The sequence below is a fragment of the Gossypium arboreum genome, chromosome 5 (genome assembly GCF_025698485.1).
Source record: "Gossypium arboreum isolate Shixiya-1 chromosome 5, ASM2569848v2, whole genome shotgun sequence".
NCBI classification, from domain to species: domain Eukaryota; kingdom Viridiplantae; phylum Streptophyta; class Magnoliopsida; order Malvales; family Malvaceae; genus Gossypium; species Gossypium arboreum.
Genome location: NC_069074.1, coordinates 5173521 through 5311372, shown reverse-complemented (window position 1 = coordinate 5311372; position 137852 = coordinate 5173521). Strand labels below are relative to the sequence as shown.

Sequence of the window (137852 nt, the reverse complement as noted above, 5' to 3'; positions counted from 1 at the left end):
CATTGATTCAGCATATGGGGCTGCCGCAAAACCCTATATTAAATGGGCAGCTGGTATGGCTATTTCATTGGATACAGGAGTTCCCTGGGTTATGTGCCAGCAATCTGATGCTCCTGATCCCATTGTAAGTTTGGGTTTTCTTGATTGATAACAATTTCAATAGTAGTTAATCAATTCACTCAGACTTTCCATGTTTTAATTTAAAGGGGTTTCACATTGTTTCTTGTTTTTGTCAAGACATTGATGGGTTTTCATATATAATTTCTTCTTTTACCTTGGCATTGACAGATTAACACCTGCAATGGATTCTACTGTGACCAATTCACCCCAAATTCTAATAAGAAACCAAAAATGTGGACAGAGAATTGGTCTGGATGGTAGGATGTCTGACTTGCCAATATAACTTACTAATCTGACTTTTACGTGGTAGCTGTTTTGGTTGTATGGATTACATGTCTCCATCAAAATGTTGATTGCTTGCTGAGTTGCGTCCCTCTTTCAAATTTTTATCAAAGCATTTCTTCCTCATTACTTCCCGTCATATTCCAAATGCTAGGTTCCTTTCATTTGGTGGCACCGTTCCCTACAGACCTGTAGAAGACCTCGCATTTGCTGTTGCGCGGTTTTTCCAAAGAGGTGGAACTTTCCAAAACTATTATATGGTAATGATAATTGGAGTTTAAAATGTGTTTGTGCATGGACAGTCCCATTTTGAACCAAACTTACGAGTCAAATTTGCTTGGTTGCTCTTAAAACAGTACCATGGTGGAACAAACTTTGACAGGACTCCAGGTGGACCCTTTATTGCTACTAGTTATGATTATGATGCTCCGATTGATGAGTATGGTATGCTTCCAATCAATCTAATGAAATTGTTAGTATTTCTAAGCATCTACTTGACCCTATAAGTGCCTGCAACATACTTGAGGCTATCATTTGTTTGCAACTTGACTCCTATTGGTAGTTGTTATTATTATGATGATGATGATAAGGTTGTGGAAGCACTTTAAAAGTGCTGGTTTGTTGTTAACGATAGTATGAGATAGGTTAATCCATGATTGTTCAGTTTACAGTTGACTAAACAGTGTCTTCTAAGTTACGCCTGTCTTCCGATTCACTACTTTCTCAGGACAAGTTAGACAACCAAAGTGGGGTCACCTAAGAGATGTCCATAAGGCTATAAAGCTTTGTGAAGAAGCATTGATAGCCACTGATCCTAAAATTTCCTCTTTGGGTCCAAACTTGGAGGTATGGCCTATCTTGATTGGCACTTACTTTAGCATTTTTAAGAGAACCTTACTTCTTTGCTTCTATGTGGGTTATGAACAAGAACTCAAAGGGGGCCTGCCTCTTCTTCTTTGTCTGATTTGTGAGGAGGGATCCTGTTGAATTCTTAACGATCATAATACTTTGTTCATATAAATGAAAACAAATAAATCACTTTTTCTGGTGATTCTTTTTTGACAGACTCTTAAACTGCACACTTTTTCTTAAATGCAAAATTTGATCAGATCTTATTGAAAGATAATAGTTGAAAATCAACTAATAGAGGTCCAACAGTTTCTTCTGTCAGATCTTGTTAAAAAAATAACTAGTTCATCTATGTATTTCTTTTTTCTTCCCAGGCTGCTGTATATAAAACAGGATCGGGAGGATGTTCTGCTTTTCTTGCCAATATAGACACCAAATCTGATGCGACTGTTAATTTCAATGGCAATTCATACCATTTGCCTGCATGGTCTGTCAGCATCTTACCAGACTGCAAGAATGTAGTTCTGAATACCGCCAAGGTATGTTGCATTAGCACATACACTTCCGACTTCGAGTTAGTGTTAGCTTCATCAATTATGGATTTGTCGAAATGATGGTACCATTAAATTGTTATGCTATAGCTTTCTCTTAACCACCTTGCTTGCTCTTTGAGATTTTTGTGCCATTAGTCAAGATTCTTGCTGAAAAGATTCTTTGAAACATTTGAATAAATAACTGAATTAAGTCAAGCTAATCTTTTTCTATCTTCTCTTACGAAAGGACCATAGTAGGAAATTCAAATTGTCATTAGTTTTGGGTTCAATGAACCTAACTCTGCAAAATAGGTCGTCTGAACCTCCCTTGCAGTTGTACAAAGTACAAACATGTATTTCTTCCCCGGATTAGGTCAGCTTTTTATGATACCAATGGGCTTTCACCTTAGAGTTAATGGAGTAGGGGGGATACATATCTAACAAACTAACTGCAATGAACTGTCGTATCGGTTTTTAAGTAAAATGTGCTGAGGTTATGATTATTCACTTCAGAACACTAGTTGGAATATTTCTATGGACTGTGTCTGCTTCATCCGCCTCTGCTATGAATTGCTTGCATTTATATTCGCTTAATTACGTTGAGTTGTTCTTCTTGTAAATTTGTAACCTGTATTGTTTTATTTTTAACATGACAGGTTAACTCTATGAGTGTGATTCCAAGCTTCATGCATGAATCATTGAATACAAATGCTGATTCAACTGACTCAATCGGGTCAGGCTGGAGTTGGATAAACGAACCCATTGGCATCTCTAAGGCTAGCGCATTTAACAAACTTGGATTGTTAGAGCAAATCAACACTACTGCTGATAAAAGTGACTACTTGTGGTATTCGTTAAGGTATGCTGGTGTTTTATTTTAAAAGAAGTTTCCTGAGGACATAATTGCTACCGTTTTCAAGTTTATTATATTCACAATGTTTTAAGGAATATTTATTGAATGCTTTTGGGCAGCATGAATATCAAGGGAGATGAGCCTTTCCTTCAAGATGGATCTCAAACTGTTCTTCATGTGGAATCACTTGGGCATGGCCTTCATGCTTTTATAAATGGGAAACTTGCAGGTAGCTGGAAACAAAATATATATTTATATATATATATATATAAAGAAATTTCTTTTTTTCACTTGCCCTATAGTTCTGCTCTGATATATTATTAAGGAACTTATAGGGTTTCTATGGTGAAATGGGTTGAATGGAACTTATGAAAGGATTAGCATCTTGGGTAAAGATGATTGAACTAGGGACTGTTCTTTTGTATCTCCGATGAGTTTCTTGCTTGGCTTAGATTATATAATTATAATTGGTAGAATAGGAAAATGATGCAGACGATGATGAAAATCCAAATTGGTGTTCAAGTTTATGGATAAAAATACCAGAAAACTGCAATAGACTTGATAAAATTAACATTGAAGTCCTTGCAGTGTTGCTTATTTGGAAGTGAAATGCACAAGAATCCTTAACGTCTTGCAGTTGGGAGTTATACCAGGCTTGGTAGTTGAAACATTCTAGTATAGGATTTTGGGTGGGGTAGCTTCATCATTGTGATGTTCATGTACCACTATAACACTATTGCTTGTGCATGTCCTTTGAAACTTTCTGCAGGGAGCAGAACTGGTAATAGCGACAATGCTAAGGTTAAACTGGATATCCCCATCACAGTTGTCCCTGGGAAGAACACGATTGATCTCCTTAGTTTGACCATAGGGCTGCAGGTTTGGTTCTCCTCACTAGGGTCCACATGATCATTAACTAAAAAGTGGAAATATTTATCTGCAAAATGTAGTGTCGTTATGTTATCTACAATAGATATAATTCGGTATATGTATCATCTAACTGGAGACATATATGCCAGAACTATGGGGCCTTCTTTGACCTATCAGGGGCGGGGATAACTGGTCCAGTGAAACTAAATGGTTTAAGTAATGGTAGCAGTATTGATCTCTCCTCACAGCAGTGGACGTATCAGGTCAGTATCTCCTTCACTCTGCTGTAAACATTATTCGATATTTGCATAAAAACACTAATTCTTTATAACCTACAAACTGAGAAAATGGGATATAAGAATTGGATTTGAATCGTATCCGTTGCAATGGTGAACACAATCTATTTATTTTCCGGATATCTTAGCATTTATCCATTATTAGTGGTGAGAAGGCACTTAATATATAGCATATAGACTCTTGTGGAAGATGAACCAAATCCCTAAGCTAAGGTGACTCCAAGATGAAAATTTTGCAATCATGAATTCAGGTTGGACTTAAAGGGGAAGATTCAGGTCTACCAAGTGGAAGTTCATCGGAATGGGTTTCACAACCCGCATTGCCAAAGAATCAACCCCTAATATGGTACAAGGTAATGCTTAACTTTAAATTAGATGCGAGTTTTGAATTTACTTATTGCAGTTAAAGGAAATTAAATATTCGATAAGGTATTTCAACTATGTTTCTTGCATTTACTTCTATATAATTAATTTTCCATTTTTGGCCTGAATGTATATATTTTTAAGGTTTAAACCTTCTATGGTCTTTTATTATTTGTAAAATTATTGTGGTGGATTTCACAGTAGACTCAACTCTAAGCTACTACCGATCAATATTCTGTATGCAGACAAATTTTGATGCCCCTACTGGGAATGACCCTGTTGCTTTAGACTTCATGGGGATGGGAAAGGGTGAAGCATGGATCAATGGACAGAGCATTGGACGATATTGGCCTGCCTATATCGCTTCAAACAGTGGCTGTACTGACTCTTGTGATTATAGAGGACCTTATAGTGCAAACAAATGCCGCAAGAATTGTGGGAAGCCATCTCAGCAATTGTGAGTACTGAAGAGCCTATGTTGGGAAAACTTGAAAATTGCTATGCCTTCAAATTTTCTTATGCCGGTATATCCGTCTCTCTCGCAGGTATCATGTACCTCGTTCATGGTTGAAACCAAGTGGCAACATTCTTGTATTGTTCGAGGAAATGGGTGGGGATCCGACACAGCTTGCTTTTGCAACCAGAAAGATGGGAAGTTTGTGCTCGCATGTATCTGACTCTCACCCATTACCCATGGTTATGTGGGGTTTGGATTCAAAAACAAGAAGGGCTTCAAACCCTACGCTATCCCTCAGTTGCCCATCTCCGAATCAGGTTATTTCTGCAATCAAATTTGCCAGCTTTGGAACTCCTCTTGGCACTTGCGGCAGTTTTAGCCATGGGAGGTGTAGCAGTGCTAAAGCACATTCCATTGTACAGAAGGTGCGATCTTGCTGTAATATCTGTATGCAAAATTTTCGGTTTCAGCTAAACCATCCTTGTTCATTGTTGATGACAATTGTTATAACTGTCCAGGTTTGTGTTGGATCGACAAGTTGTAGTATCGATGTATCAACCAGGACTTTAGGTGACCCTTGCAAAGGTGTAAAGAAGAGCTTAGCTGTAGAAGTTTCTTGTGCATGAAGAAATATGATTAAGAATGGATTATTGGGTGCGAGAGAAGTGCAAGCGTTGGATCAAATAAGCTTTTCAACAATGAATTCTTCTGATAATGGGAAAAAGATGTCTCATACCAGAAACGTGTTCTTGCTAGTACTAGAGAAATAAACATTATAGTGTATCAGTTCAATGGTATTTCTGCATCAGTATATCTTTTAACACTGTACCAAGAAACGATATCAAAGAAAATTTTATCAATATATATCTATAATGATAAAAACTACATTGGCCTGCACCCCAATGGGAACGGAATTGGACCTCTAGAGGAGGGATAATTTTCCATTTACTCCCTTAATTTTTATTTATTTAATTATTTTATTTAGTTAAATAATTACAAATTATTTAACTAATTAATTTGAAAGATAACTACGCGACACTAACTTACAACCTCTAAGAAGCTTTAAAAGCAATAACGTTGTGATCAACCGTCTTATAATTTAGAAGTATTGTGTAATTTATAAACTTAACCTTTTAATTATTAATAATATATATTGTACCAAAAAACTGTTAATACTCTAATCAAACATTATCAACGACAATTTTTTATCTTCGCCAATAATTTTAAACTGTCCACTCTTAACGAAATAAAGAACTCCAAAACCGAATTTACAATGCTGCCATTGTCAACCTTGCTGTTACAATAATTTCATCTTCCCGTCACCATTATTTTTATTTTCAAAACTCAGATTGTGGCTCAAACTTTTCAGAAATCCTTACCCCCAACCATTCCCCCACTTCTGTGAAGGTTAGGTAGCTTCATTATATTTTTAAGAAGATCGTATATTACACACAAGTATGTACCCAACATGAATACCAAAAACATATGAAATATCAGGGTAACAATAGATTATAATTATATAGTGATATGTGCATAAAGGCCACCTAGAAAGAACAAAAATTACTTGTCAAATAGAAACTTACCTTATGACAAAAAAGATTAAACATCTGCAAACATGGAGGAAACAAAAGGAAGAAAATGAAAATAAAAGAGAAACTGAAAATACTTGAAAAGAATCTCATTGATGCCACTGATTATCGGAATATAGGAAGATCATATTTTGTTTGTCGGTCAGAACTTGAAGCCGCTTCACTGACTGCAACAGTGGTATTCGAGGTTCCCTCTCCGACATCTCTTACCATCTTTAGAAAGTAACTATGCCTGCACAAGCAACCATTTACAACCTTGACTTAGCAACAAAAAAAGAGAAACATTTAAAACCCCAGATCATGAGCAAAATTGAAGATTTTAAAGGATAGTTAACATCTCTTTATACCATCTCGTATCTGCAGTCAACTCAGGGTGGAAAGCAGTCCCCAGCAAGTTTCCTTGCTTTATGGCAACTATCACTTTCTTTTCAGGCACAGCAGACTCCTGAAATACCCAAAATTTTTAGATGACAAGAACCAACATAGCTGAAGTTAAAGACAATGAAATAAACGACGAAATAGGTCTGCAATGAGATATTTGGAAATGTATAGGCAAGCATGATCGTCAAATCTAGACTCATTTAGTTGAAGGAATGTCTATAAAATTTCATTGTTTTACTTTCGACCATTCCGATGAAGACGGATTCAATAGATGAGTGCCGGTATACCTCTTGAATTTCAACAGCTGAACTTGAATATAGAACTTTATTTGATGGGATAGGATAATCAGCAAGCACTTCAACTTCTGGCCCCACTTCAAGGACAGCAGGAGCTCGGATGAAAACACCACGAAATGTCTCAGGGCCACCTTCTTGGGAGGCAAGTTCTGGCACTAAGAGCTCAGCCTCAAAGCTTTGGATCTAAAAAAAGTTGATTTGTTAAAAACAAACAATTTAGTTCAATGTTAGAAGCTTAAACCAAAAGGATAGGAGGAGTTGAAATCTTCTTCATAACTTGAAATTAATTTCAGTAAGTGGAAGAGGTTTCTACTTCCTAGATATAAAAACAGAAAAAGTGAAAAGCTAGGTATGTGAAACCTTCATGACAGAAGGTTTTCTTAAAGTCTGTATTTCAGTTCTTGAAACTGACAAGCCTATTTAAGTAAATTTATCAGCATAAATGGGAATGGAAAAAAAGTTGATATCTTCAAGTAATAACAACTCCACCAACATGCAAAGCCTTATGTCATGATATAGAATGTGACTCCATATCCTAGTGAAATCAGTGAAAGCAAGGTCATTTTTTAGACTGCTCTGATTCTTCCCCTACCCATTTGACATAAACATTTTTAATACATCCATACATCACTATAACATTATCATACCCATAGTCATTTAAGGTTTTGGACCCATTTTCTGTGAGCGGTCTTTCTTCAAAGAACATATTTGTATCTTAAAATGCTGATTAGCAAACATGGAAGTTCTGCAATTTCTCTTGGATTCCAATTTAACTAAATGCATGTCTTTTGATTCAATAACAACGATGCAATATAGCACTCTATGCACTTTAAAAGCATCATATGTAGTAAAACAGAAGGCATATGTACTTACCTGACTCCCAAAGTAATTTCTATGGACAGTGCAATTCAGACCCCCAACTAATTCCTGTCCTCCTTCTTTCTGTCCTGAAAAAGTTGCACCACCAATTTCAAATTCAAAACTTTTTGAATGATCTCATTTTGAAAAACTGCTTGCTGCAAACTGTATACACTCTACAAATTTAATATGCAGAATCTAAAACTGGAGGAGGCTGAGGGGAGAACAGAAACATACCAACAGCTTTGTTTGCCAAAAATATAAGACCTGCACAAGTCCCCCAAACCGGCTTCCCCATTTGCACAAATTCCCGCAGAGCTGGAAACTGACCATAAATGAAAAAAGAAATTAACCATATAAATGCAAAGGAGACATTTATCAATGTTCTCAACTGAGAATGCTACGACAACTGCTGACTCATCTAAAATGTTTGGACCAGTGAGTGCATCGAAACTAAAAATCAAGATCAAGATGGGATTGGAAAGTCCAAATCTTTTTCATCTCCAGCAATAACACACGGGAAATAAACGCATTGATTTTGTCAGTAACTCTTTGCAAAGAACTCATTTGAACACTATAAACAACTCAAGTAAATTAGGTTTAGAAATTCTTTGTTAATGAGCAAAGTCTTCAGCTATATATATATATATATCCTTTAAAAGATTTAACAGTGCCAAACTCATCCTCCATGCATCAACCCTTTTTCACAGATCAAAGAAGGTCAATCGTGAGTAGCAAAGCACCTCAAAGTCCAAAATAGCCAAGATCAACACCACCAAAGTAGCCCTTATCTTATGCCGTTGCCACCTTTACCTTCTAATGACTAAAGCAAACAATAGAAACTAAATTTAACATTCATGATGATAAATTCCATGAATTTATATTACCATGGAAGATCTTTGTTTGAATTATAGCTTCGTTCTAATTATTAACTCATTTCTGATCAAAATGATCTCAAATCTTAGCAGTTATTTTTTGCTTTAACTACTAGCAAAAAGCAAGCAACAACAAAACAAGCGAAAACGGCGTCTTGGGTCATCCATGTTTTTTAAAACCAGGATAATGAGAAAACAAAAAGAATCCAATTTTCTCGAAATGAATCAGAATTGAATGGCTTATAGTATATGACTAAAGCTAAAACAAACAAATATATATATATATATAAAAGATGAAAAAGAGAGCGAGAGAACATACAAGATTGTGGAACTCAGCAAGCTTAGCCATGGTGGTGCTTTCTCCACCAGGAATGATAAGAGAGCTGATACTTTGAAGCTGCTCTGGCTTCCTTATTTCCACTCCTTTCATTCCTAACCTCCTTAGCGCTGCAAAAAAAACATATAATATAATGTTTTCAGCCAAACATAAAAAACTGATGAACAAAACAATTAGAATATCAGTGAAAGATTATTGCCTGCTATGTGTTCGTTAAAAGATCCCTGTAAAGCCAATACTCCAACCACGGCCATGCTTATTTCTTTCACTCGACGAGAGAAGCAGAGGCGTCGAGTATTTGAATTCTTTTCTTTCTTTTTCTTTCTATGCTTGTATTTTATTTCTTCGGCAGCCGAAATGGTAACCAATCAAAATATAATTGAAAGTTAAAAGGAAAAAAAACAAAAAAAAAAAAAACTGGAGGCTATTGCGCTGTTGGCGTATTCACCACCAAACCCACCGCCCACAGCTACACCAAAATATTTGGAAAAATGAAAAGGAAAAGGAAAAGTAATAGTAAAAGTAAAAAGTTTTTCACTTATTATTTATTAATTGTTATTTTCTTATCTTTGTTAATACTATTATCAAAATAATTTATATTAGAATAATCTTAAAATTTATAATTTTTAGACACCATTTAAATATTTTCACATCATCTATTTTTAAAATAACAAAATATTATTATATACTCATCTAAATCTATTATCTTCTCTAACTTAATTTATTTTTAATTAAATTGTTTAAGATTTTTAAATAATAAACAAATATATATTTTTATTTTTGTACAATCAATTTGTTCAAAAAAGATTAGTTTCTAAAGAGGTCGACTTTTTTTCCTTTTTTTAAAATTGTTTTATTTATTTTTAATTTTTAATTTCCATTTTCTAACTTTTAATCAAATAACATGATTTATAATACAATTAATGATGGCTATAATTTTTCAATTTCCTACTAGTTTTTTTTTAATTGTTGGTTTCAGTTTTTCTTTTATTTTTAATGGTTTCATTTTTCTTTTATTTTTAATTTTCCTTCTCTATTATTTTAATTTTTAATTATTTATTTCAGGTTTTTCCATTTTTTTCTTATGATCTTTTTCACCTATAATTCTAACATATTTGTTTTTTTTTAAATTAAAATTAAATTAAATTAGAAAAATACCATATATAAATAAGTGTATAATATTTTTGCATATCTTTAAAATTTTATGGTATGGTACTGTTTTATTAATATCTAAAAACTACACTTGTTAAAATGATCTTAATTTAAGTTATTTCTTCAAATATTATAGTGTAAAAGTAAGTAATTTTTTAAAAATTTGAATTTGATTTAAAAGTAAGAGCTTTTTAATATAAAAAAGTAGTTGGTTTCTTATGCTCTACTTTATTGAAGCTTTTACATATTTGAATTAAAATTTTGATACCATTCTTTAAATAAATTTTCTTGCTAAAGCATGGGTAATTGAATTCTTCTATTCAACTAAAAGGTTTTATTTATGTTGTATTTAAATATAAAAATCGTAAATTAATTTAATGCTCTTTTAGGTAATTGAACAATACTATTAAAATATGTTGATGTGATTATGGTGATCAATAACATTATAAGTACAACACATAGTAATTTTATATTTTAACACATGAAAAAATTAAAATTTATAAAAAATCAAATTTTTTCACAAATAGGGAATGAAGTTGGTTTCTAACATGTTTCCAGGCATTGGCACTGTCTTGCTAGTTGAATTGTGGGCGGTATCTGATGGAGTTGTTCCTAGCCCATTAGCCTTGTTTAGGAGCATCAGCGAGCTGGCTTCTTGGGATTTTTTTAAAGAAGCAAATGAAGTAGTGAATAAAATGTCGAAGATCATTGATGCTGGATTTTGTGGGATGAAATTAGTGGTTATGACTTATGAGTAGGGTGAAGTTTGGGTCGGATTTCAATAAAAAATTAGATTTATTTATAGGTTTAGATTTGATTCAGTTCGAAAAATAAATTTAAAATTTTGTCTAAACTTTACTTGAATAAAAATATTAAAACCTAAACTTGATTTGATTTACTTGCATTAATTTTTTATATTATTATTTTTATATAAAAATAAATTAAAAAATATAATATATCAAACATATAAAAACAATAAAATAAATATTTTTAACAAATTAAAATAAATTTAAAAATTATTTATATTTAAATAAATATAATTTATCAAATAAATACTTTTAAAATAGTAATAAAATTAACAATAAAATAATGGTAATATAATAATAAAACAATATCAAAATCATGACAAAACAGTAAGAAAAATAATGAAAACAACAACAAAAAGTAATAACTTTTTTGCAAATTTGTGCTAGGCCAGCACTAAGTCCAAAAAACTTACTTGAGGCCTGGTCTATTTAAAGAATGGGTATTATTATTTTTTATTTAAACTCATTTTTTAACTCTATATTTTTACTCAAACTTTCTTACTTTTCTGATATGATAATCAAGTCTACTAAAACTATTTCATGAATCACCAATTGATGTTCTGTTAGCTGTCCAAGAGGATTCGGGGGCCGCAATTGAAACTAGAGTTACTGAGATGTAATATAAAGGCTTTGATTTATATATATATAAAAAACCATTAACTTATTGATGATATATAAAATATTTGGAATTAAAAGTAAGGAGAATAAATTTCAAAAATCTGAAAAGTACAAGGACGGGGGCATGATTAGACCTAAAACTTATAATCTAAAAAATTTACACTTTAAAATATAACAGCGAGTTTCTAAAATTACCCTACTGTAAACATAAGGCCTAAAAGAAATCGTTTTCCTGTTCTTTTATTTTTGTTTTTGTCGACACAAGTAGCCTTTCTCACTTTGTGAATTCAACCCCAAAAAGCAGAAGCAAGAAGAAATCGATAGGAATTCGAACTTTTGATTTCTCTGATTCGTGTTTTGATTTGGAAAAATAGAAACCAAAATCGTCCCTGGGTTTTTCATGATTCAAATTTCTCTGTAATAGGGTTAATCAAATTCCCCCTTATCTTCTTCTTCTTCGTAGTGGTTCATCTTTTACGATAGAAATCAAATTCAAACATAGGCTTTTTTCTTAATTATTTTTTAGGTATTTATTTGGGAAGAAAAAAGGTCCACGTAAAAAACTGGAGGTTTAGCGATGTTGTGTGACGATAGTAGTGGGTTTAATGTTGGAAGTTGTTCCTTTCATTTGGCTGAATGGCATCCTTTGGAATAGTAAAGCTGATCAGGGCTTCAAGCCCTCCTTCCTCCTTTTTTATTTAAATCAGGTACTTTTTAACTGAATTATATTTTAGGTTTCCATTTTACTATTTCGAATTAATGATTCGATGTTATATTGTTATGAATATTGTTTTTATCAAATAATCAAATAAATTGAGCCTAAAGTGAAATGTGGTATCGTATGTGTTCATCTCAGTTCTAATGCTTATTTGTTGTTTCATGAAAAAAAAGGGTTATATACAAAAGCAAGTAGCAATGTAGTTTAGGCATTAAAATATTAAAAACGAGCTTTTCTAATTGAATATTTGAATAATTTTAGCTTTTAAATGAATCAATCACGTCTGATTGCATGTTGCAATTTAGTAATTTTCTCATTTTTAATCAAATACAGTATAGGGCTTTAGCAAATTCAACGAAGTTAAAAAAAGAAAGAAATAAAAGAAAAGAGAAAGTAGTAAATCTAGTGAACTAATGGAGCACAAGTGTAATGTAGTCAGTATGTTTAGTTAAGTTGGTTTTAATATTAATCTGAAATTTCTATGGGCAATTTCTAGATAGCGGGTCTATTAATCTGGGCTTATGCTCTCTTTGCAGGTTCAAGATTTGTTCTTCATTTGTAACTTACTACTTTCAAGGTTTCAAGTGTTCTAATGTTTAGTAACAGCTTTTCATTTGCTAGAGCAATGGGCTGCTTTGGTTGCTTCGGCTTCTCAACAAAGCCCAAACAAACCACTAGGCCCAATTGCAGGTCAAATTTTCCACTGTCCCAGGAATTTTTGTTAGACGAAGAAATAGAAGAAGATGATGATGATTGTTCATATAATGGTGAGGTTACTCGCACTGCTCATGGAGATGAGGTTGAGTCTCTGGGCCGTGGCAAGCGTTCTGAAGAGATTTTGAGGTTCAAACTGAACAATGGATTGGTTTGCAGGCAGGTTCCTGTCAAGGAAACCAACATGATCGTACGCACAGAGGTACGTGTTGAAATGAGTTATTTGACCTCATTGTCACTGAATGCTATCGTGTATGTTAATATTGTTGTCTTGCAGATGTATTTCCAGCATGTGAAAATTCTTTTTCACCTCTTTATATTGTAATTATACCCATAAGTTTCATTTCATTGTTCCTGTCTCTTATGATTATGAAGTCATGAAATATTGATTCATTTTCCAGGATGAAAATGGGAATAAGATGATTAATGAGTATGTGAGGGAGTATAAGATTGGTTCTGGTAGCTACGGAAAAGTGGTAAGAATGTTGCTGAAAGTCACTTTTTACATAATTTTTCATAAAGGATTTAAATTTTAATTTTGTTTGCTTTTGTGGCAGGTTCTATATCGAAACAGGGTTGATGGGAAACACTATGCTATTAAGGTTAGTAGCTTGTTTCAGCAGAGAAAAGTGTTTCCTTCGAGTGTAAAATGACAGTAACAATTGAGAAAGAGTGCTTTCAGGAAATTCAGTTACATTTATTTGTTTAGAACCAGAGTTTTTAAAATTTGAGAAAGATTTATTTATTATGTTCTTATAGGTTAAGTTTGCTTTTGCACTTGGTGGATCTAGTACAATTTATGACAAATTAAGGTTCAATTTTCAATAATGAGTTACTTCTACATTGAAATACAGGCCTTTCATAAGTCTCACTTATTGAAGTTGCGGGTTGCACCATCCGAGACTGCAATGACTGATGTTCTTCGTGAGGTATTGACTTGATATTTTGTGTGGAGAGAACTGCCTTAGTTATCTACTGTTGACATTTGAAGCACCTTTTTTAAATTACTTTTTGGGATAACCACATATTTATAATATCCATTTCCCTTACAGGTTCTAATTATGAAAATTTTGGAACATCCCAATATAGTTAATCTCATTGAGGTGATTGATGACCCAACAATGGATCAATTCTACATGGGTATTTATAGTTCCTTTTTCTTTTCTTTCTCTAGCGAGTGATGTGCTTAAAAGAGTATTTGACTTAGCCTTTCATTTTGTTCAGTTCTTGAATATGTTGAAGGCAAATGGATTTGTGAGGATTCTGGTCCTCCAAGAGGCCTTGGGGAAGATACTGCTAGGAAGTATGTGCGAGATATAGTATCTGGGCTTATGTACCTCCATGCTCATGTATGTTTACAAAACCAACTTTGTGCATCATTTCGGGTCTTTCATTTTTTTTTTTTCCTTGCATGCTGTTTTTCCTTGTTTGTGTAAACACAAACACAATAATTAAGGTGTCAGTTTGAAGCAACATCCTGAAGAAGAGAGTTGGCTAGTTGTGAATTGTGATATCTATGATATATGTTGCAGTATGTCCCTGCATGTCTGATAATTTGTAATTTGACATTTAGATGAGGAAATTTATCAATCCAGAAACCTTTTTATTTTCTGTGCGGTGTATATTTATTTTACATTTTTATATCCAGCATCTTGTTTTCTGTGATAGTCCTGTAGACAATACAATTATTTCTGTGCTTACTTGGGTCTTTTCTTTTAAAAACAGAATATTGTGCATGGCGATATTAAACCAGATAATTTGTTGATTACTAGCACGGGTACAGTGAAGATAGGAGATTTTAGTGTCAGCCAGGTGTTTGAGGTAATGATGGTACTTCACTCATAAATATCCTCATATTTTGACGTGTGAATTTGTTCTATGTTTCTGCTAATTTTTTGTGTCATTTATGTTCTGTGCCATGTTTTAATTACTTTCCTCGTGTATCATATTTTTATCATGTAATTGGGTCATGTCCAGTATTGCCAGGCCTATTTAGTTTGATCTAAACTACAAATTTTGTGAATAGGCTCTTTTTCTTATAGAAGCTAGAATGCAGATGGGTCATGTACGTGTTCTTGATAGGTTACATGCAATTGAATTGACTAGTTTAGTGCATAAGAAGTTAAAAACTTTAAAAGGTTCATGTGTTTGATGCACATTTAAAAAGGTTTCGTTGAAAATTTTAACAGAATTTATACTTGTTATTCTGTTGGAAAGTAAGTTTTTACTGTTTTCAATCATTTTATTTTTATAGGATGATAATGATGAGCTTCGCCGATCTCCCGGGACTCCTGTTTTCACTGCGCCTGAGTGTTGTGTAGGTCAGTGTTCCCTCTGTTAGCCAAAACTATTCTCTAGCTTTTGGAGAAATAATTAGAGAACATATCATAAGCTTGATTTTACCATTTTGAAATCAATCAACAGGTTTAACATATCAAGGAAAAGCTGCAGACACGTGGGCTCTAGGAGTTACTTTGTATTGTATGATACTCGGAAGATATCCATTTCTTGGTGAAACGCTACAAGATACATATGACAAGGTATGGAATTTGATTGTTCCGTCTCTTGTGCACTTACTTAGCCATGCATGCATTCTCTCTGGTTGCTCTTTATTATGTCTCCCACAGCCAACAACATCCCTCATTTTCTTTCTGCAGATTGTTAATAACCCTCTAATTCTGCCAAGTGACATGAACCCAGAGTTGAGGATCTTACTCGAAGGCCTTCTTTGCAAAGGTTAGTGAAATCATTCTTTCTGAGCTCAGAGTCCTTCATACCCAACCATGGCTGTGCTATTCTTGATGGTTGTGAAAATGTTAACATTTGTTTTTTTTCAGACCCGAAACAGAGGATGACATTGAATGCTTTAGCAGAGCATTCTTGGGTTATTGGAGAAGATGGACCGATCCCCCAGTACTGGTGTTGGTGTACGCGTAATAGCTATTTGAGGGAAGAATCTAATGGGAGAAGCGGTACTCGGTTGACAGAAACTGACTAGATTATCTTCTGGTGTCAACATTTCAGCTGAGAAAAAAGTGAGAATGAAGCTTTGGGTGATGATGGATTGCCTTTGCACATGTTTAATACTTATATACGGAGACACAAAGGCAAAACCAGCGATGATTTGCATTCACATTATGAACAAAAAGTGGGCCTCAATGGGGACTATAAGAGACCATAGGATCTGACTTTTTTTTTTTAATATTCTTTTAGTTATGAAATTTTGTTTTGTGGCTTGACCTAATTTTTTTGGGGGGTTAATCTCTGTGTTTTCCCTAATAACTCACAGATCCTCCAGAGATTCAATTTAATTAGATTGTCATATCATGAAAGTAAATATCGAGTAAATTTGATGACTAGTTTGCTTTTACTAATGCAAATGTACCTTAATTACTTTCATAAGCAGAAAGTAAAACAAAACTGAGTTCTATTATGTACAGTGATCTGCTCAAATGATAATATTTAGGGTACGTTTGTCTACTAGGAAAATATTTTCCGGAAAATATTTTTCTAGTTTTTTAGTGTTTGTTTGCTTGAAAATAACTTACATTGATAAAACGTTTTCAGAAACACGAAAAAATGAGAAGGGATTTTAGGGAAAATGTCTTACAGATTTTTAATTGGTAAGACATTTTTCGGAAAAATTTTCTCCACTCTCATCATATTCTGTTAATACATACTTCATCTGGCTAAATTATGCATTTGAGTGAAAACTGTATAATTTAGCCAGATAAAGTATGTATTAACAAATATAGTTAAAATCTAGTTGGCACTTAAAATCATTGTAATTTATGTAAAAAAATTAAAATATAAATTTATTTATATATATATATATATAATAAATTCAAATAAACAATGAAAAGATAATACATTCTTAAATATATATTTATTTAATTTAAAACGGTTTTTATAAAATATTTTAGGAAATCTACCAAATAACGGAAAATATTTTACATAGATTCATCTAAACACCAAAAAAGTAAATCATTTCTAGAAAAGTAAATCATTTTCAGAAATTATTTTCTAAAAATATTTTATTGGCAAACAAACGGAACCTTATTCTACCATTCTTTTTCTTACAATAGAAATATGGTCCTTTCCAAATTAATACGGTTCTAGTTTGAATCACTATAAAATTAAGTCAAAAAAATTAGAGCAAGAGGAGGTAATGGATTTCAAGTCAACATTGCAAATTAATCTACGATAATAGGATTGAAGAAGAAAAATTGAAAATTGACTCCGAGAGATATTTGAATGATTTATTTTATGTAAGTTTGAAAACTACAGTTACACAGAATTTAATCGAATTTTTTTATTTAATATACTTTTAATTTTAATTTTTTATGATATAAAAATAAACATTTTATATAAAATAGTGAACTCGAAATTAAAGTTGGGCACCACCGCCCATTGGTTTCTTTAAACTGATTATAGATAATGCTCGAAATCCGAATTCAAGTCTTTCTTGGTTGGCAGTAGTGGATGTGGGGAATAGGAAGGAACATTGGGAGGTATAGTGTGCTACAAGCTGAGCTCTAGGCTATTTATGATGGACTCCAAGTAGCTTGGGAAGCTAATTGGGTAAATGTTATTATTGAGACTGATTGTGTTCTAGTTATCAAAGATGTTAATGGAGATTGTAGAGGACATTCAAACATGGATTTGATTTTGCGAATTCAAGAAATGTGCAACCGTGAGGGGAGAATGCTTTTTAAGCAAATACATAGAGACGCAAACTCTTTTGCGGACACTTTAACTGATCTAATGAAAGGTTTTCCCATTGGCGTAAGAATTTTTCATGTTGCCCCTCCTTTGGTTGATGGTAAGGCTATCCAACTTTGATCTACTATTAGCTCTTAATTGATACTTTTTATCTCTTCTTTACAATATATATATTTATGTAAAAAATTTGAAATTTTCTTAAACAATATTCAAAAATTATAATACAAAACTTATGTTGTTAAAATAATATTAAAAATTCAAAATATAAAATTAATATGAAAAACCAAAATTAAATTGAATTATGATGGTAAATTTAAAAATCTAAAAATCCAGTCCAACCAATTGATATCACCCTATAAAATAATACTAAGAATAGGGAAATACAATATCAAAATATGAAATATGTGTCATTAATTAAATCGTGACTTGGTTAATTATTGAAATAATATTAAGATTAGGCATGACTCAGTTAATTATTGGTCATATATATCGCGAAGCAAATGTAGAATTCCTAGGTCAGAAAGAAGTAGGTTTTAGCAAAGGACTTAATAATCCCTAAAAAAACAAAGGATAATTAAAAGTTACTTGTTAATCAAGCTTTCTTTAAATTTGAGTCAAGATACAATCTCCAAATCCTACCTCACTTGGGTTTGTCTTCTTCTGTAACTCTCTCTCCGTATCTATGTATATATATAGATACGCACGACACAGTCAGTGTTTTCTTCTTATCCTCTGATATATTTACTGTGGTAATTTCATCTTCTTTCCACTTTTATTATTCTCTGATAATGTATGATAGTGAAGAGGAGTTGAGGCAAGTGATTGCAGCGATAAGAGAAGTGAGATGGTGCCTGCGGACTCTTGTTCCTTACCTTTCTTGGGTGGCAAGTATTTGAAAACCCAGGATGCGGGAACCCCTCATGATTCAAGAAATAGTTTCTTTTGTAGATACTGCGGCAAAGGGTTCATGTCGAAGAGGGCCATGGCTGGCCATCTTCGGATCCATAGTCACCATCACCCCACCTCAAAAACTGAGCTCCAACAACAACAACAAGATGTTGATGATGATGATGATGATGATGATTTCTTCAGTTGTTTGGTTTGCACTGAAAGTTTCTCATCGATGAAGTTGCTGTGCCAGCATACGAACATCCATCGTCATATGGATTCGTCTCAAGAAAGCAATGTTATTTCAAGCGGAGTTGACACCGTTGTCAAACAAGGGAATGGCCCCCACACCATCGATTCGCTCAAAGACTTTAATTTCAAGTGGTCTCGAACTGGTAAAAGAGGCTCCAACAGAATCCCTAGCCAGGATGCACAGCCCTTGAAGTTGAGGGTGACACCCCCCCACATGGAGACAAGGAAAAACAAGAAGATGAAGACTGAAGATACCTCAATGGAGTTCGAACTAGGAGGTACAAAAAGTGCGAGCGGAGTGGACCCATGCCATGCAAGAAGATCAAGGAAGAATAAGGCGGTGAAAAGTGAGCACCAATGTGAGATATGTGGCAAGACTTTCGAAACGGGTCAGGCTCTTGGTGGCCACAAAACATATCATCGGGTGAAGAAGAACAAGGTGGAGTTATTGCAGCAGGGCAAAACCAAACAAGAACCCTGTATGATGACCCCAATGCTGTTGCCTCATCTATCTCAACAGCCTGATCTAAGTCATCCTAAGACCATGCTGGATTTTGATCTTAATATCCCTTACCAACAATAACTTTTTCTGCTTACACTATACCTTCCTTTTCGGATTTTCTTTATTCAATTTGTATAAATTACTATGTGGATTTCTTCTATAACTTAAATTGCCGTGCATATATAAGTACTTTATTGCTTCTATATTAATAGTGATTCTCTTAGCCATTTCTTATGTGCGTTATTATTATTTCTCATAAACTTTTAAGTTTAAATTATTGTGAAAGAGGAATATTTGGCATAAAAATCAAAACGGACTTAAATTGTATGTGTTGTAAGAGATGTCACTCATCATTTGAATTATCAAGATGCTAATTATCAACTGATTTATTTGGTGATGTAAGATTAGGATGTAATTATCAACAACTGATTAAGACAATGCAACTTTAATTTATTTTTGAATCTTTTCAATATTATCAGTTTATATTTTTTTCTTTTGATTTTTAAAAATGTGATTACAATGTTCATAAAAAAATTAAGAAAATTAATAATCAAAACATATCAATATTGATTTTCAAGTTTAATTCATTCAATTACAATAAAGAAAAATGGCCCTTTGTTTTGTATTCTCATACTACCTCTTTATACCAAAAACAAATAAATAAAAAATCCATTAGGTTTAGAAATCCTCAAATCCCCGTCAAACTTAAAATTTAAAAAAGAAAAACCTTAGCCATGTCCTAAATATTATCGTATCCTCTCCCAATTTTTCTCTTGATTTTGAATGGGAAATTACAATGCATTTGTATTAATAATTTTTTTTTATGTCTCGATATTAACAGATAATTCACGCCGCTTCTTGGTATGTGCTTCAGGGTTTCCTTTTCTCATCATTGCCACGAACTCATCATAGTTGATCCTTCCGTCCTATAAAAATGTGTCAAACGTCGTAAATACCATGTGTGAGTTAACCATGATTATTTTGAATGAAAAGGTTGATTCTAAAATGAAAAAGTTGCTTTGGTTTTACTTTCAAAATAGTAATATATATTGCTTACATTGTCAGAGTCAACTTCAGAAACGATTTCCTTAATGTTGGCGTCATGCATGCCATGTTCACGCAGAGCTTGCTCTAGTTCTTCGTTCGTGATGTACCTGAAAGTAGGCATATATACATATGCAGTTACATTCACCAGGTTAGAAAACAAAATTTCACAACGTAAAATGATTGGAACTAGATTTAGTGCTACTATATATCATTACCCGCTGTTGTCTTTATCAAAGTGTTGGAAGGCATGGTAGAGATGGTCTTCCCGGTCCATTCGGTTCATATGCACTGTGGCCGTGATGAACTCATCGTAGTCTATGGTTCCGTTTCCGTCTGCATCAGCCTATATAATATATATACATATTCATAGAAGTCAAGAAAATCAGTAGGTAAATATTTATCTTTTGTAATATTACGGAAAAAATAGAAATAGATGTTTGGAAATGACTTACAGCTTCCATTAGTTGTTGAACTTCATATTCAGTGAGCTTTGTTCCTTGTTTAGAAAGGCCTTGCTTTAATTCTTCGAGTGTTATGGTCCCGCTGTTATCGGTATCCATGCCCTTGAACATCTCCTTCAATCCCATGATTTCTTCCTCTGATAAACATCCCGCAATGACCTACGCAAGATTTTCCAGGAAAATTTGTTACCATTGTTTTTGGCAAGTCTAATCACTGAGATGTTTGAACTTTGAAATAATATGGATTTAATGAAATACCCGCAAAGCAACTTTCTTGAAGTTGTTCATTGCTTTAAACTGTTTGAGCCTAGAAATAACTGCGTTGTCAAGAGGTGTATCAGGTGCTTCACCATCCTCTTTGATCCATGGATGGCCTGTTTGCCCATACGCATACATATCTCATTAGAATCATGCTGGCTGAATTTTTTACAGCACAAAACAAAACATTGAGCCATCTTACTTAGAACCTGCACTGCGGTTAACCTCTGCTTGGGATCCGAATTTAACATCTTCTTCACAAGTTCCTTCGCTTGAGGTGAAATTGAAGGCCATGGATCGCTCGAGAAATCAATGTGGCCGCGTAATATTGAATTGAATATCCCATTTTCGGATTCTATCAACAAAAGTTGTATATTTTAGCTGCAGGAATACATTTAAATTAATTACCTGCAGGAAATGAGAATGCTAATATAACAACTTACCGGCCCAAAAGGGAGGAACACCAGATAGAAAAATATACAACATAACACCAATACTCCATATATCTGCTTCTGGTCCATATTTCCTCTTCAAGACCTCAGGTGCAATATAATATGCACTACCAACAATTTCTTTGAATTCTTCACCTGTTTGTTATAATATGCAAAATCAAATCAATAATGTTTGTTATAATCCATTAAATGTATCACGAGAGATGAAAGGAAGCATCTCCACAAAATAGGTACCAGGCTTGTAGAAGACTGATAGACCAAAATCTGTGGCCTTGAGAGGGGAATCTTCATCCTTATTCAACAAGAGGAAATTCTCGGGCTTGAGATCCCTATGGATGACCCCCATAGAATGGCAAGTGTGCACAATCTGGACAACCGTGCGAAGCAAGGAAGCAGCGGCACGCTCGGTGTAATGGCCCTTAGCAATGATCCTGTCGAACAGCTCTCCTCCGGCACATAGTTCCATCACCAAATGAACGGAATGCTTATCCTCGAAGGCTCCCTTGAGCTCGACAATATTAGACTGACCTGTCAAATGGTGCATAATCTGAACCTCCCTTCTAACATCCTCAATATCCTCCTTGTTGGCAAGCTTCCTCTTGGCGATAGTCTTGCAGGCGAATTGTTCCCCGGTGGACTTGTTGGTACACAAATGCGTAACCCCAAACTGACCCCTACCCAATTCTTTGCCAATGTTGTAGGTGGTTTTAATATCTTCCATAGGGCGGCCTAAGACGGGACCAATGGGGTTGGGCTTGTTGGAAGGCTTGGAGGAGATGCTTTGAGTAGGAGAAGCCTTGGGTGGAGAGTTGGGGGAGTCTTCATTCATGGAAGTGCTGGTATTCAATTCATTTTCAGGCCCGGGTTCTCCCTTTTCATCGGGGTTAGCGGCGGGGTCGCTGCGAGAGCATAGGTTCCCCATGGTGGAAGGAGAGAGAGAGAGAGAGAGAGAGAGAGAGAGAGAGAGAGAGAGAGAGGGATGGTGAAGGCCTTAAGCAAGGGGGAGATCAATTTTCAAGTTTAATCAAGGAATTAAGGTGTTGGTTGAAAGAATAGCGTAGACCAGCTTGGATTTTGGTGTAGAAATTGGAGGGACTGATGGTGCGGGGTTTTAGGATGAAACCTGTCTAACATTGTCTCGAAACAGTTATGGAGGATTGTCTTTCTAAATGTTGGAAATCCTTGTTTTCTAAACAATGGGATTTCTCAGCCTTATATTGGAAAACCGTTTTTTCTGTTTCTTGGGGACACCTCATTTCTTCTCATTTACGGGCTTTAATTTTCCATTTTCAACCCAATACCTCTCATCCACCACAATCCATATCAAGTAACCCACCCCCCTACCTTTGTTTACTAGGAATCAACACAACCTTTTCTTGTAATTATTATTATGATTAATATAAAATCATTTTATATCACACTCAACTATTTTTTTTATTAATAATCAAGAGTACATTTGGTATAATCAAAACTACTCACTTTTTTCAATAATAATCTTAATTTACATTCTAATTCAAATATATAATAAATATTTAAAATTGTAATCTATTTTTTTGAACAATGGTATTCCATTCCATTTAACCATATATTAATTTATTTTTTAATAATATTGAACATCATTAAACGTATTAAACTGATCATTTGTATTTTATTTGATTAAAATAATTTTGAAAATAATCACTACATCTCTATTAAACCAAAGGTGCAACTTTCTTATAAATTTTATTGGTATAATTTTCTTATTTATACCAAACTTTTCCCACAATTACATTCTTAATAACTTCATTCTCTAAAATTATATTTTATTGAAATGTGGGCATGAAAAGCCGCCTAATACTACTAATCAATGAAGAATGGCGCCCTTAAAATTTGACCAAGCTTTAAACGAAATAAAATAATAAATAATAAATTTGACCTATTTGGACGAAAAGGGGGCCACTAAAACTTAGACTTGGCATAGCCACCAAACCCCAATCCATTTGGTTTAATTAGGTTCGTTCATATTACAAGTGCACTATGATGCACTGGGCTGCTTAACCTTTAGGAGACAAAGAATCAAAATTTTGATCACCCTATCAAATTCCTAATGATAACCAAAACCCCCAAAAATTAAACCCGACACTTAATTAATAAACTCTATTTATAATTATCTTTTTTTTAATTCAACAACATTTTTTAATTTAAAATATTTTTGCTACAAATTGCTCCATAATGTATGGAAAAGGACAGAAAAAAAAGAGAGATTGGAATGGAAAGAAATAATCGCAATGTAGGACCTTAGATAAACCGAGAATTGCTCGTCATGGCATTTCTAGTCCTTAGGGAAGAACTATGTAGTAGAGTTGGATTTTATGGATAAAATAATGAGATTTAATAAATTTGATTGATTTACTGCCTAAGTTTATAATCAATTCTGAATTAATTTAACTTATGTCATTAATAATTTTAAAATTTGTTAATGATATGATATGAGTTAGTAAAGATAAAATATTAAATTTCTTCAAATTTAAGTTTAATATGAAATTTATAAATTTAATGTATATGTTTCGTTCGCTTATTTTGAGTATTTAATTATCTTAAGAAAAACAATATTAATCCAATTCACATGTAACATTAACAATTAAGTTTTATAAATTTTCTTAAATTAAATCAATTAATCTCTAAATTTTAAAAATATATGTTCAAAGTAATGATTAAAGGTATTATTACAATAAATTGACATGTTATGTTTTTCAATTTAATTTTCTTTAGGTTAGGGAATTATATTTAATTAAACATTATAAATAATTTAAATAAATAAAGGCAATACAAACCGAATACTTAATTTCATCGGTGGCATTGAATGATATGATAATTGACAAATTAATGGCATTCTCCTTTACCTTTTTAATGTCTCCACCCATCCATACTTCCAAATCCCAAATATTATTATGTCAATCCAACCAAGAATGACCAAATTTTAATAATTACATGACTATTTTTCAAGCATAATTTAGAGGGTAGTGACGATTGCTAATGGGTAATAAGAAGAGTCATTGCTTTTCCTTTTGAGACACGTTGCCCCGACAAGGCGAAGCAATTCCAAGTGTGATTAGAAATGAAAGAGGGATTAGCCATGGGGAAAGAGTTGAAAACCTTATCCACCGGCCTTGATGAAACCTCCATATACTTTTCAACCCACCATTATTATTAACCTTTTTCAAAAAGAGCACAACTTATATTAATAATCAATGTTCCATTTAATATTCGAGATCTAAAATCATTGTTTTAGCCGAAAATGTGTAACTTAATAAATTTGTAATCCATTTCTTTATGATGTAATGGACCCAAAGCAAATGTTAGCCGTGGCTAGAATGTTATGCCATTATTATGAAATATTAAAGAGTTTTTAAGTTTTATTATCTCGTTTAAATATTTTTGTGCATTTAAATAATTAATTAATTTTTCGTTAGTATCAATTGTACGATCAAATGTGATTAATATATCATATACGTTGACGTGCTTTAATAAAAAAATTTTGTTTTAATTCTTACATCTCTTTAAAGATGTTGAGTAATGATTTTATAAATTAATTAGCGTTGAATACCATTAAAGCAATGAAATAAAGTTTTTATAAAAGTTTAATCCTTAAAGATATTTAATTATTTAATTTTACATGAAAGATTTATTTCAAACATAATTCAAAAAAGTAAACATTCACACTGAATAAATGATTGCAACCCTATAACGCTTATCTAAAGATTAATGATAAATTATTGAAAAATAGCACATATATGCTTATTCTTAGTAACTTATTGTTACTGCAATTATTTTGTATACAAACTATTTTCATGTTCAAATTGTAGCTAACTCTTCAAGAGGAAAATTTTATTAAAAAGATATTTTAACCGATAAGTTGAACTTAAAATTACATTTTATATTTCAGATTAATGGTAGATTATGTTTGGTAAAATGCCATAGATGTAGGAAATTTCTGTGTAACTGTGATTTAATCGTTTTCACATTTTTTAACACCTTTTAAAAGTATCAAATCAAAATTTAACATAAATGTTAATTAAAATAGTATATATTTTTAACGATGTTGGAATGACAATCCGCATAATAGTTATGTTGATATGATATTATTTATCTTATATGTCATGTTGCATAAAAAAAATTAAAATAATAAATATGTTTTTTAGAATAAAGAAACACAAATATGTTAAACTATACTTTCTTTCTTTTTTTTATTCATTTCGCAGCAGAGGCGTATCTTAACATTAATTAGCTTTGGGGCATTTAAAATACTAAATTCTCAAGAAAATATTTCAATTCCATATGAAGTGATGGAACATATTATTGCTATAACCTTTTCAACTGAATTCCTCGTAAACCATTCTATTTTGTTATTATTCAGGTGCTCACATATATACATACAATATATTAATTTTCTATTTTAATTGTTATTTGATAAATTAAAAATTAATTTCTAAATTTATATTAGAAAATTATTACCCTTAATCTCCTCTTAATTTGACTTCAACAATTTCTTTTAAGTTTCTTATCCTATAATATATCAAAATAAATTTTTTAAACAAACTAACATATATGTTGAAAGCAAAAATATATCCAAATTTCAAAAGAGATTGGAATTTAAAAGATAAGAAAATATTAAAAATATAAGTATAAAGGCAACAAAAATATTAAAGTTTGATATTCTTAGATAAACTTGAAGTCTTGTACATAAGTTGACTATTAAAAATAATTGAAGTTGACCTAATTATAACTGATAATCCAATTAATTGGAAACGTTTAAATATAGAAAACATAAATAACAATAGAGTTTTAATTTGTTTTCTTAATTTATAACCCGTTGAATTCAATTATCAACAAACCGTTTTTTGAGCGGGGTCAACTTAATCTATTTTCGCAAATCTTGAGGTGGGGATAGGAACCCTTTAGCTCCTTAGAGGCTCCGCTTCTGTTTGACTTTAATATAATAAATTTTATTATTCTAATGACCCAAGTTAAGTATATTTTTTTTAAAATTCTAAACTATTTAATTGCTAGTTTGCTCTTAATAAATAGTACATAAGTAAAAATCATTTGCAAAATAACGTTTTAAGGGATAATTTTAATTAAAAAATTATGAGACAGTGATCAATAATGTTGATCAAGCTGTTAATTATTAAACTCTGTGTGTTAATCTGATATAGTGTGAAGTCTCTGAACAAATAATTTAAAAAATAAATGAAATTGTGTTGTTTTATTGTACTGAGTACTCGATCTTTTAAGTTTTATCAAATAAGTCCTTTGCTCAACAATTGATGGTTACAGCATGTCCTTTATTTGCTTAATTAGCAACACATGCATATGATTTTGTTGATGTAATTCTATTTTATTTTATATGTGACATATATAATTTATAATTTTTTAATTTACAAAAAATAAAAAGTGAAAAACTATAATTTTAATATTTTCACATAATACACCTTTTATCCCTAAAATAAAAATACTGTATAATATTATTAAAAATATAAAAGAATAGCTTATAAATTGGAACTCCATTTCAATTGGACCAAGACGAAGGAGATAAAATTTTTTTAAGTAAAGGAAAAGCATCAAGCACGTGAAAGTCACGTGTTAACAAGCTAGTGGCTCAACTGCCCTTTCCCTTCTTTCAGAAAAAAAAAAAAAAAACTGTCCTTTCCCAGTTTCACCATAACTTTTATTATCATTTTTTTTTCCTTTTTTAGGTAGAGAAGGAACATAACTTGTATAGATAAACTAGTTCACAGTACGTGTATTTATCAATGAAAAGAAATTAAAAGCGGAAATATTTTCATGACAATAATTGCATCAAAGCTTCTATCTCTATCTCTAGGCCAGCTTGAAGGGTCCATAATTAATTAGGCTTCTACCCCTAACTTTTATTATCAGTTCCGACATTTTGGCGTCCAATTTTAAACTAAATTTTTATGTGATAAATATGTTCAAGTGTGATTATTAAATGCTGATATTATTATAAAGTTTCATATTGAATTTAGTGTTTAGAATTATATAGATTATTAACTTATTTGTGTTTAATAATGGTTTGATTTTACTTTATTATAAAATTTCTAATTGAATGTGATTTGTAGTTGTTAGAATAATCATGAATCAAATTGGATGTTAAGTGGCAAAATATTTCGATAGAAGCATGGATTTGGTTGAATTAGCATTCTCTAAGGACAGTCTCATTCATATATATTCTGCAAGTCGTAGGCCTAAATATACATGTGTAGTTTCTGCTCCTTCCAATTATGTTCCCACAAAAAATCCGGAATTATTTTATTAATTCTATAGGTGACGATATTAAGAGCCTTAACACATGAGAAGGTATATTGTCACCACCCTGAGATAACCATTAAGATTTTCACCCAACTAATTTCCTTTAGATACGATCAATAATTGACTGAAAGATGGCGGAGATTGCAGCTTAGTTAATTTGGCTGATGGATTTACTTTTTTAATACCCAAAATACCAGCTATCCAACGCTTTCTATTGGCTTCACCATCTCCAATACTCAACTGCCAGGTGGTGAAACCTGAATGGTCCAAAGCGCTAAAATAACAGGTGGGCAGGCCACTTGAACTCATCCCAAGCCTTTTTAATATCCAAGATTCCTTCTACATACGTTATCCCAACGGTTGCTTTGTATGGCTAAAACGGATTTTCCTCCCACATTTCATTAACTCATAAAAACGAAGACTAAATCAGAGAATATCAGATAAATATAATAACTTTTCTCACTTCACTGCCTCTCTTTATTAATATCCACATAAATTTAATTACTCCTTTTAACCTTAACCGCCCATTCCTTGTCTTCCTCTAACTGTCCCCCATCCCTACCCATATTTTCTTTTTCCAATAACCACAAAAAAAAAAAAAGAGAGAATTTGATGAACAAGGCCAAAATTGGTGAGGAAAGGTGAGTTCATCTACTTGTTCATCAAATTGCTCAATCTCTTTCTTTCTTTCTGTTTTCGGCGTCTTTCTTTCAATTCCGAACTAACCCAGATTTATTGTTTTGAAGTTTTTTCCCTTCACCTTATTATCTTCAAAAAGAAAAGAAATTTATGTTTTTTCGTTATCTTTTCTGAGCAAAAGGGTACTGTTTTTCGGAGATTTTATGGATATGGGTCTTTGTATCTAGACGTATTACTCATCGATAAATATTATTTTGGGGGCATAATTTTCCAGGTGTCAGAAACCCATATCAGATCTCAGTAACCCCACCACCACCATCTTCCTTCATTCACCTGTTTCTGGGTGCATCCACTAGATCTTTTCTCATTACATGACAGCTATTTAGGTTGTCTGTACGACCGAGTTATTTTTTTCTCTCCCATTAAAAAAAAAAAAAAAAGGGAAGGAGCTCTTTGTTACACTGCTACTTGGTAAGCTTTGTATTGGAGGGGTTTTAGATTGGTTCTGAGGAAACTTTTGTGTTACCAAACAAAATTTTCTTGTCATATTAATTACAAATCCTTGTTCTGATTAGTCATTGACAAGGGAGGCCCACCTTTGGGGGGTTTGGTGGGCTTTGATTATTTACCAATAAAACCCCTTTTTTTTTATTTTGATTTTGATTTTTCATCAAAGTTAGGTCTTTGCTGTTGTTATTTTGAAGATCCCACTTCTATTTTTTGAAGGTTAAGTAGGGTGAGAGAGAACAGAAGAGACAACTGAGTTCTTCCATTATTATTATTATATTGTTTTGCCATACATCATTGTATTTGGACCCATAAAAGAATTCACCTTTTATTTCTTTTTTTCTCCTATATCTTGGAATGCTACTTTACCTCTTCATCAGTTGTTTCTCCATCATCTTCTTTATAAAGTCCTTAACTTTGAAACCACTCCCACCATGGGCAACTGAGATGAGACTATTGTCTCCCTGGTTTAGGAAAGACGTTTCCTTTTTTCTCAGTTCCAGATTGATCAAAAACATTCTTGGTCTTGGTTATTTTACCACAGTCGTTTCCAAAATGTCTCTCAAAAAGATGTCTTTCACTTCAAAAGTTGATAACTTTGAGGAGGTTGAAGAAAGTGCCATGTCAATTTTGGACCTACCAGATTTGGTCTTGGAATGCATTCTTGAAAGGCTACCACCTGCTGCTCTTTGTAGTATGGCTGGTGTTTGCAGCTCTTTGAGGAGTAGGTGTATTAGTGACCATTTCTGGGAAAAACACATGAAAAAAAAGTGGGGTAGAATTATTGGTCCTGCTGCTTATAGAGAGTGGCAATGGCATATAGCTTTAAGAACAAGAAAGGATTCAAGCCATTTGAAGCAGGGGAAGCCAAAAGGTCTAATGAGGGTCTTGTCAATTGTTAGGCCATCTTGGTGGATTAAATCAAAGGTTGATGATAGTAGTAAGCAGTGTTCTTTGCCAGATGATTCAATCATGTCTTGGTTTCTTGCTCTTGAAACTGGCAGATTCTGGTTCCCTGCTCAGGTTTATAACCGTGAGGTACTTATGAAACTCCAAATCCCATATGCTAAATCCAATTTAACCAGCAAACTATATGCTGTTTTTTGTTTCCTTTTTTTATTCTAAAAATTCTATGTTCTGCTCTTCTGTAGAATGGCCATGTTGGGTTTATGTTGTCATGTTATGATGCAGAACTGAGTTATGATCCCCGTACTGACACCTTCCAGGCCAGGTAATTAGGGAGTTGAACATAATTAACATACTTTTGATTTTGGTATGTTGGTTGTAAATAATTTTGTTCTGCTTCAGAGGATCAAAAGGCCTAATACTTGGAAATTAATCTTAGATTGGTTTGGTAATTTTAGGTACCCTCCTCATGGAAGGAGGGCGGTGGCCATAGAGAACTATGTGCCATGGGAAAGGCTACGGGCACCGCCTTTCGACACTTCACCACATGATCTACACATTTCTGATTGCTTGAATGAGCTACGCCCTGGTGATAACATCGAGATTCAATGGAGAAGAAACAAAGAATTCCCTTATGGTTAGTTCTTCTTCATACAATTCGCTTGCAGTATTTCACAAGTTCTGTTTCCTTTTTCTCCAAAACTTTCCTCACAGTTTCTGTTGGTTTAAGATGGAGAGGATTGAGAGTTGTGTTCATGAAAGAACTACTGCAGTGTTAAAAAACATGACTTGCATATATATAACTTTCCATTGAAGAAGAAACTGTGTTATTCACTTTCAGAAAACACCAGTGGCCCCCTATATCATCTTTAATTGCTCTGATGATTAGAGGAAAGCTTTTAACCATAGAACAAAAATATACTCTGCTAAGAATTAAGCAGCAGACTACTTTGTTATAATAAGAATTCTTACCCTAGCATTGTGGAAATCATCCTTCTACAAATACTTCTAATGCAATTTGTATGCCAATAAATTCTTTTAAATAATCCATATTAATGATTTTACAGCTGATATGGTAGCCATATATGTTGCAGGTTGGTGGTATGGTGTAGTCGGTCACTTGGAATCGTGTGATGGGAATGATAATTATTGCCGATGCCATAATAGTGGTAACTTTATCTCATCTTTTATTCTTTCAAATGGCAGTCTATTATATTCCTTAGGGATTTCCTTTAAAATGTGAATCTATCCACCAATTTCGTCTTGAAAGATTACTTTCCTAGTATAAACATCCTGTTTTATCTGCCTTCGAAGATAGACTAAGGGACATATCTTCTGCATATTAGATGAGGATACAAAGTGGAATGGTTTAAACTTGTTTTAAAGAAATTAACTGTACGAGAGAAAGAGAGAGAGAGAGAGAGAGTAAAGGAGTTGTTCAGATATTTGCTATAGTTATGCTTAATATTCATGAAAGAAGGCGTTAGGAAATTGTGGATGAGATAAATATGAAGTTAACTTTCATGGAGGACACACAAAGTTAGGGCAGGTCACTTTCATGAATCTTATATTTGCAATACTTGGTTCATGAGTTGCGCTGTTGTGTTGGTCCCAAAAATGAATCGTTTTCATTATGTCATAACTTCCACCAGCATGTTGATAACTTCTATATCAGCAGAATATTTATGGCCAACCACACTGAAAAGAACCCAATGTCTCCTGTGGACTCTGTTTGTTTGCTTATTTGGAATCTTTCAGCTGTGTGGGGCTGGAATGGTTGTTCTACACTTGTAAAATTTTGATTCATTTTCACTAGTTTTTTATACCAACGGAGCTCAAATGCCCCACTAGTCGACTTACATCAGCACTAATTTCCCATCCTTTCTCCATCAACATAAAAAAGAAAGAAAAGGGTCTCTTTTGGTCATCATTTTCAACTTGAAAAGGATAAATATACTTTAAGCAGACAAGAATTCCTGGGTGCATAATTGCTAAAGCTTCATGCTTTTATGATTGTCCACCTGTTAGGAGAAGTTGATTAATTCAGTTTTGGGATTTTTTCCGATGTGGTTCTTAGAGTTGCAGGAATCAAATTATAATGGTGCTGGGTTTCTTGTATTGAATTGAATGTGCAGTGCAGCATAATTAATTATTGATGTTCGAGTTACTGTGTGGTTTCTAACAGATACAGTGGTGTTAGAATTCAACCAGTACACCGCAGGCTCAAGGTGGAGGCGTGCCACAATCAATCGGAAAGAACACCGAGAGGAAGGAAACGAGGCAGATGGATTTTATGGAGGAATCAGAAAACTTTGCAATGAGGAGGAGATTTCCACATGGAAGTGCCTTTGGCCATCTGAAATCCTGGAATAGGCAGCCTGCATGCGAAAAAGTCACCATCCTTTCTCTGCAAAAATTATCAAGTTTTTGCTCTACAAATTGATGCTCTTGGAAACTGAAGATCAAGTTGAAAGTTGCATGAATGTGGAGTGCGCAGTGAATGTAAAATTCCCATATTTACATGCCAATATAGTATATCCCAGTACCAAGGTTTTGTTGAAAACCATTTGGAATTGGAAACCCCATTGATTATGGAAGAAATATATATAACCTTCTAGAGCTCTGAAATTGTAAATTATTTTATCTTTTCCACCCATTGAGATTGGGTTATTTAAGGAATGTGCATTTTAACAAGAAAGCAATGCCTCAACTGTTTAAGGAAAAAGATGCAACTGTATTTGTGTTACGTGTCTCAAGTTCCATCATAAGAGGTAACAGTATCTTCTTTTTTAAGGAATCTTGAGCTGAGCATCACTTTTCCTATTAAAACCAAACATTCATACATTATGAGGAGCCTCTTTTCTAATTTAGTCCATCATATTATCCCAGCTTAATCGATTTCAATTTATTGTAAGTTTATATAAATTTGGAAGGCTATTCTTGTACACAATTAATATTTAAAAAAAAGTGAATTTTAATTCGGGTTGGTTTGAATTGGCCCAAATTACAATTAATTATTTTTATTCCAATTCAATCATTAGATATATAAGATAATATCTCTATTTTTAAAACTATAGAATATAACTTGAATTTCTACAGTATAAATAAGTGAATGAGTTTAGCTAGGTGGCCTATGTAGGAAGATCTGGCCTTGAACTTGTATTTGGGCTCAGTGATCTGGCAATTTCTCATGGATGGGAAGCAACTCCTTTGGATTCTGGCAGGCTATTATTGGGCATTTCTAGACGACGACAACGATACCATTTGCCTGTCTTGGTCTTTGAATAGGCCTCTCCGTTGAAATGGAAGGGGGGAAAAATCCCAAACAAAAGCTCAGTTTTGATATTTAAAGCCGTTGGATAGGCTGCCGTATATAATATTATCCAAGTAAAACAGCCGCTGCTGTGCTCCAATATTTTCCCCGGTTGACGTTGATACATAATGCAATGAATTGAATGAATGTTCCATGGAAATCCAGCTTCTTCCTTGGACCCATTGCATGACTTCACTCTCTTCCAAGCTTTATAAACCCCTCCTCTTTTCTTCTTCTTCGAAACTTGTACCTTTCTCCTCATCCTCTCTTTCATCTTCAAGTACAAGGGTTTCTTCAAGCAACAGCCTCAAGCTCTGTGCTGCTCCTCTCGAGGCCGGTTGGTTGGATTCTTTGTCTTGCCCTTCCCCTCACGCCGCTGCTGACGATCCCACCCGGCCCAATGCCGATTCCACTTGGGTTATCGGTATTGACCCTGACCTCTCTGGTGCCTTGGCCCTCTTGAAAAGTGACTCGTCTGGTTCCTCTGCTCAGGTACTTTTTGCTAGCACTTCAAATATCACTTTTTTTCTTGTCAGCTTATTGCTAAAATAAAATTCTCGAATTACCTGTTAATTGGTGCAATGGGTTAGGTTAGGACATGGCTTTTCTTATGTTAAATTGTTTGATATTAGGTATTTGATTCGCCGCACTTGCCTGTTCAAGTTGGCAACAGAGTTCGAAAACGTTTAGATGCACGGTCTATTGTTCGGTTGCTTCAAAGTTTGGAGGCTCCTATTGGTATCCCTCTCTAAATCTCTCTCTTTGTGTGTCGATTCAGCTCCACTTTTACTTGTGCATTGATTGAGCTAGTCTTACTCCAGGTACTGCTGCATATATAGAGCAATCTGTTCCCTTTCCAAAAGATGGGAAACAGGTTAGCATTGTTACCATAACTGAATTTTGTTGGACTCTTTCCAATCATTTTCTTATTATTCCTGTTTGTCATCTTCGTCATCATCATCATTGCTACCATTATTTGTCTCTCTTTCTTGCAACTCTAATTTGCTTTCTTTATTGGTGTTATCACACTTGTGTTACCTCTTGCAAATTCTGTTGCCTTAAATGTTTTCCAAGTTATTTTACATTCTGTACTTATGGAAGCCTACTAGCCTTGAACTGCAAAAAGGAGAGGTAGTCCTTTCCCATCCTGCAAAATTCAACCTCCCCTTTCCCGAAGTCCAGACCTGAGACCTTCGAGTGGAATTCTCAAGCTTTAATAACTATTTGGCACCTCTTTGTGGACTTTTTTAGCACCTTTCCTTCTGTATTCTTATACATTCATCTGTTGGAAAAGAAATGTTGGATCAATTGTTCCAAGATTTCAATAGTTTGTGCTGATATAATTTTCTTATTTCTTAATCTAGGGTTGGTGGAGCGGAGGATTTGGGTATGGATTATGGATCGGGATACTAGTTGCCTCAGGGTTTTCTGTAGTTCCAGTGTCATCTTTGTCGTGGAAGAGAGAGTTTGAACTCGCTGGAGCTGGCTCTACAAAGGTTGGTATAATAGTGTTATTGTCTAATAACTAGTTCATGCCTATTGACCAATTGCTAATTTGAGATAAACAAGGTAAAAACTGTTATACTTTTGTCTTTAAGTTTTTCTTCCCATAGGTATTAGTCTCAATCATTGCATGCCTGAATGTGTCTTAAGTTTCAAAGCGACGGTTTAAGCTATCTTACCGCCTCAATTGTGATTTTTCTAAGTGTATTTGTTATCATTCTGGTTTTTGACAGGATGATAGTCGGAGACTTGCATCAACTTTGTTTCCCTCATTAAGTGATATGTTGAAAAGGAAAAAGGATCATGGTACGTCTTCTGGTTTCCAAATATATGGCATTCTAATCTCTATTTGTTATTGTTAATACTTAAACTGTAAAGAATCACCATTTGCATTACGTAAAATTTCCTGTCATCTGCTATAATGTAGCAGTTACACTCCATATTCTTAATTTTCTTTCCCCCTTATTTCCAAGTAGACATTTATCTCATTTTGTTATCAGACAACTGCTTATAAGCTCCTAATTGCTAAAGCTATGTGACTCTTGTTCTCTGCCTTGTTCCTGATAAACTCGCTATAACAAAACTGTCACTTATCGACTTCTTGGTTGATGCTATTAAGCAAGCCCTTTGCACCTCTGCTACCTTTGAACCTTGGCAAATAAGCATGCTCATCATTATTCACTACTCTTAGCAAATGATCTGTCTAGTCGTATATTTTAGTTTTGAGCCAAGATTGGAAGATAAAGTTTGATTTAAGCAAGGCCTCCCTAATTGTATTTGTAGATATTCTCTTCTCGACATATTTAACTTGATTATTCTATTCTCATTGGCTTCTGTTTTATTTGAGCTTTTTAAGGAAGGGCTGAGGCTCTTCTCATCGCCACATATGGAAAAGGCCTGAGAATGAAGGTAGACCCATCACTTCTTGTGGAAAACTCGGTTCAATAATGCGGGCTGTTCGTACATCTTTGCATTGCTGCACTTTTGACTGCTAACCATCCTCTTAAGGCTGGCTGATTTGAATGGTATGAAAATAGGAAATTATAGACTGCAGATTGAATATTCCATTTGGAAAGCTTTAATTAATGTCTTATGCTCGGTGAGAGGAAGCTTGCTTGACTGGAGTTGTGTATTATCATTGTGGAAGTGATATCCATTATTGTTATATGTAATTTAGCTTTTAGAATGTTAGCATTAGTTTTCAACCTAGTTTCATGTTCCATCCTTAAGATACAAGTGAGTAATTTTTTTCTGTGGATGTTGGTTTTAATGTTAAATGTAGTTCTAAGGGACTCTGAATTCCATGATTACTTGCATTTGGCATTTGAGAGAAAAGTAACTCTTATCATTGTCAAATCTTGGTATCTGGTTAATCAACTGCATTTTTTTAGGCAATACGCCTGATTGAACTTTATCTTAAATCAAGCTCAAAATTTAAAATTAATATTCAATAAGGGTCGACTCTAAGGAGGTGACTTTTTTCCCATCAAGCATAGTAAGTATTGAGCCTTGACGAACGTGTACAAAATGCAAATCAAACACAATACTACAAAGGCTGAAGATATCATGGTCTTAAATCTTGACAAACAATAATTACAAAATCTTCATGTCAGCTTGAACTTCTAAGGTACTCACCACGCGTTGCTAAAAGCTAAAAATCAACTGATTGAGAATGGAAGGCTCACAAAGGTTAAATCATATAACTGCTTGCTGGTCCGTTCACCATTTTGTAAGAAGGACGTACATGAAGCTTTGACATTCAAGAAAAAGAAAGCACGTGGAGTAAAGGGAATGCAAGAAACACCAGAAATCTACACCTCCTGGCAAGAAGACCTGACAATAGTAGCTTCTCTGGTTAGCCATTGCATACTTTCAAGAATAGATTGAAATGCATACTCTATTCGTTTCTTGTGTTCGTGCTCCCGAACTCTAATAAGTCTATATAGCATGAAAAACACGGATTAGATAATAACAGTTCTGACTCTTGGAAAAATGAGAATGCAATATCCTCAGTGAGCTTTTCATGACGATAGGTTCACTACTCTGTTTCAGAAAAATTACATGGCATTCTCAAATCTCCAGGTCAAGCCTTCAGAAACATTTCAGCGATGTTTTGAAACTTTGAGCCCCTACCTAACATATTCTTTAACAAGTTGGCTAAAAAATTCAACCACATCGAATAAGAAAAGAAAAACGGAGAACTCTATCTTTGTGTAAAGAAAGAGAAACTACAACATATATAGGCCAGCAGGTGAGGTTGGTTAGGTACTAACAGCAATAATAATTTACCCAACCTATAACAAATGTGCTTGGAATATATCCTACACTAAATTGCTAATACCTTGTGACCACAGAATCTTATGCTACTATAGATTACTGTTCCAAAAACTCAAAAAAATGGAATAGTTTAACCAATTTGTCACTGTCTACATAAGAACTAGTTAACTAAAGTTTGGAAACTCACTCCAAGATAAATCAATCAAACTTTTTCCACAGCATTAACATTATTGAAGGCTGAAAGAGGTTCAGACAATAGACAAATCAAGTTGTCTTATTACATAATTTCATTTATTTCAATTCAGAAGAACAAACAAATTTGAAGAATGTAAAACACCATATATTTTGGTTCAATATTCTCTTATTAATGATTGAAATAGTTAGCAGTCAGATCTCCAAGAAATCATTTTAAAGTTCATTACTAGAGTACAATGGGTGCCAGTTTAAAAGTTATGTTATGAACTTGATAAAGAAGAAAAGGGAAGAAAAAGAAGATACCGATAAAATCATTAGAACAGACCAATAGCGTACAGCCAATGTTGATGTTGTCAGGAACCTTCTGTAGCAGTCTTCTCTGAGATTGCATCTCAATTTGTCAGACAGAACTCATAAGCACAACAGAGCAGCAGAAAGAAGTTAAATTAAAATGGAGAGACAAATCTCTAAATAGACAAACACACACACATATATATATATATATAGATCTTTGAACTAGGAAATACTACTCAATCAAATAACAAGTTTTCCAAGCTACCTGCTGTTTTAACAAGAGAATGACCCGTAATAGCAAGATAATCAAACAATATTAAAAATAATAATCATAAAACCATCTCCTTATGGTGGCACTTCTAAGCTATTTTATCGAGTTTCTTCATTTTTCTAAAGTATACCTATGCTAGGCACATATTTGGACCAAGGTATGAGGTTATGATCCTCGTATCTGACACTCACTTCTGAGGGTAACATAGGGTCTTCTTGCTTTCCCAGTTGATTGAGATGGCACCTCTAGTTATGACTAGTTCAACCTTTCACTTAAATGATATGATAACTTTCTCAGTTTGCATATTAACACGGCTTGCTTATAAAGCCAGAGCAAAGACCACAATTGAAACTACGGATAAAGGATAACTAGCATGGTTGCCAAACTGAGAGACGAATATACACAACTAATTCCAAAACCCTCTACTATGGGACCATTTCCCTATCTCGCTAATTATAACCATTCCTCAAATTTTCAAAAAAATGGAACTGATCAGACTATTGGAGAGCATAAAAGGGTTTAAATGAACCAAAAGTAGAGTGCGGTGTAAACGTTAGTTACCATGTTGCAATCCCATTGATAGCATTCGGTCGATATTATCGACACGCCGCTGAATTGATTTCAAAAGCAAATTCAACGACAAAACTCTCTTTCTGACATTAGAAAACTTGACAGCATGCTGCATTATGAATGGTGACGGAGCATCTTCGAGTAATTGATCAAGCTCTATTCATAAACTAACATTAGAAACAGTTTTATCTTGCACCAATATTCAATTTAATCCAGAAAAAAGGGGAGGGATTAACCTCGGGTAAGACGATCAATTGAGGAGCTAAGGAGGTCTTGACTGGCGAGAGTATCGAGGGCTTTAGAGTCGAAGTCTTTGATGAGCGAAGTAAGCATGGATGATAAAGCTTTGGCTAAAGCTTCGGTGCTGAGATCATTGTTGGATTCAGATTCTGGGTTTGGGGGTGGATTGATTGAAGAATTGGAAGGAGTTACCTGCTCTGAAACGCCGCCAATAGCGGCGTTGTGATTTGAAACCTGGTTTTCCATTTCCATTTCCTTTTCGTTTTCCATTTTCTGAGTTTTTGTTTGTAAAAATCAAGACTACTCTGGAGCCTGGACTTGGAAAATATGAGCAACTTCTTAAAATTGAAACGTTTTGGGAAAAGGCGAGACGCAATTAAGTGATAAAAAAATGTAAACAAAAAGAATGAGTCTACAAAATTAAATAAATATGTTAATTTTATTATTAATTAAGTAATAATATATTAATAAGATAATAAAATATTAAAATATTTAGTCATAATAATTTATTTGTCCCTTAAACTTTTAAAAAATAATTTTAGTTCTATATTTATTTTTTTATCATTTTTAGCCTTTAAGTTTGTATTGTTTGTCAAAATTATTAAAAAATAGATAAAAAATAACATTTATTAACTTTGCTGATCACATTAACAATTAATTAATTTTAAAATTTTAAAAAACTAAAGAAATTATAAAATTATTTTAAAAGTATAAAAATTTATATTTTTAATTTTTAAAATTTAATTAATTGTTAAAGTGACAATCCTTGTGTATGTGACGTTAACAAAGTTAACAAATATTAATTTTGTAATTGACAAACAATACAAATTCAATAACTAAAAAAGTGAAAATTTAAATAAAAGTTAAAATAACATTTTTGTAAAGTTGGAGAGTTAAAATATCATTATACCAAATATTTAACGAAAGTATAATTTTACCATATATTTAAATAATTATATAATATATAAAATTTAACATTTGTCATTTAAAAGATTTTAATAACTTAGTAAATCCATTAGAATGAACTCAAATAAACTTAAAGAGTGAATTTGGGTTTAGCTTGTTGTAAGCTGTTGATTCAAAGATTATATAAAAGAAATAGAAAATAGAACCTCAAATTGGGTATTCGATAACGTCCCCAATGGCCGGGCTCCGTATTGGAGGTAGGCCGCTCAACCCCGAATGAGGGGCTTAAAATTAGTACATCTAATCCGTAATAGGGCCTCCAAAGGCAAAAAATGAACCAAAAATATTTATAGGGCTAAGAAAAACCCCGAAAATTGGATATCAATATCAATTGTAGTGTTGAATTTCGTTGGGTTTCAATTTGACTGATAATTAAAATAAAAATACTACTATTTATTAATCTTAATTTTGTTATAGAAAATTCGTAAGGAACCGTTATCATGCTTCATCAATGACTTTGGCATCAAAACAAAGCACATGGATTGAAGGAAGAGGCGATTGAGTTGAGCTAAATTCCTATGAAACTTTGGAATTTTAAATTAATTTTACTACTACTCTATCTGGGAAATTCTACAGAAAGTTTTTACAAAAAGCTTATCATAAGCGTCAAAAAGTAGGAGCCTTTAGATTGAAAAAAAAGGATAAAAGCAAAACCGGGATTTACCGGTTATAGGTAATCAAAGAAATTCACTAAAGTAAAAAAAATCTTCTTTAGGTTAAAAAAACATTTCCTCCCCAAGCCGCCGTTCCCCGTTCCTCCTCCAGACCCATTCCGGTCGACGCCGCCGCCGTGTTTGCCACTCTCCGACGCCGGTCGAAAAATCCCGCTACATCATCAATGCCGTAGGTTCTGTTCAAGGCAACATTTTATGCCATCCCATGCTTTCCTCTTCTTCACTGCGGTTCTGACCGATCCCGCTGGACATCGTCGCCGTGTCTGTCATTTTCCGATGACTAACGAAGGCCAGTGTCTCGTCAGTGCCGTAGGTTCCAATTGGTGCATTTTGGTCGTTCCTCTTCTTCGCCGTGGGACCGGGTTACTGCTCTCGACGTTCCCGCCCTCTTTTGACAATGGGTAATCTTTCAATTCCTTGTCTCTTTTCTTTTTCATTTTGAGCTCCCTTTTTGACAGTGGTTAAAGAATATATAATCTCTTTAAAATGCAACAAAAAATTGAAAGATTTTTTTTTTTCAGATTGCTATGACGTTACTTATTAGGGTAATTAAATAAAATTGTTTGGAATGGATGAAATTACAAAAGGGTTTTCTTAGATTTTGGTGCTTTGAGCTTACAATGATTTTTTGGAAGTTGGAATCTTTAGTGATTAGCAGAATAAGCTTTATAGGTTTTACATTAACTCAATAATTATTCAAAGTTTAAGTCTTTGCTCCATTCCATTGATAATTCATCGCCATTTAACAGCTCCCCTTTCCTTAGTAGTTGAATTCATGCTTTTTTCACATCTCCATTCAAAGCATTAGGTTCCTCTTATTTGTTTGTATGAAATTATTATAACTTTAGAGTTGAGGGCATTGAGGAGTACATTGCACTTGTTTTCTTTAATGATTATGATGAACTATAGGGCGATGCGTGTTTAATTTTTATTTTTTTTATGGTGAACACATGAATGCTTGCATGGGGATTGGCATTAGCCCATTAGTGGTTTAATGATATCCTTTAATTTTGTTTTCTCGTCTTGGGTAATGGAACTATATCTATAATGCATATATTATTGACCATTATTGATGGAATTAATTGTGTTTTTTGCATTGTTTAGGGTACGTGGTATGTATTGATGATAATATGTCATTTTATTTTATTTTTAGCTAAATGGCATCTGGATGGGTGGAATCCCATCTAGATGGCTTTGTGAACTGTTTTTGATGTATATATTCTGATATGTTGCTTTGTTTTGTTGATATTTATACCATGATTTTATGCGTAATTAGTATAGTGATATCAATAACGGTTCTAATGGCAAGTGGGTTCCCAAACAAACAACAAATCCTAGCCTCTAAACACTATGTTGGTGTCGTAATCGAAGGAGAAGAACGAGTGAGCGGTCAAGATGTTCGGGGCCAAAATAGTTGTACCATCACCAATGTGCATGCCTTCAGCAACGAGACCATGACACAACAAGGCCCAAAAAAAGAAACAAACATCTAAACTGCCGTGAAAATTTGCCGAAACCATCAAAAGGAGTGGAGCCACGACCATCATAAGTGGCCTCAGCCCCCAAATAACAGAATTAGTGCAGTGAGTCCAAAGCCCAACGAAATTCAATCGATAGAAAGCCTAGCAACGACGGCATCTTACCTATGCTCATAAAGGTCCAAGCCTAAGTGAACAGAAACAAGCACAAGACATAGAGAGAGCCATGCTCTAAGCAAAAGCATACAGAAACCCACACAATGGCAGGGGTCGGCCCAAATCACAGCAGCAAAATGTGAAAAACGATTATGGGGTGAGATCGCAAGGTTATTATGCCGAAAACGCTGACACAAAGATCCGCCGTGCTGACAGTGAAGAAGAAGGGAAAACCTAACTCTTTTAGCAGAAAATAAAAATCAAGAGCATGATTCATTTCTCTTGAATTGTACAATGTATATTGTTCCACACCATAAAAAGTAACTATTATTTTAGTAATAGATGATTTATTAAATTAAGTATTATCTAGTAGTAGAACAAGTTTATATCTCTAATTAATTGGCATTATGACATTTTAAAATCGGTTCAACCCATCTCAAATCATAAATAAAATATTTAAATTTAATTCCATCATGTGAAAGTATTATCAACCCTACTTGACTATTTCCACTTAAACTTGAACATAGAAAGATCAATCCCTCTTTAAAAGGAATTTTCTTCTTCCTACAAAAATATCCACTCTCCCTAATCCTTTTTCTTTTTTTGTACGTAGAAAAAATCTTCATTGGGAAGTTATATACTTGTATTCTATTAAAAAAAGCAGCCTTTTTGTTAAGCTAATCATAGTTATTGAGATATCCAAATGATGGTGGAGCACCATGGGGACTTTGACCAGTAAAAATAAAAATATATATATATAAAAAAGAGAGAACAAAAAGAACAAAAAAGTGAAAAATAATTAAAGAGTTGAAACCTTTCTCCTCCTTTCTCTTTGCTTGCCCACCAATTTATATGTTTCTCAGCCTTAATGATGCCTGTGGTACCCCTAACCTCATTGTCCCTTATTTAGATGAATATTCAACCTATATATATATATATATGATGCAAATATCTTTTCATTTTTAATTCATGTTAAAATATAAACCCAACATAAATAATTAAATAATTTTTTAATAAAACATGAAGACTGTAATTAAGATAATAAATTTTTGGCAATCATTCCCAATATTTGTCATAGTTGTTCCCAGTACCCAAAATCAAAGCACTATCAAGAGTGGAGGTGAGTGTAACTAATTATGAGAAAATTTCAAGAGGTGAGACACTTTACTTTTCTAGTGCATGGGGCTGAAATCTGTGTTAGATATATCAATTAGCTCCAAATCCAATAGATATCATACATGGTGTGCAAGGCAAGAGCAAATGAAACATGTAGCTAGCCAAGCTAGGAGGCTTTGAATGGTAGGAACCGAAAGTATCCAACCAAAGCAACTACTTTGATGCTAAAGGTGAGGATGGTTACTGCCCTTTTTATACTCCACGTCTACATACTTTTTACCACTGCCTGCCCCAACAATAGCTTGCAATTATGATTAGCTTATCAGATTCTGGATTCAGATAGATTTATATATATTAAACATAAATATCAAATACAATTGTTTTATTTAAAAGATGAAAAATTTTAAATAACGAAAGACACACACATTTATATATGCTACAATGTAATTTGATTGATATTTTTCTTGGGATGAAAAAATCAACAACAATTAATTGATAAGAAAGGTAAAATAAGTTCAATTCAGAAAATTTTCCAAAATCTCACCTTATCTATATGGAATGTAATTCATAAATGGTATACTTGTTATATATAATTAATTACATTAAATATCAGAAACAAATAATAATAATAAGTTGGAAGTTCAAAAGAAATGATGGTGTTAAAGAAGATTTTCCATATATTCTACCTAGTTTTTCAGGGAATTGGGCCCCTAACTGCTAAAATCGATCCACCATTGTCGACTGACTTTCATGTTGTTCTAGGGTTAATTATTATTTTTCCTGAATTATATATTAAGGGGGGAAAAGAGTGAGTGAAGACAACATCATGTTTTCCTTGGAATAAAATTATCATTCCAGCCCATCTGTCAATTCCTATTTTCTACCTGTTTGACTATTTTGATATGACTAATTGTTTTTTCTTCACTAAAACTTTGGTATTTATAATTATATATGATGATGAAATTTCAAACCCCAAACTTTTATTTTCTTCATCTTAGGTGATAATTTGGTTAGTTGGGTAATTTTTCTTTTTCTTTTTAATAGATTTGGACAAAAAATATCAGGAACCCATTCTATGGAGGAATTAAATAATAATTATTGTATCTTTTTTTTTGAAAACATAATATCATTTTTTCTCATCTCTTTAAGGCTTTTATATTTGAATCCATAAAAAAAAATCAAATAAAGTGGCTGAACAGATGAAATTAAGACAGAAAGGAAATAGACAAATAAGGTAATGAATATGCATAAAATGAATGCAAATTTGGAACACACTTCTTTTTAGTCCAATGTCAAGTGTATAGCAAGCTTCTTCCTGAAGCCAAAAATTTTAAGTGCTTGTTTGATGGAGAGAAAAAAAAATCGAGGTGAAAAAGGGAGTGGAATCATGAGGTTGGAAGAAATTTAGATTATATGTATAACGTACATGATTACAAAATTCAATCATTCCACCCAAATATATGAACGAATTATAATTATTTATAAACTTCACCTTTTTTTTCCCTCCTTTTCACTGTATTTGTACTTATTAGGGATTCTATAAATCTTTATTATTGATTTTTTTAAAGATACTTTCTCCAACCTTTACACTATTTTATTAAAGACGAAGAAGATAAAATTGTAAAATTTGATAAAATGGGCTTATTGCAGCTTAATCTATGAATAGTTTATGGCTATATATAAGTTGAAATTTTAATCTATTGCCAATTAATTTAAAATTAATCGATGCTTAACATGGAATCTAAATTCACAATTTACATTTTAAGTCCAGCATGCTCCTCCTTAGCTTTTGGAGTTTGTTGTAGCTATAATTATGAATTTTTATCTTTCTATTTTACAAAAATTTAAAAATTTTAATTTGTCAGAATTTATTTATTTTTCAAATATTAAAAATTAATTCAATTGAATAATATTGTTAGTTGTTGATATGGTAATTAACAATTCTACGATTTATATGTAATGAATTAATAAAATAAAATAACAATTCAACAATTTATATATAATAATTTAATAAAATTAACAATTTAAGTTCATATTTTTACTAATAATTAAGTTAACTTATTTTTTATAAATTACGAAGAATATTTTTTTATAAATTAAAATAAAAATAATATTTTAATTTTATAAAGTGAAGAGATGAAATTTATAATTAACCGATAAACCTAACTCCTACAGCTATCCTACAATTATAAATCCTGAAGTGCTTATAACTTTATATTGAAGTTTGAGCCTAAACTAATTTTAGGTAAGAGTTATTTTGTTGACTTCTTTTCCTTTCTAATTCTAGTTTTTTATAGGTAAAAAGAATTTTTGTTATCTTAATTTTCATATTAAGTAAATTATTTTATTTTAAAAAGTTAGAGTAATTTAATTTCTATTAATTTTAAAATGATCAATTAAAGATAATTAATTATAATATTAATATCTTTAGTCAATGGTACATATTGTTTATTATTTAATAAATTTAGTTCTCAAAGTTTATACATTTTGTCAATTTGATCTTAATTTAATAAATTTAATTTACAATATTTACACCTTTTGTCAATATTTACATAAAATATATAAATATTAAATATTAAATTTATTATTAGATCAATTGAAATTATGTATAATTAATAATTTTAAAGAAAGATATTGCAAATATCGAAATTGAGGGAGTTCAAAGTTACTGTTTTTTTTTTTTTTGGGTATTTCTAGTTTTAGTTTTTTCCTTTATAGCTCCTAGCAACTCTTTAATATACGGAGTACTTATATAGTACTAGTGTTGCTTTAACCATATACGCATTGATGGTAGACCGAAGTAAAAACAAAACAGCAGCTCATCTTTTTCTCTCTGCCTATTTCCCATGTAAAACATATCAAAGGTTCAAACTGCAAACTCAAACTCCTTCTCCATCCATTTTATTCCAACTTACTAGGCACCAAAACCTATGCATTTTGACTCATCTTCTTAATATATTACTATCAGTTCAGGGTTCACACTCCTAGGTTTGCTCATCAGGAAGAAAAAAAGAAAAAAAGAAGGGAAGCCATTAATAGAGTCTTCGTTTTTCGACCAGTTTCTTCCAGGGAGCCAGCTTTGACTTGAGTGTATCAGATTTCAAAGAGAGTTTCTTTCCTTTTTTGCTGTCTAGGTTTTTGGGTTAAAAGGGAGTAGTAATCCATGCATGGTTTGTAGGTGTTTGGATTGTGAAGAATATTATTGAAGCAGCAAATGGGTTTAAGCAAAAAGTTCATTTGCTTTTGTCTCCTCTTCCCACTGCTTTTGTTCTTGCTGTTTCAGTTAGAATCTTCAAGTTCAAGTTCAAGCCATGGAAGCAGCTTCAAACCAGCTATTTCAGCTTCTTCTCAACAGTTTAAGCCGCCTGTTCTTCAATCCCATGGTAGCTTTGAAGCTGGGAATCATGACCATCATAAAGGTAAAGATGGTGGTGGTGATGATAATCAAGTTTTTGATGATGAAAAGAGAAAAGTTCATACAGGTCCAAATCCTTTACACAATAGATGATTCACAAAAAAAAGAAAAAGAAAAAAAAAAGAGAACATATTAATCCTACTTCTTTCCTTAAAGCTATGAATTTTTTTCTCTTTTATTTTTTTTTTAAATTACTATATTGGAAAGATCATTGGACATGATCGTTTTTGCATGTTTTGTTCATCAGGATTAATTAATGTAATATGAATCCAAACAATCTTAACGCTGCATTTGATTTCTGTTCAAGGTTTTTTGTTTCCTTTAAAAATGAAGCATGGGAAAGAGAATGAGAATAAAGAAGGCAATGAATGTTGTATTGTTGGCGTTGATGGATTTGTTGGTCTATAATGACTGTCAGATGCAATGTTTGTTACGTTAGGTGGGTGTTTTTATCATTTCTTTCATGGCTGTAAAAATTAATTAGTTAGCAATTATGACGATTACGATGCCGTTTTTCTTCTTCGGTCATGGATTTATTCATCAATACTTCCTCCTAACTATACCCTTTTTTTTTGTCTATTCTCCTCCTCCTAATTTTAATTTAATTTTATCATTCTTCTTTTCTTTAAAAAAAAAAAACCTTCTTTCATAAAATCAAATTGAAAACTATAAATTCAACTTTGAATATATACATCTTTTAGAAGAAAAATACAAGTTGATTTCCTTTTTTTTAAGGTAAGAAAGTAAAACATATTGGTTTTGAAGGATAAAAGAACCAATGGCAATGGATTCGCTCTGCCGGTTCTAGCGACGGCCGACGGCAACATATCGACCAAAGTGAAACAGCTTTTTTCTCTGGCCGAATTTTAGCCGACTTTGCATATTTTTAATCTGAGTTTAAGTCTCCTATATAATCTATTTAAGCATCTTTCTGGTGATATTAAGTGTCAGAAAAGCAGCGCATAATAATCTTAAACAAAATTATCTCAACCATTGTCAAAAGAATAAAAGTGCCCTATCAAATTAGATTACAAATATTATTTTAATTTATTAACCCATCCAATTAAAAATAAATTATTATTTACATAGGATTAATATACTAATAATATAAAACTGTTAATTTTGATTTAAACTTGAAAGTTTCACTTGATCAACCAGATTTTATCACGAGAAGTCAACAATTTAAATCCGTTTAATTTGAACTTGAAATAATCAAAATAAATAATTTAAAAGTGATATTGAACTTAAATTAAATCTTTTGTTTCAAAAATTTAATAGAAATAATTCTTATAAACTAAATTATTATTTTGTTTTGATTATAACTTGTAAATGTAATTCTCATGGTCTATTATCATAAAATATGCAAGTTTGACTTATATCATATGTCTTGATAGCAAATTCCAAAACAATAAATACTTAATTGAAAGTTATATTTTATCTATTTATTCTCTAAGTAAAATTATCAAAATACAATACGATGCAAAATTTCAAAAATAATTATATAAAAATTGAAATTGTATTTAAATTTAATGTTTTATTGTACTTTATTTAAAAATCCTAAAGAGAAAACCTCCCGCTTATATCTAAAACTAAAACTAATATGTTCACTTTACTCTAAGGGGTACATTCCTCTTTCTCTTAACACTCTTTAATCCTTCAATTTCCTTCTTTCATTTACTCCTTCATTCAGACTACCTTTATCATCTCATGGTTCTCCTTTCGATTTTTTTTTTTTCATTGAAAATTCAACTTCCATCTTTCGGGGAAAAAAAAAATTTAATTAGAAAGTTTAAATAATGTAATATTCATGCATGTTAGAAGAAAAACTACCTTTGCTTTTTGGCTTCCTTTTCCAAGAATTGCTGTTACAAATAATATTAGAAACGGAAGTGATAAATGATACAAAGAAACTCCACAAAACTCAGAATGCTGCGTTTCTCGAAAAATTATTTTTAATTCCTGAAACAGTAACATTAACTTGCTTGCTCGGTCACTATAAAAAAATGAATGAAGCCCTGAGGTTACTGTACTAGCAGGCAAATACAAGCCCAAAATGACTACAATTATTTGGCCGAAGCAATTCTCTCCTGTTGAAGATGCAGAAAATATCAAGAAGGCTTGTCAAGGTTTCCATATCTATTAATTCAAATTCCAAATTAGTAAGACACGTAATTTAATTAAATTACGTGTGTATGATTTGTTTTCAGGATGGGGAACGGATGAGAAAGCCATAATTTCGATACTTGGACATCGAAATCTGTTCCAAAGGAAGCTTGTTAGACTAGCTTTTCAAGAGATATACCATCAAGATCTCCTCCAGCAACTCAAATGCGAGCTCTCTGGAAACTTAGAGGTTCATGTTCCATTTCAAAATAAAAAAAAAATCTTTTTACGATTTAAATTGCAGTCGCAGATGATGAGTTTTTAATTTTATTTTGAATACAGAGAGCTATAAGTTTATGGACTCTGGATCCTGCAGACCGAGATGCTGTTTTAGCTAATGAAACATTGCAGAAGAGTGATCCTGATTATAGAGTCATTATTGAAATTGCATGTATCAGATCCCCTGAAGATCTCCTGGCTGTGAAACGTGCTTATAAATTTCGCTACAAGCATTCCCTCGAAGAAGACCTCGCTTCTTTCACCACTGCTGATATTCGAAAAGTATGTTTCAAAACTCTGCTACGGCCTTACGCCTCGTATTCCAATATAATTGGTTTTTAGGTTGTCATATTGCAGCTTTTGGTTGGCGTAACAAGTGCATATAGATATGATGGCGATGAATTTGATGAGACAGTGGCACAATCCGAGGCTAGTACTCTCCATCAAGAAATCCATGGAAAGGCTTTTAACAACGAGGAAGTGATTAGGATATTGAGTACTAGGAGTCAAGCACAGCTCAATGCTACATTCAACATCTACAAAGACATCTATGGTCATTCCATCACTAAGGTACCAATACACTTATCATCGATTCAGCAACTACACAAGGCATGTAATTTGCATTGGAACTTGGTCCATTGCAGGGTTTTCCAGGCGGTGATTATTTTTCTACATTGCGTACTGTGATACGTTGCATTCGAGATCCTAAAAAGTATTTTGCAAAGGTAAGAATGCAAAAAAGTTGAGGGATGCTATCATAAATATCAATATGGTGGCTAATTAAATCCTTAAATCAATATTGAAAATTGATTGGTGAAGCAGGTGTTACGATCAGCCATTAATCTGGAAGAGACAAATGAAGATGCTCTGAGTAGCGTGATCGTAACTCGCGCAGAAAAAGACTTGAAGGATATAAAGGAATTGTACCTGAAGAGAAACAACATTTCAGTTGATGAAGCAGTTGCGAGAGAATGGTCCGGGGACTACAAGACCTTTATTCTAGCCTTATTAGGGGCAGACCAAAATTAACATCAACCTCTATCCTACTTTGGTTCTAAAATTATAGAGTGGGTTAGTTTATAGACTCATTTACTTAGAAAGTGAATAAGGAAATCTTTGCAATAAAGTTTGGACAAGTTAAAAGGAGTAAAGGGAGATAATGAATACACTAAACAAAATGTTTATTTTATATTAGTAAGTAAAATTATTGAAGAGTTTGTCAACTTAACTTTATAATTTTTTCTCGAAAAATAGAAAATTCTTTAAAACAAAATTAAAATTAAAGATTATTGATAAATATTTTGATGCAAATAATAGTTAAATAAGTTTTATATTTAATGGATTCATTGGTATATATATTTTGCATTAGTGCATCCACGATATTACTTCATTAATGTTATGAATAAAAAATATTATTTATTTGTTTGTTAATAAGGTGGTATGATTAAATTTATTGATTCACTTTATGATTCTCTAAAACCCAACCTATCCAAATATAGACAGAAAATAATTGATCTCTTAGAAAATATCATCGGTTTAGAAATAAGTTAAACTTTGTGAATAATTTTATCCATCTATTTTAAGTTTACGATATATTATTTTTATGTATATTATATGAAAATTAAATCTTAATAATATTATATGCAAATATTAAAAATATTTTTTATGTTTAAAATTTTAATTACAATATATGAAATTAATAAATATTAAAAAATAATATATATTTTAAAAAATGTAAAACAAGATTATGAAAAACTTTAACAAAATTTAATATGCATATTTGGAATAATGTTAATATTATTAAGGGTGAACAAAATTTAATTTGACTAGAAAAATTAAAATTTTTTCAATTTTAAGTTAATCAAATTGAGTTATTCGAGTTATTCAATTTTTCGAGTAAACTCAAATAAATAATTTAAGTTTTGAGTTTGAGTCAAATTGAATTTTAGAATTAAGATAATTCAAATAATTGATTAGTGTAATTATCCCTTTGGTATCTGTCAATTTTGAAAAATAGCAAATTAGTTTCTCTCAACAAAATTACAAAAATAATTAAAATAAATTTTAAAATTTAAATATTTATAAAAATTCCAAATTATATTTTAAAATTTATTTATAAATTAAAAACTAAATTTTCTAAAAAATTCTAAACAATATATAAAAATATAAAAATTTTAAAATAATAAATTTGGAGATCTAAATAAGTAAATTAACAATTCAAATTTATCATATTTTTATTTTTATAATGAGATTAATATTTAAAAATTATATTCACTTAATTTTAATTTTAATTTTATTTTTTATTCAAATTAGAAAATTTTAAAATAAAAATAAAATAATAAAATAAAACTTATGAATAGATTAATTCAAAATTATTTTACTCATTCCATCATTTCCATTTCATTACGGATAATGAAACTTAACTTCACCCCTATAAATATAAAAACCTCGATCAGCTTAATCCTCCCTGGCACACCCACGAAAATTTACACATTCTAAAAGGGAAACAAACAAATATACGCGCGTACAGATCACCGGATGGCGAGCGGTGACGTGGAGGCCGTGGATTTTGAACCGGAGGACGATGACCTCATGGACGAGGACGCCGCCGGCGATGCCTCCCCTCAAGCTCCCTTGCCTAAGCTCAAGTCCGCCATCACTGGCGCCGCTTCCACCTCTCTTTCTGCTCATAAGAAGACCAAGGGTCGTGGCTTCCGTGAGGACGATGCTGACCGCCACTCCCGTCTCGCCTCCCGCGACTTCGAGTCCCTCGGCACTGACGGCGGCCCCGGTCCCCAGAGATGTTAGTCCCTTCACTAAACCCTAATTTTTCTCTCCCTGTTCACTTATATTGTTTCATTTTGTTTGATTTTCTAGGGTTTTATTCTTATTTTTTTTGCCCTACAAAACAAGATGATTACGAAATTGCTTTCATTTTTGCTGTATGGAAGTTACTCTTAATTTCATAACAAAATTGGGTTTGAAATTAGTTGGGAATTGGATAATTTTCGCTTAATGCTGAACCTTGAGCGGGTTTCTGATTTTTTTCTGGGTTATATGAAATATCTTCACTCTCGGAATATAATGTTAATTTTTCTACTAATTATTTATTCACTACCGGTTGCTAATAACACGAATTCAGAAGCTCTCCAGTTCATGATTTATTAGGTTATTCCAGAATCAGACTTTAAAAATGATTCGTTTTATGGACTGTTTAAACTTCCTAACCTTTTGAATGTTGGATTCCTAACCGCAACTTCCTTGACTTATTCAATGTGGATAGTTTCTAACTACGTTGTACTTTATACGAACCCTTAATTAAGGAGAAATGCTTTATTATCTTTATATCGAAGATCTTTAATGATGAGTTTGATATGTTCATCTCGTTCAAGAGACTAGAACAAAGTATAGTGGACGATTCTTAATGAATTTTATGGCCCACAGTTTACGTGTGTCCCACAATACTAAGGTGTATTTGTTTGTCAGATGGTTAATATATCTAAAGCGGCGCATTTTTAGGCTTGGATATTAGACATAATCAGTTTGTAATTTCCAAGAAAATTAGACATAAGTCGTTTGTAATTTTTGGGCTTGGTTATTAGACATAATCCGTTTTTAATTGTTTTCCAAAGTACAATAGGAATTTGTATTAAGAATTAGAGAAAATTAAATAAAAAGTATTTAGCATCTTATAGAAATTCCTCTTGATTTCAGAGGATTTTTAAAAAGTGGATGTATATATATTCTTGGTTGATCGTTGAGGTTCATTTTGCTCCATTACCAAAAGCATGGTACATTTTCTAAAACCAAACCATACTCCATTAGATCTATCTGGCAATTTTAAAGTTTGTGGGCACCCTTTTGTTTCCTGCTTGATGCCAATGTAACTCAACTTGTAGAACATAGTAGATAAAAGCAATCATTGCAAGAATAAAAAAATAATTTTCCTTTATGTTTGTGAAATCTTGTACTCTTCTTCTCAATGATAATATTCGTTTATTCTCATTAATAAATGTGCAGCTATTGAAGGATGGATTATTTTGGTCAGTGGTGTACATGAGGAAGCACAAGAGGATGATTTGCACAATGCATTTGGTGAATTTGGTGAGATCAAGAATTTGCATTTAAATCTTGATCGTCGCACTGGATTTGTCAAGGTAATCAACTTAATAAATTTTTGCTCACTTTATGACCATTATTTTGTGCAATGATGTACTTTTTAACTTTTGTTTTTGGTGGTCGAACTTTTCACATTGCATATTTTTCTTATGTATTCATGAGTATGCTTCTGCATGTATATATTGTATTGTATATATTTTGTCTATTTATATCTGTATGTTCAATGTTTATCATATTGCTTTGCCCATAGAGAACGTTGATTCAGTTATACCGCAAGACATCAAGCAATTCAGTGCTTCTAACCATTTTTTATTGTTACTTAAAACTAGCTCGACACATTTTAATGTCTTTATTTCATAGCATTGGACTATTGGTTGAAGATAAAAGAGACAAATGACTATTCTTTGACAAACTTTTGAATTCTTTTAATGTCTTTTCATAATATTGTGTATTTTTGTTCAAGTAGAATTAATGCGAGTGTTTCTAAATTAGGGATATGCATTGATTGAGTATGAAAAGTTTGAAGAAGCGAAGAATGCCATATCCACGATGGATGGAACAGAACTTCTTACGCAGACTATCAATGTCAATTGGGCCTTTAGCAATGGGCCCAGTACTGGAGCCTTCAAAAGAAAAAATTTACGGTTTGTCTCTATTAATATGCTGCTGAGTTTGGGTTGATACTTAAATATATAAATTATAAATGGTGAAAGGATGATCTTCGTTCAACCCGCCTGAACTTTTTAAGTTAGATGGATTGAACCATTTAGTTCTTGGAATTGAAGCAACCGAAATTTGAATGACTTGAGTCTAAGATGACCTGAAGCAAGAAGCAATCTACCCTACCTAAGCACAACCCAGCTTAACTCAAACCTAGATGCCAAGTGCCAATCATGCCCGAATCTTGAAACCATTTTTACTGCTGCTTTTCCTTAGGTGCAAAATGAGTATACGAGGGGACCTAACAATACCTTTTTACCTTGTAAAATTTTGCAGATCGGGGCGATCACATCGCTCGAGGAGTCCCAGGAGAAGATACTAACTTGTTTAGCTCTATATTGAGGGCGGATTATAACAAGAGAAGATGGTGTTGAAATTTAATTTACTGAAAACCCGGATTTGTATTTGTTTTCGGCTGATGAGTGATGTCTTATTCCTCTTATGGTGGCTCAAATCTGAGCGGTGATTGTGCTTGGTTTTACTGGTGCGGCTTTTTGGCGTTTGACGTTTGACAATTTGAAGTAATGCTTCTTGCTAATTGTAATTTTTTTTATTGTTTCTATGATATACTGAGACATCTTTTTGTTGGTAACCTATATACATTTGGAATTATGTACGTTTTTTTTTTTTTTAAATTCTGACGTAGTGTTTGGCCATAAGAGCTGATTCTATGACCAGATAAAATTCTACCAATGAAAGCCGCGAGACAGTGAGTTGACATAGGCTCAGCCACTTCGTATGCATGTTGGCAGTCTCTAATGATAATACAAAATAGCGCTCAAAATGGGAAAAACGTTTTATCTTCAAAGATATTCGTTCAGATACATACATGCATACCTCCTAAGCTCCATATGCTATCCACAATGTTACTGGTTTTCTTTACAATGTCCCATAAAAAATTTAAAACATTCTGATTACAACTCCGATCACCTTCACAAACCAAAGGGAAAAAAAGAGAGTAAAAGATAAGAAATGAGATTACATGCAACAAATTAGGATGTACAACAACACGAGACAACATTGCTCCTCCAGATTCACTGGCTAGTTCCAAGGGGGTGATGATGATGGTTTGTATAAAAATTCCTGAGAGGATGTTCCATAGTTCAGATCAAGATTGTGAAGCTGTTCTATCAGTTGGGAACGCCTTTCCTTGAAAAAGTCGAGACGTGTTGTTAATTCTACCAGAGCCGATGAAGCTGCTGACGGATGTCTTGTATAATCAATCACCTGCAAATCATAGCAGATTCAGTATCTACTAACTATTCTATACAATAGTTGATCAGGTATAAGCCAGATTGTTCGTATGATTAGATTCTGATACTAGTTTTCCAATGGTCAAATTTTAAAAGTAGGCAAAAATATGTCACCTACAGAATAGAAACAAGCAAACAGTCAGTGTTACCTCTGCTGCTCTTGAAGTGGATGGGACAGAGGCAGAAGTAACCTCATCCATAGACATATTTACGGACAGCTCAGTACTTTTTGAGTCACTCAAGCTTGTCAACTCCATAAATTGCTTTCGTGTAGGCTGCTTGCTGCTGTTTCCAACTGCCAATTCCTGTCCTTTTACATTCCTCCAGTCTGGCCCTAGCAAACTCTCCTGCAAACAGTTTTTAAAATGCACATTTAGAGTGGATAAAATGAGGACCGAACATCAATATATATTTAAAGTGATAGAAGTAGAACGACCAAGAAGACATGGAGAAAGAAAAACATAGCAAGTTCAAAGGAAATCATAGCACAGGTACTGATGCGGAAAAATTAAAAGTACTAACACCGTTCTGTGCTCATCATCAGTTAACTTTCATTGTCATCACCAATAAAACTCCTTAATCCATGGCAAACATAAGTTGGACAAGCATCAGTCAATTTTACATGCAGAGAAAACATCTCCAGAGCAAATGGCTTACTACTTGAAAATAAGTATAACCTTAATGAAACAAAGTTTGGTCAAGGGGGAAAAATAGCACAAGAAATTTGTACACTAAAAAGCTTAATTCGAGCACGAGCATGTAAATTGAGTAATCAAGCAAGCTTGAATATTTTGATTTATCCCAAGCTTGAGCTAAGTTTCATGTTGAGCTCAAGCTTCACGTTATTAGAGCTCAGGTTTGCTGATTACAGCCCTAACTATATTCTCCTACAAAAAGGTATCCTCTGTAAGGTGAAACACAGGTACTCATGAACAAACACATATATAATTCAGCAGTATTGGCTCATCAACATTCCAACAATAATGACAAACAAACATTATGATCGTTTTCATGTCCAAGAAGAATATAAAAGGACAAACAGCCTTCAATGTCCCAATTAAACTAGGTCAAACGGCTGGGCTAGGCTGATTTATATTAATACTACGAGAAACAAAATAGTAAAATGATGAAAGCCAGCATGATCTAATTCTTAGAATTTATCCTCAATGAAATTTCATTTCAATCAACCAAGACGCATAGGTTTTTTCCAAAAACATAATGAAGACGTACCTCTGTTCTTTGTTTCCTTTCATGATTAACAAAAGCAAGGGTTGTATCAAAATCTTGCTGAAGAAATCTCCTACAAAAATATACACATTTTAAGCACAAGGAAAAGAACTCAATAATAAAATTATTGAGTTTCAACTCTGTTCTTTGTTTCCTTTCATGATTAACAAAAGCAAGGGTTGTATCAAAATCTTGCTGAAGAAACCTCCTACAGAAATATACACATTTTAAGCACAAGGAAAAGAACTCATACTAAGATTATTGAGTTTCAACTCTTCAGCAGACAAATATTATAAGCATATACTGTTTACCATTTTGGGTAGTTCTACAGTGCCTAGTAAAAAGTTCATAAAAAATGATAAAAACAATATATAAATCATCAATCAGTAGAAACCCTTCAAAATCACCATATTAGATGTAATAACTACCACTTCAAAACAAAAAACAAAAAAAACCATTTATACCCATCCAGTAAAAGATTTCTTCCTCTCCGAGATTTGGTTGTTTTTTTCTAAAAACATCTGGTAGTAACCACATCCCTTCCAAACATCAAACCAAGCCTAATCAGTAATTAGCTAGTATAAAGATGGCTCTCCTCCCACACTACACTAAACAAGATCTGCCTATAAGAAAGTCTATTTTTCAAGATACATAAGAAGTCCATCTTCTTAAGGGCTTGAATTCACCTTGACAGCCAAAGAACTTCAAAAAGACCTTGACTAAAATTATATGTTGGGTTTCAGATCCTCAAGAGGTAGCTCGAAAGATAACTCCTAATGCAAGGAACTAACATTTGGAAACAAGTCAGGTGATAGGAAATTTGAAATCTTAATCCAGTACTGAAATATGTACTTCAATTGGTTCCTAGATATCAATCATTATAACCTCATGAATCTGCCATGCAATGCTAGTAAGTTTAGACAGAGAAAGCTTAGGAATCAAATGAACAGAAAGATTCCAATAACTCACTGTTGAGAATTATGATTTTGGACATGTTGGTAATGGTCACATGCATCAGATATGGAACCATAATGATGCTGCCGTTGCTGATTCAGCTGCTGGTGGAGTTCTGCAACTTTCTGCTTCAATCTAGCCACATCAGCTTCCGCAAGAGCAATCTCCTCAAGCTCAGCCCTCGTCTTTACATCAATTTAAGTTATAAGAATGAGGAATGCTAAATTTATAAAAAAGAACAATTCTCTTGAAATCAGTACCAACCTTGGAATCCATTCCGCGGGAGTTAGGAAATTGTCCTGCTGACATGCTCAATCCAACTTCAAGGGCAGCTCTAAGATCCCTTTCAGCTTGCAGCTGCTCTTGCAATCTACAGACCTACATAGTAATTTACAGGTAAGTAGGAACACAAATTTAGGAACATAATTTTGAAGAAAAATCATTTCTTGGAAAGAAAGAAGATTGATGTTTGTTCACAGTTACAGATTCTGCACAATACTTTTAGTTCAAACAGTATCCAAACTATTACCCTCATAATTGTTCTGTGCATGCATAGTTGCAGAAAATAAATTCAAAGTATCTATTTTTAGGTAAATGCAAGCCACAAAACCGCCTAGCATGACCATCTGCAGAGTGATTTTCATCCAATCTTCTAAGCAGCTTTTATCAGTTCAAAAACCCTCACTTGCCAAAGGCATTTTTTATTGGATGTATGTACGGAACAACTGAAGAAATTTGCAACTTCATGAGCCTGTTGTGTTGTTAGTATCCAGAAAATTTTAAGACCTCCTCCAATAGAATAATTAGAATAAGGCAAAATATATAGAACTAATTCCTCACTAAAGCAAACAAGAAATATATAGAAATGGGCCTAAGTAAAGCACATAGTACTAATCCAAAATGATCACAAACAAGAAATTTCTAAGACTCAATTCCTTGCCGAACATGTAATACTAATATCTAAGGAATAAAAATAGGTAAGAAAGAAATACATCTTGCTCAAGTGCCAAGCGACGTTCATGCAATGCTTGTTTTCTTCTTTCCAAGCTAGCTTGTAAGATTGCATTTCCTCTAGCCTACAAAAATAATAAGCAATCTGTCAGTGGAGACAAAATCTATTTCTCTGGTCAAGCATATTATGATTTCAAAAAGGTAGTGCTTACCTCTTTTGCAATACGATGTTGAAGATCATTCTTAGTGATTTCAAGCCTCTGTATAGCAAGCCTAGAAGAAAAAACACCAAATACATCAGATGTAAGATATTTTTAGACAATTTCAATATAAGAACTCAACTGCACACTGTTTTAACAAAATGGCATCATGCAACACTATCAAGTTAAAAGTAGTAGGCAGATTTTAAGATGGACTAAGATTCATGCTTGTGCTAAGCAAGAATTGCAAAAACACAAAGCCTGAGTAAGTTTTCAAATGCAGAGATACTAGTTAAAAGAAATCCAAATAATAAAGCAGAAAGCTATAAATGTAATGAGTAACTTACTCTTCTTCACCAGAAGAATCAACAGATTCCATTGATGGTGTCTTTCTGGCCTGTATGACAAAGCAAATGAAGATTCAAGTGAGTATGGTTTTCCTCTGTCAACAGAAACTGTAAAAATAAGTAAAGCATCTCATTGCATTTCCGCATGAAACCAGAGCACATATACATCCACCAGCAAAATAAGGTACAACATTCAAGATGCACATATGCTTTACCGAGGAGCACAGTAATAGTTTGTAGAAATAGGCTTGTTCTGTTATATAGTCCAAATAAAAGATTGCAAATTATCAAAACCAAGTCATATATGTAAATTATAAATTTCTAAGAGAGGATTTTCATTAACATTTCTTTGCTAGTTGATGCAGCAGTAATATTTGCTATTTGAGTGCATGAAAATGAGCAGCCCTCCAAATAAGTCCAGACCCAAAAGAGTCAGATATGCAAGTCATTCAAATACAATTTCTAAGAAAAGAGAGGATTTTCATTAACATTTCTTTGCTAGCTGATGCAGCAATCATTTATGCTATTTGATTCCATGAAAACGAGCAGCCTTCCAAATAAGTCCAGGGCCCAAAGAATCCGCTAAGAGCAAATTTTTACATGAAAGAAACCAGTGAACAACATTAAACGAGAACAATAAACGCAATGTCTGGATGGTTTGGAGCTTTATCTATTGAATGATGGAATAATTATGGCCTCGACATTGTAAGCGCTATGTTTGTTTGTTAAGCTTTGCATGCAGGGTTTGTCAAAAACAATAAAAGAAAAAGAAAGAAAATAAATTGTGAGTCATGTGATGGAAATCCTAGAATGTGGCACTGAAACACAAAGCAATGAAACTAGAACAATAAAACACTACTTCAAAAATAAGTTTTTCTTGTCTCCTTCATTATGTGTTGAAGCTAAATGACCCACAAACATTCTGAGAACAATAAATGCAATGTCTGGATAGTTTGGAGCTTTATCTATTGAATGATGGAATACTTATGGCCTTGAAGTTGTAGGTGCATGTTTGTTTGTTAACCTCTGTAAGCAGGGTTTATAAAAAACGATAAAAGAAAATGAAAGAAACTAAACCATGACTTGTGTGATGGAAAATCCTAGAATGCAGCAATGGAGCACAAAGCAATGATACAAGAACAATAAAGCGTTTTTCTTAAGACTGCTTCAAAGAAAATTTTTTCTCATCTCCTTCGTAGGAAAGTTTATGAAGACATAGATCTTACCTACGTTAATCAACCATATTAGAATCAATTCAGAAAGTGCTTGAATAAACGTGACATGTCTAGTGCATGTAACTGAGAGATCCTTGCAATTACATAATGCATCATAAAACGGTAACTCACATTGCTTCTTCCCCAAAATGTAGATCTCTTTGCGTTAATACTGGAGCCTCTAGCTTTACCAACTGGCTTCTCAGTAGAAGATTCAAGTCCAGGCACCGATACAGGATGGCCAGGATGCATTGAAGACAGAATCTCACCCATTGATCGGTAAGATTCACCAGTAGGTAACACACTTGGAACATCTATCTCATTAATTGGATTTTCATTTCCTTTATCTTGCCTGCCATGTTCCTCAAGTTGAGGGTCAGGATCTCTCATCTGCAATGGATCTGCAGATAAGCTTGAACTCTCAGCCTGAGTATTATTGTTTCTAGGGGACACAACATCTGAACCATCATCCCCAAATGCCTGTACACAGAAAATGGATTAGTTAAGGGATTATCACTCAAGTTCTCCAACAACCTATAACACAAAAACGGAAATGCTTTCCGATACATAAGATTTTACAAACTCTTTTTCCTTCTTAAGGCAACAAAACATGATTAATACAGTTTACGTTATGAAACTATTTACGCTGAAGTTCTACTAATTAAACTCTTTTTCCTTCTTAAGGCAACAAAACATGATTAATACAGTTTACGTTATGAAACTATTTACGCTGAAGTTCTACTAATTAAACCTCACTGTTTTTCATGACATAGAGATGATAAAGCCAGTTAAAAACTACACACTCCAGCTGAAATCACTCGAATTCTATGAATAGTAAGCCCTTCCATATCTTCATGGATTTTCAATTTATCCTCTTTGAAATTATCATCAAATGAAGCCATCTAAAAACTACACACTCCAGATGAAATCACTCAAATTCTATGAATAGAAGCACTTCCACATCTTCATGGATAATCACAAGCCCAGATACTTCTTGCTTGTATGGCATGAAAGAGAATCTCAAAGAATCAATATGAATGATTCCCAGCAGTAGAGGATGCACAACAGAACAAGAAGATCAAATGTTATTGCGTATGAAACCCATCAACTTCCCAAGTCCAACACATCAAATAATTCTTAACTACTTTCCGCATCCAAGATATCCAGATATCATTTCTTAACATTGATCATTGCAACATCATAATAGTTCTCCTGTAAGTCATTGCATGTTTGTGCAAAGGTTTCCATGGGATGGGTCAAGCTGACATAATGAAAACTTGAGCTAAACCTTAGCCAGGTCTGACATGGCCCAGCAACCAGCCATTCGTATTTTAAATTAAAGAACTTCATTTGTTAATATAAAAAAATAACAATATCCTCAGGCCAGAATTGGGACTAAAGAGTCATTTCCAAGCCCAGCGGGCCAGGCCCCTAACCGGTTGACAATTCAAGTGTGCAGCCATTGATGTATAATCCTTATGTTTTTATTTTAGAGAAAGGGGATAAAAGGAACCTTGCAGTCATAGAGATCACTGCCCGCATAACCACTGCTTTCACTTAATTTCCCACTGAGAACACGTGAAGGATCTTCATCTGTGTCCGGACTGGCTTCATTTTCTGCATCATGGTAGCCATTGTCTTTCATATCTGGATTTTCATCATCACTCGAATCTTCACTACCACTATTGTCAACCCGAGAATCAGCTGATATAGAACATCTTTGTAGATTTTCATCCTGAAACAACAAAAATAATCACACAAATAGGCCATATGAAAGGAGCTCTAGTGTACAGGTTTATTGCAAAGGTTAACAATATTTAAAACTATAATGATGAGAAAGAAATTTTAGCAATCATAAGTTTGGATCAAATAATAATTCATGAAATGACATTGCCATCACATTTACTGCAGTTGTACTAGCTTGTTACTATTACTAAACTCATTCAAATCAGAGGTATAATTTCAGTCAGCATAAGAAATCATAAAGCATTTAGATTGATATCCCATATTAAACAACAATGAAGCTGGTAGCATCTTACATCAAAAATATTCTCATACTCCTCCAAAAGGGTTGCAATGATGGCTTGAGCATTATTAGCAGCATTTGCAGCAGCAAGAAGCTGCGCAGAATTATCACCAGTAGCATCAAAGTCATCCTCCAACTCACATTCACCAGCTAATAAAGGGCGTAAAAGCAAGGGGGCCATGCAAGCAGCTACAGCAGATGGAGTCATTCGATTCTCATTAGAATGGGATGAGATTGTATGCATCATCTTCAGAATCCTACAAAATGATGCATATCAAGTTAACAACTTCAGAAATATAAATATATTACTAAAATGTTGGGGAAACTGAAAATACTTCAATCAATCCACTGCCACCGTAAATGCCATACTTTCTTATCAAAGAAAGTGAGATCAGGAAAATAATCTTTTCTGCATTCATCTCTAATGTCTCATGTCTCATGTCAACAAGATGTCTACAATTCATGCAGTGTTCACATTATCAAATAAATAAATAACAAAACAAATATTTATTTTATAAAATGCATAGTTTTCAAAAAAATTAAAAACTCAATCATAAGAACTTTTAATCACAGGAACACCATAAAGCTCAACAGAAGCAAATATGTGGGAAAAAGTAATAACATGTAATGTTAGAAAGTGACAGGGAGATGTACCTTTGTAACAGGCGACGGTTTGGTTCAGGAAATGTCTCAAATATCGCAGAGCACATTGCACTTATCCGAGCTTCCTTCCGATCAATTTCTTATCCAATGAAAACAGAAAGCAACAGTATTAATTATTACAGAGATGTTTCCTCTAATACAATTATGAAGAAACAAAAGAATCAAAGAACTATGGGGACAGAACTTTATGCTTAACATAATGAATATGATATATTATACAGTATAGCAGCTGCACAAGTGCACCCCGAAAAGATGTACCAGTTGCACCAGACTGGAATCAAACAGAAACCATAAAAAGCTGATGAAAAATTATATTTCTTAAAGTTCAAAAGCATAGAAGCTTGTTCATTCAAGTCCAATCATTTCATGCACAAAAAAAGAATTAGAGAGTGACAGTGTGAATGCTATTCACTCTAGGCTAGCATGTCAATATATCAACTCAGCACGCAATAACTCATAGGTACAGGGTAAAGCGAGCATGTGAAGCATCATAACTTCATAAGCCAAGATTGTACTTTTTGCTTTAACTATACATATAATGCACCAAATTTTGCCCCAAGAATACACACATCTTAAGAAGGTATTTATAAAATTTGTTTTAAAAAAAGCACACATTCAGAGAAAACGTGGAAATAAGAAAGCAAAGAGTTCAACATACTGTAAGCCTCCAACAATGCAGTACAGCAGGATGCAGGAACTGGGGATGAGGGTAGCTCCCTTAGAACATGCTGTGGATCAAACAACTTTCATGACTAAGGAATATGAACATGAATCTGATAATAAATGATATAATGACTGACAATGCTACCTTTACACAGTCTCCCACAACATGAGCATCCTCATCAGAACCAAATTCAGTCTTGCCTATGTTATGAAAAGATGACATGTAAGACAGCATTTGAATAATTGAGACCCAGATATACAAATATGCAGATGTGCTAAAACAACAATCAATTTGAAATGAAGAGATACCCTGTTCATATTCTTGAACTCTGCGATCAACCTCCTCAACATCTGCAGACTGACGCAGAATTCCCTCAACTTTAGTTCCTGTTGCAGAAACAATATTATAAGTGAAAAGAAAATAGTAATAAAGAAGCAAGAAATTTCCCAGTTTGTTCTTCCGCTAGTACTAAGTTTAACAAGCTCAACCAGCTCATGAAGTTTAAATACAAATCCTGACTACTCTAACTTGAAGGAAAAAATGCAACTTGTTTCAGAAATTTCCCAGTTTGTTCTTCCAAGATGACAGCTCAGAAAATCTAACATAGAATGAGGTAAAAATTAATAAATTATCAAAAGGATGTTTGTGCATAACTTTCCCCTAAGTTCATCAAAATTTCGCATTACAACTGAAAAAGCAAACTGCTAAAGGATCTTAATTTTCAACGCACGGGGAGGCCTAGGACCCCATGTTACACAAAATAAAAAATCAGCAGCCAAGTGGGAAAAGAAAAAGGAGTAAAAAGGATTTATATTGCCAGTTTCATTTTACTCCTAAGTAATTTCGCTTAAAGCAACACCGATTTTACAGGAATTGCAATCTGATTATTTGTGCATGCATGGGTGACAGCCCAAAGCCACACAACCACTTCTTTCAGACTATTTGCAATCTAATAGCATGCAAAGAGAAAACATAAATAACACAAATACTTACAGAAGCATACAGTTTTACTACATAAAGCTTGTACTCCTAAGCGCTAACAAAATGGATGGTCAGGCAGCTTGCCTAATGTTAAGATCACAAGAATATAACCTCTGGATGCTTAACAAAACCAATTCCAAAGATTAAGAATACACTTTTCTAGACAACTGTCCATGAGAAAAACTTCACTTTCCATCAGTGGAAAAAACAGCTCAAGTAACAAAAGTAATAATCAATTTAAAATCATCATTTACCAAACTTCTCAAGAAATCGCAGAGCTTTCTCTAGGAATGATGGGGTCCCGTCAATATCTTCAAGCGCAAGCAAAATTGGTCTTCCAACAACCAATGATTTAGCAGTGCGTTTGTCTCTCCCTAAGAAGAATGCAAAAATCTAACAAAAATAAGTAAAAGAAATGCAGAAGAATAGGTCAAAAAGGAATGATGAACATCAAATAAATTTAAGAAGAAACTACGGGGAACAAACATTGATGGAATGACCCTTCAATTGTATCAGTTGTGTCACTTCGGAAAATCCCATTGTGTCCCATGACAAGTGCAGCACTTGGTGCTTGTGTAAGGGCATGTTCTAGAGCTGTCTTCCACTCATACAAATCCTCTGATGTCTCTGCCTGAATTTAGCAAGTAACAAGGTATTAGCATCTTGAATTCAAATATGTCCAGAGAAACAAATACCTAAAATAATAGCCGAAACAATAGTCAATTACACATGATACACCTTAAGAGTGAAAGCCCGTCCATCACGCCCATCAGGAAACAACACAGTCAGCAACTTTTTATCTTCTCTAACAACAACACTGCAAACAAGAGGAACTATAAGCAAGACATTTGTGACAAACCATAATAGAAAATATACAATGATTATCCACACCTTCCGGAATTGTTCAGGTCAATACCCCCCAAAGTCAAATTAACTTCACCACCTCTTTGTGGTAGGGCACTCTGCAAGAAAATTAAAGCAATAAGCATTTGTTTCAATTAACTCATGATTTGTTTCAATTAACTCATGAAAGCAAACTTTTAATGAACATTCGAAACATTAGAAGGCAATGATCAGATTGTCCTTCTCTCTTTTATAGCATAGCACATCAAGAAGTGAGAAAATCTAAAATAACTGTATCGCACGGTGTTACATACAATCAATCATATCCTAATCTCCGTATTACATGTACAAAATCCTGAATGATTTAAAATATGCCATTAAACCATTCCCACAGGTGAAACATTGAAAAGACATGATGTGTGCATATGCATAAAAAGTGAGGGAAAGAAACAACTAAAATATTGAATATGATACAGCACCAATAAACATCACACAACTATGAACTTAATAATCAGACAACAGATCCTTAACACTAGCATGTATTGGCAGTATGTAGAAATTAAAAATCAGTAGAACAGAAAATTAGGGAAATTATAAGCCATATTATAATTTACTAAAATTATGGAAACAGTGGTAAGCACTAACAGGATCACTTTTGAAGAACACCAGGGAAGTGCGTGTAAGGATAAACCATCTCTTCTTCCAAGACTTCCAACCGATCCCTGCAGAAGTTCAACACAAACTTAAAAAATAATTTTAGACAAACTATTTTGATATCTGAATCAAAGAATAAACATAATCATAAAAGCAGGACCCAGACATCAGAATAGGCGGTTAAAAGTGTATCGGAAAAAATTAATGCAGATCTCAATTTTAACAAATATTAATATGAAAGATGGATGTCCTCCGAAATTTAAAGATAATGGAGTAAAAACAAGATTCTTCACTTCAAGAATGCATTGTGCAAAATTAATACTGATACTACCACTAAAGAAGAACAAACACTTGAACATGGTTTACCAAGAAGACAGACATACAAATATGTGCGTCCCAAATAAACAACTTGCTTTTCCTTATCTTTATAAATAAAGACAATTATTCCTTCAATAATTAAAATAAATAGATATAACTATTACTTATACATGTACAAGATATGGACATGGTAAACTTTTGATGCAAGTTATAATCATGAAAAGAATTTAAAGATGGTGAAGGAGACAGCGATGAAAAACTTTACAAACCTTTTGAGGATATGAAAAGAGGGCCACTCTTGAAAACCTGTGAAACTTCACATGTCAATCACCAAAAACAAAAACCAAATGTCTATTATAAAACTAATTATACTCTTGCAGAAAGAGATTTTAATCAATTCAAGGGAGCAGATACAACACGTGCAGCATTGGAGGTAAGTCTAAAACTCAAAATTTTAATGTTACACTATCAGCTAATCCTATGCTAATCTCTCAAAAATGAGAAACTACAGATTGAATTGATTAGACAATGATTATTGCTAATGGACAAGGTTGTTTTTCTCAAGAATTATAAACTACCTTATAGTTGTGCCAACACATGGATTTACCAGCTGATATTAAGATGTGACTACAGAAAGGAAATCAATTCAATGTCATACAAAGCAGCTTGGAAAATATATTACATTGTGGACAATAATTTGAGGCATTCAAAATCCGTAAGACACTGATATCTCTAAGACACAGTGGAAGAAGATATTACACTTTACATCTCTCAAAAGAAATGTAGCAGTGGGAATGGAATGAAGTGCAAATTCATATATTTCAAAAACATATATTGGCCAAATTTCCTATCTTCCTCCACAATTTTTTTTTTCCTTATCTCATGTGATCTACCCATCTTGATTTCATTTAATTTTACACCATGCTTTTTAAGTCACTAAATATATACTCAATAGTATGACAAATTCTCTTTGTAACACAACAAAAAGCTGATGTTGCATGATCGTCCAAGCCCAATTAAGGAGATGGGAAGAAAGGATTTGAGTCATGCATGCCGTTATAATTTTTGTAAGGGTACAAAATTCGTAAGCTTAAAAAAAGTTATATATTGAAACAAGGAAAACACAAATTTTAGTTTAGCTATTTACATAGAAATTTCACAATTAAAATCTCTAGTAAAATTTTAAATGCTTCCAGTGACCTCTCATATGATCAGAACAACGTTATTAACCTATGTATTTCAAGTTTTCGAAATTCTGGCTACAGCAATTCTCTTAAACGCATTTCCTTCTTTCAAATTGAATGATATTAATATTACTAAAAAACAGCTGAACTGAAGTTCAATTTAAAAATCTGAAAAAATAAAATAACTTCTACCAAAAATAGTAATGTAAACCCTTAATCAAAAGTTCATTACCTATAACATCATTATCAATCCAAAAAAAAAAAGCACAAAACAATAGAGATCCCCAAAACTTCCTTTTTATTCACATTCCATTTACGCAGAAACAAAAACAAAAAATAAACTAAAAAATAAAAGAAAAAAGAGTAGAAAATATGTTACCGTGTTTGAGGCTCCCCCTCTGGGCCGCTCGAATGCCGCTAACGAAGCCGACATTTTCGCAGATTAACATTGAAATATACAATCAACCAAAAAACAAAGTACCCAAAAAAAATTCCTCCGCATTTCAACTTCTCAGCGATTCACTCGATGTTGGACATTGAGTCAACACAATAGATCGAGAAGTTAACTCGAATCGAGGCAAGATCCAAAAGCTTAGGGCAAATAATAAACCAGCCTTTAGGCTTAGGGTTTTTCCCTTTTCAAAAAGGAAAAAAAAAAGATTAATGGAACAATAAAGAACAATCAATCACCAACCAGAAGAACTACCACACTCCATAAATTTAAAAATTATTTATTCACCTAAATAATACCTTTCACCTCTATTTTTTTTTTTCTGTCAATTTTTTTAAAATTTAATAGTTTATAAGTATATAACAATATATTTTTAAATTTTATTTATTTTGGATTAGATAGAAAGCAATAGTGGTTGTCGTAGTAATATGGAAATCTGAGAGAAGGTTTGCTTTCCACTTACTTCACTGGTTTTGGAGAGATAAAATAGTGAAGGGGTACGGTTGTCTACACTCGGTTTTAGACTTATTCCAAACTAAATATATTTTGTATTGTTTTTGTTACATTTAACATTTAATTGCGATTAATTCAATTGATAAGATATCGCAATTTTCAACTAAATTGTAAAAATTAAATAAAAATATTATTTAGTATAAAATTTAATATTTTAAATAAATTTTAAAAAGCTTAATGATGTAAAAACACTCAAATTTTTTAAAATATATTTTAAATCTCTACTTTTTTACACTTATTTAGTTACTTAAACTTTCAAAATTAATTAAATCTCTACTCTTTTTCATTCAATTGGATACTTGAACTTTCAAAATGCATTAAAAAACTCTCTAACTTTTTAAAAGTAATTAAACCACTACTTTTATTAAAAATTATAAAAATTAAAATCAATAAAAACTACAACTCTTATTAAATTTTAATAAAAATTCAAATAGAAAAATATATATATAAATTGTAAAATTTTATAAAAATCATAAAAAATTTATAAAATATATAGAAATATAAAAAAATTATAAAATTTTATAAAGTTGTAAGAAAATTATACAAAATATAAAGAAATATAAATTTTGTAAAAATTATAAAAAATATCGTATAAAAGAAGTATCTTATAATTTTTTATAACTTTTTTTCATTTTTGCCACATATCATCTTATATAGCGATAACGTAATGACTTTAATTGAAAAAATTAAGGGTTGTTAATTTTTATTATTTTTAAAATTTTACTCTCTTTTTTCACGCTTTTATAAAAATTCTATTTTTAATAAATTGTAATTTTTATATTTTATTAAATTTTAATAATTTTTCTAAAATTTATTGTTTTTATTTTATAATTTTTTCTAATTTTAATAAGAGCATAGGCTTAATTGTTTTTTTTATTTTAAGGATCTTTTGTTGCATTTTGAAAGTTCAAGTATCAAATTGAGTGAAAAATAAAAGCAGGGATTTTTTGAGGGCCTTTTTGATGCATTTTGAAAGTTCAAGTGCTTAATTGAGCACAAAAAAAAAGACAAGCTTAATTAATTTTTTGAAAAATTTGAAGACTTTTACATTCTTAATATTTTTAAGAACCATTATTAAATTAGTATATAAATAATAAGATGTGAACATGTTTCAAACTAATAAGAGAAATCACGGATGAGTAAAATTTTAATTTCAAAAAAATTATTTATTTCAAGATAAAAATAATTAGAAATCATATTTAAATATATTTCAAATAAACATTTATTTGAGAAGTTTGATTTTTAATAAGACGATAATAGACTCGTTTTCATTTTCTTTAGGTAGCTCAAAAATTAAAATGCATTTATTTTTGCAACACCTAATTTATGACAATCGAGCAGAAAATAAATTAGCAATACATTGTTATTAATTGAGTCCAACCAATGAGATTAAGAACTTTAAATATTATATACATATTTATACAGCACTAAAATATAAAAAAATTAATGAAGAGTAAAACAGATAAAAATATGAAAATAATATTAATTTAAAATATACATGTCATGAATTATTCTCAATTTAATGTTAATTATATTTTTTCTCTACATTAATATAATAATGCCTATACGTAAATGAAGATTTTTATCCCATTATTGTAAAAAAATAAATTATAATTTCCCTCAAAGTCTACTGAAAATTTTTCATCTCCCTCAAAATTTTAACAATGTTTGAATAAAAAATCATAAATTATTATTAAAAGTATTTATGGGTTAAATTAAATCAGATGATAATTTGAATTTTTATAAGTCCGTTCATCTATTGAAATAGCTTTTCTTTTTCTTTTTAGTAAATTTCATTATATTATCCAAACAACCAGGCTAGCTGCTGCAACATTACAAAGTACGCATGCTTACAATGGAGTGAAATAATAGAATTCACCTTCCAGTTTTAACTAAGAACTAGACTGTAATAAGTCATCTGGATATCTCTAAGGTTATGCAATCTAAAAAAAATACACCTCTCATTTTCAAATTGCTACCTATTAAATATATGGAATTTGGACCAAAATACTCGATGCTACTGCACTTTATCAGTCCTGGGTCTAAGTTTATTCCACACAGCTGTAATTGAATATTTGTTCAACGAAAAGGCCAACTAATCCCCTTATTTTTCAAATGTTACGACTCCAAGTGCTGTTGATATCAGCTTCGTGAGTTTCCTCCTATTCCAATTGCATCCTATTATTCATAGTGATTTTTTGAGGTTCAATGAAATATTATTCACAGTGTCTTCAACTAACCGAAATTAAAGTTCACATAATTTAACTTCATATAAGATCCAAATAGAAACATTCGTAAGCTAGGCGACTTGTGTGGCCCATATTTTAGTTTTAGTTTTAGTTTTTTTTTTTTTTTTTTCAGGCCGGCTTACCCAATTCACTGTTATGAAATACATAAATATTTTTTTTATATTTTAATATTTGTACAGTTTTATAATTAAATTTTAACAAACGAATTACGCCGAATCCAAATTTAAATTTTTTTAAATTCGGATCTGACCAACTCACAAACATCTCTGCATCCAAAAGCTGACTTCTTTTTTAGACTGATACAGTTCTCATATTCATCAAACACTTATTTTTGTTGGTCACGTGCCTGGAATGTAGGAAGGAAAAGGGCGGGAAATTTTGTACTGATGTTTTACCGAAGAAAGCGGTAACCGGTCAGGTGATGCCCTGTACTTTTGTCCCCTTATGTCAATGGATTTTATCGGAATAAGGTTGTGTCTGACAACCTTTGTCTGTGACTGTTAGGGACCGTATATTACCGGTCACATCTGTCTAACGAGTTTTCCTGATCCAGCAGCTCTTTGATCCATGCTTACGGTAATTGGGTCAAACTGTAGTCGAATTGAATTTTTCATTTGTATCTTTTTACTTTGCTAAGTTAGTCTAACAGTCATTAATCTTTTAACTATTTCTATTTTTATCATCACTTTATAAAAATTTTCAATTTAATCTTCAAATTATCTGAATTTATTATTTTCATTATGCCATTAAAGCAATGGATTTTTAAAATATTTTATTTAAAACGATAGGTCCTATCATTTTTCTTTTTTTCTTTCATTCCTTTTTTCTTATTTGTTTGTACTAAACCTACTCGTTTTCATTTTCATTCGGTATGTTGTTGGCAGGCATCCTCCCAATACTAAATCAACAATTTCAACTGCAAATTTTGGGTTTCAATAGTTTAATATCTCGGTTGCCAATGAGATTATGAAATCCATCAGTAAGCCTATGAAAAATGTACATATTGGTTAACTTGGTAATAATGTCATGCGACTAAAATTTTATTTTGGCAAACAATCTGGGTTTAGTTAATTCTTTTCTTTTAAATTCACTTAAACTAAGAATTTTCAGGGAAAATTCTCCTAAACACTAAAATAAAATGAAAGTAAACTCTCAAGTGAATAAGCAAAATATGTACTTGAACCATAACATTGTTATACAAAATTTATCAAATTAGAATCTATCATGTAAAATCATCGGTAATAAAACTAAATGCAAAAGCGTACTTAAACCTATTGGTTTATTGAAATCTTTGATTCTATAGTTTTGATTTTTCAAATTAGCACACGAGTAATTCAGAGAAAGTAACTCACTCGTTTATAAAGATGGGATATTAAAAAAGTTATATGTGTAATTTGGAGACTATAATAACTTTTACATATTAACCCTAATTTTTAATCCACTCATTATCAATTATAAATAGTTACTAGAGTATCTACACATATTTGGCCCACACATTATTTAATAACTAAAGCTCCATAAACCTTAACCAAATTAAATTACTTTTATTTTGGGCTAATATTTTATAATAGTAAATAATAACATGTAATTACTATTATTAATTATATATGTGGTTAGACCTGCTCATAGGTTGGGTCACCCGCCCCACCCGAAGCCCTATCCAAAAAGTGGGAGGATTTGAGCATAGTATAGGCTCAAAAAATAAGCTTGGGCAAAAAATAAGGTTCGTTTAAAAAGTGAGTCAAGCCTTGAGTAAGAATTTTATAGCTCGGGCCCGACCCGAATTAGCAAATGGACAAAAAAAAACTGTTATTTTATTGTTGTTTTCTCACTATTTTGCTACCATTTCACTATTATGCTTTTATTGCTTTGTTGTTATTGTTTGGATATTGTATAATTCTTATTTTATTGTTACTTTTGTTACTATTTTAGAGGCATTTGTTTGTTACGTTACATCAACCTAATTTGTTGGGAAATTTTTATTTTAATGTTTTAGTATTTTTTTATGTATTATATTTTTAAATTTTTTATATAAAAAATTTAATTCGGGTAGGCCAGGTCAGGCTCAGGTTTTAACTTTTTTATTTGAGCCAAGCTAGATTCGGGCCTAACAAACAGGCTTAAAATTTTAGCAAGGCCTAATCCATTGACAACTCTATAAGTGACGTCTATATTTTCCAACAAAAAACCACGAGAAAGCAATAACATGTCAAATGTTTGAGTAAATGCTCTCAATTTATTTTATAACATTGAATGAAATGATTACAATTAATGGAAAGACCTCTGTTTATAGTTGAATTTCCCTAAACCTAATAGTACAGTTAAAATTACATCGACAATTGATATCAAAGCTTGTTTATAATATGAAAGTCTTAAAAATTTTAAATTCTATACAATTAAGGCTTCAAGTAGATTTCATGAATTGGACTAATATAAATGAGTAAAATGAACTCCATTTAATGCTGTAAAAAAAAGGCTATTGATAATTGTCTAAGGCTATGAACGTATTGGCTCAACAAGGTTTTACGTCGATCTAGAATAAAAAAATGGTTGTTCCCCATGTTGATGCTGCTCCTACTGCTACCGTTGCTCCTAGATTACAAAGGTGTAGAGAGAGGCCTAAGAGCACGGCTCAAGCCACCAGCATGACGATCTCCGATAAGCAGAGAGGTCTACTGCCCAAAGTTGGCAAGTTCAATTCAAACAAGATAAGAAGATCGAATGAAGGAGAAAAAGTAAAGGAAAAAAAAGAAAGAGAGAAACGGGGGGAAATAAAGAAAAATAAGAAGATAAGAATGTCGTGGGTCCACTGCTTTAAATTGTGATCGTTAACTTTACTGTAAAACCAAAATTTTACATTTCATTTTATCATTTATAAGTATGAAATATAATATTTATTAAACCAGTTATATAAAGTAATTTATTATCTCAGATTTAAAATAAAACTTACGGAAATCATAACATAAATGAAAATAATATTTAACAAGCGAAATTATATTTATTAAAGATATCCATTCAAAAATTATTTATGTGACGAAAACATTGATAAACACATGAGATTGCAATAAAGAGAATTTTGCATACTTATAATATCATTCATATTTGTTATAGATCTTAAATTCTATTGACATACATTTATAGTAAATAAACAAATAAAATATATTTACATTAGCTTATATTATCTATATTTACAAAATTAACAAACATGTTATCTATATTTAATTTCAGATAATTTTACATATTACTATTAAGTACTTTTCAAACATAAATCGTTTAACAGGACATTTAATATTTTTTTCTATAATATTATATAACTGGCTTTTTATAATATGAATTATATACAATATACAAAAACAAATAAAAAGAATTGATAGAAAAGTTTCATTATTAGACCAGCTAGTTTTCTTACCCTCGATGCATATATGTATTTATTGAATTTATTACATAATTTATTTAACTTTTATTTTAATCAATGTAAGTACAAGTAAATAAAGGTAATCATGAGTTGGGTAAGGTCGGGCTTAACTAAAAATTTAGGCTTATTTATTAGACTTAGACCAAGCCCGGCTTAAAAATGGTCTAAAATTTTGCTCAAGCCCGACCTAAATAAAAATGTTAAAATCTGGACTGACTCGGTCTACCCATATTAATTTTTATATTATTTTAAAATAATTTTAAAATATATATAATACATCAAAAATACTAAAAACTTCAAAATAAATTTTAAAAATATGTAGACTTAAATAACATTAAGATAAATGCAACTTAACAAGTAAATACGTATAAAATAATAATAAAATTAACAAATGCCTTTAAAATAATAACAAAATTAACAATAAAATAAGTTTTATACAATATTTAAAAATAACAATAAAATAATTGCAACATAAAAAGTAGATTTTTATCATTTAGTAAATTCGGGCCGAGTCGAGTCAGGCCCGAACAAAAAATATTTTACACGCGGCCTGATTCATTTTTTAAACGGCCTTTATTTTTTTATCTAAACTTATTTTTCGAACTAATATTTTTACCCAAATCTTTCTACATTTTAAGCGGGCCTTCAGGCGGGCCACCCATAATCATGTCTACAATTAAACCGGGAGACAGTTCTAGAGTCTAGATCGACTTGGACAATTAAACCGGGAGACAGTTCTACCGTGCGTTGACATAAAACAAAGAAGATAGGTCAGAAAAGTACGAGCTCACGAAAATTTGAACCTCAATCGAAAATTTTGCCGGTTACCCGCCCCCTCTCTTTTTATTTTTTTTGTTTTCCCTGTAACTTTCTTTCTCTAGGGTTTTTGCTCTTCAACGTTTAGCAAAACATGAAGAGGAAACTTGATACTCGTTTCCCAGCCGTAAGTTCTTCCTTTTTCTTGTTTCTCTTCAGAATATTTTCGAATAACATGTTATATATGTATATACATCTTTTAGTCAATCTCATCACATAGATAAGTTGTTGCTTTTATTTTGTTTTGTTTTTTATATGTTTTTCTGTCAATTAGTACCAATAAATAGAAAGCTATTTTTTGGAGCATTATTTAATTTGTACAAGTTTCTTATGAAACTCGTTTTAATTTTAATCGATGTTTATTTTTTTTGCTTTTATAGGCTCGAATAAAGAAGATTATGCAAGCTGATGAAGATATTGGAAAAATTGCCATGGCTGTTCCTCTGCTTGTTTGTAAGTACATTTGATTTTCCCCTTTCTAGACAAATATGTTGACGAATTTAATTATTGTTTTGTTCCTAAAAGGAACATCCCAACGGTTAGAACTTGAAATTTCCAGTTTTGAATCTGAGGTCCTATTAGGGTTTTCGGGGGGGGGGTGTTGAGAAAGTGCTATTTCCTGCTATTTAATTGACCTTTAATGGACTTTCTATTAAATTTATGGTAATCAATGTTTGCAGCTAAAGCATTGGAGTTATTTCTTCAAGATTTATGTGATCGAACATATGAAATAACTACGATGAAGGGTGCCAAGACTATAAATTCTTCGCATCTGTAAGCAAAAATTGCCCTTAATCCTGTTCTCTTTAGTAATTAGATCTTTCACTTGACATTGGGCTTTAAACATATTGAGATTAACTTTGTTTGGTTTTGATATTGCAGAAAGCAGTGTGTACAGGGCTTTAATGTTTTTGATTTTCTTAGAGAAATTGTTGGTAAGGTTCCCGACCTAGGTGGTCTGGATGCTGCTGCCGAGGATTGTCATGTTCCCAAAAAAAGGTTTCAACAGTTTGATATTTATCAGTGAATATATGAAGCAAGTTGGTTATCTATACTGTTGCTAATGTATACAAATTTATTTACAGGAAAGTAGCTGATGATGATGAGTCAAAGAAGAGCAGAATGGTAAGTTGATTCATTTTCTTTGGTATTTATCATGGATATGCCCTTTCTACTGTCCAACCTGAAAGCAGTTCGGGTTGGAGGACTCGGAGTTATAAGAAGAATGCACTTGCAAGTTTGAAATTTTAATTTGCTGCCTTTAGTGACCAGTTTAAGTCTTGGTAGCAATTATAATTCATGCCACGAGTCGCTGACTACCTGAAATTGTGTTCACTCTGGCTTTTTCTTTTTTGTAGCATGAGAGTTGCCATGTTACTAGCTCAAGCAGAGGACGGGGTAGGGGCAGAGGTAGAGGTCAAGGTAGAGGGAGACAAACAGCAGGGAGAGAGACTGCTGCACATTGTGGAAAGTTCGAAGATGACCTCGACATTTCTTATTTTGAAGAAAAGCATGATTTAAGCTTGGAAAGGCACGTGCCTGATGATGTGGTAGAGTCTGATGAGTCAAAGAAACATAATCATGCAGGGAAGAACATCAAAACTCCAGTTCGGAACATTGACCTCAATGCAGACTTGGATGAGAATGGGGACTTGATCACATCCATTGCTGCTGCTAGTCCAAGAACAGATGACATGCCTGAAAATAGTGAAAATAGAGAAGAATACCCTGGTTGGTCACTTTGTGAAATCGAGAAGATGGCTATTGATCCTATTAAACTTGCTGATTCAAATGGGGGAATAGATGACGAAGACTATGATGAAGAAGTATAAGCGAGATTGCTACTTTAATGTGTGTATTATTAGTTCAGAAATGTGCAGTTCTTTGCTGATGTAGATTACAGTGTAGATCTTGAAGAAAAACAATGGTAGGAAGCTTAGAAAAAAAAAGGAATCACTGACAGATACATTCTAGATCAGTCTATTGGTTTTAGCATTTGTTTTTCATTTCTGTGGGAACTTTGTAATATAGTTTTACACCAAATGGAACTGACGCCGGTTTTCAATTCTTTGATGATCAAGGAACATTGTTGATGCAACTATTCATGTCAAATATAAGTTATTCCAATTTTTTAATATGTTTGGATTTTCAGGGTATATCGTTTTGTGTGTTAAATTAGCCTTTATTTTAAGTTGAAAAGTAGGTTTTGATGCAATACAAGGATCTTTTACTGATGTAATACTGCTGTTCAAGAATGAAGAAGAAGCTGCCCTGTTCTGTTGCAAGCTAAAATAATGTCTATTGTACTCTTGTTTTAAGTTGGAAATGACTGAAGGCTGGTTCAGGTACAGCCCATTATTCCCTTTCTAAGCCGATTGATCTTTCTTGGACCGGATGTGATTTCATAGGCTTTTACATTTTCAAGCATCTTTCCATTGCTCACCCATAGTTTAATTTACTTTACATGTTTTATTTTTATTTATTATTTCAAAAAAAGAAAAGAAAACTAAACTGGTGACTGATAACCATCAAATGTCAAATTTCACCCAATATATATTTAAAAATATTTTTAAAAGCATAATTTTATAATAATTAGAGTGCTTATCAACCTTATCTTCTTCCACCAGAACTGGTCGTCCAAATAGCAAGATGTTCTTTTGTGGATATGATATTAGTGATACAATTCATTTTTATTTTCATGAAATTTAGCATCGATATTCACATGATAGGATTCATTTTATTTTAGGAAATAATATCATTGATATTGAATGATACAAGTTGATATGTCGAAATGATAAGATGCTGATTTTTTTCCCTTTTCTCCGGTGAATTTTAGTCAACACGTAAAATTTTTCATCTCTATTTTGATAATTTCAGACATAAATAAAAAAATTAATAAAATATAAAATGATTACTTTTTAAAAAATAACAAAATAAAGACAAGCACTTAAAGAAATCAATTGGGGAATTGTATTGTATTAATTATTATTACATGAATGATGTTAATCTATAAGTATCATATAATTTTTAAATCAACCGTGTTACAGAATCAATTTAGTTAAAAAAAGTTTAATGTATAGATTTTTAAAATGAATTAAGATTATTAGGATGAGATTTTGTTATGTCTTATTTTATATAATATTTAAACATATTCAATGACTATCAATTGAAGTGAGTATTGTTATCAATATAGGAGAATGTGAGTTTGAATGCGTTGAAATGTATTATTCTCCTATTTATAAATTAAAGATGGACTATGAGTAATTTTAAATATTATGTCAAAAAAACAAATACGATCAAAACTCTGTAAAAGATTATTAAAAAAATATATATCCAATGATTAACACGTGTACAAATTCTTTATCACTGAATATTTTCTGTCATTCATATAGTAAGTATAACCTGATCTAAATTAAAACCATAATAATTCGGGTATGGATGGGTTTTGATTTCAGGGTTGAGTCACTCTCATGCCGAGTCAGGTTTGGCAACTCTTTCCTGGACTTGCCTTTCCATCTTGTCTTTTGACTTTTCACTACAATAGTGACAAAATCACAAATATTCATTTCTTTACTCTTTTTTTTTTTAAATTTAAATTTTCTTTTTATCTTCAGGCTCAAACTTTAAAACCGTAAAACCATAAGGTATATAGCAACAAACAAAAGGAAATATTGCTTCATCATAATCTTATTCAATGTTAAAAGGGTTGGACCACAACAATAGATAGACTGTTCAATATCAAAGTTTTCATTTATTTATAATAAAATAGAAAGAAAAGATTGAAACTAGAAAATACAAGCAAACGAAAAGCCAGGAAACACAGAAAATAATAATTTCATTATTCATTATAACAGAAAATAATATTTACGTATATCTACCACATCTCATCCACGCAAAACCTTATTATCAATAGACATGGTTTTGCTCTCTAATTTCTAAAACGTAAAATTAAATACACATACTGATGATCCTATCTTTTAATTATTTAGAATTTCAAAACTTTCCCGAAATTCAATTTATCTAAAGATTGCTTTTGTTTGACTGTAAACATGGGTAGTTGGAAGCTATAAAATCAAACAACTAATTAAATTTAACTTTTGTTTGAATGGTATTCAAAGTGTAATAATTGGTTTAAATCATTAAAATGGGTTTTTCAACTTTTAACTTCTTTTACTTTTTTCCTCAATATTTAACTTCTTATATTTTGATTTGTTTTAAGCAAATCCCTATTTTAATGATTTAGGTTAAGGGTTTATTTTGGTAAAGGTATTTATTTACGTGTAAAATAAAAGTTAAAAGGGTTTAGGTAAACATTAACAGCTTATTTAGGTATACTTTTTCTTTTCTTATGAAAATAAAAACAATAAAATGTAACCTAAATGATACCGGCGAAAACGTGCAAAGATTGATTCTAGGGCATATATAATATAAAACTGATTTTTATAAATATAATAACATTACAGATTTTGTTTTAATAGTAAAATTGAAACCTTAAAATTAAGGGTAGACTCCATTTAAGGTGATTTAATTATTAATACTAATTTAATTATTCAATTTTAAAATTTATAAATTGATTATTAAATTAATTGAAAGATTTTATTTAAGTTATTGAACTGTTAAAATCGTTGTTATATGTCTTTCTCGTTCTCACCTTTAACACCAACCGGAAGCGTAAATTTCCTTTCCTCTTCTTTAGTTTAATTTTTTTTATGAAATAACTTTAAATGTCATAAATGAGAGAATCAAAATCTTTAAAAAAATATTTAGTTACTCAACTTTAAATATCGCCAATAAAAAAAATTTAATTAATAATATATTAATAGCTTATACACCTTGGGTCCTAAAATTAATTGTAAAAAGAAGGGCCTACTTGAGTGTTATAATGCCCTGCACAGTGTGAATTCCTTTCCATGACAGCCACGTGTGCAGTAAAATATTAGCACTAACCACTCGCTTTTTGAATAAGTTGAAGAAGCAGCCAAACATTAGAATTTATTAATAATAAAGATTGGAGGAGATGGCTCACTTTATTGCTAGATTTTATATAATATCATCATCATCTCTTTTTCTTGTCTAATCATCAGTAGTTTGTCTATCAACTCAGCTACTAAATAATACATACCCGCACTTTCACTTTAATTATCTAAATACAGCTAACTAACATTAAGATTAACAATTATGTTGTGCCGATGTAGATCAAACCCCACAAATTTCAGACATCAAAAATCTATGAATTCATCCATATCCTTATGAAGATATGAAACAGTTAAACCTGCATGACTCCCCTCATGCCATGTAAGAAGGCAGCCAACCGTGCTTGACAAAGCTTCTTAGATGGCATTCAGGGAGCCAGGCAGATTCACCAACCAATCCACATGGAAAACAAATAAAAAAGTAATCATCTTAGTTATCGATGAAAATAGGAGATACTCACCTGCACTTGAATTACGAGAAAAAGAAAGAGCTACCTCTGATGTTCTTCTCTCTTGTATTTCCATGGAAGCTGAGAAATTAAGGGAATTTAAAGAAGAAAACTGAGGAAAAAGGAAGCAAAGGCAAAGGCAAAAACAAAGTCCCTGGAGTTTATTATGGGGTAAAGGAGGAGGTTAAGGAAGGAGCAAAAGCGGCAACAAACTTCACTTCTTTTTTTTATCGGTCAATACAAAGACTATTTGTAACAAATAGTTAATTCCATACATAAAAGCCAAAGCGTTCTTGGGTTTTGCAGGTCCCCTACCTTGGATTTTCTGCCCTCCCTTCACTTCATTTTATATCTCGCATTCCCTCTATTTCTCCTAATCCCGTTTAATCATTTATACGAGATTTGTATGTAAGAATGTTTTTTTTTTTTACTCTTATTCGTAACCTTAAATCTTTAAATTTAAAAATAAATATATAAATTCATCCATTTCAATTATAATATCCGTCTCATTTAATTATATTTATTCTTTTCGATACAATGTTTTTTAGTGCATGCGAACTCATGTCCTCTTACACTAACACTAATACCAATACTAATCAAGTTAAACCTAATCATCTAGTATCCATTGAATTAAAACCTTATTTCACTTAAAACTTGAATATTTTTAAAAATTATTATGACAAATAAAATTAATATCTTATCTCAAAAGTAAGTTACAAATTAATTTTTTAATTAATTCATACAATTATTTAAATTTAAATTTAAGTTGAAACTTAAATATCAGTGTTTACAATTTTTTTACTTTATTGCGGATCTCTTTCATTAAAAGTTACTTTTTAAAATAAGCAACCAGATTATGCATTAATCAATTAGTAAAAAAAAAAAAACCTAATTCTCACAGTAATTCAATTTTTAACCGTATCTAAAGCAGACTTTCAAGTTAAACTATTGGTTGCATATAATAAAAAGACAAAGATATTTTATAATTTGAGTGCTAGCAGAGTAGAGACAGAAGGATTAACGGCAATTACGATGGGTTGGAAGAGGGTCAAAAAATAAATAAATACATAAGACAAAGGCAAAGGCAGGCATGGCTTGTTCCATTCTTCTTTAATGACTGAATACAACTCTTCACTTCACTATTTATTTCTTCTAACAATCCCTATTTACTACGCTTTATTTATTTCCTTCATTCTAAATAGCTAAAAACTCAGAAATATGTCCCTGGTTTCTTGCTGATTATATATATAGATATCAAGTTATTCATATATTGTCATATTTCATCTTCAACCCCGGCAAATATTCTAGAAAAAAAACAGGAACTTAGGGTTAATTTAGGAAAAGAATGAATTAGAAAAAGTGCAATAAAAAGAAAATGGTATTTTTTTACATTAATGAGAACTATTATGGTAAAAATTACAATCTTAAAAAGAATAAAATAATAAAAGCTTTAAAGAAAATGGTTCGAGAAGTTATATATATATATATATATTATTGTTGAGAGGCTTTTGGTTCTATGAATTAGGTTTTCAAGATAGCCATTCATGATACTCTAGTTCTTAGCAAAGTATGTGACACAAAATCTTTTCTAAGGACAATATTTTGGTTTGGTTGATTGCTTTACAAATGGTAATTCAAAGATTTTTTCGTAAAAGTCAATTCCTCAATAGATATTAAGAGATTTTAATGTAATACATTATTTTGTTTACCTAAGTTATTGTGGAAAAAAAGTCAAATAAAAAATATTGAAATTAGATATTTTAATTCATAAAAAAAGGAGATATTTTAAATCACTACCATCCTTAAAAAATTAAAACACATTACCATGCTTAAAAAATCAAGAGATCACATATAGAATATACATAATGTTATGTGTATATAGATTTAGACGACCTATTATACTCAAGTGATACATGTTATCTCCTAATTGGTAATTAATGATCAAAGATATGTATGATCATACTATATATTCATACCAATATAGTTGACCCTTAACATGTAATCCATTTTAAAAATTTGTCCCAACAACACCAACAGTCATATCTAAATTGCCTGATAAAAATGATCGACAAACCTCAAACTTTAAAATTACAATTTTTCAGGAATCATAATTAAAAACGTAGCATATAATAACAGAAAAAATTACAAAAATTCCTTCGTTAGCTTTTTTTTTTTTCTTTTTTGTGAATCACCATCGTTAGGTTTATTTAATCAAGGTTTGGACACTTCCAAAATGATAACCTACGCATAATTCGTCTCTTTAGGTAAGCAAGACCAAAAAGCAATGTTTTCAAAGCTGATTTAACAATATATAAAATTGTAACAATTGTAGTGTTATCTTCAGAAAAAAAATGTGTTGCACCAATGAGTTGAAGGAAGATAGCTGGATTCATTAATTGTTCCACCAATTCCCATACCTCTTACAGATAACTGAGCAAATGACGTACCAAATGCTTTCAGCATTTTTTGTTTTTGGTCGACTTGGGCAAGTGAGCTACCATCCTCTATATAAACAAGTAATCTTATTTATTATACATATTATGCATTTGAATTTGGAAGGATCTTCAGCACCGTACTTTGTAAACATTTTCATGTTTACTGCACAATCGTACTTACAATCATCCATATGGATTATATGTCCACTTCTCAATGCACTGGAATTTTTTCTTTTACTGGGAGCGAAAACAGTTTATTTGTATGTGGCTACCATATATGCCCATGCACTACGCTTTCCTTTTGTATTACATATTCATATTTTACATTTTTAATTTAAAATTTTAAAATAATTTTGTTAATTTATTATATAATAATAATATTATTATCAAATTTCAACTATATATATTTCTTTTTAATTATTTATTATTTTGATATAAAGGTTTTCTACATTTTCATGCATTTTAATTTTTATTTATATATTAAACAAAAATATTTAAATATATAAAATAATGTATCAATGTTTTATTAATTTTATATTGTAAGTTCCATTCCATACGGTTTCTAACAATAATTTTTTCCTCATTATAATTATTAACCTTACTAATGTAAAATTAGAATACAAAAACAAGAAATTAAACCATAATCGGGCTTCTATAGCTATACATAGTCAATGAAAATACATAGGGTTGGATTGAGTTTAGTCCAGAAATGCAGGCAAAACATCTATTCAAAAACCTGCTAAACATCCCTTTTTCATTTAAAATATGGAATTGGAGTCATACATTTCACACATGACTAATTCAACAAATATAAACATATATATCTGTATAGAGATATAGATATCTCCAGAAACCCTCCAAATGTGAAGTCTGAAATTGTTACATTAATACAAAAGGCAAACAAAAAACAATGCCTTGGTGTTGATTCCACAGGAAATTAAAGGAAAATGGGGGAATCAAGAATGGTGGAAAACCTAACTCAGAATCAAACCATGTCATTTCCTAATATTACAAACTTTATGATACAATGATAACATAATTACAATTAGCAAACCATGATTTTAAGGAGATCTATTTGGTTCCTATAGAAGATCCACCATCTGGTCCGGCTAGCATTATCTGGCATTTTCAAAAATATAAATATAAAAATAATAATAAAAAAAACCATTCTCACAGTGAAAGAAATTGAACAGACTGAATTTGCCACTTACATTACAGTCGAAAGCGAATCTCCTGGCAAGCATGATGGCTGCATTTCTTTCTCTCTCTGATTCGAATGCTAGTACAACTGAAAACCCTTTCTTTGCTTGCCAAAACAATGCTTGGGCAGCTGCATTTCCGCCCCCTCTGACTCCACACAGCTAAAAGAACAGCACAAAGAGTTTTTTTTTTTCAAAAAAAAAAAAGACAGTATGCATATAGGATACGAATATCAGAAGTATAATGTTTAGCACGTTTCTTAGAACTATGGGAAAGATAGATCATATCATATGTTTGCATGTATTTCTCATTCTATGTAATGTATAATTTCTTCTGAATAATAACACCCAAAAGAAACGGAAAAGGAACAATGTGAAGGAATTAAGCAAAAGTATCCTCGAACCACATAATTTCTCTTTTACTCCCTTTAGTGATAGACAAAATATTGAAACATCTTTAATCGATGAGAAATACACGACTTGATATACCTGCATTGAGCTGGAATAATATTCTTTGACAATTGTCGTCTTTCCTTTACATAGTTTCATCCTCATCTTTCCAACATGTAGTACATGAATAGATTCAGATGGATGATCTGCACCATTCATTTGGCTAACAACTACCTATAAAATAATGAAACAGTAATGATATGATATTAGAAGCCAAAAGAAAGAAATTATTGGTCAAAATCTTTACAAAAGATACGAAAAATATTCATTATCCATTCGTTTAGGGCTACAGTAAGTGGTCTGCAGTTATAATTTCTACTTTGATTGTTGGATTTCGTTTGTATTTTGGTGTTCTTTGTCCTGAGGTTTTGTTTGTATTTGTTTTGGTTCTTGCAGGAGTTTCTAGGCCGCTGTTTTATGGTTTCTTTTGTTTTTTTTTTTTTTGATCTGTTTTATGGTTTCTAAACTGCTTTTGTTTTCTATTATGTCTAGGTGTTCCTTACAGAGGTATTAAGACGTGGATTAAGTATGTATATATGTTGCAGTTTCTTAACCTTTGGTTAGTTCCACCCTTTGGGTTTAATAAAATTTTATTTTGACTGAAAAATAAATAAATAAATAAATAAATAAAATTAGAAGCAAAAACAAAATAGTAAATAGTCTTTTTTTCTCCCCAGCAGATACGAGTAACACATTTTCATGCATCCAGCTGCACCTCAAACCAGTGAAAAACAGATGAGATGAAAAATAAGTTGCAAGACGCTGATGAACGAGTGCTAGAAAGATCGTGGAGCCTATTGGGTCAATGATGGGTGGAGGTCAACAAGCGAATTCTGGTTTATTGGTAACCAAGCAACCGCCACTAGCATCAAAGATGGTTGCTGTACAGGAAGTACTGCTTGGTGCAGGAACACTGAATTAAGCATTTTTTTTAACAATTTTAAGGCTTTAAGTTCTAAGGGATTGTTAATGGTTTAAAATTCTAGAAAGGATAGATCTTCAATGCTCTGATGAGCAGAAGCAGCATGTTAGACCTATTCATATAACAATCCAGTATCTGGTACAAGAACTAAACAGAGAAGAGATCATTTCCCTAGGAACCACGGTTAACAAGATATCAATCACATTGCACCTTAAATAGAATAAAAAGTCAATTCAAAGTGTATTTTCTTTTTTGGTAAGTAAAAAGCCGGTTCAAGGTGGAAACTCTTATTACTATCTGCTCTAAACAAATTTTTTTAGCAAAACTAAAACTATGAGTAATATAGAAAGAGTCGATGAAATCATAATTGAAGTACCAAAACCAATAAGTACTAGTTTAGCCATATAAGGGGGGATTTTTAAGTAGGATCACATACATTGAATTCAATATCATGTTTCCGCACAAGTGCCTCCACATAGTTTCCCAAACCAGCAGCTGCTCTCACAAACAAGGAAACAAAAGTTTTAAAATTTAATAAATAATAAGAAATAAAAATTATAAGTAGGCACTATAAAAAACACAGCAAACCTGGATCAATAGCACCGGCAGTTGTCAATACAATTAGCTGGCCATCATAAATAATCTCAACCTGCAGGATTCGACCAACATCAAAAGGCTCTGGAGCATAAACTGATTTGCTAGCACCTGGATTAACCAAGATAGATGAACAAAATCAGATCTGAATAGGAACAAGATCATTCTGTTACCCACAAGAGTCAGATATTAGCATCTTGATCTAAATAATTCTTATGTCATGATTTCCAAGTAGCTTACAGGAATTATTTGATATGATAAAGTACTCTTAAGCAAAAACAGCCTGCCCCAATCACTTTCCACATCAATATTGTAAGTACTGAACCAGTTAGACCACCGTTTCAACAATAATTAAATAAAAGAATTCATAAAACAATAATAAAAAATAACCAGGACAAAAAACCCGGCAGGTCAACTGGTTATTTTTATTTTTTTTAAAAAAAGGAGATTATCTAAATAATGACTTTATAGTCAATTTCTCTATATGTCAGTCCTTAACCTAAACTCTAGAAGTTAGAAAGAATGAATACCAAAATTGATCTACAAATACATCAAGAAATAGAAAACCAGTACCCAAATCAATTGAATTAAAGAGTAGCACACATGGGCAATACTACTTTTCATGATTTACCTCCAACCTTGATAAAATAAATCACAAAAATTTATTTCCAGCCGCGATGGTGTTCAGCTATAAGGAATAGAAAGTATTGAAACAATGATTGGCTGAAGAGATGACAAAATACAGCACGACGAGCAACAAGATATCGGCATATTTACTGATAATAATTAACAGAAGAAAGCAAATGAAGACACTATAAAATGCATTATGACATTAGTTTCTTTCATTTAGAAAAACAGTCTCCCTGCATTAAACACCACCCGTTCAGTAAACATAAAGAGTAAAGAAGATTGCCATCATTACCTAATATAAGCTCCTTTTTGCTAGTTTCAGATGAAATACGATACCACTGAATTGAGCATTCGGAAAGTTCGGGAGCAATATCAGAGCAAGGTTTAATCCGCAAATATGAACCTAAAGTTTCAGTGCCGCCTAATTCATATATATGAGATATAGTTTTCTCCATTCTCTTGCTTCTTGCTAGCTGCAAAAACAGTAAAGCAAAGCAGAAGGTTAAAGAAGTCAACGAGTAAAGAAAAAGAATGGAGTAGATGAACCACTATTCCACACAAATGCCTACAAGAAATTAGAAAATGAATGAATCAGAAGAGTTCAATTGAAAATCCCGAACTAAATGGTAAAAGGCAAACCTCTTTTTGAAGTAGTAAGGAATGCTTAGACTTCTCTGCAAGTTGAATCCTTAATGCATGAAGCTCATGTTCCATATCCATAACCTGCAAATTGCTGTTAGTAACTCATCCACTATTTCAACTAAAATGAATTGAAATAAGATCTTGCATCATGTTGTCAATTTGATATGCCATGCCACCAAGCATACATATAAGAGGATGCTTCTACAAATATTAATATAATATTAGCTTTTCGTGCAAACATTAAACAAGTCCATCCATAGCTTTATTCATTTTGCCACTGAAGACAAGCCATCTTTCAATTACAGAGTTCTATGAAACAGACCAGACAGAGAACTTAATAATGCAACATTTTAACAAAATTTCTAATCGAGATGGACCTGAAGGTTACCCTCAGCATCTGTTTTGTCCCCATAAGTCAAACTCCAATATTCACGTCCAAGTCAAATTCCAGCATTTAACACTATACATCCCACTTCATTTTCATTGTTTCCTCACCCTATCTGTGGAGGAATGCCACAGAATAAATGTCTAAGCAGATATTCATGCTCTAACAATGATTTTTATGTTCAAGAAGAGAGGTATTCATCACTAGAAAGTGCATTTCCCTTTTTCCTGTAAATTCTGTTTGAAAAGCGAAGAAGGGGCCGTGGCAATAATAAGAGTATAAGACTTGCCATTTGGTAATATATCTTTAAAAACCATACTTGCTTCATTTATTTTCTTAATGGAGTTACCAAACAAGTCCTTTTCTTTTATTTCTTCAATTGAAAAGCAACAGCAACAGAAAAAAAAACCCTCAAATAATAGGTACCTTACCTCAGCCTATACCAGCCAATTATATTTAAAATATACATACATATATATGCAAAAACAGTGCACATGGTCCCGCACAACTTCTTTGTCGCTTTTGAATATTTAAGAATTATGATGTGGGTGACCTAAATAATTTAAAAGAAAGTTTTAAATACCTACGAATTATGATGTAAAGAAAAAAAGAAAAAAAAACAGTTACAGATCTGAGATAAACCTTGCTTGGTTGGTGCAGCATTTTGATCCGTCTAGCCTCTTGCACCTCCTTCATTAACTCTTCCAGATCCTGAAATTCATGCAAAATCTCTGTTTTAAAAAATATGCAAAAATATAGAAAGAACTTCCACAATAAGAAAGCACAAAGTAGAAACTTCTATGGAGAACATGAGAGGCTCACAAGAAAACAGTATAAAATAAGTACTAATTGATAGTAAAATTAAGAAATGTCTAAGCAATAGATATTTCATAGTCAACAATGTGGAAAGAGGGCAGTAGTATTAGTAAAATCTTGATGCATTTACCAGGTAGGCTTTAACAATGGATATTCCCATAACCAAACTTCAAAAGTCAATACACAGAACATTTTTAAAATAAGATAACCTGTTTGCCTGAAGCTCGAGATATTTGTTCTTGCTCCTGAACGGCCTCTTCCACTCTCTGAACTGCTGCTCTTGCACTCTCAATTTCAGCTCGAGCATGAGCTCTTTCCTCGTCAACAAGTTTCTTAGCATCTTCAGAAGCCTATATGGAGACACAAGCATGCAAAAGTAAAGCAGTAAAGGAAAATTTATTGTGTTCTATGCATTGAAGTTGAAAAAAAAAAAAGGAATTAAGCAAATAATTTATGGACCCTGACCCAGTTAGACTACTCACAGACACTGTGAAAACAGCCTTTTTCTATTAGAAGTGAGCAAGGACAATAAAAGTGTACCAGTATAATCAGAAAGCATCAAACTAAGCATTTCTACTGCCACTGAATCAGTAACTGTTCAACAACAGCAATCATAACAAGGCAAAACCAACTAAACAAATCAAAAAAGATGAGGGAAAAAGATTAAAGTTAAGGCAGGTCTCAAAAAGAATAGCTGCATTAAGTGCTCTAGGATAATAGCACTGTTTAACTAGAAGTAGCAAGCACAAAATTTCCTAAACTATTTTCTTAATTCAAATTTCAATAGGATATCCTCACACTCCAATCCCAAAATATACGTAAGTGAACTTTAGAGAACCATAACCTAAACTACATCGCCGCAGCCAAAAAAACAAGCACTTCAATAAAGAAGTCATTCTTCCACTAAACTAAAATATCTAACCAAAAGGTGTCATACCTATTAACCATTCAGTTCAGGAAAAGACTGTTACAAATCATTGCTTACTCATGATGATACATTTAGACTGTATAAATGTGGAGCAAAATAGCATAAAAGCTATTACAGTATCTCTCATAAAAAAAAAAAAAAGAACACTTAAAGAAGCACTGCATGTATATGTAACAAAAATAATACATTTAATTTCTTCAGCATTTCCAGATATATTCATTATCTAAATATGCATCCTAAATAAATAAAATTAACTTATTATGAAATCCAAAAAGAGGGATGGCACATCATCCAGGATTTATCATATTCATAGGTTATATTACCTGCTTAAGGAAATTTGCTAGTTTCTTCACTTCTGTCTTCTCTTGAAGCAACTCCCCTTCTCTTTGAGTCAGCTGAACTGCAAGAGCTTCCACCTGGGATTCCACAATTAAAGGTCATTATCGCCTCATTTGAAGTTAGCAAGCAAAATATATTAACAAGAATACATGTTGCAATATTCAGGCGAACCACACAAAGGGGGAAAGATACAACCAGGGATTAAAAGAGAACATTTCAAACATTGGAAGTTTTAACACTAATATACTTTTACAAATATAATGATGCCCATATTGCATTTTTATTTTTATTTTTAATACCATTATTCTTCTTTATAATTATTTGTTATCTCATAAAATTCCAATAATTTAAATTTTCTTCTAAAAGTATTTATCCAAACAAAACAATTACAACTACCATTTTGAAATGACACGTTTTAATATACCTTAAATTCGAATTTCTTTAAAATTTTAAAATTCTCCATCCAGATGCACTGTAAAGTTACACCATATTCTTTTCTTCACAACTTTCACCCTTAACATTATTTCTCTATGCATCAAGATGATAGCAAAGTTTTATTAAACAAAACATAGCACTGCAATTTAAATACTAGCATTTAACTTTCAAAACTATGATAAATACATCTGGCATATCACTCATATATCCAATTGTAGAAAAACAAACTAGAAGACTAACCATGGCAATTGCTTCCTCTACATCGTCCTTGTTTCTTCCAGCTACACGCCCTTTCAAAGATTCCAGAGCATCTCTAAGCTTCTTCAAAAGGACATGTTTCTCCAATGAAGCTGCCTCTCTGAGTCGAGCCTGAATCCATTAAAGAAATAGCTTACAAAATTGTTCAAATGAAAATCCATAGTAGTCAAGAATTAATAACAGTCTTAATGCTTCTAGACTTCGAACAGAAAAAAACAGAAAGTGAGAAAGGAATCACTCACTCGAATGGACTATTTTAAATTACTACAATATAGTTGAGAAAGGAAAATCATGACCAAAAATAGCTTAAAACAAAATGTTGATTAGTATTAACCAACTTAATTATTATACTCAGAGAGAAGACTCATTTCCTCAATCCAGTGACATTCCAAGATGCATAAAAAACGATAAACAACCCATAAAACAAAATTTACTATTGTACTGATCTTAGTGCCATTCATTTACAAAACTAAGATAACTTATACGAAGTTCCCACCAACCTATCTACAATTCCTAGAACTCTTCATAATGATAAAATAAGTCAATCTAATATTAGGCAATTTAATCAAATATCTATATCAGTCTTATCTAAAATAATTCCACAATGCATAAGTAAACGAACATAAAATGAAGTTGACCTCTTCAGACAACTTAGCAGCAGCAGCTAACCCCTTCTCGAATTTACTAGCAAGGTCACGAACAGAGAGGCGTTTCTGCTGCTCCAGTAACAAGGCGGTCTCACGTGCAACGACCTCCTTCATGGTCAAAACTTTAGGGTCTTCTTTGGCATCCACAATCTGATTATTTGCCCCAATTTTGTAATTGGGAAAACGACTCGAAGCAAATATCACATCAGCTGATACAGCTGAAACTGCTTCCTTTTGCATAGTATTGCCAAACTCACGACTTACCCTCGTCATTGTTCCAAACTGAAACTCTGTTAGATCATCAAAAATAAATAAATTTCTGGCTTCTGAAGAAGGATTTGAAATTACTACAAAGTAATTGAGAAAGGAAAATTATGACCAAAAGCAGCTTAAAACAAAATGTTGAGTAGTATTAACCAACTTAATTAGTATAATAATAGCAGCGGCAGTTAAATCATGGCCAAATGCAAACCAGAAAAAGAGAAAGAAAAAATAAAATTACAGATAACTGTTTGTTTTAAATCACAAAAAAGAAAATCTTCAAGCTCTAACCAAAACAGAACACCACTTTAAACACGTGCAAATAAGAGAGAAAATGAAGAAATGATTTTTTTAAAGAGAGAATATTTGGTTATCTGAATTCAAAACCCCTAATTCAACACAAAAAAAAAGGAAAAAGAAAAAGAATTGGAACTTACAGATCAAGAAAATTTGTGAAAACAAAAGGAAATTAAATAGCCGAAATAGATTGCAGGGTCAGATAGAATGAGATGGAAGAGAAGTTTAAGGATTACGTTAGAAAATTCAAAATAAACAGTAGAAGATGAAAAGAAAAATAAAGAGAGAAAGAGAATATGCAATGAATTTTTTTTCAGTGGCGTTTGGTTGTTCAACTTTTTGAAAAAGAGAGTGCGGAAAGAAGAAGAAGAAAAAGGCCGCCCTCCTTCGGATTTACTTCTTATTTTATTTTATTTTTTTAAATTTTATTGCTTTATATATTAATTCTTTTACTTCTTTTATTTCGTCGAGGCCAACCAACGCCAAAGGAAATGGTAAGAAATACGACAATATCTGCTGTCTGGTTGTCGACTAACTTTTAATTTTACTGTTGCAGTTGCTTTAGGTTAATAAACCATTGATTTGTTTGCAATGGTTTTAGTTTTTACTAACGCCTTTGATATATTATTTTCAAATTTCTTAACCATCTAACAATTCACAATTTAGCTTATCTAACTTTATATAATCTAATTTGATATATTATCTTTTATTTAAAATTTGAAAGTGTGTTATGAATAATTTTAAATTTTTACAATAAAATTGATATAATAAATTTTTTAATTTTAAAAAATTCAAATTATTTCAGAACATGATAAATTAACCTTTTTAACGTTCAAACTTATTACCATTTGTAGTTTTGCTTACTTGCTTCATTAAATGTACTTGTAATGCGAAAATACCAAATTGCCATTTAGCCTATAGTACAAGAATTTGTCATTAACCTTTTCTATTTTCTTTTTCATCGCACAAAGCTCAGAAGAAAAGAATAACAATTAATAATATTGGACACACATGATTATAAGATAACGCGAATGTTTTAAGATTTATATAACATGAATATTAGCATATTGAAATTTATATAAATATCAACCTTTTGCTTATTAAGTTGTTACATTTTAAAAATATATAAATACAAAATATTTTAAACACAATTATAACACAATCAAATACATGAATTATCAAATTAAAAACACAAACTTTTAAAAGAAAAGTTAGAGTTTTCAACATAAATGATATGCTTCGCTATACTTCAAAATATTATATTAAAGTTTTTATTTATTTATTTTCTAGCATAACGATTTGTAAGTTTTTTTAATATATATATATATATATATATATAGAATGTTTAGAATTATCTATAATTTCTCTCTAATTGTTAAATAAAATGATAATGTATTTCAATATACTCAAGTCACGCCCCCTACACTAACAACAATACCTATGTCGATTGAGTTAAAACTCAATTCTAAAACAAAGATTTTAAAATTAAAACTTACAATAAATTATACAAAATTGCATATAAATTGAGACATAAATGAATATAGTATAAACATGATATAAATATAACAAAATCCATATAAGGCATAACATAAAAATAACATAAACGTGATATAAATATATAATTGTGTCAAAATCTATTTAAGTTAAATTATCAAATTATAATTTTCTATAACCAAAATTCATATTTTTATTAGATAAATAATTTAGTAAAACAAATTTGAGTACATTACATTGAAAATATATTACCGTAAAATAAATTGTTGTTAGTAGTGATAGAAAATAATAAATTGTACGCATAAATAAATGAAATGATTACTGTGCCGTGGAAGAACTATTGTCTTAGAAATAAATTCGTCTTGATCGGTGTAATCGCAAAATAGATGTCGCTCCCCAAAATTAACATAAAACTTTAATATTTGTATATTTGAATAAAAAAAGTGAAATTCGATTGGTATTGCTTTTCTCGAAAAAGAACCTGAGAAAATAAGTCAAGAAACAAGATTAAAAACTTGATCGGAATAAGTGTCTAGAAAAAAATTTCAGAAACGAGAACAGAGAAGCTTTGAGAAAAAGTGATTTATGTATTGTCATGTGTTTAATAAGGAGAATGACCCCCAACTGTTTATAGGATTTTCTAAAAGGTAAAATAGTAAATTTGAAGAGGTAAAACAGTAAAAAACACAACATATTTTGTAACAATTTAGAAACGGAAATGATAATAATTTTGTAAAAGAAATAACTAAAAATTTATAATAAAAAAAAATGCACGTACGGTATATATAATAAACAGAGACTTGAACCAAGTGGGCAGCAACAATAGCACTCACGTGTTGACCCTTAATTTTAATTACTCAATAAAAATAAGAAATAAAGCTACCTTTGGAAAATGTTATTGACATTACCTTCGATCAAATTTTAAAATTGACATGACAACTTTTAATTAGACTCAAAGTTTTAATATTTAAATGTGGCTTAAATCAATTTTACAGAACAAAAAGAAAAAAAGTTTGGGCGGTGGAAATGTTGAGGATGATTATTGCCTGGTTGTCTGATCTAAATTTCAAACTAACGAAAAGTATTTTTGAATATTGTATAAATGTGTAATAATTAATATGAATTAATATATGAACATAATAATTACTAGAGTATTCGTATTTTCTTTTTCTGAAAATGACCGTTTGAAGACGTTTTTGTTATTTATGGATATAAAAAGTTATAGTGTTAAAAAATTAATTATTAGCATATAAACTACAATTTTATGCTTTTTTTAAATTCATTTTCATATAAGAAAATAAAGCACCGACCGGTCCTAATTAAAGAATTCAAATTTCTTATCATTTCAGTTTTTAGACTTTGAAAAGTTTATTTATTTTCAATTAACGGGTGGTTAACAAAATTTATAGCATAATTTAGATTGGAAGTTGGTCAAAACGAAGCGTGGACACATCATTGGTGTGGTTTTATTTGTTTATTTATTTTGGCTGTTTGTTTACCTCTGATTTCAAATTATTAAAGAGTTTACAAAATAATAATAAAGAAATGAGTAAAGGTTATCTTATTTTAGGTTATCTTGCCTCCCAATAATTGAATTTGTTTAAAGGTTAAGTTATGATTTTGATGAAAGGAAAATAAATATTTGATTTATTATTAGTAAAAAATAGGTTTTATAAGTAGAATTTAACAGAATATAGTAAATATTAAGGATTAAAAAGACAAGGCAGGGAAGAATTTAAATCCTATTTGTAGGATTAAATTGTTTAATTGAACTGTATCAACTACTAAATTTTGATAAAAATATTTAATTTAAAAATAGACTTGGCTCTAATAAGCTTGAATATAAATATATTCAGTTTGTTTTTCAAATTTTGAAATATATTATTTTAAATTTATATATTGAAAATTAAATATATTTTATATATATGTAACAAATTAAATTCTTAAATTTATGTTTGTATAAGGTTTTTTGGTGTAGAAAATAAATGTTACAAATAAGTGAACGAGATACATAAAAATAAGGCGAAGAAGAAAATTGGAGTAAATCGATAACATTTAGCACAACAACAAGTGATAGTTGGCAAGATAGGAAAAGATAGTGTATGATTAAAGATAAGACTGAGCAAATGAATAAGTTGAAAGAGGGTTTTTTTTAAATTAGTTTTTGAGAGTTTGAATGTCATAAGTTCTAAAAGTTCTTTCACCGGTCGTGAATCTATTTATAATGTCTCAATAATGAGAATTGTAAAGTTGACAATTAATAGAGTAATTAAATTAATTTGCAATTACAATGACATTAATGATCAATAGGAGATGATAGAGGGTTATGTTGATGATGGTGATAATAAATTGTGAAATAGAGTTCATTAAACTTTGTTTCTGAATGAAATGAAAAGCACTCAAGGTTATCGAAAATGTTAAGAGTAAAGCTCTAAATAACTTCATATTTAATTCACCAAGTCAAGTTCTCCGAAATATTCTAAAAGTAAAGATAACGCAAAAACCCTTAGAGATTACTTCCATTTCTTTTACTTTGGTGAAATAGTATTATGTGAAATATGTTCTAAAGAAGACTTGTTCTCAATGTAGAAATTGTTTATAACAAAAGTTGTTCCGTGGTAATATTTTTTTGGAAGAAATTATTTTAAATAATGACTCTTTCAAAAAAAAAAAACACAATTGTTCTAAATGAAGCTATTCCAAAAACCCGTTATTTTAAATATAATTATTCTTAAAAGGTTATTATTCTAAATTGGAATTATTTTGAATTTTAGTTGTTCTCAACAGGAATTGTTCTCAAATGATAGTTACACTGGATGACAATTATTCTTAACTAAAACCTTGATTTGAATTTAGTTGTTTTGAACAACTATACTCAAAGGACCGCTATACTAAATGACATTTGTTCTTAACTAAAGCCTTAATTTGAACATAATTATTTACAAATAACGATGATTTTAAATAACAATTGTTTCAAATAATTATAGTTATTATGAAAAAGATGTTAAGTAACTTATTTCGAGCTTAACAATACAATATCTTGAAATGATAATTACAACCAAATATCTACTAAATTTAAAAATTGAACTAAAGAAAAATAATTCTAATAAAACACAACATAATTAAAAAATAATTGTATAAGTGAACCTAAGTTTACTATTTACAAATATATTTAAATAAGTTGAAATCCAACAGATATTGATACTGTAAGAAATCCGGTTTATGTTGATTAACACCTATACTGCAGATGAATTATTCTTATTTCATGTAAATTGGTTAATCTTTTTATTGTTTTATATTGGATTTATAAATGGATTTAACTTATAAGAAATTATCCACTCACATATAAATCTAGCAGACTTGCTGGTAAAAACATACATCAATCAGATCTCAACATTTGAGTTTTGAGCACTCAAATTATTTGCAATTGTTACGTGTTAAAAAAAAAAGAACTACAGTAATAACAGAAAATGCATTTAAATGGAAAATGAGTTTATTAGTTTATTATTATTTGTAATGTATTATATTTTTTGACGAATCTATTATTTTTATTTTATAAAAATAATTATGGAATATAAATTTTAGTAATAAAAAAACTGAAAAGGAACTTAAATTCTACGAAGTAACTAAAATAATAAATCACTTGTATTACTATATAGGGTGAGAATTTTCGCCATCGCCGTAAAAAGAAGCCGCGGAGGAAGAAAAAGAACTAACCCAATTGCAGGTAATTTGACAAGGCTTCTATCTACTCTTTTAATTTACTTTAATTAAAACATTTTACAGAGAGCTTAAAATTGTACACTTTATGGTTAATTATAGTTTAATAATAATAGAAATTTCACTATTTAGATCGTATTAATTGGTGATGGCGACTTTATAAAATTAGGAATTTTCGAATTTACCTTTGATTTTCATTTGCCCAAACTCCCTCTTTTTCCCTATCTTGTTTATACTTCGTATTTATTTGTAGGAATTCTAAGTTTGTTCAATTATTTATGTGTTTGCCAGTGTGAAGTAATGTAAACGAATAATGTGATGATTATTATTTTTAAATAATTCATGTAAAACTTCAAACTGAAAAAATTGGCTCGAGGCCTTGAACATGTATTTGTGTTCATAGTTTAACTTTATGCTACCCAGACACGAGTACACTTTTTTTTTTCTTGGTTTCTAAAATTTTCTATATATTTGGATATCATCTCATGGTATCTATGTTCGAATATGCATCAGACATAGGTGTTGTACACGTTACATGAGTACTTTAAAGGAAATGAAGAGCTTAGATGACATAGGTTGAACTAGGGTTGTAAACAAGTTGAGTCATAGATGACTCTTTCGTTGGTAAGTCTCTGGTAGTATATGGAAGTGAGCTCAAGAATTTCAGCATCGGGGTGCTTGTCGGTTCTCAAGTCAAGTTGAGGCATAAAATGGATAATGCCTTACCATGAGAGGCATATGGCACTGTTCTGTCAACCTTAAATGAGAGAGTTCGGTTTGAATTGACGAAAGATCACATTAGGAATCGGCTTAAAACTTGGAAGAAGCAGTATGGCACTTTAAGGGATCTGTTGTCTCATCCTGGTTTCAAATGGGACAGAACATGGAAGATGATCATTGCAGATGACTCAGTATGGACCAACTATGTCAAGGTATGTCCACTTTAAGTAGAACTTTTACATGTATTAGATACCTTTGTCCTATTACAAGCACATATTCTTCCAAAGCTTCAATGTCAGTCGGAAAACAAAAGATTTTGTATAGTATATTCCATCTTAAATCTTTTAAGAAGTTAAGTAGTAGGTGATTCCAGGTTATAAAGCCTACCTGCTTCAAATGCATTATAAATCCTGATATATGGTTTTTGCAGATACAGTAAAATGCTTTTATTTACTAGTCACATTACAATTTACATGCATGTTAACACTGCCTTTCTTTTTTAATTACTAACCTTTGAAAAGTCTTAGAAGAAGTAAAAAAGAGAAGGAAACATTTACACACTGTTTCAAATTGCCCTTGACTTTAGGTCAATGCCCCATCACGAACTTATAATAATGTGAACGACGAGACCCAACTAAGGGTTTTATGTTATTGAGAATGTCATGTGGTTTAGGCCTGAAAGTAGTTTGGTGGTGGTGTCTTGGGGGATTACACTAAGATAAGAGGTGAGTTGAGAAGATAACTTGTTGATAAATATTTCAATAACAGTTTTTAAATAATTTATTGGTAAGTTGAGGGTTTTAGGCTGATCATTGTAGAAATTAATACTAGATTTGATTAATCATGATCTATTTGTGTTCAATCTAACATATAAATTTTAAGGCATGGAAGAAAGGAAAGAGCATAGCATTTGATGACATTGACAATAAAGGAGTTAGTTCTCTGGTCAATGCAAGCACCTTAACTCAAGAGGAGAATGCCAAGACTCTTTGCATTAGGCTTCATGTCTTCTTGCGCAAGCTTCTTATTGCTATTCAAGAAACATTCCCTGTCCTCTTCCTCTGCCAATTTGTTCTCCACTTTTGGATATCGTTCTATTCCTACTAGTTATTGTGAAGAACATAATTCGCTTGAATTGTGTTTTTTTAGGCATAGTTTATGTTATTGTTAGGTCTGACATTGAATATTTCTGTCAAAAAATCAAAGATTTATTGGACCTTTAATATTGGAAAATTAAATATTTGGTGTTAATATTTATCTTATATGATAAATAACAAAGCATGGACTGATATAGACATAATAGATATGCATATAGATATTATTAGTCTATCTTACTCCTACTTCATGCATCCCAGCGTTGCCTTGTGATGATGTGCATGCTTGGTATTTAATGTGCATGAGTGTATACTTGTAGTTTTGTGTGCTTGTGCGTGTTAATCCATGTGATGTTTTCTGAAAAAGAAATTAATGTGCCTTCTTTGAGTTGTATTGTTAAACTCTTAAGTTCATCTTCTTTCGTCCTTAAAATCTGGCTAGTTTCCTGCTTTGTTTACAGGCTCACCCTGAAGCAACGACTTTCCGTGGAAGAGTTATTGAGAACTATGATAACTTGTGCACAATCTTTGCCAACGATAATGACGTTGCAGAGGCTGTTGATATCTTCCCTGTTCAGAACAGCATGAAGGTCAAAGATCAAGTGAAGAACATGCGGTGGACATATGAGATGGACCAATGTCTCAGCAAGGTTCTCGCAGAGCAAGCCAAACTTAGAAATAAGAGTAAATCAGACAACAAACTAAGACCTGCTGCATATGCAGTAGCAGTTTCAGCTTGACTTGACAAAAGATCATATAAGGAATCGTCTGAAGACATGAAAGAAACAGTACGAGATTCTGAAGGGGCTCTTGCATCATGGTGACTTTGAATGGGATAAAACACAAACCATGGTCATAGCAAATGTCTCTGCATGGAATCGATATATTAAGGTAAAAGATGTTTTGCAGATCTGAATGAAGAAATCTTCTCTTCAATATACTGTTTGAGCCTTTCTTGAATTTTTTCTTTCTTTTCTGGAAAAGAGAAATCCGGATGCCAGGTCTTTTCGACGATGGATCATAAGAAACTACAAGGAGCTATGTGCTATCTTTGGTAGTGAAGATCTGCCTGAAAGTTCTCTAAATAGTAGTAATGATGATGTAAATTTGGTCGCAAATAATGAAGCTGCAGATACAGAGGAGTTGTTTTACAATCAGAGTGATGCTGCAAAAGAAAGAGGGAAGTAGATATTATGGACTGATTAACCGAACAGCTGGTGGAGCAAGTGACTCTTGGAAATAAGCTTCAAAAAAGTTTTAAGCAAGTGGCGCTTAAAGCTGCTGTTTCCATTATAAACAAAAAGTTCCCATTTGACTTGACAACTGAAAATATTAGAAACCGGCTCGGGACCTGGAAGAAAAAATACAGACTTGTGAAAGATCTCCTCTCTCAACATGGATTTGAATGGGATGAGAGACAAAAGATGGTTATTGCAAATGACTCTGAATGGCGACAGTGCATCAAGGTAACTTTTAACCAAACTGATTTAAGAGTACTTATTAAAATTGAATGGTTCCTGATAGAAAGGAAAAATTCTATGCATATGCATGAATTTTGAATGACTAAATAACAACTCGTGTGGCTGACTTGCTTTTATGCATTTGCTGTTTTCATCTGTATATCTTTCAGAGAAACCCTGATGTGAGCCACATACAAGGACGAGCTATTGATAATTTCAACGAGTTACATGTTATCGTTGGCAATGAGCAGGCGGGCAGACACTTGTCCAAAGCAGGTGATAGAGTTGTAAATAATATTCAAAACGGCAAAGAGGCTATAGAAGTACCAGTGCAGGTCATGGTTGATGAGGACACGTGCGACAATAATACTGATGATGATGTACAAGTTTCATCTCAGCGGACAATATCTAGATCTTCACCATCACGTTCAAAAGAGGCATTAAAGAGGAGGCATAGCAGTGATATAATGTTAGACGTGATGGGTGCTATGGCAGAAAACATCGGGAGGATTGCTGATACATTGACAGAAAGCAAGGGGGTGAGCTTGGATGAACTGTTCTAAATGGTACAATCTATTCCGGAATTTGATGATGATCTTATAGTTGATGCATGTGAGTATCTTTCCTTTGATGAGAAGAGGGCCAGGATGTTTATGAAACTGGATGAGAGGTTAAGAATAAAGTGGTTACTGAAACGGCTAAGGGGTTAAGGTAGTTGATCTTAAATGCTTATTATTATTATTATTGTTATTATTTTGGTTTCAAACAATCAATCTTAAATGCTTAATCTTTTGGTTTCAAGCCATGCAAGGGGTAGTATTTGGGTTAGGAAACATGTATAGAAAATATTTACACTATGGAGAGTCTACAACAGTGGGGACTAATATTCTTTTCACTACCAATGCAGGTTTTTTTACTCCACAAACTGTTCTTATATTATAAAAAACCTTAAACGTGACAGTTTCTTCTATTACACAGAATAACTTCTAATTGTGGTTTTATTATATATTATCAATTAATAATAAAGTAATTCACATTTATTTAGAGATTAATGTATAAGAAAAATATTTATGAAATTATAATATTTACTAACTTTTCTGCTTACATAAATATATTATTATTTAAGAGTTTAATTAAGTTGATATTATTTATCAATTAGTTTCAATTCAATTATGTAACATTGAAATCTGGTCAACTTTATAAATATTTTAACTTAAAATTTTTACCATCTCAACTTTACCATTATAATTTTTATTATCTTAATTTCAATCTATGATTGTATATGAGTCATGTTTCATTAAATTGAATTATGCACTTTAGTAATTATTATAATACTACATATATAAAATATAAACTCTTTAAATAGTCTAAAAAAAACATAATCTGAACGGTGTCTGCCTTTGATAAAGCAGGGGAATTTTGCATGTCATTACAATACCAGCATGCACGTAAAGGCATGTAATTACAGTAATCTAACCAAAATTCTCCTCTCCCTCTGCTCCAAGTCCAAATCTTTTCTCCAAACCAAACAAACTCACGCCTTTGCCATCCTCCATGGCCTCCTCCCCACTGATATTTCCATCTCCGCCTCTCTCATTCTCCGCTACGCTGCTTTCAGTTCCCCTTCAACTTGTCACCTTCTGTTCCAACAAGCTCTTCCCTATTCTCGAACACCTTTCTTATGGAACACCTTCATCCGTGCTTTATCCATTGCTAGAGTTAAGCACGACGGATTTCAGTTTCATGTTTACAATACAATGCTTCGAACCGGAATAAAACCCGACGTCCATACTTTTCCTTTCCTTCTCAAGGCATGTGCCGATGTTTTTTGTTTTAAAAAAGGTGTGGAGATTCATGGAAGTGTTATTAAAACTGGGTTTGGTGAAGATGTTTCAGTAGGGAATACCCTTCTGCTTTTTTATGGCAATTGCGGGGGTTTGAGGGAAACGAGGAAAGTGTTTGATGAAATGCGTGTGAGAGACGTTGTGTCGTGGAATACGGTTCTTGGGGTTTTTTCGGTTAATGGATTTTACTTGGAGGCTCTTAATTTTTTCTCCCTGATGAATTTTAGTTCTGGGATGAAGCCCAATATCGTTACTTTTGTCACTCTGTTGCCTGTTTGTGGAAGGATTGGAGATAAAAGGTTGGTAGCGCAGATTCATGGGAGTGTTGTTAAGGTTGGATTTAATTTTGAAGTTAGCATTGGGAATGCATTGGTTGATACATATGGGAAATGTTGGAATTCAGATGATTCAAAACGAGTTTTTGATGAAATGGTGGATAAAAATGGGGTTTCTTGGAATGCAATAATTACTAGTCTAGCTTACATGGGGCTCAATAGGGATGCATTGGATATGTTTAGGTTGATGATGGATGTTGGGCTGAAACCTGATTCCTTCACTATATCAAGTATGATAGCATTGCTGGTTGAATTAGAATTTTTCAATTTAGCAAAGGAGATTCATGGTTTTAGTTTGAGATTTGGTATCGAACATGATGTTTTCATTTCAAACACATTGATTGATATGTATGCAAAATCAGGTCACCCCAGTGCAGCTTCAAATGTGTTTCACCACATGAATGTTAGAAGAAATGTTGTTTCATGGAATGCCATGGTTGCCAATTTTGCTCAAAATAGGCTTGAATTAGCGGCTATAGAACTACTAAGAGAAATGCAGGCTCATGGCGAGGTTCCAGATTCTATCACCTTAACAAATGTTCTGCCAGCTTCTGGACAGGTAGGGTTTCTTCGAAATGGAAAAGAAATTCATGGTAGAACAATTCGTCTCGGGTCCAACCATGATCTGTTCGTTTCTAATGCTCTGACAGACATGTATGCAAAATGTGGATACCTAAATCTTGCTCAAAATGTCTTTAACAACTCAGTTAAGGATGAAATCTCTTACAATATTTTGATTGTAGGCTATTCTCAAACTAGTGAATGGACAAAATCTGTGGGTTTATTCTCAGAAATGGGGCTCATTGCCTTGAAGCATGATGTAGTTTCATTCATGGGTGTTGTATCAGCCTGTGCAAACCAAGCCGCATTCAAGCAAGGCAAAGAGATCCATGGACTGGCAGTGAGAAAGCATTTTCACACTCATCTCTTTGTTGCTAATTCCCTATTGGATTTCTACATTACATGTGGAGAAATTGACACTGCTAGGAAGCTCTTTGACCAGATTCAACACAAGGACGTTGCCTCATGGAATACTATGATTTTAGGTTACGGAATGCTAGGTGAATTAAACCTCGCCATCAGTTTTTTTGAAGCAATGAAGGAAGCAGGCATTGAGTATGATTCAGTTTCATATATTGCAGTACTATCAGCTTGTAGTCATGGAGGATTACTTGATGAAGGGAGGAAATACTTCGAAGCAATGAAAGCTCAGAAATTTAAGCCAACAGAGATGCATTATGCGTGTATGGTTGATCTTCTTGGCAGGGCTGGCCTACTGGAAGAAGCAGAACAACTTATTAAAAGCTTGCCAATTACCCCAGATGCTAATATTTGGGGTGCTTTACTTGGAGCATGCAGAATTTTCGGAAATGTTGGGTTAGGATGTTGGGCTGCTGAGAATTTGTTTAAGTTAAAGCCCCAGCATGCCGGATACTATACTGTGCTTTCAAACATGTTTGCCGAAGCAGGGAAATGGGATGAGGCAAATAGGGTTAAGGAAATGATGAAATTGAGGGGCGCAAGGAAAAAACCTGGCTGTAGTTGGGTTCATATCCAAGAACAAGTTCATGCTTTTGTTGTTGGAGAGAGAATGGAGAGATTGAATCCAACCTTATGGCTTGCTTGATATAGTATAATTTTGTTATGGCCATTTTTTATACATTGGCAGTTCATTTGATGAGATTGTTTTTGCGTATTTGTCAAGGATAGGAATGTGAAAATGGGGAAGTGAGAGGGAGTAGGGTCAGCATGGACACACTCATTTGGCCCTATACAGTGAGCAAAGGATGTTTCAGCACTCCATGGCACCCATCTGAGGCAGGGAAGGAACAATGGCGTGCTGGTGCCCATATTGATCAAAAACCGGTGCCTGAATCTGATCATGATTACTGTCAACCAAGCCTGGCTGGACTACCCCTTGGACAGTATTTGATGCTGAAGGAGCTCCTATCTGCCCAGTTTTAGCCTGCAACTGTCAAGATGGAAGAGAAAAAGAACGAGAAAATCAGAATTTACATGTTCACTCACCTGCCTTTGCATCAACACCAACTTCCTATCGCTTCAAAATTCTTTAAAATCAATATTTATTCTTTTTGTAGCCTTGAAATAGATGTAGTTCTGGGGCTTCTCTGAGACGAGAGCAATGCATTTTAAGTTCCAATTGATGGGTCTAATTTTCAAGATAGTAAAATGAATGTAAGTCAATAATAAAATTTGCATGTCAATTATATGGGGCAAGAAGGAAGGGACTAGGAAATGAAGAGCTAACACTAAAAGAGAAAAAAACTTAAAAAGAACTCAAAAGAACAATAAATATATGAACATATTTCTTTATAGAGAATAAACAGAAAATTTATTACTTTATCTAAAACAGATTGAACCAAATTGCCTCTAAAGAATTTGAGGAGACTCACAAATCAATTCCAAAAAAATTCCAAAGCTTTGCCCTCCTGAAACTCAACTTGCACAGTTTAAAAGATTCATACATATTCCAATCTAGTGTTTATGTTGCTTAACATGTTTAGATCCATCAACTTCTTTTGCCAATACATGAATCTCTAAAAAATCTCTTGGAACTCATTTTGCATAATCATATTCATTCCAAGCACATATATCAAAAGTGATCAAATGTGTTGTCATGCTTAAACTACTAACTGATTGCTGTGACTGTTATGAGTTGTGACAAACTACAGCTCTGCAGGAAGAGTCATTATCTATGACCCATAGATTCATTTCTTGAAGATGCTTCTGAATGGAATTCATATCTAACTCTCTGAACCAGTAAACCACCTTTTTATTAGTTTCCAATGCTTGATTGAGATTTTGGTTACCAATTTTCATGCCAAAGCTTTTCTCATCAATGCGCTTAAATCTGATTCCTTTCTGTCCCACCAGTTTTGCCATTACAGATGCAAAATTTACGGTATCACTTGGAAGTGCAATCTTATCCCCCATAGCTGCAACATCATGTAGAAAATCATGAGTCCAAATTTTGTGAGCAGAAGGTGAGTTCTTGACATAGAAGAGGTCCAAGCTCTCCCCTGCATAAAAGTTGTCCATGGGATCAAGAAAAATTTCATTATCAACAAAAACCATGTTTCCATCCACCACCCAAGTATTATAACCCAATTCTAAACCTTTTTTGACAACATAAGCCTTCAACAGAATTTCTTTGATAAGCCTAGCATTTGACTCTTGAATTCTCAGTGATTTGAATGATTTGATATCTTCAAGAAATCCATCTGCATCAATCACAGGATGTCCCCTTTGAGCAAGATGAAACAGAAAGTCAGTTGCAGGACCGATGAAAATGTAATTCCATATATTTAGCCTCTCAAAATGGCAAAGAAGGTTTCTAGTAACTGTCTCCGACACCCCAAATAGGCTGACAAGCAAAACAGCTTCCTTTTTCTGCACAGAGGGAAGAATAGATCCAAGATCATTCAAGGACCATACAATTCTTCCAGAAACTACTTCCCTGAAACAGAAATCATACTTCTTCATAGTACTCAAAGATTTCATTTCCGGAAAATCAGAATCAAGAGAATTTTCATCTAATAGTTGAGAATCTGGCCCAGCTGTCTTTCCATAGTTAACACCAGCATCCCTGTGGGAGACGCTAAGTGATTTCTCATCTGGAAATTTTGTGTAGATATTAAAATAGCCACGAGAATGAATGAATTTAATGAACCAAGGACTCCATATTCTTTCTCCCATCTTCTTGTACCAACCCGTGGAAATCTGTGTATAGCTTCTAGATTTTAATAGATTGAAAATAAACACCAAATATCCGAACAAGGTAAAACAAAGGAAAGAGCTAAAAAACTAAAAAGTTACCATCCCATCAAGAAATGGCTTGATGCCTTTTGCCCTGTGATCATCATACCACAACCTAAACTCTTTCCAAGGCTTTGGAAAGAGAAGCTGGCCCCAGGTTCCAACCAGTTGGTACAAGAAAAGACCAGAGGTCTTCTCCAGTAGCATCTTGTTTCCATGTTTACCTGGAGATGCAAGCAAAAATAAGGGAGGCAATGTCGAAAGTTCTAAAAGAGAAAACAGAAATTACGATCATGTATTAGTGGTAGTTGGGGTGACATTCTTGCCATGGATGGTAACAAAATAAGAAGCAAACATATGCCTCGCACAATTTGCATCAGCATGAATTACAAAAACCCACTACGGATATGATTAAAACTCAAGCGGGCAAAACCAATTAAGAATCCAACGATAATACAGAAGACAAGTCACAACTATATCATTAAAGAGATCTTCAAGGGTAAGATCTCAGCCATCAAACCAAACAGGGAAAAATGAATTACATATGCATGAATGAGATGTGCTTTTATATGAAAATTAATGTAGTTTTCATAACAGTTTCTTCTTATTAAATCACTTGGTAGTCACATAGTTGACCATGACGACACAGACAAACACCCGAAGCAAACACACTTTACAAGAAGTGGATTAGTCCTCTCTACTAGATCGTTACTTGCATGTTATTACTATTTTCTTTTTACATTTTGAAAAAGAAACCGTGAAGCAAAAGCATAGTCTTTTAAAAATGAACAGATAACTAAATGTAATATTAATTTATGGTATAATTATTCATTATAAAATAAAATGGTGTAATTTGTTACCTAAGAGGATTACATCTTTTTCCCTTTAATATCGTTTTCTTATAATATGAGATGTCCAAACGTCAAATGAAAATTTCACTTTGGAAGCCCCAGTTATGACAAAGCAAGTTTAAATTATGGGGTCGAATTTATCTTCTTTTCCAATTCATATAAATCCAGTCATTACTACCCAAAATTCAGATAATTCAAATAAATAGGAACTTCAAAATTGTTCATCAAACAGTAACAATAATTTATTTCTAATTAAGGAAAAAAATTCACATAAACTATCAAAAGAGAAAAAAAACTCTAGCAGAAGAAAATGGTACCTGGAACAAACCTTGGGCGCTGAAGGGAAGCTCCATAAACAAAAGGACTAAAATTGGAAGCATTGTAATAATAATTCAAGATCAAAGCCCTCAAATACTTAAAAAACAGTGGTGAAAGCTCCAAATCATCTTCCACAACAAAGGCGAACTCATCATCAGAAGTAGGCCACCAGGCTTCTAACCATTGAGCCTGAAGACCCACATTGGTGGTTCTGTAATGAACGACCTTTTGACCCCACTTCCACTGGAACCCATCGACAAACCGCAGAATTCCAAGCGACTCCTGAAGTTTGAGGTCGATGTTGGATTGGGTTTGGTTCGGGAAATGGTCGACGAAGATGTGGAGGTGGACTGGGTGATCGGGGTGGTAGTGGGCTTTTGAAAGGGAGGTGAGGCAGCGGGAGAGGGAGTTGAGACGGTTAAAAGTAAGGACTTTGATAGTAAGGGAAAAGGTTGAGGAGGCGGAGGCAGAGGTGGCAGTACTGGTGGCGATAGAGTGGGGATTTAGAGGGAATTGGGTAGAGATGGAATTTGGGCGAGGCGAGTAAAGGAGGAGGAGGATGCAGAAGGCAAGGAGGAGGAGGAAAGGGACGAAGTGTTTCTTCGGAGGGCCCATTTTCTTTTGGGGTTAGAATTTAGGGAACTGATTTGGAGAATTCATAGATCTCTCTCTTCGTACAACAGTAGCAAAAGCTCCGTGTGAGGTGGCAATGGCGGAGTTTGGTTGAATGTGAAGATCTAGGATCTAACACTTATAGCAAAACTAATAGTGTCTAACAGTCGAAAAAGAAGAGTGAAGCAGTGCGAGATTTCAAAAAATCGAGAGGCGACGCCCAGTTGAAGAGATTGCAGCTGCGACGGCTGAGATTGGTGGTGAAGTTGCTTGCTCGTCGGAGTTCCACTAAATGTTCCTGGACTACTACAAAAATGGTGTTTTTTTTTTTTTTTAGAGTTACAAATGTTAAAAATATATAATTACTAGATGTGTTTGGAAGTGTAATAATAATACTAATAAATTGCTGTGAGATTGAGAAGGAAAACAACTTTAAGAAACCTACTTTCAGTCTTAGCAGCCTTCTTTGACGCCATAGCCCAAAATAGATGCAGTCCAAATCCAAAAAAATTAAAAATATATCCGTTATCGGGAGATTGAACCCGACGTGAATCGAACACGCAACCTTCTGATCTGGAGTCAGACGCGCTACCGTTGCGCCACGGATCCCGTTGAAAGATGCATTCAAGTTATCCTTTTTAGCTTTATGTTGTAGTTCTAATTTCTTTATTCCTCAGAAAATGGAAAAAATTGCTATTATTTTATAAGAGATGTTTTTTTCTGTTGAACATTTTTTTATCTTAGAGACGGTTAATAAGACAAGAATACCTGCTTGCAAAACTCTAAAGTATTGTCTCTTTCTGCATGAAAAAAAAAAAAAAACAGACGCAACAATGGAGACTTGGGTTTTCGATTACCAATAATATAATTTTGATGGAAATCCCCTGACAGGCAGATATTACCATAGTTGTACATTTCTTTCATTGTCTGCGTGTTAAGCAAATCAATGCGTGCTAAGCAAATCAATAATATATAGATATAGTATGTATTCCACACATATGTATTGTTTATTCTTTTATAAACTCTTTTATGTATTTAAACAATCATTTTTCATTTTCATATTCCTACATTGAATATGCATCCTACGTAAAAATAATTATATATAAACAGCAAAATTTAAATTGAGGAATAAATAGTAGAAATAATCACAGGTACAGGGGAACAATTGGTATTGTTTCCAAAATGAGGAATATAACTGTCCATGGAGTATTCGGCTTCAACAATAAAGCTGGGGTCTAGAATTTCTTGCCATTTCTATTATAAAGACCAGTCTCCATGCCTTGTCTTCATCAAAACAACATTGATCCACTTCATTCCAACCTCTCAAGCTTCAAAAATGGTGATTCCTACTCTATTTCACTTTCTTCTTGTTCCATCATCATTCACTACGCACTAAGCCTAGTCTCTTTTTTTTTTTTTCTGTTTCTTTTTCTGTTTTTAATTCAGGATGGAAAGAAAGGTGGATTCAGAGCTTGCTGTTTTGTTTTTGGTAATAAATAATCTTAAAACTCATATCCCAAACTAGGGTTTACAACATTAACTTGATGAAGAAGTAATTAAATGATTAACTCATACATGTTCTTTTTTTTTTTTTTTTTCCTTTTGACTTTGTAGCTCTTGGGGCCCTTGAGAATATCGGGTTTGTTGCTAACATGGTTAGCATGGTTATCTATTTTCATTACTTATTGAAATTTGATCTTCCAACTTCTTCAAATACTCTCACAAACTTCTTGGGATCAGTATGCTTGCTTTCACTGTTAGGAGGCTTCATTTCGGACACTTACTTGAACCGACTGTATACGATTTTGATATTTGGATCACTGGAAGTAATAGTAAGTTTTCACTGACAATTCAAGCATTTGCTGTGCTCAGCTTATTTCCTCAAATCTAATTCAATTATCAATTCTGCTTTCTAATTTTATTGCAGGGTTTGTCAATGGTGACCATCCAGGCTTATTCAAAAGACCTGCGTCCGGATATTACTTGCGAGAAAAGTTGTATCAAAGGTGGCATAGCGTTGATGTTCTACGGCTCACTTTCGATATTGGCTATCGGTACAGGTGGAGTCAAGGGTGCTCTTCCGGCTCTTGGTGCTGACCAGTTTGATTCCAAGGATCCAAAGGGAGCAAAGCAGCTTGGAAGTTATTTCAATTGGTACATGTTAAGCACCACTTTTGGAGCAATGATCGGCGTCTCATTCGTCGTTTGGGTCAGCATAAACAAGGATTGGTACTGGGGTTTCTTCATGGGAACTATGGCTGCCATTGTTGGATTCATTGCCATTGCCCTCGGAAAGCCATTTTCTCACTATCCACCTCTTCGGAGCAGCCCTCTACTGAGAATAGCACAGGTTTCCCTCCTCTCCCTTGTTCTTATATATTGTATATATTTGTATATGCCACTCTGATATAAGAATCAACTGTTTGATTCTTCAGGTTATAGTGGTTGCATTCAAGAACAGAAGATTAATATTACCGGAAAATCCCGTCGAACTTTTCGAGATGAATGATAAAGACAAATATCAGTATGATGAAAAACTCCCTCATACTAATCAGTTCAGGTGAAATACCATGAACTAGTTAATCTCACTTCATAGAAACTCATCTAGTACTCTTCTTGACAATAATTTAATACATTTCTTGTAATTAATAACCAAACCAGGTTACTAGACAAGGCTGCCATTGTCCCTCTAGAGACTTTTCCACAGCCATGGAAAGTTTGCACAGTGACACAAGTGGAGGAAGTCAAGGTTTTAACAAGGATGTTGCCCATCTTAGCCAGTACCATTATAATGAACACATGTTTGGCACAATTGCAGACATTCTCGGTGCTCCAAGGGGTCTTCATGGATCAACATATTTTCGGAAAAAAATTCCCTCCGGCATCGATACCAATCATTCCTCTAGTTTTCATGACATTCTTAATACCAATCTACGAGTTTGTTGTTGTCCCTTTTGCTCTAAAAATTACTGGACATCCATCCGGAATTACACAGCTTCAACGAGTAGGTGTCGGACTTATTCTCTCGATCATATCAATGGGTGTGGCCGGCATAATCGAAGTTAAGAGGAGGGATCAGTCCATAAAAGATCCATTCAACCCTATTAGTCTATTCTGGTTATCTTTCCAATACGGAATATTTGGACTAGCAGACATGTTCACCATTGTAGGACTAATGGAGTTCTTCTACAAGGAAGCTCCCTCGGGGATGAAATCGCTGGCTACATCATTCGCATGGCTGTCGCTATCATTCGGCTACTTCTTGAGCTCCGCCTTCGTCGACATTATGAACGCAGTCACCAAGAAGATCGCCCCAAGCAAGAAAGGGTGGATAGAGGGTGATGACTTGAACGAGAGTAATCTGAATCTCTTCTATTGGTTCCTAGCAGTTCTCAGCACACTTAACTTCGTTGTCTATCTGCTTTGTGCTTCATGGTACAAGTACAAAGAAGACACCGCAGAATCCGAAACAGAGAGCAGAAATGAAACAGAAAGCAGAAATGATCAATAAGTTACTCAAAAACATATGAATGCTTGAATTTTTCTTGGATGAAAGCAGTGATCAGTACAGCAATAAGTATCACCTAATTTATTGTGTTTAGTGATTTCTTGTCAGATTTCATGTGTATTGGTTAAGTTCACATGTATATATTGCAGTTCTCTGCAAATGGAATTGCCATAAATAAAACTTTTCTGCATTATTCTTGAATCAGTGACTCAAAGAGTTTCGCATTTGACTCAATGACCCAACGAAGCCATTTTGACCGATCCCTCAAAAGCCATCCATATTGCCATCACTTCAGCCCATTAAAAAAACAAAAACAATTAACCCTGATAATATTGGTAAGATGTCACAATAGCCATTTCTTAAACACCTCCACAACTACCAAATTTCAAAATAATACTCGAAACGGCCGTACTGTAGATCTTTTATATTCCACCCTACACATCACCACCTCAAAAATAAGTGTGCTAGTAATCTCATCTTGCTAATAAATATACATTATAAAGAATTTAATTAAATAATTAAGTTGAATGTTTAACTCACTCAATAGGTGGATTTATTGGACTTGAGTATGGTGGTACAAATAACTTTATACATAATAATTATTTTTATTTTTAAAATAATTATATTAATTATTATTTGCATCTAAAGTAATTTATTCCAATAACATTACTTTAAAAAAAGTTTGGAAGTGAAGAAAAATAATTTTATGTAATGTTGTTATAACATAACTTATGTTTCTTCACTAAATGATACTTTGATGAAACATAATTTACATAGACACTAAATGAAGAAACATAGACATTAAGCCACAGTTTGAAGAAAAAATATACAATATTTATAAAATATTCAATAATGTTATTTTCATAACCTTATTTTTTTTGTCGTTCATGATTTTTGTATCTTAAAATAAATTTAAAATTTTTAAGAAAATGTTTCACCACTCAAATTTTATCTAAATCTTTTTATTTTATCACTACACAAATTTTCTTATAATAAGATAATAAAATGCCAAGACAATGAAGTTTGGTGTATATATTTTAATATAACAAGTTATATAAAGTGTTGGGCAGATAATAGTGATGGTTCTCATTGTAAGATTTACAGGTGGAGTTTTAGTAGAATGAGGGCTATATAGATGGTTTCTTGTGTGTCCTTTTATGCTCCTTTTATGTTAGTGTTGAAATGAGGTATTTATAGAAGTTGATTCCGCATGGGTTTGAGTCATTAGGTGGCTTATTTTATAGGTGTGTTGGTAGGGAAGATATCGATTCGGTTAAGTTCGATTTTTTAGATTTTTTGAATCGTCTATCATAATTTAGTTCGATCATCAGTTTTTTCATATTAATTTTTATTTTTATTTTTATAATTATTTTAATAAAATGACCTTCGTTTTATAGCTTTTAATATTATTTGACAAAAATTTATGGTTTTTCATAAATCTTTTAAAAAAACAATAATTTTTAAGAATTTTAATATTTTCATTATTTTAAATATAAAAAAATTTTGGTTCGGTTTTGGGTCACTGTAGTTTTTGACATTGCATTCCACCCGTCCAAATACCTCGATTTGGATCGATTTTCTATTTGGTCAATTTTTTTACTCAACCCTAGGTGTAGGTGGTAGAGCGATGGATTGCCGGCTAAAAGCACTATTGGTACCGATGTGAAAGGACTATTTGAGGTGATTGGTCAGTGTAACACTCTTTATCCGAGTTTACTCGATAACCCAAGCAACGATTTTCACATTTAGGCATTGAATCACTTAAATATTGAGATTACTTTTTACATTTAATTCCAATCATATTGAACTCATTTAAGACTTCTCAAAACATTTCCAAACATTCATTATAACTTGGTTTCGATTGGAGGTTATTCGGAACCCTTTCGTGGTTATGACAATGAAAATACGATGACCTGAAGCAGAGGTATTGGTAGTTATGAAGTTTAATACTAGTCTACATGGGCATTCCACGATACCAAATTCACAATAATTAATCATGAATACTTTATTTCACGATTCTATTATTTTTTTACATTTCTTTCATTCTAGTCCACTATTTAATATTATATGAAGATATAAATTTGAACATCAAGATTTTCAATAGCTTAATCTTTCTTCTACAATTTCTTGACTAACTAGGATCTTTATTCACATTGGTATTTATCTCACGATTTTCATATTTTAACATACTTTTGTTTCATTTACAATTTAGTCTATAAATCTTAAAAATTCAAAATAGTACCGTCCACTATGCAACTATCACATTTTTATTTATATCTCATTCATTGAAATTGATAATTAAGTTTTGATTGAAATTTTTGAACCTGACGTCTTGTCCTTAAAATAAAAATTGTGATAGAAATTTTAAATCAAGCCAATTAATACAATTTTTTATTCAAATCTTCTATTGTTCTGCTGCTAGGCAGCTTTGACTCATCTCCACTAAAAATTATATATCTCATAGTATTGATATCGTATAATGTTGTGGTTTGTTACTATTGAAGATAGATTCATTAATCTTTTTATGCATACATATATCTACTCCTAATTATTTTTTGACAAATTTTAATACTTTTTCAAAATCAAAATAGGGGCACTCGAAATCAGTCTGACCTTGTCTCACTTAAATTTATTTATTTCATAATATTAAATTTTATTTATTACACCGTTTCTTTTATATAGAACTAGACTCAACATATTTTAATTTCATGCTTGATTAAATATTTAACTTAATTTTTATAATTTTGATAAATTTTCAAAGTTGCTGTACAAAATTGTTTCATTGAAAAGTTAATTTCATAGGAAATTAATTTAATTTTGATAAAATGTATTTATTGAATTTACGGATATAATAATAAGTGTTATTATACTTATTTATTGTAGATAGTATTTTTCCTTTTAAATCGAATCGGGTTAATCTCGGGTTTTTTTCTCGAAAATTTGTAATTATCTAGTGTCTCGAGAGCAAATAATTTATTTAAAAGAAAATTAAAAAAATTTACATGGCAGTTCATGTTGTATTTTATGTATACTTCACTATTAACATGAATAAATTTTTAAAAAAATTTACTAATTTTTTAATTTTATGAATTATCGTGAATTGTCACACAAGTGGTCACATCAATGTGTTTAAAATTTTAACAGTTTAATTAATTTTTATTCCAAAAGTAAACAAACTGATTAAATTTTAAAGGTTGAGACTCAAAATAACCAAAAAAAAGAATAAGGACCAAAATAACAAATGAATAAATATTAAAAAGAAATTTATTATTATATCAATAAATAAACACTTACACTTTTTTTTATTTGAATTGATTTTACCACCTTCGTGCGCTAAGTGACATCAAATTTCAATTCGATATGTATTTAAAGTACGAAAAATAATATTAAAATAATGTTAAAATAATTGAAAGTGAAATTTGATAAAAGTATTAACAATATGAAGCATAAAAATTATTTTTTGTTAAAATTTAATTATTAAAATATATGAATATTTTTAAATAAAATATATTTAGAACATTTTAAAATTTCCTTTCAAAACTAAATCACAATATGTTAACATACAGTGCTATAAATCAATATTATAACATTATCATTTTTATAAGTGATCAGGAGAAATTTTCAAATGAAAGATTGGATTTTTTAAAAGTGATTTTTAAAGTTTTTATATTATAAAATTATTATTTAAAATTTGGCTTATTTGATTTATTACTATTAGGGTATTTTAATAATTTAATTACTGAGCTCCGTCTAGAATTTTATTATAGCAAAGATAGAAATAATACAAATAGATATTAAAATTTAACTTTGGACTAAAAATGAAAATAATTCCTAAAAATGAAAATAATAGAATAAATTTGATAATTAAAATTTCTATTTTATAAAAGTTATTTTAATTATAATTTCGTTATCTAATTTTAGTATTAATTTAAGTTATTTCAAATTTATGATATCAATCTCGAGTTGCATTGATTTCAAGTTCGAATAATTTAAAACTCCGGACATTGAAATTAAAGCTTTTAGTCCTTTTCTTTTTTGGCCTAATATATGGATTCACCCTTAAATTTAGTAATTTTTTTCAAATTGGTTTTTAAACTTTTTTTTTGGACCAAATTGGACCCTAAGGTTAGCATACATTACATAAATCAGTCCTTATGGTTAACACTACTAGCTCTTTTAAAGCTTAATATATAGATTGGGCCCTGAACTTGACAACTTTTTTCATATTTACCCCTAAAATCTTTTTTGGATCATATTAGTCTCTAAAGTTGACATCCATTACACAAATTGATCTTTATACTAACATAATTTATTTTGAAGATTTTGCTGATATGAACAAGTATGGGGGCGAAACGTGGAGAAATAAGGGGACAACACGGTGGCAATTTTTTTAAAAAAAATTGTAAGTGATATTAATAAATTATAAAATTCAAAAAATTGAATATACAAAAAAGTAAAAAAAAACAACCAATTTTTGTAGAAATTACAAAAAATGAGAAAACAAAAATAATGAAAAATTGATCGGGTGTTGATCAAATTTAACTTAGCTTGACTAGCATTGTCCAACACTAACAGAAAGTTGACCAACGTTAACCGATCATGTAACACCCCTTAACCCTAAACCGTCACCGGATCAGGGTTACAAAGCATTATCGGACATATTGGATAACTTAGAAATAATTCATAAATAAATAACATTCATAGCATAGTTTAACTCTTAAGTCTTTATAATAGACCCTCGAGGCCCAAAATACAAATTAGGAGTGGAACGATTTTTTTTTTTAAAAATTTCGGCAGCATTTCTGCTTATTTTGTATAAAACCCCCTGCAAGTTCAAACCAAAAACAACCAATACCATATATACTATATAAACTTTTGTACCATTTCATTAGTATAAACATTAAAAGACTAATTACCATTTTTATTTACAACAAAAGTCTTGTAACATTCCGATGTGATCAAAATAACACCTATATACATGCCACTTTTAATTTCAAAACATGGTACCTACTTATGAAGCTCTTAAAGATATGATGAGATGAGAGATCTTCTAGCCGACTCTACCTCTTCGAGTCTAACTGTACCTACGCGTTAAAATTAAACGCGTTAAGCCGGTGAAGACCTAGTAAGCACTACAAGAATAAATAGGCAAATAAATCCTATTAAAATATTATAATCCCATTTGATCAATATATATTTATATGCATATAAGTTTCTTTAGTTGTATCTTATATTAACAAAATTTAATTTATTATTATATAAGTTATAAAACTTACCTTAGTACATTGATAATTCGCTTTGGTTTACAACTTATAACTTTAGCCCAAAGTAGACTTAATAGAACACGCTGGATATACGGAACAAATACAGAAGTGCATTATTATGCACAAATGAACAGAGAGCACTTAACGTGCTAATAATAGAACGGAGAGCACTAATGTGCTATGTAACGACCCAAAATCCGTGGGCACCGGAAAAGTGTGTTATCGGGCCTCCGTCTTAGTGAAATAAGTTCGAAAATAATTATTAAAAATATTTATGAGTCTAGTAGTGTGTTTAATTAGGTTTTAATTAAGTAAATTTAGCTTAATTTAGAGTAATTAGTAAAAAGGATTAAATTGAATAAGGGTAAAAGTTTAATTATAGATTAAAGAAAAACTAGAAGGACTTAAGAGGAAATTAAACCATTTCCTAGAGCTGAGGCGGTTTAACGTGGAAAAATATCAAAGATTTTATTGATTAAAATATATATATTTATTTAATAATTAAGTATATTATATTATATTATATTCTTATATTATTATTATATTATATTATATAAAAGAAACAAATAAGATAAAAGAAACAGAAATGAAAACGAAAACAGAGAAGAAACAGGGGAGAAAGAAGAAAAAAAGGAAAATTTAGGTTTCAAGGTTCAAAATTAAATTGGTAAGTTTAACCAAGTCCTTTTCTTATAAATTTGATGTTTTTAGAATCTTAGAGTGAAATACTCTTGAATTTAAGTTGAAATTTCGAAAGTTAATAGATTTTTGGGTAGGGTTTATGTTGAACAAATGATGGAATTGGGGATTTATTTGATAGAAATTTTGATTAGAGTTGAATAAAGTATTGAATTGTAAACTAAGGTATAAGTTTTGAGTTTTAGGGATTAAATTGAAATAAATTCGAAATTATGAAAATATGATAAAAATTAAGTAGTTAGATGTGAGTTTGGTAAGAAATTGAGTAGTAAAAAGGTATGAATTGAGAAAGAAAAATATATAGGTTTAGTTGGGATTAAATTGGAATTAAAGTAAAAGTTAGATGAAAATTTCAGCATTTAAATTGTGTTATGCTAATAATTGTGAAATTATTTTAATTGTTCGTAGTTAATATCGAGCCTGAAGCATCGGCCCAAAAAGGAAAAGGAAAGATCGTCGAGGATTAAATCCGAAAAGAATTCTGGTTTGTATCATTATAACTCAAGCTTTATAATTAATATGTGTTTAATTTAATATGAATATGTGGTAAGTATTTTAAGGTAAGTATTTAATGAAATAATAAAATTTGTGATTGGGTATTAAAATTGAGATTGATACTGAACTGAATTATTGGATTCTGAATATTGTATTGAATACCGAATTGAACTGTGAAATTACTGAATAATGTTACGTATATTGCATTGAGCTGTAAATTTTCTAATGAAGTAAATTACTGTATTACTGTGAAAATTGATCAAAATAATAAATTATAATTAACATTGAATCGAAATGGAAATTACACTGAAAAATGATTTAAATACCCTATTAACTAGTCGGGCTAGTCGGATATAGTTGGCATGCCATAGGATATGGAAGAGTACGGGTTTTGCCGGCCATCGATCGAGCACTTATGTGTAGACTATCATTATCGTTACCATTATCATTACCGATTAGACACTTTGTGTGTCGAATCTTTATTATGCTATCTTTATCTTATTCGTTTGGATTTGTTCCGATGAGGTACTGTGTACCGCATCTTATTCTTATTACTATTAAGCTTGGCCGATGAGGCACTATGTGCCGTACTGGTGTGTTGGTTGGAATCCGTGTATCCGCCGAGTCCGAGTCAAGTTAATAGAGATAAATGAAATAAATCTATTGATAAAACTATATTTGAATAATATGTCCTATGTGAAAGTTGAGAATTGAAATAAAGAAATAAGAATGGTATATATATATATATATATATATATATATATATAATTGAATGATAACATGAAAGATTGAATTGTTCATTAAGTGATGATAATTGTAATGTAAAAGTATGTGTGTGATTTAATATATTTAATTATAAACTGAATTATAGTGATACCACTGAGTATATGCATACTCAGCATGCGTTGCTTCCGTGCTTGAGCAGTTGTAGAAGTCAATCTTGAACCAAAGATCCAAAGCCGGACCGACTTCACAAACTTTTTGGTGATGTATATTTTCTTTCGGTAATGTGGCATGTACATAGGATGTGTATAAAAGTTATTATGTTTTGAATCTAAATGTTTTAAAATATTAGAATCACAAGTCTAAGAATTATAATGAAAAAAGTTTATCCATTTCAATTTAATCAAGACAATGATAAATTTAAATTGATATTATGTTGAGTAAATTGATTAGAGGTATTTAGAATAGAAAATGAATGTGTGAAATAATTTTGTTGAATTAGTTATGCTTGAAATGGATATGGTTTTAATTGCAGGGGGATTTATGTAAAAATAAGTAGAAATGCTGTCGAAATTCATAAAAAAAAAATGAAATACTTCAACGAGTCCCGTTTCACTTAAATGTAAGATTTAGATTTGAATAGTTCAATATAGGGATTTAGTAATTAAATTATGTTATGAATGTTATTTTATTAGTGAATTATTCATAAGTTGTCTTGTAACACCCCTTACCCGTATTAATCGCCAGAATAGGGTAGGAGGCATTACCGGAGTTTACCGAATTAATTTTCCGTTAATACGAGTTAAATACTATTTATTTACTAAAACATGTCATGGTGTCCTTTAGATGGGCCTCCAAAGCCCAAAATATACTTGAGACTAGACTAGAATTAAATCGAAACCATAGGGATTTTTCTTAAAATCCCAAAGTTTTTTTTTGCTCAATATAACCCTTTATAAATATCTAACCTTCCCCGCAATTTTTAAAACCGAGACCAATCCAACCAACCAATTCATTTCAATCAATTTAATACAAAATTATACTTCTATTATAATTATACTATTTAACTTACTCATCATTCTTTACTTTAATGTATATTCATTAAACAAGTCTTAATATTTATGTAATCACCAAGCCTTATACATGCCATATAAATCAAAAGGAAATTTACAAAAGCTACGGAGATAATCTGGATAGTGTGATCCTCTGTTGATCCAATCCTCCGTATACTTCTCGTCAATCTACAAGAGACATTGAATACATTCAAATAAGCTTATAAAAGCTTAGTAAGTTCATAGGCATAAAACATAAATCTTACCAAATATTTATACACTTATACTATATACACAATTATTAAGTTCACACATCAATCACAGTCATTGGTGAGTTCCCTATATAAACTCACTACCACTTATCTATTTCCATTAATTCTTTTAGGCCCATTTGTCATATATCATTCTTTAACCAAATTAGGGAATGGTAAAGGAAAATTGAGTACTTCACTTTCACTTTGCCATAGTATAACTATGGGCTTGCATATGATCACTTATCACTTTTTAAAATCATAGTCCTGTCACGGTCTTACACTGATCACATTTATCACTTGTCATCGATCGATAAGTGCATTAAAACTACCACTTATCACTTATCACTTGTCATCGATCAGATAAGAGTAGCTAAGCTACCACTTATCATTTGTCACTTATCATCGATCGATAAGTGTAGTGAGGCTACCACTTATCACTTGTCACCGATCGAAGTACTCAAATCCGACATTCCACTCAATTTGATCATTTATTCGATTTTCAAGTTGTTATTTTATTTTCTATTCATCAATAAATATATTTCATCATACATTATATAATTCATAAAATTAACATATAATCATTAAACTTCAACCCTATGAACTTACGGGTTGATTTGTAAAATTGTGAAAATTCAGGGACTAATCAGCTACTTTTTCTTTTCCTCGACTTGCTTGGGTTCTCGATCTATCATTGTAAAATCATTCATTTATCAGTATTGACTTCATCTTCAACCCGCTTATAAGTAATATTATCTATAATTTAATTGTTTACTTATGTATTTTCCAATGTTGTCCATCGGTGTCATAGTTACTAGATTATTTTTATCTTTAGTTACAGAACTCTAAATTAGGATCCGCTAATTTTATCTGAAACTAGACTCATACATCTCCTTATCATAAAATTTTTAAAATTTTTGGTTTAGCCAATAAGTACAGTTTATTCTTTAAATTCACCCCTGTTCTGCTGTCTGACAATTCCGACCCTTCTTCACTAAAAATTAATTATCTCTTCGTACAGAATTCGGATGATGTCCATGTTTGTTTCTATTGAAAATAGACTCATTAAGGATTTTAAAAATATAAATTTAAGCCCCTAATTATTTTTCTCCAATTTTTGATGATTTTTCAAAGTCAGAACAGGGGATCCCGAAATCATTCTGACATTGTCTTACAAAATCTATTATATCTCATGATCTACAATTCCGTTACTTATACCGTTTCTTCTATGAGAAACTAGACTCAGTAAGGTTTAATTTCACATTTTTTCATCTTCTAATTCGATTTCTACAATTTATGGTGATTTTTCAAAGTTAGACTACTGCTACTGTCCAAAACTGTTTTAGTGCAAATATTGATTTCGACTTTTGCCCCAAATTTCACAGTTCATACAATTCAGTCCTTGCTCAATTAATCCCTCAATGAAGCTAATTCTTCCCAATTAATGCTTTACCTTAACATTATAAGTTATTTCACAATTATTTAAATTCAGAATTTCCACATAAAACCCTAACTTCAAACTTTTTCACCTTTAGATCCCAAACATTCACTTTCTATTCAATTCTTTCAATAAAATCAGCATATAAACAATTTAAAACTCTAATTCCATGCTAAATCATCATATAATTCCAGCACATATTCATATCAACTTTAAATTTCTTTCATAGAATCAAAACTAATAAATTCAACAAGTGGACCTAGTTGTAAAAGTCATAAAAACACAAAATTTCAAGAAATAATCAAGAATTGAACTTACTTGCAGTAAAAATATGAAAAACCAGCTTAAGAAAACCCTTCTATGGTGTTTTTCTGATGAGAATGCAGAAAATAATGAGAATTCTAGATAATTCCACTTTAGTCCTAGTTTATTAAATAAATTTTTGCAATATTCCAATTTTTCCTTAATTCATCAATTTTCCTGCTGATTTCATGCACCTTGTTGTCCAGCCCAAATAGACCTGGGGTCTATTTGCCTTTTAAACCCTCTTTCTTTTATCATTTAAGCTATTTAATCATTTCTCATAATTTTACATTTGTTACAATTTAATCCTTTTATTCAATTAACTATCGAAACTTTAAAATTTCTTGTGAAACTTTAATACTAACTTATTAACACTCCATAAATATTTATAAAAATATTTATGGCTCGTTTAAAATTTTCAAACTCTCGATATCTCGCTTTCGATTCTAATTTATTATTTTTTTATTTCTAGTACACTATTCGCTATTTCAAAAATTTTCCTAACTTCACACTTAACTTATATTCACTAAATTATTAATATTTTCTACTCATTTGTCGGATTTAGTGATCTCGAATCACTATTCCGACACCACTGAAAATTCAGGCTATTACATGTCTGATACGTCCGGTAATGCCTCGTAACTCTGTTCCGGCGACGGTTCGGGGTTAGGGGGTGTTACATGCTAATAATCAGAGAGCGCACTAGAGTTCCTTAATGGCATGCCACTAATATCCTAGTAGTTCTAAATTCATCTACTTGGGCATTAAAACTGAATTTCATACATTTAAATACTTTACATAAATATCTCAAAAAGATTTCTCATTTATTCATCATTACAATTTAGTGCATATTACACAATTCACAAATATCACATCTTTTCACACATATATTTTTGTCACAACATTATTACTTAATGTTCAAACAATATAACTTCTTATATTCTCCAATTATAATTTTCTTTTCAAATTTCTTAATTCCATAATTTATTATTATTATTATTTATTTACTTATAAATTTAAATATATACATATATATTACATTTTATTTCTAAATAATTCTATACTACAATATAAACATCTAAATAAAATTAATTTTAAAAAATCTTGTAGTACTTACAACAAAAAGATTGAGATGATGTATTCCTTCACTCCTTAGCCTTCTCTTTTCCTTTTCTTCAATTAGATCCTCTCCTTTCTTTTCTTTCTCTTCAATTTCATATAAAACATATAACATTTATATGTTAGAGAAAAATAATTAAATGACTTTCCTATGCTATTAAAAAAATAAACATGTATGATATAATAAATTCATCATTTCTTACATTAACTTACATTTCAATTTATTCCATAACTAAAATTATTTCTATTTCTATTACAATTTATACTTTATTTTTATTTAAATTCTATTTATAACTTAGTTTAACTCTCAAATTTTCACTAATAAACCCCAATTTCAAACTTCTTATAATCTACTCCTTATTGCAATCTATTTCACAATTCAATCTTTTTTTCAATTCTAATTTGAATTTTTCATAAGTTCAATCTCTAATTTATCAATAAATTCAACATAAACTATATAAAAAAATCTACCAACTCTCAAAATTTCAACATATACCTAATAGTATTTTGTTCTAGGATCATAAAACTCAACAATTACAAGAAAATGAATTAAATTGACTTACCAAATTGAATTTGAACCCTTGAAATCCTAAATTTTCTTTTTTCTTTTCTTTCTCCCTTTTCTCTATTTCGTCCCTGCTTTTTTTTTCTTTCTATTCTGTTTTTTACTTTACTTATGTTTTATATAATATAATATAATATAATATATAATATATATTTTTATATCAAAATATCATCGATTTTTTTCTTTCAACAGTAAACCGCCTCATTTTATAATAATGGCATATTTACCTATTTAGTCCTTTCTATTTTCTTTAATCTATAATTAAACTTTCACACTTATTTCAATCTAATCCATTTTTCCTAATTACTTCTAATTAAGTCAAATTCACCTAATCAAAACCTAATTAGACACACAACTAGCTTCGTAAATATTTGTAATAAATATTTACGAATCCGATTTATCGGAACGGAGTCCCAAGAATGCATTTTTTTCTTTCTTTTCTCTTTTTTATCAATTTAACTATATAATCAATAAAATTTTCCTATCAAAATTTTCATGCAGTATTCCTATCGTAATATAGACTATGCCACAATATTAAAATAATTTTTCGTTTTAGATCGAATTTGTGGTCACGAAACTACTATTCCGATTTTACTGAAAATGAGTCATTACAAATCAATTTTTGTTTCATTAATTTTTAAAATATTTTTTATATTTTTACAATTTCTTGTAACTTTCTAAAAGTTTAACCAAATTTATCTATTTTTAAACATATTTAAAATTTTTGAATTTGTTGAAATTTTAGCTAAATTTTTATTTTTATTTTCAACTTATATTATATTATTTTTTTGAAGTTTTATGAGTTGTATATTTCTTATATTTTTACAATGTTTTAAAATTTTTCAATTTTTTATGAATAGTTAAAGATTAATTCACGTATCATCTTTTTATTCTCCACCTCATGTTTACCCACATTAATAAATTCTTAAAAGAAAAACAAATAGTGTTAATATAGGGATCAATTTGTATAATGAATGTCAACTTTAAGGATGATATGATCCAAAAAATGTTTAGGGATCAATGTGAAGAAAATTATCAAGTTCAGGGCTAATTTGTATATTTAGTCCTTTCGAATATATTCTTAAAAATTAAAATTCATTTTATCACTTCGAAGAATAAAAAATAAAAGAGGGAATGCACGTGGCAATCCGTGGAGGTAAGCACATGAATCAAAAGATTAGGTGGCAAAGGCACAAACAAAAAACATGCACTGTTTCGAATAAGCCACCGACGCTTAGTTAATTTCGATAACATTCACATGATCTCCACTGGTCCAGTTGTCTACATCCTTTTTTTTTAAATATTAGTAAATTAATAATAATTTTGTACCCCGAAGTGTTCGATTTTTTTGGGACTCTTACCAAAAATAATTAATTTTATTTTACGTTAATATTTATATATTTTATAAAAATAATTATTCTTTTAGACTAATCATAGAATTAAAAAATTCGCAAGTTAATATCAAGAAGCTATTTGTTATATATTAAGAAGTTATAAGTATTCTTAAATTATATTAATAATTAATAAATAAAATATACATAGCAATTTCTTAAATATTCTTCGTAAGTTTTTTTTAATTTCACTCCTAATATCTGATAGTATTTTTATAATTAGTTTAAACATAAATAATTAATAAATATAAATCTATGTCAACCAAATTCACTGAAAAATAATTCGAAAGCTGTCGGTACGGACGGCACTACCCGCTCTTTTTCCTGCCTCTTGGATTTGAGCTGCTTCCCACTTCCACTAATGATGATAAGTCCAAGATCTTATCTATTTTCATGTGCCGGCGAGAGAATTATGTTTTATTTATTTGTATTATTTTTTTACATTTTTATGATTTATTATTCTGTTAACTATTTATTATGGAATTAAAAAAATGACACATTCAAGAGGAAGCTAAAATTTTGTTTAGATAGATTGAAATTGAATTATAAATATTTTAAGGGATATATATATAATTTTATTATTTTTAAAAAGATTAAATAGATTTTTTATATTTAAGAGGACAAATATGAATTATTATTATTTTGGTACGGCATCTATGAGAGGTTAACCTTAAAATATACTTAAAAGACTACAAAATAAATGTCAGCATCTTAATGTTGTTTATGAATTTCTTTTCCTCTTCTGACAATGTAGCTAATAATAATACTTAATGTGTTTGTATTGATGAAAATAAACTAAACCCTAAAACTTAGAGAATTTAATTTAAAACCTTAAATATTTGTATTCAAAGTTTTTGATTTGATATATTAAAAATAAAAATAAAGACGAAATAATTTAAATGTTATTATATATAATTATTCTATCTTGATATCCCATCAAATCAATTATTTTGATAGTAGAGGGTTTGATTCGAGAAGAACTCACCTAACCAAAGACTCCTGAATATTTGTCATATAGCTCGTTATTAGAACATATCAAGATTCATTCCGAAACTCTTTCTATTACCAAGGGCGAAACGATAAAATATTTTATTTACCTGAATTATAAGTTTTTGTGATTCAACAACTTATAATTTCATCAAACAACATTTTTTTTCTCATTTACATTCTGACATTGCTTATGCCTATAACATTTTCTGTAATATCCTGAATTAGGGCCTAATCGGAATAGTGATTTCGTGATTACAAATCCGAGATAGCAATAATTATTTTATAATTATTTTGAGGTTTATGATATGATTGAATGATTGTGTGAAAATTTCGTGATGAAATTCTATGCATAAAGTGCTTAAGTTGAGATTAGGGACTAAATCGAATAATTTGCAAAACTTGCATTCTAGAAGTTTTTAGTATGAAATTGCTTTAGAATATTAATGAGGAGGTCTTAAATAGCAATTTGACCAATTTCTAAGTCTATGGAAAAAAAAATTTGGACATGGATGGAATTTTTGGAAAGTTTAGTAGTAAGGGCATTTTGGTCATTTAGATATTAAATGAAATTATGTAGTATAGGAAGTTGTAGATAAAACGGAATAAAAATGAGGTATCGAGACCTCAAATTCATAAACCGAGCCATAAATATTTTTAGAAATATTTATGGAGTGTAAATAAGTTAGTATTAAAGTTTCGTCAAGAAATTTTAAGATTTCGGTAGTTAATTAGGTGAAAAGGACTAAATTGAACTAAGTGTAAAATTGTGAGATGTGATTAAATAGCTTAAGTATTTAAAAAGATGGATTTAAAGAGCAATTAGACCCAAAGGTTAATGGCTGGAAGGTTTGGGTATGAAATAAGCAAGAAAACAATGTGAACAAGGGACAAAATTGGAATTAGCATAAACGTTAATAGTTAAAAAATGATGTAATTGAAAATCTAGACATTTCTTCATCTTTCTCAGCCAAAAATGCCGTAGCAGGTCTCCTATGCTGGTTTTTCATATTTTTGCACCATGTAAGTTCAATTTTACTATTTCTTAGTAATTTTATGTTTTGTGACTTTTACAATTAGGTCCAATCATCTAATTCATTAGTTTTTGATTTGGTGGGTGAAATTGGAAGTTACCCTGGCTGAGTAAGGGCAGTATATGATGAATTATTATGAAATTGAAGTTCTAATTTCATATTAAGGTTGTTTTATTAAGTCATTTTGATAGAAAATGGTATTTAGGACCTAATTGTGAAAAAAGTTGTGAATTAGATGTTGGTTTTGAAATTGAGAATATCAAGGGTTGTGAAATAATTTATAATGATAAAATAAAGTGTTAATTGAGAAAAAAAAATAGTTCAATTGATGGGTGAATTGGGTTACTGCAGTAGTGTAACTTTTGAAATTCACCATAAATTGTGGAAATTGAGTTAAGGGCTGAATAAAATATGAGATTAAAGCCTGATGAGTCTAGTTTCATATAGAGGAAACGGTACATGCAATTGGACTTTATGTTATGAGATATTTAAATTGTTGTGAGACAGAGTCTGAATGACTTCGAGATCCCCTGTTCTGATTTTAGAAAAATTGTACAAAAATAATTATGAGTTTTAATTTATATATTTAAAATCCTTATCGAGTCTATTTTCAATATGTATAGACGGGAACATCATCCAAGTCCCGAATTATGAGATAAATAATTTTTAGTGAAGAGAGGTCAGAACTGTTGGACAGCAAAACAGGGGAAACTTTAATGAATAAACTGTACTAAATGGATAAACCAAAAATTATGGAAATTTTATGGAAGAAAGGTATATGAATCTAGTTTCAAGGAAAATTAACGGAACTTAATTTGGAGTTTCGTAGTTCCAGAAATAAATTATTTAGTAAATATATCTCGATAAAACAGTTTAAGCTGAGTATGTATAATTGTACAATTGTAGTGTTTTATCTTAAAAGCATGTTGGTAGTTGCTTATTAATTTCATATGGACTTACTAAGCATTTATGCTTACTCCCTCCTTTTCATTCCTTGTAGTTTTGACAAGCCAGCTCAGAAATCGGGAACGGTCGGAGGCCCACTCACACTATCCGTATACCATCTTGGCATAATGGCTTGTATGTTTTGAGTATGGCATGTATAGCATTATAATCATTTTGTATATATGGTCTTATGATATGGATATTGAGTGGTATGGAAATGCTTGGTAATGATTAGCCATTGGAATGGCTAATCATGATCATATTTGGTGTTATGTATACTAAATTGCTAGCTAATCCATGGAAACCATGAAATAGGCAAAATTTACCATAAAATAGATTCAGACAGCAGCAGTGACGTGAGTTTGAAAAATCATTAAAAATAGTAGAGATATAATTAGTTGATGAATAAAATATGTAATTGAATAATTATGAGTCTATTTTCATATGGATGGAACAAAACAGGTATATGAGTTATATTTTATGAGAAGTTAAATTTTTTGTGAAACAGGGCCAGAGCGATTTCTGGATCCCCTGTTCTGACTTTGGAAATTCACCATAAATTGTACAAAGATAATTAGAAGTCATGCTTTATATTTACAGATTCCTTATTAAGTCTAGTTTTATTAGTAACAAACGGCATAGTCATTGAAACTCTGTACAGGGAGATATCTGATTCGTAATACACAGAGGTCAGAGCAGTCGAACCCTAAAATAGGGGAGACTTTAACTAATAAACTGTACTAATTGGCCCAACCAAAAATTCTAAAAAAAAATTTAGTAGATATATATATGAGTCTAGTTTAAGAGAAAATTTACGGAATTTGATTTCGAGTTTTGGAACTCGAGATATGAATTTTTAAGCAACTATGACGTAGTTGGACAGCTTGTCCGAATTTGTTTAAGTGCTCAAATAAGTTTAGTAATGCCTCGTGCTCGACTCCGACGACGGTCTCGGGTAAGGGGGCGTTACATTTCCATCCAAGTTCACGTGTGATAAATTTTCTAATAACTCTACTATCAATTGAGTGTGTTTGGATGAGGATTCATTTATAGCAATATTTTTAAAATTCTAAAAGTGAATTTACTTGTTAAATAAAAAATTTGGAGAATTTCAAAATTCATGAGTAATTTTAGAGAATATTTTAGTAATTGAATTTCTCTTTCCAAAATTTACCTAAATAAGTGGGTTTTCAAAATTCCTTATGTTTTATTTCATTAAATACATATGATCTTATTATAAGATAAATCCTAAAACTTCAAAACATAATTTTATTTAATTCTAATATATTTTTTAACATTTTTACTATAAATATTTATGAAATTTTACAAATACAATTATACACATATTGAATTTTTATATTATTTATTTTTAATATAACTATTATTTTATAATTATTTTATAATTCGTTAAAGTTGAATAACCTGTTTTTAAAAGATTATTTATCCAAACAAAATTTTTCAAATTTTCAGAAGTTTTTATCCATTCATAACTCTACCATTAACCTTATCACATAAGAGACCTAACTAAAATATAAATTTCCTTCACTACTCGTGTAAAATCCAAACTATCACCCTATTAGCTAGCTATTACTACAACTCTCCCCATTCCATATGAACTAACTCTTAACTACCAATTTTATATCAACATTTAGAAAAACACAAATCAAACACGATAAAACGCTTAATTAGGTGAGTAAAATTTGATTAGAAAAAATCGAAAAAAATAATAAATTTTAAGTTAATTGAATAAGTTATTCGAATTATTCGAGTAAACTCGAATAACTCAATTTGAGTTTCGAGTTCAAGACGAGTTGAATTTCACAATTCGAATAATTCAAATAATAAATTGATGTAAATACCATTTTGGTCTCTGACAGCTTTAAAAATAAGTAAATTTGCCTCTCTCTCAACAAAAGTTACAAAATAAATTAAAATTATTTTAAAATTTAAAATATTTATAAAATTTCAAATTTTAAATTTTAAAAATAAAAAATTAAAATTTTAAAATTTTCTAAAATAATAATTTTAGAACCTATTTAATGATCCAAATTTACCATATTCAAGTATTTATTATTATTTTGTTTTGAAAAAATTCAAATATATACGGTTTTGTTCCAACATAAAATTAGTTATACTTAATAATATTTTTATTTGACATGTTTAATTTTTAATTAAACTAGAACAATTTCATTCAATTCGCTCAAATTTCATTTACTCGATTTGACTTAAATTTCATTTTACTCAACTCGGTTCGAAAAAATTCAAATTAATTTAGAATAATAAAATAAGACTTATAAACTTGATTAACTCAAAAAATTTTACTTAATTCGACCCGACGCTCACCCTACGTCTAATAAAACAATCAAAACTAGAACTCAGGCTTCAAATCTTTGTTTGAAACCGGCCTGTCACTCTAAACAAAATTGTTATCAAGTATGAATTAGATATAACCGTGGGTTTAACCTTAGTATGCCAACCATATCGAATTCAGTTTAAACTTTGAATAACATTTTTAAAATTCAAAATAAACCCAAGTTTTTTTTAATGAAACTTTTATTTAATTTGAATTATTAAATACATTAAAATATTAAAAATCTTATCACACGTGTATACACGTATAAACCATCTATTTGGTATAATATTAAAATGAAAATTTTAATTAAAATTGTTTATCATGATATTGTCATCAATCTCGAGTCGATATTGAGTTAACTTGTGACACTAACTCGATCAAATACATTAAAAGAAATTGTTTGGTACACTGCTAGTAGAGGTTTTAGACTCCATGCAGGGTCAAGAGGATTGACAAATATCCTATAGGTGTATAGTAAAAAATTTTAAAAAATAAATATTTAAAAATAATACATGTCAAATTTTTAATGCTGCTTATGGAATAGAAAAAACACACTGTTAGTGTATCAAATATTCACCTTTACATTAATATATATATGCAATTGATAGAGGTAATAAATCATGTATAAGAAAATTTGAAATGTATAAAAAATTAATATAAAGCTTTAGTTGAGTGATAAATTAAAGATTTTACTAACCCAATTAATTTAGGTTCAAATATTACCATATGCATATTTGTATTATTTTTTAAGTAATAAGATTAAATTACCTTTGAATAATATAATTTATTTTAATTTTAAAAATATATTTTAACTTTAAAAGATAAACACAAACCTCAATAAACTCGGGAATTGGATCTTGGTTAAGCAAATATTTTTATTATCAAAGCTTGATGGAACTTATGGACATCTGAATCAAATAATAATAATTTATTATTATTATTATTATTATTATTATTATTATTATGTTTAAACAATTAATCCTAACAAACTTCGACAGAAAAGAAGAATATGAATTATTTGGCGATGGATAAATTTCATAGGAAATCTGCTCTTTTATTCTAAATACAAAGTTAATCACAATGGCAAATATAAATATAAATAATATAAATTTAAATAATTATTTATTATCAAAATTAATTATTATAACCTATGATTAGACTGAAAATTAATATGTATTTAAATACATGTCGAAATAAAACTGAAAAATGTCCTACACGAGGTGAGATATGATATTTAAACTAAAGTAAAATTTGGAGTCAAAACTCAAATATAAGTGAAATTTACACTTAAAAATTCAAAAATCCTAAAATTTCAACCTTACATTAAATAAGGAAAATATTTAAACTATTACTATTGAAAATTTTAAACTCCAAAACTACAAACATAACTCTAAAATAACACGTATCCTATTTATAAGTATAATTTAAAAATTTTAAAAATTGTGAGGATATGTGGTACTTACAAAATTAAAAAATCTAACTAATAATATACCAAATATTAATCTTGAAATATTTTTTTTGAACATAGGAATATGTTATTTGTTTGTTGGGTGGTGGTTTGATTGAATTTTCAAATGACAACCCAATCTTTCTTCAGCCTAATCAACAAATCACCTAACTTCTCAATCAATTGGTTGTTATTTATGTCCTTTTGTGATTCATTTTAGATGACTTCTTAACTACTATATAAGACAAATACATTAAGATCTTTGAGATTTCCTCTTTTTTCTTTTTTTTTTAAGTATGACTTGGTGACTCAAAATTCTCAAGAAAGTTATTCTAAACTCAGAATAAAAACATACATTTACGAAAGTTATATGGTTTTTTTTATAAATTAAAAATTGAAAGTAAATATTTTTAGAAACTATGTATATCTATTTTTATTATTAATAACAACCATATTTTGTCCCATTCAGACAGCAATTAGATCAATTGTAGCAGTAATTATTTCAGTGGTGTAACAGATGGGAATCAAAGTGGTTGCATCTAGTTGATAAGAGTTAATTGGATCATATGCTATGGAATATGGAAATGAAATGTGATTGTCCACGTGTTAAAATAATAATGATGAGAATTTTAATGCCACGGATGGTATATCTGCCCCTTTCAATTTTCATATGCTCATGCATTCACATTTATAGAAGCCTCCTCCCAATCCCATCCCCCATGGATTAAACTTGAAACTAACCTAATTCATTGCAGATTATTTAAAATGGATTTTTATATATTTAATCTGTTTTTCATTTGAGAAGGATTAAAGTCGGGATAAAAAAAAAACACTAAAATTTTTAGTTCTTTTCATGCTTCTAAAGTTAAAAATTTTAAAAATTTTAATGTTGGTTGGCCTGATGATTAAGATGTTCATCGTCCTAAGTATGATTTGAGTTGAATTGCGTTAATTAAATTATTGTTAGGATTTTACTCTTTTATTATAATTCACCAATAAATAATATAAAAGAATATAAGAATAAGTTTTAAAAGTAAATTATCTGAACATTTACAATTCTTTTAATATACCAAATACTGAAGTGTGAATTCTTTTGTTAAGAATTTATATAAAGTAATAGTTTGAGTTTTTTTTAATTTATTAGATGACACAAATTTAAATATTGTTATTCTTTAAATTTTTAATATTGTAATAATAAAAAATAACTTTTATGTAAATAATAATTTTAAAGTTGAGATCAACATTTTTTTATGAGATATTAGTCCTACCATATTTCAATGAAAAAGATAAGTCACTAAACTCAAAGGTCAACCCGTAATTTAACTTCAAGCAGTGACTTTTGGATCAATCATGAATTATTGAAATTTGACTAATTAAGCTGTTGAGTTAACCCGCCGGCATTTTAGTTTCCATATGTCCTACAATATTAATTTTTATAATAGTGATTTGAATTTAGATTATTTTAAGGTAAATAAATACTTGATTAATAGATTATAATTTTGAGTTTAAAATTTACATATGATGAGAAAAAAAAACATTTATACTATGTTGTTGCGACCTTGTAAATTGGAAGGACTCGTTTATATTATTTTGTATATTTTATATAATTAATATTTTAACTATTTAATTGTTGAATTTATTAATATAATTATACTAATTATATATATAAATTTTAATTGATTCGATATTCTTATCATATCGTTCTAAAATATTGTATATATTAATATTTCTTAAAAATATTAAAAATACATCAAATTTAACTTACATAATTTATATGAATAAAATATAAAATATTATCATTAAATATATCTTAAATCATTTTTATTGAATGACCTGTTACTCAGATTCAGAAGGTAATAGTGAGTGGATTAGTCAAGTTTGAGGTAATTAATAACTTATTAGGAGATTATTATTTATTCCTTTCTTAGCATTTACTCAGTTGTTTTAGGGAAAAAAGTTGAATGTGACTGTGGGACCATCAAAAAAAGATAAGAGACACCAATCTAGTAATTCCATGCAAAAGGCAAGGCTACATATATAAATCACAACTTTAGCTATTCCATTGCTTTAAAGTCGCCTACTTCTATACAGTCCACAAAAACCCATTACAGAAACTCAAGAAACATGGGACAAAGTTCTGGTTATAACAGTACTTCAGTTCTGCAACTCATCACCATTGTTTCTTGTCTCGTGGTGCTCTCCTGTTCAGGATCCGTCAGTGCTTACAAGAACTACACAGTCGGTGGTTCCCTTGGTTGGTTTGATGCCCTCGAAAAGCCTGATGTTAATTACCAGAAATGGGCTGATTCCAAGAACTTCAGCTTGGGAGATTTCCTCAGTAAGTCCTTTTTATATATTTGTTTAGTTTCCTCTTTGAATCATATGTGATGAAAATCTATGGATTTTTAGTAAATATCCATTAATAGAAGAAAATCTTGTCGACCCCAAAGTAAGTAAATGTTTTAAAAACTTTTTTAAGTAGGGAGATCTTTAAGTTAATGAAAAGCTCCATTACTTGATCTGTTGTGCAGTTTTTTTAACAACATTCCCCTTTTTTTTTTTGCTGAATTTCTTTTTGTAAAAGATTGAAACAGAGACTACTCCAAATTTGGATGATCCCTTGATTTCTTCTTAAATTTGCTCTCAGTCATGCCTCATCTCAGCTATAGATTTCATTTTACTGTCTTAAATATATACTTACATATGAGATTTTCACATCTATCCTAGACAGTAGGCCTAATATAAATCTCAAGCTTTCTTCAAATTTGGTTTGTGTTTTTGAGTTTTAGCGGTTAATCTGCCATGGAGTTGAGAGAAATCGGTAAATGGGAAGGGATAAAAGAGATGGATTGTGTTGCAAGAAGCCTCCTATCCCATGTGCAAATTCCATTGTTAGAATATTTTTGCTGACTGACATACTAAAAGTTGAGGGCATTAGATTCTTGGACTTTGAACATAACATGCATCTTCTCAACACCCCCTTTTCCAACCTGGCTGATAATGATTATTTACATGTCACATTGACTTAAATCGATGTATTTTAGCCGAATTAATAGGTTTATAATGTTAGATTATGTTAAAGCTTTGTTAGAGTATGGCTTTGAATTAAATATGCATCATTTGATTTAGAGTTTTGTCTACATAATTTAATTTATTCTTTGTTTTTTTTTTAATGCAAAAACTGGTGTTATATTACAATTGTTGGTTTTCACGACATCGTTTTGATTTCGTTCAACGCACAGTCTTCAACACGGATAACAACCATTCAGTAATCCAAACATACAATTTCACCACATACAAGTTCTGCGATTACGACGACGCTCTTCAAAACGACACGATCGAATGGTCAGCTGCAGATCCTTCTTCCACGGCGCCTCATTCAATCTCAGTAGCGGTTCCTCTACTGAAAGAAGGGATGAACTATTTCTTTTCCAGTGATTACGATGGGGAGCAATGCAACAATGGTCAGCATTTCAAGATAAACGTCACCCACGGCCAAGGGCTGCCGAAGAGCTTAGATCCGTCGGATGATGCGCCGGCGCCCAACAGCCCTGATTACAGGGGCGATGACTCCGCCCCTGAAACCATCGTGCCTGCCAACTTCAATCACCCCATTGAAGAGGAAAGCGATAAGGATGAAGCTTCTGGCTCGGGATCGGTTTATTTTAACACCAAATTCTATGGGTTTTTAATATTCTTACAAATTGTTTGCATATTTTTCAAAATTTGATGCTCCAGAATTATTATTTTTATTACTATATTACTATATTCTTTTCTCCTTATACTTTAGGATTTGCGAGGGTGTGTTTAGGATTATATATCTGGTTTTTGTAAAATAACAAAAGTAGTTATATAATATAATAATTTAAAATCATGATTTATTTATTAATTTCTTGTTCGGCATGATTGTGGTCCAAAATGTTTTTTTTTTTCTAGTTACATTTAGGCTGAATTTAGATGAGCGGTAAGGTATAGTATGATATGTTTAACTTATTTTTATCTCATGTTATAGTGTCGAATTTTATTATTAGCATTATTTTTATATTAATTATAGATAAATTTACCGTCCATTTAAACCCATCATTGTAATTATAAGTATATTTTAAAAAATCGTAAATCTAAATAAATTTAAATATTTATAATCAAAATTAATTATCACAATGATAAAATCAATAATTAAAATAAATTTAATAGAACTCACTCTTAAATCAAAATAAAATTTGAATTGAAACCTTTTTCCTAAGAAAATCTAATATTCATTTTATTTATCTAGGTAAATTATATTATTAGTTATTAATAATTTTTAATGATACAACTATAAAAAGTTACAAAATGATCATCTAACAAATTAAATTTGTCTTTTTCAGTCACCAACTTGCTAAAGGTGATAGCTTTTAAAATTAGCATAATAACAAATTTAATCCTTAATATTTGTATATTGTGTAATTTGATTTTTTACAGTTTTATTTTACTTTGACCCTTTCACCTAAAAAGTTAAAAATATAAATTCATCAGCTAAATTTAATTAAAATATACAAAAAATAAAATAATAATTTTATTTTTTCTCATTTTATAATTAACATTCAATGGCACAAAAAATAAATATGCAAAAAAAAACTATACAATATATAAATATTAAAGATTAGTTTTAAAAAAATCAAAACTAAATTAATATAATTCAATTTATCACATTTTAATATTTTTTACTTACCGATTTCGTATAATGATAATTTGTGCATCATATCTCATATTAGTAATATAAATATAAACATTAAAATTATCAACATCATATCTTAATAAATTAATATTTTAACAAATCAATGATTAAATTTAATAAGCACGATAATAAATTTAGGACTTAAGATTTATTTATTGCCGTTGATTATTTTAACTATTTTGAAAGGATTATTTTACCTTCAACCTTAAAAATTAGTTATTTTTATTTTAAATTAAATAATTTAATTAAACTGATAAAAATTTAATAGCTTTAGCGTGATAGGACATGTGACCATTTACATGTAATTCATTATTGACATAGCTTTATTCTTTTCTAATTTATAAACCTTATTAAAATTTGTTGAATCTTTTAACTATTTTTATTACTTTTTAAAAAATTATAAAGGCGATGCAAATTGATAGTAAATTGTCACCCAATCAATTTTTCCACCTACAAAATATACAATTTGACTCAATTTTTAAAGTTGAGAGTCAAAACAATCTATAAAAAAATTAACATCAAAATTATAAAATAATATAAATATTAAAAACTAAATTTATCATAGACAGTAAAAGTTTAATATTCAATCATGTTTATCGAGAGCATTATTTTTACACAGTTAAATGTTTATTAAAAAACTATTTAATTTTTATTTTTATTTTCGTGTTCATTTTACCACTTAACAAAGTAATTTCTAAAGTCGGATGAAACAAAAGATTATTACCCTTCACACAGGGTTTTTCACTACACAAATAGAAGTAAAAAATTTTTCAATTTTAATTTTTAAAATAAAATTTGAAGACATTTATCTATATTCTGCTTGTGGAATTAATTCATATAAAAGAATAGCATAGGATAATATTTAGTGGAGGAAACAAAATCAAAACATAAGAATACCTTTTTTTTTTTTTTTGCAAATATCATGAAACATTTAATCATCATTAACATTTTAAAGGGTAAATACAACCACCGCATTCCATGGGAATTATCCATGCTTTCCAACAACTAATAACATGGAAAACAACTGGAACCACCATGGCTGTTTAATCCTAGAAAAGAATGAAGAAATATTGGGCCAAAAACAACGACATTCAACATTCAACAAACAACAACAAAACCATCCACAATTTTCATTCAACTTGGAAACATGGGTCAACTCAAACGTGCACTTCTTTCATGTCCTCCTCCGTTTTCCAGACAACATCTTCCAGACAGGTCGAAAGGCTTTTGTAGAACTGCAAAAGAAAAACCCCAAACCTTTTAATCGCCAGCAAATTAATAATCTCGGTAACGACAGAGTGAGTTTAGAAACACAAGAGAAATCAACTGCAACTCATGTATGTTGTCTATTTAAAGACCAGCAGACAGGTTTGATACTTGGTTTGAGTAAGCAGATAAGCTAGAGCACGTGTGTTTAACATTGGAGAATTTCAGTCTCACGATCGGACAACAAATTTTAGACATTATCGAGATGTAAGATGCTTTGTGATGCGCAATAATGGTCTAACTCGTATAATATAATCCAAAACTATGACAGGAATCGAAGTCATTTGGAACTTTCCATTTGCATTTAACCAACTTCTTTCTACCGGCAAAAACGTTCTTCCATTTCCATCAGCTATAACCAATTATATGCCGTTACAGAACTCTAACAATAAGATACATTTAGAAAATGTAATGAAATTGTAATAAGAGAATCATGGGGTACCGTATTGAATTCCAATGTGTCCCCCTTTGCTTTTCGGACCTCAACCATATGTAAACTAGGTGCCACTTGAAATATCTGATCAACAAAATAAACAGTTTAATTAAATACAAAACGTCAGCCAAGATTTAAAATAAAATGTTGCTTTAACTGTAAGTTACCTCAGTGGCGACATTAAGGTTTCCTTTTCTTCCTGCTTTCAAATTCTGGAGTCTCATCTACATAAAAACAATACAAAATAAATATACTTTATGTATAGATTTCGATAATTACCTTTATTATATTGTGTATAAGATTTACTCACCTTGTAGTTTTTCTTGTGGACATCAAACCCGAGAGGCTTTGCAGCTTCTTCGATCTTATGGATGATCTCATTAGCAGGACATTTAGATGTAAACCTTGTTTCTCTCTTAAATCCCTGCAGAAAATGGAACAAGCAACGGTTCAAA

At 31.3% G+C, this 137852-nt stretch overlaps 21 protein-coding genes, 2 long non-coding RNA genes and 1 other non-coding gene across 39 annotated transcripts in view; 15 read left to right on the top strand and 9 right to left on the bottom strand.

Annotated features, from left to right (window-relative positions):
* LOC108453020 (beta-galactosidase 8) overlaps positions 1-5505 on the top strand; it is a 7221-nt gene extending 1716 nt beyond the window's left edge. Inside the window, exons 6-19 of the mRNA XM_017750896.2 lie at positions 1-124; positions 289-377; positions 557-662; positions 759-846; positions 1130-1248; positions 1626-1790; positions 2441-2643; positions 2757-2866; positions 3407-3516; positions 3657-3770; positions 4055-4156; positions 4412-4623; positions 4712-5048; positions 5142-5505. The exon at positions 1-124 is cut by the window's left edge and continues 20 nt beyond it. Of these exons, the coding sequence (XP_017606385.1) occupies positions 1-124; positions 289-377; positions 557-662; positions 759-846; positions 1130-1248; positions 1626-1790; positions 2441-2643; positions 2757-2866; positions 3407-3516; positions 3657-3770; positions 4055-4156; positions 4412-4623; positions 4712-5048; positions 5142-5249 (1987 nt within the window). The 3' untranslated portion in view covers positions 5250-5505. The remainder of the gene's footprint in view (positions 125-288; positions 378-556; positions 663-758; positions 847-1129; positions 1249-1625; positions 1791-2440; positions 2644-2756; positions 2867-3406; positions 3517-3656; positions 3771-4054; positions 4157-4411; positions 4624-4711; positions 5049-5141) is intronic.
* A 480-nt stretch (positions 5506-5985) lies between these two features.
* LOC108453021 (probable pyridoxal 5'-phosphate synthase subunit PDX2) lies at positions 5986-9456 on the bottom strand. Of its 2 annotated transcripts, XM_053028311.1 has the most exons (8): positions 9159-9456; positions 8942-9069; positions 7985-8072; positions 7763-7836; positions 6881-7072; positions 6560-6657; positions 6290-6444; positions 5986-6167 (listed from the first exon to the last, which is right to left on the bottom strand). In XM_053028311.1, the coding sequence occupies exons 1-7, from the start codon at positions 9211-9213 to the stop codon at positions 6318-6320; spliced, it is 762 nt and encodes a 253-aa protein (XP_052884271.1). In that variant the 5' UTR covers positions 9214-9456; the 3' UTR covers positions 5986-6167; positions 6290-6317. The 2 variants fall into 2 exon arrangements, with proteins under 2 accessions (XP_052884271.1, XP_017606386.1); XM_017750897.2 differs by having other exon boundaries at positions 5986-6444; positions 9159-9455.
* Positions 9457-11714: 2258 nt separating this feature from the next.
* Positions 11715-16304, top strand: LOC108450096 (serine/threonine-protein kinase GRIK1-like). 2 transcript variants are annotated; one of them, XM_017747558.2, is made up of 12 exons: positions 11715-12242; positions 12875-13169; positions 13369-13443; positions 13525-13569; positions 13822-13896; positions 14020-14107; positions 14192-14316; positions 14693-14788; positions 15222-15288; positions 15392-15507; positions 15625-15703; positions 15805-16304. In XM_017747558.2, the coding sequence occupies exons 2-12, from the start codon at positions 12879-12881 to the stop codon at positions 15963-15965; spliced, it is 1218 nt and encodes a 405-aa protein (XP_017603047.1). In that variant the 5' UTR covers positions 11715-12242; positions 12875-12878; the 3' UTR covers positions 15966-16304. The 2 variants fall into 2 exon arrangements, with proteins under 2 accessions (XP_017603047.1, XP_017603046.1); XM_017747557.2 differs by having other exon boundaries at positions 12790-13169.
* Positions 16305-18533: 2229 nt separating this feature from the next.
* On the top strand, positions 18534-19412 carry LOC108451018 (zinc finger protein ZAT9-like). Its single transcript, XM_017748756.1, has one exon. The coding sequence runs from the start codon at positions 18534-18536 to the stop codon at positions 19410-19412; it is 879 nt and encodes a 292-aa protein (XP_017604245.1).
* A 559-nt stretch (positions 19413-19971) lies between these two features.
* LOC108451017 (calcium-dependent protein kinase 17) lies at positions 19972-22891 on the bottom strand. The gene is made up of 8 exons (XM_017748755.2): positions 21784-22891; positions 21541-21684; positions 21300-21452; positions 21098-21213; positions 20831-20998; positions 20594-20721; positions 20389-20485; positions 19972-20257 (listed from the first exon to the last, which is right to left on the bottom strand). Exons 1-8 carry the CDS (start codon positions 22469-22471, stop codon positions 20153-20155), a joined length of 1599 nt encoding a protein of 532 aa, XP_017604244.2. The 5' UTR covers positions 22472-22891; the 3' UTR covers positions 19972-20152.
* A 5308-nt stretch (positions 22892-28199) lies between these two features.
* Positions 28200-32608, top strand: LOC108489854 (F-box protein At2g26850-like). The gene is made up of 5 exons (XM_017794537.2): positions 28200-30042; positions 30156-30235; positions 30369-30547; positions 31005-31079; positions 32096-32608. Exons 1-5 carry the CDS (start codon positions 29362-29364, stop codon positions 32281-32283), a joined length of 1203 nt encoding a protein of 400 aa, XP_017650026.1. The 5' UTR covers positions 28200-29361; the 3' UTR covers positions 32284-32608.
* Positions 32609-32988: 380 nt separating this feature from the next.
* LOC108453610 (Holliday junction resolvase MOC1, chloroplastic-like) lies at positions 32989-36061 on the top strand. The gene is made up of 6 exons (XM_017751815.2): positions 32989-33715; positions 33856-33961; positions 34045-34097; positions 34588-34719; positions 34960-35032; positions 35583-36061. Exons 1-6 carry the CDS (start codon positions 33377-33379, stop codon positions 35672-35674), a joined length of 795 nt encoding a protein of 264 aa, XP_017607304.1. The 5' UTR covers positions 32989-33376; the 3' UTR covers positions 35675-36061.
* A 75-nt stretch (positions 36062-36136) lies between these two features.
* LOC108453611 (uncharacterized) lies at positions 36137-38972 on the bottom strand. 2 transcript variants are annotated; one of them, XR_001866604.2, is made up of 4 exons: positions 38570-38972; positions 38325-38489; positions 37502-37577; positions 36137-36559 (listed from the first exon to the last, which is right to left on the bottom strand). XR_001866604.2 is itself a non-coding variant. In XM_017751816.2 (4 exons), exons 1-3 carry the CDS (start codon positions 38841-38843, stop codon positions 37552-37554), a joined length of 465 nt encoding a protein of 154 aa, XP_017607305.1. In that variant the 5' UTR covers positions 38844-38972; the 3' UTR covers positions 36137-36559; positions 37524-37551. The 2 variants fall into 2 exon arrangements, 1 of the variants encoding a protein (XP_017607305.1); XM_017751816.2 differs by having other exon boundaries at positions 37524-37577.
* A 1053-nt stretch (positions 38973-40025) lies between these two features.
* On the top strand, positions 40026-42206 carry LOC108452197 (uncharacterized). Its single transcript, XM_017749964.2, has 2 exons — positions 40026-40614; positions 41490-42206. Exons 1-2 carry the CDS (start codon positions 40409-40411, stop codon positions 41704-41706), a joined length of 423 nt encoding a protein of 140 aa, XP_017605453.1. The 5' UTR covers positions 40026-40408; the 3' UTR covers positions 41707-42206.
* A 6204-nt stretch (positions 42207-48410) lies between these two features.
* Positions 48411-49911, top strand: LOC108452729 (annexin D8). The gene is made up of 6 exons (XM_017750527.2): positions 48411-48504; positions 48586-48731; positions 48824-49042; positions 49118-49330; positions 49405-49485; positions 49583-49911. The coding sequence occupies exons 1-6, from the start codon at positions 48432-48434 to the stop codon at positions 49787-49789; spliced, it is 939 nt and encodes a 312-aa protein (XP_017606016.1). The 5' UTR covers positions 48411-48431; the 3' UTR covers positions 49790-49911.
* Positions 49912-51165: 1254 nt separating this feature from the next.
* Positions 51166-54234, top strand: LOC108452949 (RNA-binding protein Y14-like). Its single transcript, XM_017750767.2, has 4 exons — positions 51166-51563; positions 52781-52917; positions 53372-53523; positions 53876-54234. Exons 1-4 carry the CDS (start codon positions 51299-51301, stop codon positions 53919-53921), a joined length of 600 nt encoding a protein of 199 aa, XP_017606256.1. The 5' UTR covers positions 51166-51298; the 3' UTR covers positions 53922-54234.
* Positions 54235-54383: 149 nt separating this feature from the next.
* On the bottom strand, positions 54384-68050 carry LOC108452948 (rho GTPase-activating protein 7-like). 4 transcript variants are annotated; one of them, XM_053028861.1, is made up of 23 exons: positions 67993-68050; positions 67458-67713; positions 66164-66208; positions 65568-65644; positions 64971-65041; positions 64818-64896; positions 64566-64710; positions 64334-64453; positions 63407-63484; positions 63243-63298; positions 63093-63162; positions 62426-62513; positions 61785-62028; positions 61259-61480; positions 59878-60225; positions 58532-58581; positions 58197-58257; positions 58026-58109; positions 57298-57411; positions 57049-57218; positions 56083-56152; positions 55002-55199; positions 54384-54826 (listed from the first exon to the last, which is right to left on the bottom strand). In XM_053028861.1, exons 2-23 carry the CDS (start codon positions 67525-67527, stop codon positions 54641-54643), a joined length of 2646 nt encoding a protein of 881 aa, XP_052884821.1. In that variant the 5' UTR covers positions 67528-67713; positions 67993-68050; the 3' UTR covers positions 54384-54640. The 4 variants fall into 4 exon arrangements, with proteins under 4 accessions (XP_052884821.1, XP_052884822.1, XP_052884820.1 ...); XM_053028862.1 differs by having other exon boundaries at positions 66164-66200; XM_053028860.1 differs by lacking the exon at positions 67993-68050 and having other exon boundaries at positions 67458-67985.
* A 6359-nt stretch (positions 68051-74409) lies between these two features.
* LOC108450716 (uncharacterized) lies at positions 74410-76657 on the top strand. Its single transcript, XM_017748464.2, has 6 exons — positions 74410-74649; positions 74903-74975; positions 75203-75296; positions 75405-75521; positions 75608-75647; positions 75881-76657. Exons 1-6 carry the CDS (start codon positions 74617-74619, stop codon positions 76352-76354), a joined length of 831 nt encoding a protein of 276 aa, XP_017603953.1. The 5' UTR covers positions 74410-74616; the 3' UTR covers positions 76355-76657.
* A 1156-nt stretch (positions 76658-77813) lies between these two features.
* LOC128292917 (uncharacterized) lies at positions 77814-80425 on the bottom strand. Its single transcript, XR_008282907.1, has 2 exons — positions 79957-80425; positions 77814-78057 (listed from the first exon to the last, which is right to left on the bottom strand). It is a non-coding gene; the product is annotated as an uncharacterized LOC128292917 (long non-coding RNA).
* A 2679-nt stretch (positions 80426-83104) lies between these two features.
* Positions 83105-91603, bottom strand: LOC108489935 (stomatal closure-related actin-binding protein 1-like). The gene is made up of 13 exons (XM_017794691.2): positions 91323-91603; positions 90616-90914; positions 89960-90088; positions 89269-89361; positions 88227-88367; positions 87844-87912; positions 86814-86897; positions 86467-86647; positions 85539-85655; positions 85387-85445; positions 84068-84202; positions 83591-83740; positions 83105-83498 (listed from the first exon to the last, which is right to left on the bottom strand). The coding sequence occupies exons 2-13, from the start codon at positions 90895-90897 to the stop codon at positions 83451-83453; spliced, it is 1488 nt and encodes a 495-aa protein (XP_017650180.1). The 5' UTR covers positions 90898-90914; positions 91323-91603; the 3' UTR covers positions 83105-83450.
* Positions 91604-96279: 4676 nt separating this feature from the next.
* Positions 96280-99111, top strand: LOC108452518 (uncharacterized). Its single transcript, XM_053029026.1, has 3 exons — positions 96280-96403; positions 96910-97328; positions 98672-99111. Exons 2-3 carry the CDS (start codon positions 97287-97289, stop codon positions 98948-98950), a joined length of 321 nt encoding a protein of 106 aa, XP_052884986.1. The 5' UTR covers positions 96280-96403; positions 96910-97286; the 3' UTR covers positions 98951-99111.
* On the top strand, positions 99111-100595 carry LOC128279218 (uncharacterized). Its single transcript, XM_017750318.2, has 2 exons — positions 99111-99676; positions 99841-100595. Exons 1-2 carry the CDS (start codon positions 99635-99637, stop codon positions 100231-100233), a joined length of 435 nt encoding a protein of 144 aa, XP_017605807.1. The 5' UTR covers positions 99111-99634; the 3' UTR covers positions 100234-100595.
* Positions 100596-101050: 455 nt separating this feature from the next.
* On the top strand, positions 101051-104666 carry LOC108452882 (pentatricopeptide repeat-containing protein DOT4, chloroplastic-like). Its single transcript, XM_017750663.2, has one exon. The coding sequence runs from the start codon at positions 101113-101115 to the stop codon at positions 103474-103476; it is 2364 nt and encodes a 787-aa protein (XP_017606152.1). The 5' UTR covers positions 101051-101112; the 3' UTR covers positions 103477-104666.
* On the bottom strand, positions 104164-108075 carry LOC108450143 (uncharacterized). The gene is made up of 4 exons (XM_017747634.2): positions 107853-108075; positions 106795-107713; positions 105687-105850; positions 104164-105590 (listed from the first exon to the last, which is right to left on the bottom strand). Exons 2-4 carry the CDS (start codon positions 107408-107410, stop codon positions 104520-104522), a joined length of 1851 nt encoding a protein of 616 aa, XP_017603123.1. The 5' UTR covers positions 107411-107713; positions 107853-108075; the 3' UTR covers positions 104164-104519.
* On the bottom strand, positions 107945-108016 carry TRNAW-CCA (transfer RNA tryptophan (anticodon CCA)). The gene has a single exon. It is a non-coding gene; the product is annotated as a tRNA-Trp (tRNA).
* Positions 108076-108608: 533 nt separating the features above from the next.
* Positions 108609-110918, top strand: LOC108451016 (protein NRT1/ PTR FAMILY 4.5-like). The gene is made up of 6 exons (XM_017748754.1): positions 108609-108746; positions 108854-108896; positions 109022-109239; positions 109335-109757; positions 109843-109967; positions 110069-110918. Exons 1-6 carry the CDS (start codon positions 108609-108611, stop codon positions 110916-110918), a joined length of 1797 nt encoding a protein of 598 aa, XP_017604243.1.
* Positions 110919-126094: 15176 nt separating this feature from the next.
* Positions 126095-127607, top strand: LOC128293263 (uncharacterized). The gene is made up of 2 exons (XR_008283415.1): positions 126095-126225; positions 127237-127607. It is a non-coding gene; the product is annotated as an uncharacterized LOC128293263 (long non-coding RNA).
* A 5410-nt stretch (positions 127608-133017) lies between these two features.
* Positions 133018-134870, top strand: LOC108451802 (blue copper protein 1b-like). The gene is made up of 2 exons (XM_017749491.2): positions 133018-133319; positions 134224-134870. The coding sequence occupies exons 1-2, from the start codon at positions 133106-133108 to the stop codon at positions 134709-134711; spliced, it is 702 nt and encodes a 233-aa protein (XP_017604980.1). The 5' UTR covers positions 133018-133105; the 3' UTR covers positions 134712-134870.
* Positions 134871-136618: 1748 nt separating this feature from the next.
* Positions 136619-137852, bottom strand: part of LOC108451801 (CBL-interacting protein kinase 32-like) — a 6129-nt gene continuing 4895 nt past the window's right edge. For all 10 annotated transcript variants that reach the window (XM_017749486.2, XM_017749489.2, XM_017749488.2 and 7 more), the window contains exons 12-15: positions 137708-137821; positions 137565-137621; positions 137407-137481; positions 136619-136933 (exon numbers count right to left, since the gene is read on the bottom strand). In XM_017749486.2, the coding sequence (XP_017604975.1) occupies positions 136856-136933; positions 137407-137481; positions 137565-137621; positions 137708-137821 (324 nt within the window). In that variant the 3' untranslated portion in view covers positions 136619-136855. The remainder of the gene's footprint in view (positions 136934-137406; positions 137482-137564; positions 137622-137707; positions 137822-137852) is intronic.

Excerpts from the sequence above, each read along its gene's own strand:
- LOC108453021 (XM_053028311.1), bottom strand. The coding sequence starts at position 9,213 with ATGGCCGTGGTTGGAGTATTGGCTTTACAGGGATCTTTTAACGAACAC. Across the intron at positions 9,070-9,158 it reads TTTTAACGAACACATAGCAG|CGCTAAGGAGGTTAGGAATG; the intron begins GCAATAATCTTT and ends TTTTTTTTGCAG. Across the intron at positions 6,445-6,559 it reads TTGACTGCAGATACGAGATG|GCATAGTTACTTTCTAAAGA; the intron begins GTATAAAGAGAT and ends TTGCTTGTGCAG.
- LOC108450096 (XM_017747557.2), top strand. The coding sequence starts at position 12,846 with ATGTTTAGTAACAGCTTTTCATTTGCTAGAGCAATGGGCTGCTTTGGT. Across the intron at positions 13,897-14,019 it reads TGACTGATGTTCTTCGTGAG|GTTCTAATTATGAAAATTTT; the intron begins GTATTGACTTGA and ends TTTCCCTTACAG. Across the intron at positions 14,317-14,692 it reads TTATGTACCTCCATGCTCAT|AATATTGTGCATGGCGATAT; the intron begins GTATGTTTACAA and ends TTTTAAAAACAG.
- LOC108451018 (XM_017748756.1), top strand. The coding sequence starts at position 18,534 with ATGGTGCCTGCGGACTCTTGTTCCTTACCTTTCTTGGGTGGCAAGTAT.
- LOC108451017 (XM_017748755.2), bottom strand. The coding sequence starts at position 22,471 with ATGGGGAACCTATGCTCTCGCAGCGACCCCGCCGCTAACCCCGATGAA. Across the intron at positions 21,453-21,540 it reads TGTTCCTCCCTTTTGGGCCG|AATCCGAAAATGGGATATTC; the intron begins GTAAGTTGTTAT and ends TTTTGTTGATAG. Across the intron at positions 21,214-21,299 it reads AACCGCAGTGCAGGTTCTAA|GCCATCCATGGATCAAAGAG; the intron begins GTAAGATGGCTC and ends ATGGGCAAACAG.
- LOC108489854 (XM_017794537.2), top strand. The coding sequence starts at position 29,362 with ATGCTACTTTACCTCTTCATCAGTTGTTTCTCCATCATCTTCTTTATA. Across the intron at positions 30,043-30,155 it reads CTCAGGTTTATAACCGTGAG|AATGGCCATGTTGGGTTTAT; the intron begins GTACTTATGAAA and ends GCTCTTCTGTAG. Across the intron at positions 31,080-32,095 it reads TTGCCGATGCCATAATAGTG|ATACAGTGGTGTTAGAATTC; the intron begins GTAACTTTATCT and ends GGTTTCTAACAG.
- LOC108453610 (XM_017751815.2), top strand. The coding sequence starts at position 33,377 with ATGGAAATCCAGCTTCTTCCTTGGACCCATTGCATGACTTCACTCTCT. Across the intron at positions 33,716-33,855 it reads CGTCTGGTTCCTCTGCTCAG|GTATTTGATTCGCCGCACTT; the intron begins GTACTTTTTGCT and ends GTTTGATATTAG. Across the intron at positions 33,962-34,044 it reads AAGTTTGGAGGCTCCTATTG|GTACTGCTGCATATATAGAG; the intron begins GTATCCCTCTCT and ends GTCTTACTCCAG.
- LOC108453611 (XM_017751816.2), bottom strand. The coding sequence starts at position 38,843 with ATGGAAAACGAAAAGGAAATGGAAATGGAAAACCAGGTTTCAAATCAC. Across the intron at positions 38,490-38,569 it reads AATTGATCGTCTTACCCGAG|AGCTTGATCAATTACTCGAA; the intron begins GTTAATCCCTCC and ends GTTTATGAATAG. Across the intron at positions 37,578-38,324 it reads ATCAATGGGATTGCAACATG|AGAAGACTGCTACAGAAGGT; the intron begins GTAACTAACGTT and ends ATGCAATCTCAG.
- LOC108452197 (XM_017749964.2), top strand. The coding sequence starts at position 40,409 with ATGCCATCCCATGCTTTCCTCTTCTTCACTGCGGTTCTGACCGATCCC. Across the intron at positions 40,615-41,489 it reads CCGCCCTCTTTTGACAATGG|TATAGTGATATCAATAACGG; the intron begins GTAATCTTTCAA and ends ATGCGTAATTAG.
- LOC108452729 (XM_017750527.2), top strand. The coding sequence starts at position 48,432 with ATGACTACAATTATTTGGCCGAAGCAATTCTCTCCTGTTGAAGATGCA. Across the intron at positions 48,505-48,585 it reads TATCAAGAAGGCTTGTCAAG|GATGGGGAACGGATGAGAAA; the intron begins GTTTCCATATCT and ends ATTTGTTTTCAG. Across the intron at positions 49,486-49,582 it reads CTAAAAAGTATTTTGCAAAG|GTGTTACGATCAGCCATTAA; the intron begins GTAAGAATGCAA and ends TTGGTGAAGCAG.
- LOC108452949 (XM_017750767.2), top strand. The coding sequence starts at position 51,299 with ATGGCGAGCGGTGACGTGGAGGCCGTGGATTTTGAACCGGAGGACGAT. Across the intron at positions 51,564-52,780 it reads CGGCCCCGGTCCCCAGAGAT|CTATTGAAGGATGGATTATT; the intron begins GTTAGTCCCTTC and ends ATAAATGTGCAG. Across the intron at positions 52,918-53,371 it reads GTCGCACTGGATTTGTCAAG|GGATATGCATTGATTGAGTA; the intron begins GTAATCAACTTA and ends TTTCTAAATTAG.
- LOC108452948 (XM_053028861.1), bottom strand. The coding sequence starts at position 67,527 with ATGTTAATCTGCGAAAATGTCGGCTTCGTTAGCGGCATTCGAGCGGCC. Across the intron at positions 65,042-65,567 it reads TGTTCTTCAAAAGTGATCCT|AGTGCCCTACCACAAAGAGG; the intron begins GTTAGTGCTTAC and ends ATTTTCTTGCAG. Across the intron at positions 64,454-64,565 it reads TGAAGGGTCATTCCATCAAT|GGAGAGACAAACGCACTGCT; the intron begins GTTTGTTCCCCG and ends CATTCTTCTTAG.
- LOC108450716 (XM_017748464.2), top strand. The coding sequence starts at position 74,617 with ATGAAGAGGAAACTTGATACTCGTTTCCCAGCC. Across the intron at positions 74,976-75,202 it reads GGCTGTTCCTCTGCTTGTTT|CTAAAGCATTGGAGTTATTT; the intron begins GTAAGTACATTT and ends CAATGTTTGCAG. Across the intron at positions 75,522-75,607 it reads TGTCATGTTCCCAAAAAAAG|GAAAGTAGCTGATGATGATG; the intron begins GTTTCAACAGTT and ends ATTTATTTACAG.
- LOC108489935 (XM_017794691.2), bottom strand. The coding sequence starts at position 90,897 with ATGACGAGGGTAAGTCGTGAGTTTGGCAATACTATGCAAAAGGAAGCA. Across the intron at positions 88,368-89,268 it reads TAGCAAATTTCCTTAAGCAG|GCTTCTGAAGATGCTAAGAA; the intron begins GTAATATAACCT and ends GTCTCCATATAG. Across the intron at positions 85,446-85,538 it reads TGCCGGTGCTATTGATCCAG|CTGCTGGTTTGGGAAACTAT; the intron begins GTTTGCTGTGTT and ends TTGTGAGAGCAG.
- LOC108452518 (XM_053029026.1), top strand. The coding sequence starts at position 97,287 with ATGATCATTGCAGATGACTCAGTATGGACCAACTATGTCAAG. Across the intron at positions 97,329-98,671 it reads TATGGACCAACTATGTCAAG|GCTCACCCTGAAGCAACGAC; the intron begins GTATGTCCACTT and ends CTTTGTTTACAG.
- LOC128279218 (XM_017750318.2), top strand. The coding sequence starts at position 99,635 with ATGGTTATTGCAAATGACTCTGAATGGCGACAGTGCATCAAG. Across the intron at positions 99,677-99,840 it reads AATGGCGACAGTGCATCAAG|AGAAACCCTGATGTGAGCCA; the intron begins GTAACTTTTAAC and ends TATATCTTTCAG.
- LOC108452882 (XM_017750663.2), top strand. The coding sequence starts at position 101,113 with ATGCACGTAAAGGCATGTAATTACAGTAATCTAACCAAAATTCTCCTC.
- LOC108450143 (XM_017747634.2), bottom strand. The coding sequence starts at position 107,410 with ATGGGCCCTCCGAAGAAACACTTCGTCCCTTTCCTCCTCCTCCTTGCC. Across the intron at positions 105,851-106,794 it reads GCGCCCAAGGTTTGTTCCAG|GTAAACATGGAAACAAGATG; the intron begins GTACCATTTTCT and ends TTGCATCTCCAG. Across the intron at positions 105,591-105,686 it reads AGCCATTTCTTGATGGGATG|ATTTCCACGGGTTGGTACAA; the intron begins GTAACTTTTTAG and ends AGCTATACACAG.
- LOC108451016 (XM_017748754.1), top strand. The coding sequence starts at position 108,609 with ATGGAGTATTCGGCTTCAACAATAAAGCTGGGGTCTAGAATTTCTTGC. Across the intron at positions 109,758-109,842 it reads CTCTACTGAGAATAGCACAG|GTTATAGTGGTTGCATTCAA; the intron begins GTTTCCCTCCTC and ends TTGATTCTTCAG. Across the intron at positions 109,968-110,068 it reads CCTCATACTAATCAGTTCAG|GTTACTAGACAAGGCTGCCA; the intron begins GTGAAATACCAT and ends TAACCAAACCAG.
- LOC108451802 (XM_017749491.2), top strand. The coding sequence starts at position 133,106 with ATGGGACAAAGTTCTGGTTATAACAGTACTTCAGTTCTGCAACTCATC. Across the intron at positions 133,320-134,223 it reads CAGCTTGGGAGATTTCCTCA|TCTTCAACACGGATAACAAC; the intron begins GTAAGTCCTTTT and ends TTCAACGCACAG.